This window comes from Anopheles coustani, chromosome 3 (genome assembly GCF_943734705.1).
Source record: "Anopheles coustani chromosome 3, idAnoCousDA_361_x.2, whole genome shotgun sequence".
Classification (NCBI taxonomy): Eukaryota; Metazoa; Arthropoda; class Insecta; order Diptera; family Culicidae; genus Anopheles; species Anopheles coustani.
In genome coordinates, this window is record NC_071288.1 from 14,349,607 (window position 1) to 14,486,261 (window position 136,655).

General features: G+C 45.3%; 16 protein-coding genes and 1 pseudogene across 19 annotated transcripts; 6 read left to right on the plus strand and 11 right to left on the minus strand.

Annotated features, from left to right (window-relative positions):
* The first annotated feature begins 25,106 nt into the window (after nt 1-25,106).
* LOC131258697 (phenoloxidase-activating factor 2-like) lies at nt 25,107-27,019 on the plus strand (annotated as a pseudogene).
* Nucleotides 27,020-27,728: 709 nt separating this feature from the next.
* LOC131271630 (sodium-coupled monocarboxylate transporter 1-like) lies at nt 27,729-29,950 on the minus strand. The gene is made up of 6 exons (XM_058273127.1): nt 29,483-29,950; nt 29,354-29,419; nt 29,228-29,279; nt 29,086-29,153; nt 28,236-29,021; nt 27,729-28,163 (listed from the first exon to the last, which is right to left on the minus strand). The coding sequence occupies exons 1-6, from the start codon at nt 29,948-29,950 to the stop codon at nt 27,729-27,731; spliced, it is 1,875 nt and encodes a 624-aa protein (XP_058129110.1).
* Nucleotides 29,951-30,417: 467 nt separating this feature from the next.
* Nucleotides 30,418-32,675, minus strand: LOC131271640 (sodium-coupled monocarboxylate transporter 1-like). The gene is made up of 6 exons (XM_058273138.1): nt 32,202-32,675; nt 32,075-32,140; nt 31,956-32,007; nt 31,828-31,895; nt 30,954-31,739; nt 30,418-30,885 (listed from the first exon to the last, which is right to left on the minus strand). The coding sequence occupies exons 1-6, from the start codon at nt 32,673-32,675 to the stop codon at nt 30,418-30,420; spliced, it is 1,914 nt and encodes a 637-aa protein (XP_058129121.1).
* A 798-nt stretch (nt 32,676-33,473) lies between these two features.
* Nucleotides 33,474-35,776, minus strand: LOC131271649 (sodium-coupled monocarboxylate transporter 1-like). Its single transcript, XM_058273150.1, has 7 exons — nt 35,285-35,776; nt 35,137-35,202; nt 35,014-35,065; nt 34,876-34,943; nt 34,661-34,815; nt 33,964-34,594; nt 33,474-33,884 (listed from the first exon to the last, which is right to left on the minus strand). Exons 1-7 carry the CDS (start codon nt 35,774-35,776, stop codon nt 33,474-33,476), a joined length of 1,875 nt encoding a protein of 624 aa, XP_058129133.1.
* A 995-nt stretch (nt 35,777-36,771) lies between these two features.
* LOC131271657 (sodium-coupled monocarboxylate transporter 2-like) lies at nt 36,772-38,846 on the minus strand. The gene is made up of 5 exons (XM_058273162.1): nt 38,373-38,846; nt 38,177-38,296; nt 37,953-38,107; nt 37,261-37,891; nt 36,772-37,182 (listed from the first exon to the last, which is right to left on the minus strand). Exons 1-5 carry the CDS (start codon nt 38,844-38,846, stop codon nt 36,772-36,774), a joined length of 1,791 nt encoding a protein of 596 aa, XP_058129145.1.
* An 82-nt stretch (nt 38,847-38,928) lies between these two features.
* On the minus strand, nt 38,929-41,990 carry LOC131272403 (DNA repair protein complementing XP-C cells homolog). 2 transcript variants are annotated; one of them, XM_058274126.1, is made up of 4 exons: nt 41,589-41,636; nt 39,969-41,521; nt 39,534-39,904; nt 38,929-39,471 (listed from the first exon to the last, which is right to left on the minus strand). In XM_058274126.1, exons 2-4 carry the CDS (start codon nt 41,471-41,473, stop codon nt 39,185-39,187), a joined length of 2,163 nt encoding a protein of 720 aa, XP_058130109.1. In that variant the 5' UTR covers nt 41,474-41,521; nt 41,589-41,636; the 3' UTR covers nt 38,929-39,184. The 2 variants fall into 2 exon arrangements, with proteins under 2 accessions (XP_058130109.1, XP_058130108.1); XM_058274125.1 differs by having other exon boundaries at nt 39,969-41,990.
* A 152-nt stretch (nt 41,991-42,142) lies between these two features.
* Nucleotides 42,143-43,856, minus strand: LOC131272404 (mitochondrial ribonuclease P catalytic subunit). The gene is made up of 2 exons (XM_058274127.1): nt 42,637-43,856; nt 42,143-42,554 (listed from the first exon to the last, which is right to left on the minus strand). Exons 1-2 carry the CDS (start codon nt 43,854-43,856, stop codon nt 42,221-42,223), a joined length of 1,554 nt encoding a protein of 517 aa, XP_058130110.1. The 3' UTR covers nt 42,143-42,220.
* Nucleotides 43,857-44,246: 390 nt separating this feature from the next.
* LOC131259501 (polyubiquitin-B) lies at nt 44,247-45,176 on the minus strand. Its single transcript, XM_058261006.1, has one exon. It carries the CDS (start codon nt 45,165-45,167, stop codon nt 44,247-44,249), a length of 921 nt encoding a protein of 306 aa, XP_058116989.1. The 5' UTR covers nt 45,168-45,176.
* Nucleotides 45,177-46,453: 1,277 nt separating this feature from the next.
* On the plus strand, nt 46,454-62,565 carry LOC131259764 (polyubiquitin-C-like). 2 transcript variants are annotated; one of them, XM_058261344.1, is made up of 3 exons: nt 46,454-46,693; nt 54,525-57,483; nt 62,540-62,565. In XM_058261344.1, exons 1-3 carry the CDS (start codon nt 46,454-46,456, stop codon nt 62,563-62,565), a joined length of 3,225 nt encoding a protein of 1,074 aa, XP_058117327.1. The 2 variants fall into 2 exon arrangements, with proteins under 2 accessions (XP_058117327.1, XP_058117326.1); XM_058261343.1 differs by lacking the exon at nt 62,540-62,565 and having other exon boundaries at nt 46,454-46,888; nt 54,711-57,528.
* Nucleotides 59,038-61,395, plus strand: LOC131259765 (programmed cell death protein 2-like). The gene is made up of 3 exons (XM_058261345.1): nt 59,038-59,232; nt 59,314-60,133; nt 60,193-61,395. Exons 1-3 carry the CDS (start codon nt 59,125-59,127, stop codon nt 60,621-60,623), a joined length of 1,359 nt encoding a protein of 452 aa, XP_058117328.1. The 5' UTR covers nt 59,038-59,124; the 3' UTR covers nt 60,624-61,395.
* LOC131259768 (proteasome subunit alpha type-3) lies at nt 61,625-63,017 on the plus strand. The gene is made up of 5 exons (XM_058261347.1): nt 61,625-61,766; nt 61,911-62,117; nt 62,195-62,443; nt 62,502-62,614; nt 62,683-63,017. Exons 1-5 carry the CDS (start codon nt 61,746-61,748, stop codon nt 62,852-62,854), a joined length of 762 nt encoding a protein of 253 aa, XP_058117330.1. The 5' UTR covers nt 61,625-61,745; the 3' UTR covers nt 62,855-63,017.
* Nucleotides 63,018-63,163: 146 nt separating this feature from the next.
* Nucleotides 63,164-64,717, minus strand: LOC131271666 (organic solute transporter alpha-like protein). The gene is made up of 8 exons (XM_058273174.1): nt 64,609-64,717; nt 64,394-64,545; nt 64,218-64,324; nt 64,021-64,146; nt 63,820-63,916; nt 63,599-63,724; nt 63,400-63,526; nt 63,164-63,328 (listed from the first exon to the last, which is right to left on the minus strand). Exons 1-8 carry the CDS (start codon nt 64,715-64,717, stop codon nt 63,231-63,233), a joined length of 942 nt encoding a protein of 313 aa, XP_058129157.1. The 3' UTR covers nt 63,164-63,230.
* Nucleotides 64,718-69,306: 4,589 nt separating this feature from the next.
* On the minus strand, nt 69,307-70,653 carry LOC131259766 (uncharacterized). Its single transcript, XM_058261346.1, has 7 exons — nt 70,569-70,653; nt 70,353-70,504; nt 70,045-70,262; nt 69,884-69,980; nt 69,700-69,825; nt 69,505-69,631; nt 69,307-69,431 (listed from the first exon to the last, which is right to left on the minus strand). The coding sequence occupies exons 1-7, from the start codon at nt 70,651-70,653 to the stop codon at nt 69,307-69,309; spliced, it is 930 nt and encodes a 309-aa protein (XP_058117329.1).
* Nucleotides 70,654-71,522: 869 nt separating this feature from the next.
* Nucleotides 71,523-72,527, minus strand: LOC131259769 (protein SYS1 homolog). The gene is made up of 2 exons (XM_058261348.1): nt 72,149-72,527; nt 71,523-72,082 (listed from the first exon to the last, which is right to left on the minus strand). Exons 1-2 carry the CDS (start codon nt 72,317-72,319, stop codon nt 71,765-71,767), a joined length of 489 nt encoding a protein of 162 aa, XP_058117331.1. The 5' UTR covers nt 72,320-72,527; the 3' UTR covers nt 71,523-71,764.
* A 59-nt stretch (nt 72,528-72,586) lies between these two features.
* Nucleotides 72,587-73,676, plus strand: LOC131259770 (protein archease-like). 2 transcript variants are annotated; one of them, XM_058261349.1, is made up of 4 exons: nt 72,587-72,716; nt 72,875-72,955; nt 73,026-73,050; nt 73,109-73,675. In XM_058261349.1, exons 2-4 carry the CDS (start codon nt 72,901-72,903, stop codon nt 73,500-73,502), a joined length of 474 nt encoding a protein of 157 aa, XP_058117332.1. In that variant the 5' UTR covers nt 72,587-72,716; nt 72,875-72,900; the 3' UTR covers nt 73,503-73,675. The 2 variants fall into 2 exon arrangements, with proteins under 2 accessions (XP_058117332.1, XP_058117334.1); XM_058261351.1 differs by lacking the exon at nt 72,587-72,716 and adding an exon at nt 72,783-72,799 and having other exon boundaries at nt 73,109-73,676.
* Nucleotides 73,677-76,728: 3,052 nt separating this feature from the next.
* Nucleotides 76,729-96,928, plus strand: LOC131261433 (transcription factor E2f1). The gene is made up of 7 exons (XM_058263465.1): nt 76,729-77,407; nt 91,876-92,887; nt 92,956-93,125; nt 93,201-93,630; nt 93,711-93,903; nt 93,979-94,779; nt 95,252-96,928. The coding sequence occupies exons 2-7, from the start codon at nt 92,243-92,245 to the stop codon at nt 95,344-95,346; spliced, it is 2,334 nt and encodes a 777-aa protein (XP_058119448.1). The 5' UTR covers nt 76,729-77,407; nt 91,876-92,242; the 3' UTR covers nt 95,347-96,928.
* A 1,806-nt stretch (nt 96,929-98,734) lies between these two features.
* Nucleotides 98,735-108,195, minus strand: LOC131272635 (mucin-2-like). Its single transcript, XM_058274449.1, has 11 exons — nt 107,621-108,195; nt 106,996-107,130; nt 105,584-106,096; nt 105,313-105,510; nt 104,295-105,235; nt 104,032-104,189; nt 101,214-103,923; nt 101,007-101,138; nt 100,735-100,937; nt 100,345-100,656; nt 98,735-100,263 (listed from the first exon to the last, which is right to left on the minus strand). The coding sequence occupies exons 1-11, from the start codon at nt 108,193-108,195 to the stop codon at nt 99,895-99,897; spliced, it is 6,246 nt and encodes a 2,081-aa protein (XP_058130432.1). The 3' UTR covers nt 98,735-99,894.
* Between the last annotated feature and the right edge of the window lie 28,460 nt (nt 108,196-136,655).

Sequence of the window (136,655 nt, forward strand, 5' to 3'; positions counted from 1 at the left end):
AAATTCCCTCCTCTAATGGGTTCATTTTCACAAATCCGTCCTTAAGTCGCCCCAAATGCGCTGGACGGATTTCCTCGCCGAGAAAAGAAGAAACGGGAAAAAAATCCCAACCGGGAAGCATTATGAAGTCGGTTTTTATTGCCCAACCCGTCCACCTCGAAAGATGCTGACCATTTATTCTCTGCTGACTGTTTTTTTTATTTTGTTCACCGTCTCCTGTCTTGTTTGCTTTCATCATTGCTTGCGAGGGGATGTGATTTCTGGAGACATTCTTGCTTTTGGTGAGCTTTGTTTTCGCCTTTGCATTCACCGATCGGAAAGCTCTCGCCATGCGTTCCTGTCGTCCCTCGCGAGTGGCCGGACCGTAAACTGGTCAAATTTCTGTTATTAACTCCTTCGGTGCTCGCGAAGACGAAGACGTCCGGCGTCGAGCGCGGTGAATGTCAATTGCAGAGGCGATAACCGAATACGCTAATGATAATTTATGACAGGTTCAACGACGCTGAAAATTACACTCCCGACCTCCAGCTGGCCGCGATGCGACAGATCGGATGTTTCTTTTTCGTTGCCCGGGACCGTTTGGCACCGACCTCTTCGTGATCGATAAAATGACCAAAATGCCGGGGAGAGAGATTTTCTTATTAACCCCACGCCAGAAATGGGCCATTTTAAATGGACGTTTATTTCGAAAAGCACCGGCTTACGTCCACGCTAAACATACAAATATATAAATGAATTAATTACGATAGCGAAGTTTTGGCAGAGTGAATTTGTAATTTTAAAGAAACCAATAAAAATCAAAAAGCATCCAATTTCACACAAATAGCTTGGAAAACCATCACCGAATATTAAATTAAAGATAATAATAAGAAAATTGGAATATTAATAAGCGAAATGAAGCGGTTCCGGTTGTTTGAGCAAACCCTCATTTCAATATTCAACTATAAGACTGAAAGACTGATACAACGGTATTTGCTACCGGATATAATCCTCTTAAAGCTTATCGAGTTATGTGCAATTCCGAAAATTAATGAAAGGCTAATGTATTCCATATCGTTTCACATGCAAAATGGATGCTAAGAAGCGCATCCAGAGATGATAAGGATTCGTATCATCAAACGGAAGCCTCTTTCATAAAATCACCCTTTGCTCTTCTCGCGTAAACTCGTTGTTTTCTGTCGGCGCCTTTTATACCGAAGAAAACTTATCGTTCGAACGGCGGAAATTGAACACTCGTAGATATCAATTTCGATCAATTCCGAAAAACTCCGCCACACACGAACCGTTCTCTGGGGATCCAAGAATTCCTTTCACCATTGCCGGTCGCGAAAAGTATTTTGCACATTTACTAGAAGACTCGAGCGTGCCCGAGAGGATTGGGTGCTAATACACATACTAATGGCTTCTAAACTCCTTACATCAAAGTACGTGAATCTTTACCGTAAATCACATACTTTGATAATGAGTAGAACTCACACGTCTTTTCAAGTACATTTCTGTAAACTCGATAACTCGCAACGCTCATCATCCATAATCCCTCTACTCCCGAAGACGGGCTCATGTGGGGAAGAAATCGAAACCAGTGGAACGATAAATAGAATCAGGATGTGATATCGTCGATCTGCTGCTCCCTAAATATACTGATGAAGAGACGCGGTGGACTCGAACGGGAAGTAGAGAAGGCGATATAACAAAACATCCACTTTGGTAAATAAACGAGTCTCGAGCCCGGACGAGGGTGAAGCACGAACGGATGGAAAGTGGTCTCATGAACCGGCAGAGTGTCTCCCATTTGGAAGCTGATGAGTCGTTTAATTATCGCAACAACAAACAAGTGCTAATGCCGTCGTAGGGTGGAAAACTCGGAACGAAAATTTGCTCCAGTGGAAAATCACGCAGCGAGGTTCAGGGGAAGAATAATAAAATGTTGCCAAATTAAAAAAAGAATAATGTTGCCAAATTAACGAACAGCAGTGTGTGAGAAGTGAGATGAGGCACGAGGAGTACGGTCGGGTCAACGTCCCATCATGAGAGGAAGGAGAACGAGAGCGGTCAGCTGATCGATGAGTTTATCCATTACTCATCGATCAGCTGATAGCTCTCGATCGAAGCTGATAAGCGATCGGGGAACGTTGACCCGACCGACCCAAGAATGAGCGAGACGACAATAGGCGTAAGGAAACCTTCCTCGGCGGTGCCACGGAGAAAGTCTTTCTCTTTGGATTGTGCCACCGCCGAGGAAGACGACATAAATTTTAATACTCTGCTAAGATACGAGTTTTCAAGATTTTCGTCTGTAAATAAATAGTTAAACCTTAGCATTATAAATTAGACTTAGCCTTTTTTATCCTAAGCTTTATAAGTAAGACTAGGTTTTAACATCTTAAAATTTATTTCCTCGATTGCGGGTGCAGGCTCAGAAGGAGCAATCAGCAAGCAGCTCAGAACGAGCTGTCGGTAAGAAAAAGACTCGTAAGAGCACACCCGAAAGAAAGGCGATCAGTGCTGTGAAAGTGCATAAATTGGGTGTGTGATAGGTGCGAGCAATATGGCCGAGAGAAGTAAGACGAGCACGAAACGTTCATGTGACGAATTGAACTTCTTTTCGTCCGCAATCTTTAAGCCACCGAGAGCAGTAAGTTCGCGCAGTAATGCTCGGCAACAGCTACTGCAGCAGTTAGCAGAAGAAAACGAAAGATTTCGTAGAATTTCTGACCAGCTACAGCGAAGGGAAGAAGATTTAAAGCTGAAGCAAATTAAACGAGAATTGGAAACGGCAAACCAAATTAGTAGCATTAGACAGAGAAAGCTGGCGTTAATGCTCTCATTCCTGAGTGAAGAAGAGTCCGCGTCGGATGAAATACCTGTGTCGGACGAAGGAACGGCGGAAGCTGTTGAGGCAGGGAGTAGCGTGATAGTGCAACGGGATCCAGTTGAGAGGGCAAACCACGCAAGGCAGGAGGTGCAGGATGTTAACGCGACGACGGTGGAGGAGAGGAGAACGGCTATGGATGCGTGTTCGAAGAGACGAACGGCGGGGAATGCGTGCTCCATCTCGGTACCCGAGCGGGAGCTAGCGCAAAAGGACTGGAAGTACCGTGCTGACGGATTCGAGGATGCACCAGCCACGACCTTATCGGCGACGAGACGAGCGGTGGTGAATACGTGTGTCATTCCGATTTCCACGCCGAAAGAAGTGAATCGCCAACACAGTGGCTCGAAGAAAACCGACCCACAGCTCATCGGATATAGGCAGGAGAATCGGGCAGCAGTGCAGGTACAGAGCAGCAGTGAAGGTACAGGCATCAAGGCTGTACAGAAAATTGGACGAACGGCCATGAATGCGTGCTCTATACCGAGTCCACCGCCGGAGCCGGCGCTCGAGAAGTTGATATATTTGACTGATCGGCCCCAGCGTATTTACGACCAGAGAGAGCAGACAGTAAAACCGCGGGAGCAGTCGAACAAACTGAAGAAACCGTCGCAGAAAGAACGAAAACAGTCGAACAGGCGAATTGCGGCACGGAGACAGGAAGGTGTTAGAGACGAAGCGAGATTGCAGCGAGAAGGACAATTGACATCTGAAGCCAATTGGGATCAAAGTGTGCGTCAAAGTGTGATCATTAAAAGAGGTGCACACCAGCTCAGCGTAACGAAAGGTGGCGAAAGGACCAGCCTTCCAGCGCCACACGATCGACGAGTGGTGCACATGGCGGTACATGGAGGAAGGCCGCGGGCGACGTCGAAAATAAATAGTGATCTAGTGAACAGTCGCTACACACGAATCAAAAATAACTTTAATTCTTGCCTAATAATCTCTACATTCGTAGGTGACGATTACGCGGTTGGATTCATCCCGAGCTTCATAAATTTGCTCAACGGAACTATCGGACGATCGATCACATACTGGCTGCTGACCTCTCTTGCAAGCGATGGTAGACACCGCGTTGGGGAACGATGTACGAATTTTCCACGCTTCTTAACTGCTAGCGTATGCAGGGCAAGAAAGAGCTGCTCGTTTATTTGGCGGGTCTTCGACCAGGAGTAAACAACTCGACCCCAGAAACAAGTGTATGGGCTTGAGTTGTTTACTGGGGGGAGTGTTGCCAAATTAACGAACAGCAGTGTGTGAGAAGTGAGATGAGGCACGAGGAGTACGGTCGGGTCAACGTCCCATCATGAGAGGAAGGAGAACGAGAGCGGTCAGCTGATCGATGAGTTTATCCATTACTCATCGATCAGCTGATAGCTCTCGATCGAAGCTGATAAGCGATCGGGGAACGTTGACCCGACCGACCCAAGAATGAGCGAGACGACAATAGGCGTAAGGAAACCTTCCTCGGCGGTGCCACGGAGAAAGTCTTTCTCTTTGGATTGTGCCACCGCCGAGGAAGACGACATAAATTTTAATACTCTGCTAAGATACGAGTTTTCAAGATTTTCGTCTGTAAATAAATAGTTAAACCTTAGCATTATAAATTAGACTTAGCCTTTTTTATCCTAAGCTTTATAAGTAAGACTAGGTTTTAACAGGAGAAAAGATATCTTTCGTAAGTGTGTTTTCCATCAGATGACATCCGAAATTAGCCAAATTCATGGCAGCGTGATGAACTTTACCAGAACAATTTATGTTTCTCCGAACTTCAGAGAACTTTTCAAAACACTCAAAACTAACTGCTCGAGACATTCCTGAAAGCAGAATAAATTAACTAAGTTGAAATGCGTCTTCAAAGTTCGACTTTGTTCACAAAAATTCTCCTTTGTGAAATCATACCGACTTGTTTCAACGAAAAACGGTGCCGACATCTGATCTTCTCGCAAGCTTGTGGCAGCTAACATGCATCGTGTTACAAACCCCAAAATACCATATTTGTGTTCCACATTTCGCGGAAGGAAATTGGAAGGACAAGTCTCCCACGGTTTCAATCAAGCGTCCGAGTAGATCCCCCAAGGAACGTACATATTATACGCGAATGGCCCATTCGTTTTCGTTCGGTGTTTAAAAATGCGCCCGGTTGCGTACTCGTCACGAACTGAATTAACTTTACCATTTTGTAGTCTGTTTTTTTTTATTTCTCGAGAATATAGCTGCACAACTGCAACGCCGCTCGTAGCTGTCAGGTGTGAAAAGCCAGGGGATTAGTGCGCAGCGGATCTTTGCTGGTCTCGTGGTTTGATTTATTTTTCCTATCTCTTGGCAACACAGCCGGGGCCACAGATATCTTATTTCCCCCTCACATTGTGTCTTACAATGGGTTTTTGAAGACCGTACGCAAATTTTTGGCCAGTAACCTCGTTCTGACCCGGGAAAAGAAATAAACACACCGGTTCATTGCCCATTGCGGAATCGCCGTCTCAACATCGCGTGACTGCAGTTGAACGTTTTGGCCGTTGATCGCGATCGTGTTGATCCGCTTGTTTGCGGCTAACATAGCGCTGGGCAACCTTTTAGGAATGAGGATCAGACGGAGTGAAAATAAAAAAAAAAAAATCTCCCAGAACGTCAACCAACGAGGACGGAGAGGACGAAAGACGGTGGCGTATTAATGGAACATGTGTGTCATGTCGATCAGCGGACGGGTACCGGCGTATGCACTTCGCCGCAGGATGGCGGTTGCATTTCGCGATCGACGCGTAACATATCCGGAGTCCGGCCCGGTGGGGAAGACGTTCGGAGGAGATTGACCGGTGCTCGGGGGAAGATAAACAGGTACGCAGACTGCCATCACCTTGTCAACTGAACGGAATCGCTCGCAAGAAAAAGGAACCGTGTGGAAGGAAACGCAAAGCAGCGCTCTTACAAGCACGTTTAATTTAAATTGCGAGGTAGTCAGGAGCTCATTCGTTTTGGGTAAATGGACACTCTTTTTGTAAAGTCGACAATGAAACAAAAACTCGAACTAAATAGTTGAATAAATGTACGTAAAATAAACCACTAACAGTTATGAAATCTTACCAAAATCATATTTTTATTGCAGAAATCAAGATGTTATACGAAGCCTCGAACGAACAAACTTTCACAAACAGGACAAGTGAAGCCCAAAATTGCCCGACCGGTACATTCATCTCGATAACAACGTCCCACCCCTGCCATCGCGGCGTCCCGAAAAAGGTGCAAACATTAATTAAACACCACTTTGCCTGATCGTCTGCGAGCGACGGATGGGCGAGATTGCGAAATTATCCTTATCAGTAAAGTATCCTTCGGCGCTCGTATTACCAATCAGGCGTGCGTGCCGTGCGGTTCGGGGCACACACATACAATTAAATTACCCATAACCGCACGTTTCTTGATTAAAACCAGCATGGACGGTATGTTTGCGTTTCGTGTTGCTGTGTTAAAAAGTATAAAATAAAACGCTGTTTGAGCGTGAGTCGCCTTGCCGTGCCTTCGCGTAGGGAAATTCCTAATTAAATGACATCCCCCGTACGAGCCTGTGGGAAGGCACGAAATTAAATAAAATACATCTCCTCATACCAGACAGCAACCTCACTCACGAAGAAAATTTACCTTGCGCAAGGCTTTCGCAAGCCGCAAATTGGCACATTTCATCCCAAAACCAATCAATAGCGGTAACCTCGAGGCGGGAAGCTGGGAAATGGGGGGAACAAATAATCGACGTCATAAGAAGCGCAGTTTATTTATTCTCTGAACTTGAATCCATCTTGAAGGTCGACTCAAATTTCGCCCAAACGAACCGGACGAAGCATAAGACCTGACAGCTGATTGAAGGACGTGGCGATTCAATTGGCCGGCTTTCGCTTCATCCTTACTGCCGATGCGAAAGAGTGAAGTGACTTTTCGGAACGCAGAAATAATAAACACTGCCGGAAACATGCAACGAGCTGTCACACGACACAAGAGCAACGGTGCGCTTTGTGTGCTTCCGCCTATCGTCGAATCTAATCATGTCCGTTCTTTCCTTTCCGGCTGAACTCCTAATGGAAAATAACCTCAGATCCATTCATATCACACATGTAGTAATTCGCTAGAATTTCCCCCTGTTCGGTACGCAGACTTGTTGTCGCCATATTCATCCCGTCAACGGGCCTTCATCCTTCAACTCTGCACTGGTTGCTGACATCTCGAGCAGCTTATCATAATAATTTGGATGTTAGATTTTTTCTTGCTCGCTCTCCCGCTTCAGGGTATCATAAATTTCTTCGAAAAACGCACACAGCAAAACTTGCTCGGTCGCATTCTGCCGAGGAGTCATCCGAACTGAAAGGTCGCTGCGAAAGTGCGACTCTTTTTATAGTCTGCCAACTTCGCATCCGATTCACTTGAAGTTAAGCTGCTTAAAGCGCCTTAAATTGGGGTAAAAGATCTTCCCAGTACAACCGAAAAATAAAAATCAAAACCAAACAATGGCGACGATGGCGAGTATCACTGCACAATCTTTCGAACTCGGGTTTCTTTCTCCACTCCAGTGACTCACGGGGTGCCAGATCTTGATACCTTTAGCGGGTCAATCAAGTCTCATAAATTTGTCAACCAAACGGTGCAAGTTGGCGCGTAGGAAAAAGGATACTTTAGGGCAACGCTTTTTTTTGTCCCCTTACCGACCACCGATACACTTTCGGGATCCATCAATCTTCTGTACAATCGATTCTCTCACTTTTTTGTTTTGCTTCACGTCAAGCTCGAATGCAGCGTTGGAACAATGTCACCTCAAGCTTCTTTTTTATACCCGACATTGTAAGTGGGCGACGTCGAGGGCTGCACTCTGGCAGTAATTGCTTTGGTAAGCGGCAAAGATTGCCTTCGCTTTCGGGGTGACAGTTTTGCCTCAACTTCTCAACTTTCAAACCGTCCGTTCGTCTTTGGTGAACCCTTCCGGACAGCGGGAGTTCCGCAGTGGTCAACCGATCGAGGTCGCACTGATGGATAATTACTTGCTTTCATCAAAGGACTGATCGGTGGTATAGGAAGTTCTGAAGGGGTACAAACCCAAAACTGGAACACCCAAGTAATGCGCAGTTTTTCTTTTTTTTTCCTTCTATTCAATATTCATTTCCTACTTGAAGGAAACAATCAATGCTCTGCAGCATCTGCTTTGCCAGTTGGACTATTTTCCTGCTGTGGTTATAACATAACATCATCGCAATCTAGCAATTCGTTTGAGTAGATTGTCTCCAGCATCTGTGCTGCATTTCCTGCCGTTGGGTAGACAACACAGTATTACGAAGGGGTGTGCACAAACAAGTGATTCCCATCAGCCAAGCTTAATTCGATTCCGTAGTTATTGCTTTAACCCAAATCGGGTGTACATTTTATTTTCGTTCGGAAAACTAAGTGTGCGAACAAACAATCTTGCGAGGAAGAGGAAGATTTCTTCATTTTCTGTAATGGAGGCTCGTCTGCAGACAATCGGAGAACGATGTTTACCACTCCGTTATATCCGCAAGCATTAAAAGGAGTCTTTAAATATATCAAATTAAAAAGCAGTACTTTGTACATTAAGATGTTTAAGGTTCCTTTGAGATAAACAATTGAACCATTTTGAGTTTTCTGTAGGTCGATGAATTTAACGTTTGAAACGACCTATCTGGTTGCGTCCTTTAAAAGGCATCTCAGAAAACTGCAAAAGGCCAACAATTTCTTAATTGCCTTCAAAACCTAGTTCAGAACAGAAACCCTGCTAATATCAAATGAGTGGCAAAACGAAAACAGAAAACCAAAGCATAATTTCGTACAAGTGGATATCTGGCGGTCGATAATGAAGTACCATTTAATGGTTGTTTCATGGAAAACGAGAATGGTGGCAGCCCTTCGCCTTCCAGGATCGCATTACACCCAAATAAATGCTCAAACATGAACGAGACGGCGCGACCTGAAGCACGCTTGGCAGTTGAAACAAATCATCGAAAAATCCATCCTCTGCTAGATTGATCATCACGACCCAATCTTTTGACGATGTGATGATATTCTATTTCCGGCAGGCTTCCATTTTTTGTGTTTTATGGCACGCTATTCGATTTTTCGGCACCTAATACGACCGCCACGCTTGGGAACAACTTTTATCAAACGGACGGACGGACGGACGGACAGAGGAACATCGGAGACCGGATCATAAATAATCCATTTCATTAATGTTAATTTTCACGCTTTTCGCTTCCCGCGAAACGGAGGCTCCACCAAAGGCCGGAAAAAGTGATCCCCTCCCTGGCAAAAGGGAGCCCTCGAATTGAGGCTGTGGACTTGGAAGCGATACGGAAGGCTCTGGGAGGCAAGGGCCGGGTACTGGTCACAGGAAATGGAGAATTTTATTCCTTTCGGCTAACGATGATCTTTTTCTCCCGGAGGTTATTTACACCAACCGACCGCCTTTTTCGGGGTGAAAAGTTTAACTTTGGGCGAAGCAAGTACCAGCGAGGAAAAAACCCGATTGGTGGCGAACCTTCGGGCGAGCGGTTTTTCACAGCTTTCCATTTCCGACCGAGTAAAGGGTGGCAGTAAAATGTTTCGTCCTGCTCGGGGCCTTTCCGCGTAATAAAACAACACAAATCTGAGGCCAAACAGAAGCAAAACAGAATGGTTTTAAATCACGATTAACCCGCGGCCGGGGGCCGCATTTTCAGCTGGGAGCCGCGCGGTTTTCCTTCACCACAAAGTAACGGTGAGGATGATGATGTCAAGGGGCAACCACCGTTTAAGCCGCAATGCTTTCGAACGGCTGGGAACGAAATGAACGCCGACGATGCCACCGTATTTCGTACCGGGCGGGCTGATTGCGGCAGATTTGAGGTCGCTTCCTCGGTGATAATTCCCACAGACACGCATTTTTCCAATGAAAGGAAGAGGAGAGAGTCCGAGAGAAAAGAAAAAAAAACAACAAGTGATCCTCAAGAGGTTCAAAGCCATTTGCATGATGAATGGCAAACCGATATTAGCGAAATGATGATTATTACGACTGTTGATGCTAATAAAATCTAGCTCCAATGGATGATTTTTCGCTCCCTTTTTAGCTAAGATCTTCTTCTGATCTTCTTGCTTGTTGTGATTTTTCTCTTTTTCAAAATTTTACTGGACAGACCGGATGCTATGATGTTGCCTCGCCAGATTGGGAACCAAAATTTTGTTCAGCTCTACGCTGACCTCATTTATATACACTTCATTTTATAGAAGGGGGTGGTAAACTCCTCCAAAAAAATCTTTTCTTCTCATGCAAGGCACTTTTTTTGATATTTTAGTACCATATTGTAACAAAGTATGAATGGAGACCGTTATCGGAAAATCCACTTTTGAGACAGGGTGACATCTGGAGAATGGAAAATTTTGCTACACAAAGTACAAAGTAATTTACTAAAACTGAACGTGTGGACAACCCTGTTGTATGCGATATGTAAGTTTTATTCAAGGTTAAACAAATCTTACCCGGTGTGGATCGAACTGAAACACGATGATTTTTCATACCATTCCCTGTAAAACGCCTTCACACGCCTTTTGAGAGCCATGCGTAAGGACATGAAATGTCTTTGCTGCAATAAAATAAGCTGCTTTCCAGCCCACGTGCCAACCGACATTGGGCATGTGAGAAATAACAGTTAACACCAGCGTACATCCTACGTACCGTTGCCACCATAACGTATGACCTCTTATGCGAAACGAACCCTGCTGCACAAAGTACTCTTTCCAACTCAAACCAAACAACATAACTAGCTTGCTATTTTATTGCTTGGCTCATTGAAAAAGTTGTTTTCCCTTGCTTCGTACGGATGAGCCAAACTCACCAAATAATCCGCCAAACTTAAACAAAGTCGGGTCGGAGGTGAGAAATAAAATCTGCTACAAAATTTAGTCTCCCAAAACACTCCATCATCCATATCCGCAAACCCGTCGGCGGCAACCGTACATGGTTGACGGGTTCGCGGGGGGAGAACATTTTTAGAAGGTGCTCCGTCATCGGTCACGCGAAATGGAGTTCGCAATCGCATCGGCGATGAAAGTCGGCTCCACCGGGCGACATTACGCATTTGGAGTGGTGTATAAATATAGCGTCCTGTTCGGTTTCGGTGTATAAATAATTCATCCCTTCGCAAAGGGATCCCTTCCTTCACGCCGATCCCTGTTCGCATTTGCCATTCGCCTTCCCTTTTTCCAGAGCAAACCCAAAATATACCGCTCCGACCGAAGAAAACTCCCCCCGAACATGACAGATGAACCGGTGTCCGATTAGTTACATTAGCAATTACTTAGCCGGGACACGCACGAACACCCGTTTTGTAACTGATTTAAATAATGAATGTGTTGCTGTTTGGGGAAGGAGCGATGAAGAAAAACGATAGCGAAAGAAGGCAAGTGACCGTGGGTGGGACGCTTATCTTTCCGGTGTGTTGGGCACGCGACTACCCTGTTGCTGTTGAAAATTAATTGACTCGTTTAACCTGCCCCCGTCTGATTTACATAACCCGAATATGCTGCCTATCAAAAGCTACGGTGGTTCGGTTATCGCTTGTATACTTTTTACTCAATCCTTCAATTCAATTAATTCTTCAACGATAGAAGAAGAAAGAACCGTACCACAAACGAGTCGATTCGTTGAAATCATTAATCAATCTTCAGTTTGTTCGCAAAACATGAAAACTAACCTCAAGCGCTGAACCGTTCCGTTTTATCGACGCTTTAGATCTCACCCGTCTGACACACACTGCGGACCAATCGTTGACAAATTGGGTGAAAGCTAGAAGGCCAAGAAATTGATTTCGTTATTGCAGATTTACGCACAGATTCCTCAACCGGTCTTTTATCTTTGCGAAGCCTGTAAACCTTCCCCTTTCGGTACATTACACGGAACAGACTCTGGGCAGCTTACATTACCCGGCCCATATCTCAACGGAAAAGGTCCCTTGCAAGCTCTATTATAATGTCATTATGTAGTAAACTTCAGACGATCGTCGTTTCATGTACCGCTGGAGGTTTCATACAATCTCGAGCACTTGAGCACTCGGTTGAACTTCACGTTCACGAGGATCTTCGTATACCTCGCATACGCCTTCAATCGTGGCCCAATCCTTGCGGCAAAAGCGAGCCGCAATTTATGCTTCAACGTCGTTTTCTCCCCACCCAAACCCCAAACTAGACTCATGAGTGATCTCCGCAATGTCTAGTGCGAAAGTCGTCTCCGGCGGTTTTAGGAGTATCTTTTCTCTTCTACTAGTTTTGTACTTGTCCATCTATCGCTCATCGACGCCAGACGTAAGATGAAGGATGCACACTGCTTTATTATTTCTCCCGGGTTCGTTCTTAGATGTATGTCTGCCAGTGCCAGTGGCATGTTTGAACGTTTTCCCATCTTCATTTGCTCCCGTTTCTGTGTGTTCATGTGTTTTGTATCTGTTTTTCTTTCTGCAAACCCTGACGTTTGCTTTTCTTCGCCCGATGGCGGCTGCTGGTGCTTGCTGGGGCTTTTTTTACGACCACGGATGCTGCAACGCGGAGCGTCTAAATGAGCGAAGCATGCACCGCAAGGAGCAGCAAACCGAGCTGAAGATAATCATTATAATTTAATAAACGGGCACATTAAAACTTATTAAAAACACCACGCTCGCTTTGCGGCCGGCTTCGCAGGAGGCAAGCGAGGCCTGCCGAAGGCGGCAATTATCGACTGGCAGAAGCAACAAGCCGTTTGCGAATCGATATGTTGGCCCCGAACATGTAACATATCATTAGGTCCCGGGACTGTTCTATCAATTGGCGCCGAGCGCCCGTATCGAAGGAGGACGGTCTGTATTCAATTATTTCAACTTCGCCTCATCGTGGCGTCGTGTTTCGGGGTTTGATCAATGATTATTACGGGGAGTTTATTTTGTTTATTTTAGTTTTTTTGGTCCTTTCCCCTATCCGTAAAACCTGCAATTATTTGGAAAATCGAGCTGATCGAGCTTGGAGTGAGGGAAGAAAGTAATTTTGTATGTCGAAAAATCATCGATAACACTCCCAATATTACCGAACGAAGCCATGGGATCGTGGTTGGATGGTCGATTCCGGCTTTGCAGAAAGCTGATCAAAACACGATCTTCAAACGAAAAAAAAAACAAGCACAAACAAACATAACGTCACCCACCTATTCACGCTCCATCCGTCATGCCTGTCGTGGGTTTCCTTCTTTTGTGCGATCGCCGCGAGACGGTTTACGATCTGCGTTACAGGTGTCCACAGATATCGTAAAAGCATCACTGCTTATCGTTACGGTGTCATCGTTAAAATCCGCCCAAAAAATTTAAAAAGTGCATCCCAAAGGCGGTGTGCCTCCTCCCACCGTTTTTTTTAGGTGAGCCCCGTCCAAATCCGCGACCGCAATCCGGTTTTTATTGAAACCGTGTCTTTTTATGGTCACCGACGACGGTTTCCCAGTGAAGCAAATTGTCGCGCGCCCGATGGCCGATCGAAGAGTGTGTGGACTCTGGTGCGGCCGCCTTAAGATATTGCATAAAATTAATCTTCAAAAACGGATAAAATATGTCGCTTTATCGAAGCGCTCGCGTATTGGCGCTTGGTGCGCCACACTCTCCTGCATTTCTTCATTTGCATTTGTATGTTGCACCCTCTTGGGATGCCATCGGCAACCGAAAATGGGCAAAGTATGGTGGATAAAATACTGTGAAGTGCTTTTTTCGGTTGATCAATACTCCTCCATTTTTTGAAAAATTTTATTAGTTTCCCAAGCGAAATTTTTCATTCTCACCATGGTACGCCGTTAAATCGACAGAAGATAAAATAAGACCCTTCTCCCCAACCCCACCCCCTCCACCCAACCCCCCCTCCTTCACGATGACCAAAGGCTTGGGGAGCCACCACTGTGGATTGAATTGAATGATGGAAATATTGAACAGACTATCATTACAACAAGATGCTTGGTCCAAGTATTTTTTGTGAATGACCTAACATTTTAAAAAGAGTAATTGATTGGAAAACAAATTTACAATTTCTTGAAGATCTTCAAAACCAACCTTTTAAGGTATTTGTGCCAAAATTGGAACAGATTTTATAAACTTGTAAATTTACATTGCGAAACCATGTGAAAATTATACACTTTTGTTTCCATTTTATGTTGCACAGTCCACCTCTATTGTCATTGCAATTTAAGCGACCTTTTTAAAGCCTTAAAGTTTATTCTTGATGCGAGATGCTCACACAAAATACAAATGAAAAGTAAATTCACTCAGCCCCGTTGATCTCCTCCCTCCGTTTAAGCCGGAAAATTTATGATTCTTTTCGCGCATTACTTCACTAAACGTGAAGCACGAGAAAATGCACTTCGTATCGCTCCCCTTTCCTCTGCCTTGCGCTTCTGCTGTTTTACCACAATCGCAAGGCATTGTAATTCATGGGGCCACGCCAATTACGACATTAACAGTGGGCTCTATTGTTGGCGAAATGGTTTGCTGTCGGCACCGGCGTTTGCCATTGTACCGGGCCCCGTCATGACCAAGCCAGCTCTGGTAGTCATAACAGATTTATGGGAATTAAAGAGTCAGCTGTGAATTGAGCCACACAGCTTGCAAATCGCCTCCCCCGAACGCTTGGATAAACCAATGCAAAAGGAAACAGTCAACAGAAAATGGAAATGCTCCGCTGAGATTGTTGTTTGTTTTTTCTTATTGCTTCAGAAAAACTGTTTGAACCTTCTACCGCATGGATCGCCAATTATGGTTCGTGCATGGCTCGAGCACACTGTTAATGGCAGCAAAACCCCGGCTGGCGTCACTTATGTCAGGAATGTTTTATAAAGTTAGTACACTCAGGCACGCATGCATTTTCCCCGGGTTGTCGTTATTGTGAAGGAACCTACTTAACACTCCATAAAGCATAAGACCAATTTGTCTTTCATAGGAATAATTGCATGAGATAATGTGGGCACTAATTTTCTTCATGCATGCAATATTTACCTTTTTACACGACTAGTACCAGACGCTTTACACCTTTCGCTTTAATTTACTTTTATGTGTTTCCTATCGAGCGGTGTATAATGTACAATTAAAACACATTGTCCTCTCTTGTTATCCTCTTCACGCTTCACTTTTCCACAAAACACATCACCTTACGCTACAGCAGAACTTAAAACCACTTTAGTCGAGCATGCAGAGTAAACTTTCTCTTCCACCAGAACCGATCGTCCTGGTGTCGTCTGGCGAAAAACGACCGGAAAAACACTTCACCAAACAACACACCCGGTACACCGTCGTACGCTCGCCTAATCGGTGAAATCTCGGCAACGATACACCGAGGCACCGAAAGCCAACCCGTCAAATTCACACCACAGTTCACTTTTTCGCCATAGTCAGCACGAGGACGACGTCAACGGCGTTTCCTTTCAGCTTTCGGCGTTGGCACGTTCTAGCCGGAAAGCCGGAACGGTGTTTCTGGGAAAATTTATGGCTACATAATTCATCGCTAATTTACCACCCTGATGAGTGAACCATTCATCGTTCCTGTTTCCACTGCTGTGTCCCTGGCATCGGTGTGCCCGCAAGTTGCTGGATTTCCTGGTTACAGCCTTCAGACTTTCGCGCGATCTTCGGTTACCCAAACATTTTGGGAGGTTGAGATGTTTCTTCGTGAGGGTTGGAGGATAATGGGAGAAAGAATGCCGTACGAACAGATGTCACGCACAATGCTTAGCAGCCTTAAGCCTTCGAGACGCACGGCCATCAACAAACCTTTTTAGCGGAATTAAGTATAACAATTTCCCGAGGACTACTGGCTTTTTCGGGAGAGATCTACCAAATCACTAAATAGTCACGTAGCGCTTTAGCAAACTGCTTTCCAGCAAACACTTCCACTATCAAACGACACCTGTAACACTAGCAGAGATGATGACAATTCTCACATTCCTTTCCTTAACCGAACACCAGCAATGAACGTCCCAGACGCAAGGAAAGTGACACAAACAGCTGTTGATGAACAATCGCCTCCAAAGGCGGCCAAACGTCGCTACACGAAGGTCGCGAAAAGTTCTTACGAAAAGATACACATATCAAACCGTCACAGACAGGCCGCCAACGCTCCGGGAAAAAACACTCCGACCCGGGTTTGTTCCTTTTTCTTCCGTGGCCGACGGATGACGACACGCGGCACGCGAAACCAATGCCCTCGCCCAGGACGAACGTTCGACGTCGAAGAGCGGCCGCGAAAGCGTCTTCATTCCCTGATCATCCGATAGCGACTGATGATTTTTGCGTCCGATTCTTGCGTCCCGCCGTGAGCTGAACTCGCGTTCGAGCAACGCGTTACTCCCCGCAGCACATTCGCTCGCGTGCTGGCGCTGGTTTGGTTCACTCACTCCATGATCTGCAGCCCATGTGTGGACCCTCCAGACGCGGTATGGGGAGGGGGGATGTGGGAGGCCAGGTTGAAGGGACCGGTGTTCTGTGTGTTTACTCTTCGGCGGCCGTACGTTGCTGCAGCATCCCGGTCGGATTCAACCGATTCACCTGTTCCGCTGCTCTTTGGATTGTTTTCTTGAACAGATCAATTGCCAAAACATCACCATTTGAATCGATTTTATAGGCTGTTAAAGATGAAAAACTAGCTCACAACGATAAGGGAATCAGTTAAAAAAACAAAAGTGCGTTTTTTTTTTTTTTAACAAAAGTTTAAATATGTGATAAACAATATGTCGATGTGACGTACGATTGGTGCCTAAATCGTTTGGTATGTTTTAAAAATGGTCAAATATTGCACTTTTTTCGAGCATGTTTCAAATCAATTTTTAAAACAAACACTATTTATACTCTTCTAATACCAACATCCAATAACCTGTTAATGAAAGCAATAAAAATCGAATTTGTTGAGAACAGAACGGTTAAAAATGGAATCACGCTTGCAGCAGCATGCCAGAAAGAAGATTTCGGAGAAAAGAGATGATTTTGATGATTAATTTATGGTACACGCGCTTTCTCGTACCGCTTTTGTCTTGCGGAGAGCAAAATTTCCCGAGAGAGAAAGATTCGCCGAAAGCCGAAGTCGCGAATCTTTCCTACAGATTCGGTTACGAGCGCGAATGCGTAAGGGAAGGCGAGGCAATATGCAATAAATTTTTCTCGTCGCATCTGAATCACAAATATAAAAAAATGAACTAGTGAAAAATTGATGCTGAAAAGGCTGAACCATGAATTCATTTAGTTTCGACAGTGCCACATTGAATTAGCTTGTAAACCTTTCGTAATGGAATCATTTGATGATGAACTTAACCCGGAAAAAAGTTTGGTTTCCATACCATGAGCATATTTTATTCATTAGCATATCTTTAAACTGCCTAATCCAACTAAAACAATTCAGTATAGCTTAAGTGTTGCCCTGCTTTCCCCTACATTATCAAGGAAATATTTCACCCTCTGTGAAACATTTCACCCCCTTTAGATGGCGGGAAAGCGTCTGAACCACCGACAGTTCTTGAGAGCTCGGTCGTGAGATCGACCAAGCCGAAGCCGTGAAGTGTCTCCACGGCTCGACGCGTACGATGCACCGACGCCGGCCGTTCTTCATCGGAGTGCATCCGACTGCAGCCGAGTGCATACGCGATTCCCCGCTCTGGGGGTCCATGCCGCACCAGCAGGCCTGCCGGCTGAGGCGAACAGAAAAGGATTGGAATGTATGTTCAACGTTGTTCGTTCGCACATAATTCATGCTAGTCAACCGCGAAAGGTCTCGTGCGAAATCCGTCGGCATTTCGGCGGCCAACGGGGTGTGAGCAGGAAGCCGAGGCTGCCGGATCCTACCGAGGGCCCTGTTGGTTGGTGTTACAAGTGGAAGTAAAATATAAAAAAAAACAACATAAACCCCAAACCAACAGCACAGAGGAAGAAGCGCTCTCACCAGAACCATCAATGCTCGAACGATCTAAGAATGTCCGGACAAAGGGCCCGGAAAGTAAGACTTTGAGGTGTCCGACGACACGGGCCCAAACCTTTGGGAGTAGAGTGCCCAGGGCCACACTTGTTGATGATGAGATTAAGATTTAGATCCTCCACGCAATCCACGCACGACAAGCACAATGGGAAGCGAAAGGCCTTCCATGGACAGAGAACTGGAAAAGAACGACGTGCGAAATCGCCCCGACCCATCGGTAGCACCAAGATCCACGTATCCATTTCAGGACACACCACCACCCGTCCTCTGTCAACCCGTTCAACGTGTCCCGGTTGGCGTCAACCGCATCGGTGGATACTTTTTATTCTTCCATCTGCCAGCACCAAGCCTTGCAAGCGAGCTGGATGTAACCCAAAAATGGCAACAGCAGCACGGACGGACACGAGCATGGCCAGTAAATCTCATAATGAGCTGCTTCTTCATCCTGTCCGAGTTTTATGGTCGTCCCCCGGTATGTTGCCGGTTTTTTTATGTTTTATTTATTTACCTTTTTTACAACAACAGCTACTTACGGTACGGCGCACCGTCCTAGACAGGGTAAGTATAAAAATAAAATCAAAACTAGTTTCACCCCAATCCGGCTTCCGATAGGCACGTCGTGCCGAGTCTCGTTCCTTTGTTTGTCCCTTTCTTTTACGACGGGAAACTGTGTAAACCAAAGGCAATTCCCTACGAGCTGGCGAACACAAGTGTGTCCTGTTGTGTGGCGTTGATTTAGCTTTGATTTCGGGCGATAGGATTTCGCGGAACTGGGGCTATAATTTGATGGCCACGCACGTGCTTCGATTAGAAGCCACAGACGGCATTATTGGACATGTTCCAGAGCGATGTTGTGTGGTGCAGAAGATTGCCAAATAAATCGCTCGTCCTTCTTGGTCGTACTCGATTGGCTAGTCAATAAAATTCATTACATCGTAATGATTCCGTTTCCGTCGAGCAAACACATGTTTTATAGCACTGACAGCATTAATATGACCATCTCATGATTTTATATAAATGAAAGAAAATTCTTTTGAGTTCTTAACACCCGCTTTAATCGATCCTTTTACATTCCTTTCTTCTAAGCTATTCCAACTCACAGTTTTATGTTCCGATCGATAATCACATAGTTTCCTGATTATTTCCTTTTAGTGAAGAAAAACTATGCTATGTTTGATTTAAAATCCTATCTCTTTACAATCTCACCAAAACTGCCTAAAATATCATAGTGTTAAGCTATATGAAATATCAAGCAAAATTACTGATACCAGGAACATGGTGGAGTTAGATTTTAATACAAGAAAATGCTGATGAAAATGTTTGGCAAATCAAGCCTAACCATCTGTTCGATTGACAACCCTGAAGTGAACATCCAACGAGGGGTTACACGTCAAATTCATCACTCAAAGTTCACTGCCAACTATTGCTCCGCACTTGAAAGCACCAACTTCTTGCAAGGCGACCATATCCGTCCCGGGTGCTTGAAAAGTATGTTACCGTACAGAAGACGGGCACCGTGCAACACTCGCGGTAACATTGAATATGGAAATCATTTTCCCAAACAGTCGCATGAAGTGCGATCGGTTTTTGGCGGTTCCATTTTGCGCATAACATAAATAATTTCCTTCTCACGCCACAGCTGGCGTGTGGCCGTTTTGTCGCAGTTGAATGAATTTGAAGACGTTCCCCATACAATAATGAGCACCAAATACACGCACTTCGCCGATGGATCGGCTTGAAGTAAATGCTCCCTGGAGCATAAGACGCGCTCCATTGGCGTTCCATTTCGCGACGGCTTCCATATTGCTCAAAATCATATTAAACACTTCGACGGTCCACTCTTGAACTCAGAGGTCGGGACGGAGGTTCAGCACTGTCGACAGCATTATGCTCTTCCGACGCGTCCCTCCGAGCGCCTAGAGGCCCTCGTCTTTCGGTGTTTACTTTTCCCTGAGCTGCTGACGAGGGCATAGTTTAGGACTTTTTTGACGCCATAAATAATGATTAACAACTTCATTGGTCCTTTTACGGAGGTGCGCTCGTGCGGCCGGTCCGTGGTTTACAATAACGATCGGCAAATTGACCAGTGAAGCATAAACCTGTGGTCACAGCTTTCCGCAACCGCATGCGGTTGCGTTTTTGATCTGTCAAACGAGCACAGCTTTTTGCAAAAAATAATACTTTAATGTTTGAATATACCACTTATATGAGCATATAATCTCATTAAAGTCTACTAGGAACAATATTTACTGTTGACATATAAAAACGCAAGAGTCTGCGGCAAGAATCAAACTCGTTTGATTTTTTAGTACAGAAACCGCAAGGTCTTGCGTCTGCGGTGACAGCCCATGACAGCTCCTATCTCTCCCATGGGAAAAAACGCAACCGCATGCGGTTGCGCAAAGCTGTGACCAGGGGTTAACGCCAAACAAGCCGATTTCGTGCTTGCCAAAGCGATCCCTGGCCAACGGTTCTGTATGTTTCAGAGCTTCCTGCTCAAACCCTCCTAGAGTGTGTTTTAGCTGTGACTAATATTTTACCATACAAAAGTAAGATATTGTTATTGCCAAGCTCTTTGGTATTTTTATGCATTCATTTAACAGCTCATTTCGTAGCCTCTGGCTTTAAATTTCCTTTTTTCTCTCATTCAACACGAATCTTTTACTCCTTACGGCGATCAAGCAAAGATACTTGTTTGCTTGAAACTGACCACCAACGTCCAAGGGTGAAGGCAAGATCCCTGGATACCGTAAAGAGAAAAGAAATCGTTCCTCACTCAAAAGACCAAAATATACAAAGGCTTGAATTCCCTTCTCCGTGAAAGGGGTAATTAAATTAAACAGAATTTATTCATTTTATGATATGTTTTGACAGCAAATTAACGTATATGGTTAAAACCGTGACGGGGGTTCGATAGACGGGCGCGCAAATTTATGATTTCCATCGCCCTGTCGATTCGAATTATGGCCGAAGAAGTGTGTGGAACTTCGGTTGCCGTTTGCATGTTCGAAAATATTTTTTCAAACCATGTCAAATTCTGGCATTGTCTTGCAAGAAACTTTTCAGAGTGGGGTTAGAATAAAAATTTAAAAACGAGCTTCTTTCAATATGTCGCACTTATGAATATTTTAACAAAAATTATTGTATGCATGTTTTCATATTTAAATTTTTTCATATAAAAATGTTTTTATATTTAAATTTGCATAGAGCTGCTCCTTTAACGATATCTTTCAAGCCATCGTTGAACAACCACCTAAATCGTATTTATCGATTCCCACCATCGGGACAGAAAAACCAAAGGGCCAGGAAGTGTGTAAAGAATTTCAACACCAAACCAACCTTTTTTATTTTTCTTATGCTTTGCCAACTTTTTCCAACTGCTTTAAATAGGGGAGCGGACCTCCCTTACGCACGGGGCGTCACACGAATGCACTTTCTGACAGATGATTAATTAACTCGCTGGCCCGGAGCGTTTTCCTTCCCGATTTGGGGCCCCGATGAGTGACGGGGACCCAAGCCGGGCGGTAGAAATGAAATGTAAATTAAGCGTTCCCTGCAAGCAAACGCAAGGAGTTTGCGCCTCGGCATGAGATTGTTTCGAGGTCTTGGGGCGATGGGGCGCAAAAAAGCGGAAACCGATGATCATGTTTGGTAGTGGTACGAAGTGCGAGAAAAGTTTATCTTTTTCGTCCATTCATGTGGACGGTGGCTTTTTTGTTTGGTTTTGTTTGTACTTCAATTTAAGGTCCTCTTCGTCTCCTTTTTGTGTGGCGCGAGTTCGTAGGGGGGAAAACCAAGTAGAAGTACATGCAGCCGGACAGTAAAGACTTAATTAGGAGAACGATTGCAATAAATTATGCTCCAGAGATTGAGACTGTGTAAGGAGCGTGCCCTTCGTGTAATTCGGTGTTCTGGTGATTTCAGCGGCTTTGCACCCATTTTTTTCGCTCATTTTGGATACTTTTCCTCTGTTTCGAGGATCGCAGCACATGGAAGTGAATTTCCAAAGGAAACGACGTAAATGTGTACATATCTTGAAGCTAATCTTTGCACATCAAACAACTACGTTTCAGGCGAAGAGATTCACATTCCCAAATAAGAGGCCACGTTTGGATTGGTTTGCCAAATCATGGCCAAAGCTAGCCACTAAATATCGCGGGAATGGAATGAAGCGTACTCGGGATGTCGCGATGCTTATCTCTCTCGCATGTACGCGATGCGAAAGTCAGAAGCATGTAAAATAAAAATCCCAATCGTCGACGGACAGGAGCTTTATAAACAGTGCACTGTTATCAAGTTTAACCATCGCTTACAGGATACAAGATTTTAATTCGAAGAGGTAGCGCCTAATAAGACGCGCCTAAAATAAACCCTTACGCTTTTAGGCTGAAATAGGCTTTTTATAGCTGCACATGTTTTATTGGCTTATATTTCCTATATACAGAGAAAAAGCAATGGTTAACACCAAATGTGTGTAATCTGATGTTGCGAACAAGATTACTTCTTGGTAGTTAATCTTTCACAAGCACTACGTGTCATAAACCAGTCAAGGGTTTTGATCCAAAAGACAAGTGAATTTTATTTTAAATTGTTGCTCATTTCTAATATTGATTTCCGACAGGAGTGAGTCTTTGAAGGTACTTTGCAGAGGTAGCAATACTTGCCCCTGACATAGTGTTAAAGAGTCTTTAAATCACAACAACAATAAAATAGCTTCCTAAAGATATGTTCCAACACATCTGACATATTCATGTGAAGAGATGTACAAGAATCAGAAATCGATATCCATCCAAAATACCTATTCGATTGCGTCTGCAAAACAGCAAACATAAAAACAGAAAAAAGAAGATGACCAACATTGTTTGGCGACGAAATCGATTCCGGAGCCATCGAATTTATCTCACACTACCGTTTGGTTCTGAACACCACCAGTTACAGATTGCATCTCGATGAGGTTGAGAAAAGGAACAAGTCAAATGCATTTTTTATCAACAATCGATGGAACAACACACACCGCCAACAAGAGGTGGTGTCATCGTTTATTTCTCCGATAGCATTATTTAATTGGCCATTTTATTTTTTTCCTTGCCTCCGTAGGGTCCGATGGCACGAGAACTTGAGACAAAATAAACGAACGAACAAAAACTGGTTTTGTTTCCCTTGGAGTTGATACTATTGTTGTACGAGATGCTAATAAGACATTTAAATGATTCTTTAGAATCTCTGGGGCTTTAAAAAGAAAATTAACAAACATGCGGTAACTTTCGATTCATCATCAATTGTAATGTTTTCCTGATATGTTTCTACTTCTTTGCTTGTTTCTTTTCGATTAGAATTCCACATCAATATTGTCTGCTTTGTTTTTTCTAACTCCGAATCCTTCCGAAAGTACGATAGTTTTCCCTCAGATTGTCCGCCATCTTCTACGCCTTCATGCAGGACAAATGTAGTCAACTTCTTTTGTTATTATTTTGTATCATTTTTATCTTTGCCAACATACAGACAGACCAATGCCGCATAGTTCTAGCGAAAAATATGCTAATGCTAACGACCGGAACGAATCTGTTCCTACCTTTTTTTCTCCTCGCTCTTTTAATGTTCACCGTTCGTTTTGGGCATCGCTTTATTCTACTGTTTTTTTTTATATTTCAGAGTTTTCCCTCGTTTCGGTTGGAGTTTCTTGGGGGAAGGGGAAGGAACTATTTGTGTCTAGACAACACGGAATCAATGGAAACAATTAAAAGTTCTATTCATCAATCGAAGCGTGGTCGAGCTTCGAATCCAACACCATCAGACAGATGGACAGACACATTTCGAGCGATTTACGACGATGAGTAATGGAAAGATAGCATGGATAAGAATTGCTACGATTAGGTCAAAGGAGCAAAGAAAACTTTTTCTTTCTAATGACTCAGGAAAAAGTAGGATTCTGTGCGTTCTAGGAAAGAATGTTGGTTTTTGTTCCTGCCATTTGAAGACGACTCTTGTATAGAAATTAATAACAATTAAATAAATTTTGAATTAATTCGCCCCTTCTTTTGCTGCTTGCATGGCGAAAAATGTTATCGCTGTCAAACAACTATACCAAAAAAGATACAACAAGCCGAAGCCGAACAAACTAGCATAAAAAGGGCGATAAATTATGACAACGCCGAGTTTTCTACGATGCTCGTACGAGGCTTCCAAGAAGTAAGGGAGAGTGTTAAAGATTGAACCAAAACAATGCTAAAAAAAGAGGAAACGGGCAAATGCGATAAGAAAAGTGACGCGTCTTGTCGAATCGCCCACCACCACCATCCGTTGGGGGCCACAGCTTCCCTCCGTTTGGCCTTTTGTTCAGACGATCCGATCGTGTCCTGTGATTATGCTTCGCGAGATACGCTCCTCAGTCTCCGCGTGATCGAACGGTCTCCCCCCTCTCGGGTCAACATGATGTTATGCTCCCGCTGTCATGTTTTTTGTTTTGCTGTTCTGCCGTAACTTTTTTTATTCGTCGCTTTGCTTCCCCTCTGGGCGGCGGGATGAATGAGATGAGATGAAACTGAATGGAGCTTCTGTTGACCGCGTGCCAACTAAATGTGGCGCTATGTGAGAATCCGTCCCCGGGATGGTTGGGATGCTCTCTCACTCTCCTTCCATCGTCGTCGTCGTGGGGAGACCGCGGGAAGCGTGGTTTGCAGTTTTCGGGCGGACATTGGCGCCGGCCAGCTTTACGATGCCAGACAGTCGCCGGGAGCGCCGTGGACGAGACGCGTCTCTGGACACCGGCTCACTCTCATCGGTGAAGTGTTCCCTGTATTCGTGTACAGTTTTCAGTAAGGAAGATTTCAATCCTTGCTAACAAGCCGACGGAAAAATACGCACCTCGTGGTTTGATGAATCGCTGAAATTGCTGATGCTACTGCTTCTGCCGCTGCTGCTGGGACAGCATCTCTTACCAGTAGTGTGCCAACAGCTGAGGCTGGTAGTGTAGAGAACCGACTGAGACACAACAACGCAAACATACAGCAGCTGATAAGCCCAAAGATCTCGCTCTTGTGAAACCGGGAAGTGCAGTCGGTGCGTCCGAATCGAACAGCAGTAGTGTGTGTCGATCGCATAGCGGTCGTTTGACGTTTTGTACTGACGTTGGAGCTACTTTTGGTATACTTCCTTCCGTTGTCCTCTAAGTGCTGACAGTGCCGATCCCGTGTGGGCCAGGGTTAGTGTACAATAGTATCCTGAGTCCTCAAGTGCCTTCTAGTGTCCACCGATGCCGGTGCGATCGGGGTTTTTGCTGCTGCTACTCTGGCTTCATCAACGGATGCCAACGTCCTCGTTAGCCACAGATCAACCAACAACCAAGGTAAGCGATTGGCCAACCTATCATCTTTGTGCACAACCTAAGAGTTCTCCCGCTCCCAAACGTTCCTCCAGCGTTGCGGTGGTGGTCTGTGCATCTTGCCGGAACTATGTCGCCCCGTTAGCGTGAACGTGTACGACGAGGTGCATCTCGACTTCTTCAGGTAACTATCCGGAAGTGTCATCGCCGGGCGCCACGACATCGTTGCCACCATTCCCAACCATTTTTTCATCGCCATCGATCCGCTTTAATCTCAGCGTTTAAAGTTTCGATCGTTCCAGCTCCGACGAGTGCCGGCTGCCGCATCTAAAGTGCTGCCCCTACGAACGCATCGTCCGTGCACCGGTAGGAAAGAAATTGCTAATCCATTTTTAGACTCACTCTAATCTATCCGCGGTCGGAAAGGCAGGAAAGACGTACGGAGCAAAGGGGTTTCGTTCATAAAAGTGCAAAGCCGCGCGATAGGACAAGAAGACGAAAATATCGCATGCTCAGCTGAGAGACGAGAAGCGAAGTATTTCGCGAATGTTGATAAGGCAGGCTGGACGGATTTGACTTCCACAAAAAATCAGTCAAAACAAGACCCAACTTACGAGGTCGCGAACGTTTTTGATTATTTGTATCACCGTTGCATGAACAGGAAGTGACGTTTGTCTTTTTGCATCACTTTCAAATTAAGTTGACCTCATTTCAAACATTTATACGAGACTCGAGTTTTTATAGAAGAACAGTTGAAATTGTAATATTAAAGGCCTCCATAAAGAATAAGTAATCAATGCGTAAAATTTGATGAAACGAATGATAAATGAAGATTTCCAAATATCCACTTCAGATATATTAGAAATCTGTATGAACTGAAATAAAATATATGGATTTCTTCATCTAATTTGTTTGGGCAGGACACGGAGGCACCGGACGAGAACGAGGTTGTTTGTGCCGCCAGGAATAACAACGGCATCGGCCATGTGGAGCAACGAGACAAAACACGGGCAAAATATGGCAAGTAATTGAGAATAGAACTACCGTAAACTTTGTTAAATAATTGTAGGAAATTGTTCTAACACATTTTGTTTATTTTAAATGTTACAGGAGAATTTCCCTGGATGGCGTTCGTTTACACCTCCCAGGGCGAGTACGAGCTATATCTTTGTGGAGGCACTCTGATCCACTCGAAGGTGGTCATCACCATAGCTCACTGCATCGAAAACAGAACAAGCAGCGAGTTGCGAGTCCGTCTCGGTGAATGGGATCTGGAGCACATGGTCGAAATCTATCCTCCGCAGGATCGCGCCGTGCTGGCTAGCGTCACACACCCCGAGTTCTACAGTGATCTCCTACTCAACGATATTGCCATCCTGTTTCTCGATGAGCATGTCGACTTCACCGAGGTGGTCGGGATAGCCTGCCTCCCGCCTCAGAACGCCAACTTTGACCACAAGCGATGCCTGTTCTCTGGCTGGGGCGAGGACGAACGGGGCCGCAACTCGTCCGTGTTGAAGCGCACCAAACTCCCGGTTGTACCGAATGGCCAGTGCCAGCGCATCCTACGCCGTCACCTGCTGAGCCGACACTTCCGGTTGCACCAAGGATTCCTGTGTGCTGGCGGGGAGTCTGGAAAAGATGCGTGCCGTGGAGACGGTGGATCACCTCTCGTCTGCCCGATTCCGCATTCCGAGAACCAGTACTTCGTGGTCGGACTGGTCGCCTTTGGGTACGAGTGTGGCACGCAAGGTGTACCGGGAGTGTACGTTAACGTTCCTCACTATCGCGATTGGATCGATGGGGAAATCGAGAAGATGTATCATGTTGATATTTTCGTATAGGTTTGCGGTACTTCCCTGCCCGACGCTGTTAGCTTTTCCTGCCAGCTTCACGCCATTTTAACGCAGAGTCGTCAAACATTAAGCTTCCAAATTATTTAACACCTAAGAAATAAAAAGTTGCCTATATGTTATTACCCTTATTCAAACACTTGTCCCTATGATCTTTTTATTCAAAAGAAGTTAATGTTACATTGAGGCGTAGAAATATCTTTTGAAAATCATTAATTGCATGACATTAAAAATTTAAAACCTGATTCGGTTGATCCTGATTTGCATAATCATTAATTTGCTGTTTCCGTTCACCTCACACGCGGGCAATGTCAATACAGTGCCTGTTAAACCGGTAACAGTTGGCAACTATAGTACTACCGCCTACTTGCTTTTGGACACTTATCGTCGTCGTTTGCCGTTGTCGTAAAAGTCCGTTTTATGACCGGCAAACCGTCGTAAACATATATTTAACGATTATTTGTTGACGGAGACATTAGTTACCGGCTTGGATCGATCGAATCGACACTTTAGCGTAAATATTTACAAATGTGTACTTTGGAAAAATAAATTGCTATTGCTTAAAGAAATCATAATCTCGTGTTAAGAAAGATGTACTTGTTACACGTAATTAATACAAACCAAAAATTTGAGTATTTTAACGTTGGGATCTACCAACACTTGCATAAGAGAACTGTTCCAACACCTGCACAAAATGTTTCTACTGCGTGTCATTTTCGTTATTATCTGCCCGTTTTGAATCTGTCGGTACTGAATGGAAAGCCACCACCGTTTCTTCTTTCTGCCTACCTCGTATCCATGGTGCCAAAAGCTTCGGATCGATAGTTCGTTCCTGTCGATCACGTCCCTCGCGCAATTTGTTAAAATAGCTAATCAACGTTCCAGCCACACAAGTAACAACAGTTCCGAACAGGGTAAAATACAAATAGGACATGTGGTAGAACGATTTTCCCACATGTTCTAAAGTTTCTTCCATGTTGCCTGCAGTGGTGTTGTAGGCAAACTCGTATGGGCAATCGTCCACCGAAGTTGGTTTGGTTTCAAACTTCATGCTACCAGATGCGATACCATACTGTGCCATGTAGCATGTGTAAAACATGACCACTATCCCCATAATGCCTCCATACAGGGCACCCTGTAAAAAGATGAAATTAGTATTTAGTTGTAAAACAGAAAACCCTAAGAAATGTTATCTTCCTCAACTGACCGTTCCATCAACCCACGGCATAAGTATGCCCATCACGAATACACCAAAGAGTGGCGCTCCGGTAGCGGAGGCCATAGTCATTGCAAGCTGCATCACGGTGCCCATATGTTCCACCGTCAACGAAAGAAGCACCGATAGGACACCATGTGCCAATACCACACCTCGCATTATGTAGTTAACCTGTGTTTTCGTCAGCGGTGTCTTGCGGAACGGCTTGCAGAAATCCTCAAGGGTGATCGCAGACAGAGCGTTCAATGCGGACGAAAGTGAGCTGAGGGCTGCACTGAAGATTCCTGCTATGAAAATTCCCGTCAGACCGGGTTGATCGGCGAAGGTTTCCATCACAAACAGAGGCAGTAGTTGATCCTTCGATTTGGCCAACTGTGTTGTGAGTGGATCGCACCGATAGTACGTAGCGTAGATAACCATCCCGATAAGGAACAGCATCCCGTTCACCACGAACCAACCGGCGACATAGCCATGAATAGCTTTTCGCGCATCTCGAAGCGTTGGAAGGGATAGAAACCGCTGGATACTGTCTTGAACAGTGGAAATAAAGTTAAGGTAGAACAGCGGTGCACCAATCAATATCGTCCACATAGTGTGGCGTAGTGTTGGGTCTGGGTCGAAGCTTGGTGCTTCGAGTCGCCCGCCTGCAATGTTCCGCTCGATCACTATTCGCGGTCCACCGACGTCGTACGTTCCTTTGATCAAAACTGCCAACAGAGCTGCCAAGGCTACTCCCGTTTGAATCACATCCGTCCAAATGACCGCCTTAAGACCACCCTGGAACCAACGATAATGTCACAACATGCATTCACTGTACTCTAATGCCTAAAATATGTCTTACCAGACTGGTGTAGAACACACAAATCATGATAACAATTGGACTTATGATGTATAAGCTTATTCCAGTAACTGATAAAGAGACACAAAGTATAAACATATGTAAATAACAAGATAGAAGTTCAATAACTTAGAATTGTTCGAACCCTGATTGAATGCCAAAGATGGAGCGTATATACAAATAGGCATCCAAAGAATCTGCGAAATGGATGATCATATGTTATAACATCGATAGATAGGGTGCCGAAAACAATACCAGATGACTAGCTTACATCTCCAAAGGTAGAAAGAATAGACCCAAAGAGTCTCATACGGCGATCGAAGCGTAGTTGTAGATACTAAAAGAAAATTCCAAATATAAAAATGTTAATAAAACAACATTGAACAACAAGAAAACTTACCTCGTAGACCGATGTGACCTGCAACTCGTGAAAAACTGGCAAAAACACATGGTGCATAACGAACGCCATTATGATCATCGCGATCCCGATATAGCAATACTGCGTACCGTAAACGTAGATCTCGGTAGTTGTTCCTAGCAGAGTGACTGCGGAGAAACCACCCGCAACTAGAGACATAGTCACCGGAAACACCTGCATCTTCCGACCACCGACCAAATAGTCTAGCACTTGCGAATCTCTCTCACTCTGCTGCAGTTTCTTATGTTTGTTCTTCTGATGATCCTTGTAGCCAAAGAAGATCCCTACAATAATGCAGACAAACAGCATCATCACAAACGATACATAGTCTGGCCAGTCGAAGCGCTGCAACGATCGGTTGATCAACTCGATCGTCTTTCCAGGATGTTTGCCACTTATCTCTCGATCTCTCGGCTCGATCGTATACTCGTCTTCACTTGTGCTCCCCATGTTGTCCACCAAGAGCGTGACACCGTTTCGGAAGGCTACACTCGACTGAAGATCCTGTTTGCTGAACAGTCAGTTCCGGCTTAGTAAAATTCTAACGCGAGATAAGAATGACCTTTCAAGGTACCAATTATTACCGGGTGCGCACATGACGTGCGCACGTTCGTCGGGTCCGTCATGACAACTGAATGTCAAGCACCCGACGATCGCGCTATCGGTGTGTGCGGGTCCTTGTAGAAACGAATGTCAATATTTATTGTTTTTTTTTTCAGACACAGTACGTCAAAAAAAAGGTTTGCACCGAAAAACACATTTTTAGTAAACAAACCATCCTTATCAAAGTAACAACAGCTGTTCCCAAACTTATCTTTGACATAAAAACAAAATTCATAAACAATAACGTCACACGATGAGTTCATTGTGTTATTCTTATTTCATCACATGCCTATTTAAATACAGTGTAACGCAAACTATTCGTTATTAGTCTCCACAAGCTGGTGCTTAATCGTAGCTTCCACCATTTCTGCCTGTTTGCTATCGGTTGGCACCGCTAGGAATGTCATTGGCATTCCACTTGGCAGCTTTTTACGAATGCACGGTGCCAACAGCATCGGATCGATCGGTTCCTGTCGATCGCCTCCGGTGCGTAGCTTCGTCAGCAAGCTTATCACCGTTCCAGTTAGGCATGTTACCACCGATCCGAAGAGGGTGAAATACATGTACGACATGTGATAGATCGTTTTTTCTACTTGCTCGATCGTTTCATCTGTCTCGAGCGGGATATCTACAGTGCTGTTGTACGAGAATTCGTAGGGGCAGTCTTCCACCGACGTTGGTTTCGTATCGAATGTTCTACTACCTGTAGCAATAGAATATTGTGCCTTGTAGCACATGTACAGCATCACGAGGAGTCCTGTCGAGCCGCCGTACAAAGCACCCTAGAACAGAAAAATAAAACAAATAGTATTCCCAGATATTTCACGTTGGATAACTCCAAAAAACTTACTGTTCCGTTTACCCACGGCATTAGAACACCCATTACGAACAGTCCAAACAGAGGAGCCCCGGACGCTGAACTCAGAGTCATCGTAAGCTGCATCACCGTGCCCATATGTTCGACCGCTATGGACAGTACCACCGATAGAGCACCGTACACCAGCACTGATCCTCGCATGATGTAATGGATCTGTTTCTCAGTCAATGGCTTCTTGCAGTACGGCTTGCAGAAATCCTCGAGTGTGATGGCCGACAGGGCGTTCAACGCGGACGAAAGCGAACTGAGGGCAGCACTGAAGATTCCAGCCACGAAAACTCCCGTCATACCGGGATAATCGGCGAAGGTTTCCATTACAAACAGAGGCAACAGTTGATCCTTGGCTTTTGCCAATTGGGTCGTGAGAGGATCGCACCGGTAGTACGTGGCGTACACCAGCATTCCAATGAGGAAAAATAATACGTTTACGATAATCCAACCGACGATGAAACCTTTCAGGGCCTTACGAGCATCCCGAAGCGTTGGGAGAGCCAGGAAACGTTGGATCATGTCCTGGCTACAGGATACACCGTAGCAAAACCATATCGGGGCACCGACCAATATAATCCAGAACGAGTGACGCAGTGTTGGGTCGGGGTCGAAGTTCGGTGCCTCGAGACGATCGCCTGCAATGTTTCGCTCGAGAACTTCTCTCGGTCCTCCAACATCAAACGTTCCTTTGACCAAAACAGCCAGTAGGGCGAGCAAGGTAACACCTGATTGAATGACGTCCGTCCAAACAACTGCCTTAAGTCCACCCTAAAATAATGATCAGGTCCACAAGTGGCGTACACTAAGCTTCCTATGAACAGTGAAGCGTCAGTTTGGTTTCCACATCACTACTTACTATACTGGTGTAAAATACGCAGACGATGCATACGATCGGTGTTACTATATGAATGCTGAGTCCGGTCACTAATGGTAAATACATTAAAATATAATCAAATCTTATTTGTTTGTACGCTTCATACGAACCTTGATTGAATGCTAAAGCTGGTACATAGATAACAATTGGCATCCACAGTAGCTTTAAAAAGAAAATTTTATGTTCTGTCACAGTTCTAACGTAATATTTTCCAAAACCTACGACTTACACAAGCAACAGTGTAAAGAATTGATCCAAATAGCCTCATACGATGATCGAATCTACGCTGTAGATACTGTTCAGAAGAGAATGTGACTTCAAGAGTTATATCTTAAGACTCGTTTCGCAACTCTTACCTCATAGGCCGACGTAATCTGCAAATCGTGGAAAACTGGAAGAAATATGTAATGTAGCACAAAGCCCATCAATAGTACCGCTACTACAATGTAGCAGTACTGCGTCCCATATACGTAGATCTCGGTAGAAGTTCCTAGGAGCGAGATCCCGGAGATCCAACTCGCTACCAATGACACGGACACGGGAAAGATCTGCATCTTCCTGCCGCCGACCAGGTAATCCAGTGCCTCCGAATCCCTGCGCGCCTGCTTGCTTTTGTGCTTCCGGTGGTCTTTATATCCGAAGAAGATTCCGATCACGATGCAGATCATCAGCATCACTACAAACACCACATAATCCGGCCAGTCGAAGCGCTGCAACGACCGCTGGATCGAATCGATCGTCTGTTCGGAATAGTTTTCCGCATTGTGAAGATCTGTATCGTCACTCGAGTAATCATCTTCACTTGTATCCACCAACCAATCACTCGACATCGTGGTGGTGTCGGCTAGAAGTGATCAACCCAACTGAAGATTGCATTTCAGAAAGATTTCTTTGAAGCCGCCATTGTATCTTCCACCTCTTGGAAATCGCTGCTTATCAACGTTGATAAGAATAAATTATGATGATCTTCTTAGCCAAGTGTCAAGATAGTTCCTGGCCTCGTAAATAAGAGTTTATTTTTAATTCTCTTTTTTCAAACAATCAAACAATTTTCATTTCACTACTTTAGGACGGATTGTTCATCAATCTATTCCCAAATGCCCGAACAAAAAAACCTTAATCTAATCAGCCCAAACATTTCCCGACAGCTTAAACTATTGTTCGTTAGGTACATAGAAACTAGGCGACTCGCCTATCGTAAATCATGAGCAAACAGTGCACTCGTGGTGCAGCGGACAACCAAATCCACAGTAAAATTTATGTGTAAGGGTTTCGGGGTCACAACTCTTTAGCACTTGGCTTTAACGTACGAGCGGTTGTTGATGCTGAACATATGTTTGTTCGTTTTTTTCGCATCATTTTTATCTCGTAATGTAGTGTTTGTTGTTTGTCTCGAACAGCTGACCCTAATGAGCGTTGTTAAAACAAACCAGAAGAAATAATACCTTATTTGAACCCATGTGATTAGACAAGCTTTTGATTTGGTCTAGAATAGTTTTATTGCTTCATTGAACTACATTTGTTTGTTCATTTCTCCCATGCATTCCTTCGACTTGTTCTTCGATACAGTGAACAATAATGTACAGTAATAGTTATGGGCTGCGATGATGATACGATCCGTGTTGGACCTACAATTGAATGTCCTTCGTTTCGAACTCGTGCAGTACCTCTGTCATGTGGTGAGACTTGCTGTTTGACGATGGATAGAATCGCCTCAGGAACGGGGCCAGTAGTAGCGGATCGATGTCGTCCGTTTTCGAGCGAGGTAGAATAAAAGAGGAGAGATACCCCACCAAAGTTGGTACGACTGAACCGATCATGGTGTAATACAGGAAGGAGACATGATGTAGTGACTTTTCACCTGGAGTGTAATCGGACTCGAAGAGTGTTTCATTTTTAGGCGTAAACTCGTAATGACAGCCTTCTACGGTTACTGGTTTTTCTGCAAAAACGATCTCCTTCAGAGCGATCGAGATCTGCGATCGGATGACAATATACGACATCAGAGCCAAGCCAGCCACAGTCCCCGTAATAGCACTCTGTAGGACGAAATAAAAAGTTAGTAATTTCATTCATTTCATGGTTCAGCCATAACACTTTATCTAGCGAAACACTTACTGTTCCATTGATCCTGGGGAAGAAGAAACCCATCAGGAACAAACCAAATAGAGGTCCGATCGTCACCGGACCCAGACTCATCGACAGTTGCAATACAGCACCCATTTTCTCCACCAGAACCACCATTACAACTGCGAGCGCCCCGAAAGCCAGCACGGTGAAGCGCATAATGTATCGTGTTTGCGTCTCCGTTAGAGGTTTCGACACGAATGGTTTGCAGAAGTCCTCCAAAACGATAGCGGACAGCGAGTTCAGAGCCGTCGACAGGGAACTAAGCGCTGCACTGAATATGCCCGCGACGAACAATCCGGCCAGACCTGGATACTCTCCCAGAACCTCCATCACTAGCAACGGAACTAGTTGATCTTTCGCCTTCGCCAAGCCAGTCGTCAGTGGATCGCAATCGTGGTACATGGCGAAGATGAGCAGCCCGTTGTAGCAGCACATGGCTAGCACAGTTACCGTTCCAATGAGGAACAGTACCAGAGCCTTTCGAGCCGATGCCAAAGAAGGCAACGACAGGTATCGTTGCATCATGTTTTGGTTGATAGAGTTTGTTGAAGTCCAAAAGAAAGTACCACCGATGAGCAACGTCCAAAATGTGTTCCGTGCAGTTGGATCTAAATTAAAACTATATAAAAAGAAAACGACATTTAATAAATAAGGAGCTTTTCCAAAGTATTATTTGCTTACGTACTCTGGGGGCTCGAATCGCCCTCCTGCGGAATTTCGTTCAATCACCACACTAAGCCCTCCTACATCCGCCGTACCCTTGATGATCACTATGATCATTGCACCGACCATAACCGCCGTTTGGATGACGTCGGTCCAGACGACAGCTTTTAGTCCACCCTACAAATGGACATTAGGTTACGTACTGATATCTCATCAAGATGTCCTTTTCAAACTTACCAGACTGGTGTAAAATATGCACACCAAGCAAACGATCGGCGTTATCACATGTATATTAACACCTGAGACTGTTGGGAAAATCAGAAAATTCAAAAATTCATTAGCTATAAGATGACGACAAATCTAATTCCAACCAACCTTGATTGAAGGCAAGTGCTGGGACGTAGATTACAATGGGTAACCATAAGATCTGATGTAGAAGTAAACACATTAATTATTCATTTGACTTTACACTTAACGGAATTCCAACAGTTAACTTACACTTGCTAGCGTAAAGAGTATAGATCCAACGAGTCGCATTCGTTTATCAAATCTCATTTGTAGATACTGAAAAAGGAAAAGTATTGACTCAATATTTTAATACCGAATTGACAAATTGAACAAATTGCCAATCGAGAACAACACCAACCTCATAGGCAGAAGTTATTTGAAGATCATGAAACACCGGTAGGAAGATGAAGTTCATCGATAGACCCATGAGCACAACCGCACTGATTATGTAGCAATACTGCACACCGTAAACATAGATTTCCGTAGATGTGCCGAGCAACGAGATCCCGGATATCCAGCTCGCGACCAGTGACACTGACACCGGAATAATTTGCATCTTTCTACCACCAACCAAATAGTCGAGCGCTTCCGAACCTCGCCGGGCATGCTTCTGCCGTTTGTGTTTCTGGTGGTCCTTCACACCGAAGAACACTCCGATCACCATGCAACTGATCAACATCAGTACAAACACCACATAGTCAGGCCAGTTGAATCGCTGCAGCGATCGGCTGATTTCCTCAACACTCGGTCCATGCAGGATGGAGCTGTCGGTGGAAGTCGATCGATCGACACTCTCTTCGTACACCGTTGAGCCAAACGTTGTACTCTCCGAGATGGTCGATTCTGCCATCGTTGCGTTTGTAGACCGCGATTTAATCCAGATTTGGTAATTGTCGACACCTTGACAAACGATCGCAGATCACAATGGCACACTCCTGCTAACTCCAGCATGCGCTACCTAACGACGGCCATTCGAAACAGACACAAGTTGTTCAAGTGCTCTTATACTAGATTCAGCATTCATTCAACCCACCAGTAAATTACTCCCGATAACGGACGGTCAGATTTTTCCAGTCGTCGGCAAATAATGATAAAGCATGTTATCACTCACGATCACGTCAGCGTGACGTAGTTGCGCGGGAAAACGTGCGAACCGATCCGCGACAACTGGCCACGCTACCGAAAGGATTTATGACTTGTTTGTATCTGAAAACACGCCACGCCATTATTGTTTGTCCTAACCGGGCGCCTCCATGCACGGAAGCTTAAAACACAAGGAATTGCACACCCTTACCAGACGGGCTAAAAAAGGAGGGAGATAACATTCAGCACAAATTTCCAGTTACTTTATGGTGAAATTAAAAACATTATGTACTCATAAAGTTTCCGTTATAAAACTAAGTACCAGTAGCAAATATAGAAAGGAAAAACTATATTTGATTAATTTTGAAGCCCCTGAGATGATTCAACGAAATATCAAACGACTGCACTGAACTTAACCAAAGCACTGACTACTACAAACCACGCCATCTAAAGGGCAACTGGCGAAGACCTTACAACCAGAGTGCCCCGGACGCACCATCAGCTTGCCTTCTTTGACCCAACATTGTACGCAGGCAAAGACGGGAGGTGTGATAAGCGCATGAGAAGGTGCATAAATAATGCCGCTGTGTCAACTAAATACCGCGCCAGCTTAATGCCCCAGAAGGCGGAAGTAATACACACCGCCCGGGTGTGAATGCGATAAGCCACCCTCTCCACTTTACATCATCCAACATGTCATCGAATCACTGCACTGGATAAGCCTACAGATTCGGTAGATACCTCTAGTAAAAAACACAACGTTTACAATTGTGTATCTTCTTTATTAAAATTGTGTACCATACCACCGGATGACGGAATTCTTTCCGAATGATACAACTTTCTAACAAAAGGAGCCAGAAGCAAGGGATCCAATTTGTCTGGCTGCTGGCGTCGAAATATGGCAGCAGTTAGTGAACCGACGACAACGGTGGTAACGGCACCGATGAACGTGTAGTACAGATAGGACACATGATGCAACGATTTCTCTGAGGAACCTAGTGGTGGTATTGACGTTGTGTTAAACCCTACCGGAAGATCAAATGTATAATCACAGCCCTCAACCGAGACAGGTTTTCCAAGGATGGGCATTTCCTTCGCAGCCACCGCAATTTGAGCCCGGATCACGATGTACGACATTGTCATCAGTCCACTGATGGCTCCGCCGAAGGCACTCTGCAAAGAAAACATACATTTTTAAAACAAAAGTTGACAAAAAAAATTGGGTAATCTAAACACGTCCATGTCACTTACACTGGCATCAACCCACGGTAAGAGCATCCCCATCAAGAATAACCCCAATAAGGGTCCCAGCGAGATCGGCACCAAACTCATCGCGAGTTGTAACACCGTTCCCAGCTGTTCCACCACCAGCACTAGAACGACGGCAACAATACCAAAGACAAACACGGTGCTACGCATGATGTAACGCGTTGCTCTTTCACTGAGCGGCCGACGGGTGAAGGGTTTCACAAAGTCCTCCAACACGATCGCCGAAAGCGAATTCAGGCCTGTGGATAGCGAGCTAAGGGACGCACTAAATATGCCGGAGATAAATAAACCCGCTAGCCCGGGAATGTCCGCGAGTACCTTCATCAGCAGCACGGGCAGCAGTTGATCTTTTGCCTTGGCCAAACCCGTCGTTAAAGGATCACAGTCGTGGAAGGTAGCGTAAATAAGTAGACCGTTGTAGAAGCACGTCATTAACAGAAGAATGATTCCAACGGTGAAACAAACCAGAGCCTTCTGTGCGTCCCGGAAAGAGGGCAGCGCCAGATAGCGTTGGATCATCATCTGATGGATGGCATTTTTGCCCATCCAAAAACTGCCACCTCCGATAAAGATTGCCCAGATGGTGTGCCTTTCGGTGGGATCGAAACTGAAACTGATTGCGCAGAAGTAAAAAATTAGAATTTAATTCCCAAATAAGAGGAGAGGATCCTTACTTCGGAGGTTCTATTCTTCCACTCGCCATGTTCCTCTCGATCAGCACCGACAGTCCACCGATGTCTGCAGTCCCCTTGATGACGATCAAGATCAATGCCCCAATCATGATGAACATTTGAATGACATCCGTCCACACTACCGCTTTTATGCCACCCTAGGATACATAAAATGGCCATTAGCATATGGCTATGGATCAAATAAAGGACAAGTGAAAATTACGCACCACTAGCGTGTAAAATATGCAAACCAAGCATACGCTCGTTGATACGACGTGTACATTAATACCCGACACTTGGTTGAACGCCAAAGCTGGTACGTAGATAACTATTGGTAGATGTAGAAGCTGTCGAGACAGAAGAGAACAATTAGGAAAAATGAATTTGTGCCTTCAAGTTCTTTAGAAGAGAAATTAAGCTTACCGTAGCTAAAACAAACAATCCCGATCCAAGCAACCTTATTCGTCGATCAAAGCGCATTTGAAGATACGCGTATGCGGAAGTGATATCCAATCCCTGGTAAACTGGCAGAAAAATATAATTCATGCTAACGGCCATCAACAAGATCCCGGTGAAGATATAACAAAACTGTGTTCCATGCAGGTACGTCTCCGTGGATGAGCCCATCACCGCGATCCCCGATATAAAACTAGCGATCAGAGACATCGCCACGGGAAAAATTTTCATCTTTCGGCCTCCGACAAGATAATTCAGTGCTTCCGAGCCGCGGCGTACATTATGTTTTCGTTGCTGCTGTACCCTCCAATCCTTCCATCCGAAATATACCCCAATCACAACGCATATCAGCAAGCTAGCCACAAACACCACATAATCGACCAGTCCAAAGCGCTGCATGGACTCGCTGACTTCCGCTACGGTTAACTTTACCGACGTCATCGTGCCTGATGTCTCCGATGACACGTTACTCTTCCTCCGGAATGCCTTCGAACACTGACTGCCTCAAAGTCGCGTTCTGTTGCAGTAACCCAGTCCAGTCTAGTTATTTATTTTTCTACAACCGTCAAGAATAGCTGCAGAAACACACTGTCAAGATACCATGCAGTGGATATTTATGGCTTATTCTTAGGTCGGAAAATAGATTCATTCGAAACATTTAAAAAACTGAGCCAATACATGGGCAAAGCACGTGTACTTGGGAATTTGTTATCTGAACGCGTACGTCGACAGTAAGCTCTGCGAGTTAATTTATTACGACCAGATGTCCCCCCTCCGTCTCACATTCCATCGAAATTGTACTTATTCTTGAGCTTTCTCCGTACAAGCAAACCTTTCACCAGTTTCACCCAATTGTTAAGTACTATCTGTCGTTTCTTTTCCAGCTTTTTCTGTGCCGATTCGTCCTGATGTATTTCCCAAGCTGCTAGCAAACGGTCTCGGTGCTCGGCGCAAATCACAATACCATCAAACACCGGATGGTTCCCTCCTGCGTGCACTCCAAATCCAACTACGGCCACGGCGTAGTCTATCCCAAGTTTTCGACATATGTGAGATAATCCGAACTCTAAAATCAACGCAAAAGATATGAGTAAAAAGTCTTAGTTCAGTTTAGTACACAAAACTTACGCTTTAAATGGACGGTGCCCTTAGGAAGCATACAGTCTTTGAAAATTTCTATATTCCCATAGGCATTCCGTGGAACAATCCCATCGACCGGTTCGGGCGGGATGTAATCTTCCGTCTGCCAGTACCCGAACAGTTCGAGGTTCGTCTGCTCGCGGCGCAGCTTCGACTTGACAATTTTGTACGGAAGTTCGTGCATCCGGATGACCTTCGCGTGTCGTAACCAAACCTCGCGCGAATGCAACGTATGCACGCATTCCCTGGCATAGACCGGTTCCCCATTGATGTAGCCCAACGGAGGTGCATCTGGTGGGTATATGCCTTGGAACTTTTGTAAATCTCTCGGTAAGCAGTAGGATGGATGATTTTTAAACCTAGAAAAAAAAAAGGATTGACATGAATATTTTTTTGGACACTGATACACATCATGCTACTTACTGCCCGATTGTGGTTGGCATTGGCGCCCGAAATTTAAGCTGTCGATATTCAAGCTGCTCCAGCAGGAACGCTTCATCCCCCATCGGTGGCCTATATCGGTGAAGAGCTTTCTTCAACCATTTCTTGTCTACCCTTTGCCTTAAGGCCAGGGCCTCATTGCGCCACCGGTAGCGTTCGGACACATCGACTACAACGTCATCAACAGCCTCAAAGGCAAACACGTACACCGGTGGATCCTGAATGAGATCCATTACCTGCTCCATACAATCGACTTCTCCTAACGAGGCTTCCACAACCGTCCAACGCTGTTCTGCTTCCAAAAAACATTCTATCCACAAGTCAAGCTTTGGTATCCGGGGCCTTTTCTTTGCGCAATCGCTAGAAACCGTGGCCACCTTGTGATTTATCAGTCGACCCAAGTTCGGCTTAATGCTGGTAGCATTTTTCTGATCATTTGTTTCTGTTTTGAAGGCCAATTTCCCTTTCGTTGAACGTTGCTTCAGCGATGGCTTTTTACGAAAAAACTTCGATGAAACTAATTTTACACCCTGCTGATCACTTTGCGATAGACTTGAAACTGGCTGTCCAATTTGATTCAGTGGTTTGTCTCGCGGTTGCTTTACCGGCCATGGGTCCGGTGGTTTTAATTTCCACAAACGTGGTTTATTCGTTAAACCCTCAATGCGCAGTTTTTTAGGCGCTAGTTCACCGTCCACCAGATCGTCATCCGCCCCGTCGAGTTGTGTTAACTGGAACATTTCCTGAATTTCTGGTTTGCGCTTCAATATTTCCGTCGTGGTTAATGGCACGTTGTGGTAACGTTCGGTGACCAATGGTCGATTGGTTTGACTAATTTTAACTTTTGCAGGTGGCTTCGCTACTGGAGGACAGCTTGGTACAACATCCAGATGCATAACGAGTCTCGAGCGAATGCCACAAAATCGCAAAACGGTGAGTAGAATTAAATTATACATCCGTCTGCAGGATGCCTCTCGAGCGACAATTTGCTTGTGAATTGCTTTCTTGATTTTTACGGTCCTCCGATTTCTTGTCCGGTCGGTGCCATTTCTTGTCGTGGCTAACATCACGTTTTTCCTATAGTGATCTACAATTGATTTTACTAAATGGAGACTATCTTTTTCACGAACCGAAAGCTTGCTGTCCGATATCAAGTCATAAAGTTCTGATGAATTATCCACGATGCTTACGTTTACCAATCTGCTTACCTGCATGCCATGGGCCAGGAGCAGCAGTAGGTGAACTTTATGAACCTCCAAGAATTGTTGTTTTCGCTTTTCTAGCTCAATTCGCCTGAGACTTTGCGCAACATCTATTATGCGACCAGGTTTGTGTGATGTATTTGATACGACTATTTCTATGTCTTTGGTATCGACGGACGTATCGTTCGGTATCTCACAGCTATGCCATTCGGGATCTTCTTCCGTTGCGGTATTCATACAATCCTCTACTTGAGTCAGCATCGATTGGACGTTGATCGTGTCCATCGGTGATATGCTATGCTCGCGCCACTCCTCCCTCCTTCTTTCCCAAACCTGATAACAAGCGTTCGCTTCATTTACTTGCTTTTCGAAATCTGTTAGCTGTGAAAATATTTCATACATTTTTCCACCCTCTTCGGCATCGGTTGCATCGCCGGTTGACGATTTGCAGTCGTAATCTTCTGTGCAGGGTACAGAGCATTCTAAGGCAGTGGGCTGACTTTGGTACGTTGACGAGAAAAACGTCTCATCTAGGTTTAGCGTTTCTGGATCGACAAGGTGCTCGTTAACACTGCTGGCATCAGAATCGCTACTAAATCCGAGTTCCGGGTTTGACTCTGCTGCTGACGATGCCATGTCTTTCTGGACGATTTTATCTTCGAAAGGTGGTGTATCACATTCGTTTTTCTTTACGCTGTTTTCATTCCTGTCGGTGTTGGTTTCACTCGTACGAATATTCCCGTTTTTGTCACTTTGTTTCGACAAAAGTTTTTTCAATCTTCCGCGAGGCAATGTTTGTACTGTTTCCATGATTGAACGCACAATTTGTCGATGCCGGTTCGTTGATTAGGTTTGTTATTGTTTACTTCCGAAAAAAACAAAATGTCAAAAATGGCATGTATCAGCTGGGAACTTAGACAGTTTGAATTCAAAAACAAATTTGAATTTTGGCTTCCCAGTCTTTTATTATTATTTTTATTTAAGCACAGCTTCAAACTTTGCACTAACTTTTAGTTTCAACTATATCCCGATTTATTCAGCTTGAGCTATACTCAAGCAAAGCCACTCTGATTGCTTCTCAACTCTCGGTATACGATATCCGCATTCAACCAAAGGCACGTGCCAACGATTATCGATGCTCTTGTGTGCGTATAGTTCGTATTTAAACGGTGCCTTTATCATTACCCTTCCATCTGGCAGGATTGAGAGCAAAGAGTACTGATGTTCTTGCTGCCAACGCTTAAATATGCCGCTTACGGTATCACCCAACATAAACGAATGTTTCCTCATCAAATCTCTCGAAAAGAAATCGGTTTGAGGGCCACTTTCCAAAGCCGCATACAGCAGGAACGGATCATCTTGAGACCTTCGGAGGGTAGGTAAAAGAAAAAGAAAGTTGTAAGATTTTGTTCTACCCATATTCTATAATTTCTTCGGTAAATACTCACAGATCCTCGGTGAGAAAGAGGAAACTATTCTCACGAATGTATTTCATTTCTTTGGAACGCCATTTGTCCATATGTTGCCTGCCTATTACCAAAACTCGTTTCTTCTGTCGAACGTAGTGTCGAACTACAGCTGCAACCTGTTGCGCATAAACCGTAGGACTTTTCTGATTGCCCGAAGAAAATGCCACATTCAGACCATCGATGACCACATCATACGGAGTAGTCTTTTTGAGGAAATTTTGGAACCGTCGCAGTTCATCCGGTGTGGTACGGTTGAATATCTCCTTGTTTACAAATATGGCCTCGAGAAATTTTTCCTTTAGCTTTTGAAATGATTCTTCGGTGACCACGATGCTGGCGAGACTACCCTTACAATTGGAACATTTGCCGTTATCAGTGACTCTCGTTTCTTGTGCGATAACACCCGACTCCTTTGGAAGTGACTTTAGTACGTTTCCTAAGTGTTTGGATAGGAAAACGGAATTGTCATTCGTAAACTGTAACATTTTCTCGACGTTTTTGGCAAATGGTTGGCCATCTCTACGGCTGTACTCTAACCAGGACAAAAACGTTTCATCGTTCGGCAGCCTTTTGTTGTCGCACATTTCCTTCAGCATGGCCCAACCAATCGCGTCTTCCCCCGAGAGGAACGCTTTTGTGGCAATACAGTTATACGACGAGCTATCCGGTGTTCCTATAATCTTGATCATTTCCAACAGCTCCAATGAGTGTTTCCAGTGTTTTGTTAGAGTGAGGGCATTTATGGCATGCTCGCAGGTATTCGCATCTAGAACCGAGTTCTGCTCACGTAACTCAGAGTACATCCTCCAGATATCGGCCTCATCCTGATCGGTCAATGGGTCCTCAGTAAGTCGGTAAAGCCGCAGCAATTTACCCACAATTGCTAAATTAGTCTCCAGGCCTTTTTCTTGCATGTAACCCACGTAAGATTTTCCGATGCCTAGATTCGGACACAATCCCAGAACTATACTATCCACGTTGTTATCATTGAACCGCCGTTCGTTGAGAATGCTCGACCGAATGTTACCCCATTCTTCAACCGATGGTGGGCGGTTTGAACCAAGCTTGGCCTTGATGTAATCAACCGTGGCATTGGCGGGTTTGAGACGAGCACTTTTTTGAAAAACTCCCGCGTAGAATCGTACATTTTCAGTATAAAATAAACGCCGCGCACAAAATACGCCTGATCGGCAAAACATGTTGTTTATTATTGTTTTGTCTAGAAACTTACAGCACTGTGAGTCTTTGAGTGACATTTGAAAATGAATCACCGATGTAAACAAATTTTTACGAGAAACTGGCAGCATCGTCGCGATTTAAAAAAACCGTTGTTTACATTCCAGTTTGAGCAAAAATTTTATTCAATGAAATGCTCCAAAATGTGTATGTTTTTTTAGCTGGAGACGAAGTATTCTTTTTATGTAATCGTTAAACAATTCAAGAAAATGGCAGTTTTTGATTTCATACGTTTGCAGAATGTTTTCAGCAACATTCCCAGGCAGCTGTGAATTAGCAATAATTTCTCTTTGGCGTCAACAATCTTTGGTGTAGCACGATCTTCACTTGTGAAATAATTGCACAATATGACCCTATTCCTGACCTCCTTTCAGCCGCAACACAAGATGTATGGTGGATCCTTTAATGATACTGTATTCCTGCAATTCACGACCATCTTCTAGTTGTTTGCCGGCGAAGATCATGCGCTGCTGATTCGGGGGGATTTCCTCACGCTCATCGATCTGTTTCTTCACACTTTCGACCGTTGCCTCTGGTTCGGTGTCCACTGCGATCGTTTTTCCTGTCAACATCTTCACGAAGATCTGCATGCCTCCCTTGAGCCGAAGGACCAAATGAATCGTTGAACCCTTGATGATACTGTATTCCTGCAGCTGACGACCGTCTTCTAGCTGTTTGCCAGCAAAGATCATGCGCTGTTGATTCGGAGGAATTTCTTCGCGTTCGTCGACCTGTTTTTTTACACTTTCGACCGTCGCTTCCGGCTCCGTGTCAATCGCAATAGTTTTGCCAGTCAACATCTTGACAAAGACCTGCATGCCACCCTTGAGACGCAGTACCAAATGGATAGTGGAACCCTTGATAATACTGTACTCCTGAAGCTGGCGACCATCCTCCAGCTGTTTGCCGGCAAAAATCATTCTCTGTTGGTTTGGGGGGATTTCCTCCCGCTCATCAACCTGCTTCTTAACACTTTCGACCGTTGCCTCTGGTTCCGTGTCAATGGCGATGGTCTTGCCAGTCAACATCTTTACGAAAACCTGCATGCCTCCCTTCAGTCGCAGAACGAGATGAATGGTCGAGCCCTTGATGATGCTGTATTCCTGAAGCTGACGGCCGTCCTCAAGCTGTTTACCGGCGAAGATCATGCGCTGCTGATTCGGGGGAATTTCCTCACGCTCATCGATCTGCTTCTTTACACTTTCCACCGTTGCTTCCGGTTCGGTGTCCACGGCAATGGTCTTGCCAGTTAACATCTTCACGAAGATCTGCATGATGCTGACAATAAGATCGCTGTAACCGAGTAAAAATTTAGAAGAATGTTATAAAAACGACAACCTCCAAACACTCATCTTGCAGCGAAAAACTAATCTTGCCCACCTTTAGATCTCCACAGAAAAAATCAACTCAAATGGTAGCGCTAGCTCTCCCCAAGGGCACCGCCTGTATGATGCGATCTCTGATTGATCAACGGTTTTTATAGTATCGAACGTTGAGTGTGATATAATTGTAGTTTTGATGGTATGTTGCCAACAGAAAATCGAAACAACAATCGCAGACATTGACCTTCATTATGACCCGATAGAGAAACACATCGAAAAAGAAGTGAATGTCCTTTTTGTCTTCTTTTGTTTCCCAGAACCTATTGAACTATCAATATGTTAATTTGTCAATTTATCAAAGCCTAGGTAGTCCTTAATAAGTGTTCTTTGAACCTTTATGTTAACAAACATATCGCAATACTTATCCCTGAAAAGATTCGTTGCTCGCTCAAAGATATGCGGAAGCCTACATATGGCTATAATGTAAAAACTACCCTCTGCCAAGTCCTTACGTCACATGCGTCCCTTGTACTCGTACGCATACGCTTTGGCGAAATTTCATCGTCTCGGTTGATGACCTAATCATCTCGGTGGATTGCCAGACTACACTACCATTACACTATAAAATGCTTTCACTCTGCCACCCTTGACTTCAGTTCAAGGTAGCGTCAATTGTAATCAACAAAGCCCTTTCTATCGTCTTGTGATTTGTTTAGTCCGATTCGTAAACCCTTTCGTTTTATTTTAAATCCCTTTCTTCATCGTTCACCTGACATCAGCTGGCAGTAAGCGGTCGAAGATACAGGTGCGCCACAATTCTTAAATAAATGTTATTTCAGTTTTTATTTTATGTCCTAGATTAATCTACCACATTTTGTTAAACTCATCTTGCTAGACTTATTCGCATCGCATCATACCTGAAATGATCCAGTCACATGGTCGTGTAAACAACCGTTGGCAGGCAGACGAAAAGTGCAATGTGTCTACTACTAAGAATGACCTTCATCGTACAACAACCGACTTTTATTTTTAACCATCTCTTTCGTCGACGCATGACGTACGCGACGTTTCCCACAAAGATTAAACAAAGACCTGTAGCTAGTCAAGCGGAAGTGAAAGCATGATCACTACCGGTGCCAATAAATTATATTGCCAGTGTTTTGTGTAGTCGTCCGATGATGTAATTATTTTGTGACGATATAAATGAAACTAAGAGTCCTTTTTCACAGGCTTGCAAAATGCAAATTTTCGTGAAGACGCTAACCGGCAAGACGATCACGCTAGATGTCGTGGCCTCCGAGACGGTCTTGGATATAAAAAGCAAAATTGAAGAGCGAGAAGGTATAGCACCGGACCAGCAACGTATCATCTTCGCGGGAAAGCAGCTTCAAGATGGGAGGATCATTTCCGACTACAATATCCAGCACGGATCAACGATGCATCTGGTCCTGCGTCTGAAAGGAGGCATGCAAATCTTCGTGCGAATGCTGACGGGAAAAACCATCGCCATCGACACGGAACCGGAAGCGACGGTCGAAAGCGTCAAAAAGCAGGTTGATGAACGGGAAGAAATTCCCCCAAACCAACAGAGAATGATCTTTGCCGGCAAACAACTCGAGGATGGTCGGCAGCTGCAGGAATACAGTATTATAAAGGGCTCGACAATCCACTTGGTCCTTCGTCTAAAGGGGGGGATAAATATTTCCGGAAGGATGTTTATTGGCTAGAAAATTGCAATGGATTCCATAGATTCACATCGCCAATCGTCAAGAAAATTCCACGCATCAAAGGATGATTATTTTCGAATGTAAACAACTAGAAGCTTCTCGTTCTTGGAAAGACAGTCGTCACATTCGACGTTTGGCCTCCGACGGACGAACACGTCTTTAAGTTGGCAGTTAACAGCGAGTATAATTATACAAAGCGAAACGGTTTAAAATCCACAAAGCATCAAAGGAAGAGAGAAAGAAGGAAGGAATTAGGGTAGAGAAGTGTGTTGGAAGGACATATTTTTTGATCAGTGTGAGAAGGAAGTGAAAGGAGAAGAGGAAGGCAGAAGAGATGGGGGTCCAGGACCCCGGCGGGGGGTTATTAGCCAATAACCCCTTCAGCATTTTGTCCGAGGGGACAACGATAAAAAGAAAAAAGACTACTAAACAACAAGTGGACATCTATAGCTCGGTCATGAGTACAGAGGACGAACAATTTTTGGTAATGGAAGCAACGACTCCGGGTGAAAGTTGTGACAGGCTGAACCCGTTTATAGTTCAAAAAACATTCGAGTGTGCGATTGGAGACAAACCGTTAGAAGCAAGACGCCTACGAGACGGCAAAATGCTGGTGAAAGTGAAGTCGCAAAAACAGGCACAAAAATTGAAAAAAGTTACTAGTGTGCAGTATGGTAACGGACGTATACAAGTAAAAGTGGTGGATCACCCTACTTTGAATGTAGTAAAAGGAGTGATCAGGGCGTACGACATAGCGCATCTCAAAGAAGAGGAAATAGCAGAGGGGCTGAAGGACCAAAAGGTCACGGAGGTTCAAATCATCAAAAGGAAAGATAAGGATGGTCAACTAGTGAACTCCCGCATGGCTATCCTCACATTCAAATCGGCAAAACTACCTAAAAAAGTGGACTTTGGTTGGTACCCGTTAAAAGTAGAATTATATGTCCCAAGGCCGATGCGCTGCTTAAATTGTATGAAGCTAGGACATACTAAAAAATGGTGTAGGGGGGAAAAAACATGTGCCAAGTGTTCGGAAATAGATCATGAGGAGCCCTGCAAAAGAATAAAGTGCGTATCCTGTGGTGAGGAGCACCACACGCTGGACAAGGAATGCCCAGTGTACAAGGATGAGTGTGAGGTACAGAGAATCAGAACAGAAAAGAAGATACCATATATGGCAGCAAAAAAATTGAGACGAGAGGAGTGTCCGATCATTCCGCGAGTCTATACATACAACGGTAGAAGCTACGCCCAACAAACAGCAGGCAGACAAAACTATAAAGAAATAAAAAGTTCATCTCAAGAAAGAAAGAGTTTAGACATAGACACCAGTAACAACACAGAAAGAAGTTCAAATGATATTAGTACACAGAGAATCACAGAAACAAAAACAGAAACGACAACAACAAAAAAAACGGATAACATGAATACTAACGAACAAGTGATAGAAACATACGATAATGTTACTCTTACGAATGATGAAGAAGTTGCCTTCAAGGCAGGAGCGAAGGTATACATCGAGGAATTTCTGATAGAAGCGGTGGAGACATCGACGATGGAGGGCATTATAGATGAGGAGATATAAAAGATGACGCATAGTCCGCTCGACAAAAAAAAAAAAAAAGAAGATAAAATAAGAAAAGGAAAAAAAAAAATCGTAGGATCATGGCTAAGATAATACAGGCCAATGTTCAAGGATTGAAGAACAATGTAGAAGAAATTCTTAGAGTGTCGATAGTGGAAAAAGCGGACATCCTTTGCCTCCAAGAAACATGGTTGGGAGGTGCTAGTAATAGAAATGCCAGACTGAAAGGATTTAAGTTGATAACTGGTAATAGATCTGATGGTTACGGTGGTAGTGCTTTGGCAGTAAGAGACCACTACAAAGTGAAAAAAATTAATATTAAGGATCTGAACAATGAATATATCCAAGCGGTTGCAGGACAAGTAGAGCAGCTGAAAATGCTAATAGTTTCAATATATGTAAAACCAAATACCCCCAAAGAGGTCTTCCGGTCGTGGTTTATGAAGACGAGGAAGATAATGACGAAAACCAAAGATCATATAAAAATTCTCGCTGGCGACTTCAACGCCCACCACGGCGCTTGGGGGAATGCATATGAGGACGCGAAAGGAAAAATCCTCTTAGAGGAGTGTGAGATAGGGGATCTGTTGATTCTACAAAATGGGGAACACACCCATGTAAGTCACACCGGAACAAACACTGCTATTGATTTGACATTAGTACCAATAAACATGGCACATAGGGTACAAAGAACGGTCACGGATAGGCATATTGGTGGGAGCAGCCACAAAATGATTACCATTATAACTGACAAAACTAGTGTGACTAAGAAAATAAGAATAAGCGATAGGAATAAGATAATTAAACAAATTCAAGAACTTAAAGTAAATCAAGAGACGAGCTTAGCTAGCATAACCAAAGACATAAATAATATTAAAAAAGTAAACACAAAGACTAGCACAATGGTCCCTAAATCGTGGTGGACTAAGGATATAGAGGCAGCACTAGAGAGAAGGGATGACTCGAGAAGGAGATATAACTGTGAGAAGTCAATTGAGAACCAGATCATAGCAAAGAAGGATGCGGCAAAGCTAAGGTTCCTCATTAAACAAGAGAAAAATAAACAATGGGAAAGGACGATAGATAAGATAGATGCTAACACGTCCACGTCTGAATTATGGAGACTGGTCAGAAGACTAAAAGGAGCAAAGCAACGCGAGCAAGAACCTAACGTGATAGTAAGTGACAATCGGGCAGCAAAGGAATTCTTGAAAAAGAATTTCAATACCGCCGGTCCTAAGAAGATAGTCATTCCCAACGGATTAATATCAGAAAATGTGATACTAGATGTAGAGAAATGGAACGCCATTCTAAAAAAAAAAAAGAACACGGCACCTGGGAAAGATGGGGTTTCATATGAAATCATTAGACATTTCAATACCGAAACGGTAGAGGCCATAATTAAGGATATTAACAAAATGTACCAAAGAGGGAAAGTAGAGCAAAAAATGAAGACTATCAAAGTAGTAGCCTTAAAGAAACCAGGGAAAGATTCGGAGTTAGTAGAGGCATACAGACCGATATCCTTGCTCCCAACTTTCACCAAAATAACTAACACAGCAGTATTAGATAGAGTAAGGATGCAGCTAGAGAGGTACCACTCTCTCCCAGAAACCAGCTTTGGCTTCCGGAAAAACAGGGCCACCACAACGGCCTTAAACCTCCTTGTGAGTATAATTACGAAAAATGGGAGAAGTAACAATCATACTGGCGTAATTTTTATAGACATAAAAAACGCGTACAATTGTGTGATAACGAATAAGTTAATAAGCTCTCTAGAATCCTATCTAATATCTCAAGAGGATATAAGATGGATAGGCGACTTTCTATCTAATCGTAGGCTAGAACTAAAAACGGACCAGGCGATCATAGTTAGAAAAGTATCAAATGGACTGCCACAAGGGGATGTACTATCCCCCATCCTCTTTAACATCTACACAGCCAAATGCCATAGTATAAACAATGAAAAAATTAGACTGATTCAGTATGCGGATGATTTTGCCCTGATTGAATCAGCAAAGACGTTCCAAGCTATGGCAACCAAATTACAACACTCTCTTGACTGGCTGATCGGGTCACTCAACTCTTTAAATTTTACCGTTAACACAAACAAAACAAAGGTAATGACCTTCCCTAGCTGTGATATTAAAGTAAGATTAGATATAGGACAAGAGACTATCGAACATACCAAAGAGCACCGATTCCTGGGGGTGGAAATAGACAATAAGCTGAAATTTAACAAGCACTTGAAAGGACAACGCGATAAAGCAGCTGGCAGACTAAATGTGATGAAGGCTTTATGTAATATCAGGCATAACATTAACCCCAAAAAAGGAATGCAACTCCATAGGGCAATTGTGAGGAGCAGTGTTGAATATGGAATTGGCCTAAGCCTAAATGCTCAAAAATCTGTCCATAGTTCCATAAATACTGTACTGCATCAATCGCTGAGAAGGGCAACAGGGTGCTCAAAAACTACCCCGATCAACACCCTAATGGCTTTAGCAGGTGAAGTCCCGTTCCACATAAGGAGCAAGTTTCTAGTAGCCAAGGAAACGGCAAAAATGTTAGCCTACTCACCCCCGAATGCGCGCTACTTGGTCAGCACGGATAGTAGAGGCAGGAAAAAAAGAATGACGGCCCACGAAAAAGCATACTGGGAGTTTAAATCAATTATGGATAACGTAGCTAGAATAAGCATAAATGATAACGCAAACTGTGATATAAAAATTAATAAGAAAGTGCCAGGGGTAGATAATAAAAAACAAGATGTAGATAAGCAAGTGACTCTACAGCCTTGTTTGGTCCTAGTGGAGAACAACAAGAACAAACCCGCCATTTACACGGATGGAAGTGTGACGACAGCTGGCTGTGGGGTAGGGATATACATAACTGATCCTACAAACAAAGAGGCACAGGAATACGCATTCAGATTAAGTAACGATACTAACATAAGTTCAGTAGAGCTTACCGCGATCAATAAGGCGCTAGAAATAGCTGCTCAAAAAAGACTGAAAAATCCTGTGATATTTACAGACAGTATGGTAGCCTGCGAGATTATAGAAAATACTAGTCAAGAAGACTATACAGATGAAATAGTCAGTAGTATAATCGACAATATCTTATACCTGGAAGCGTCCTTGCAATGGATCCCTAGTCATGTGGGGATTCCGGGAAATGAGAAGGCGGACGTACTCGCCAAAGAAGGGACGTCCGCGAATAATATGATACATAATAAGCTTAGACTGCAGGATGTTATTGGGATATTACATAAGAAAATGTGGGACGAGACTAATTTATGGTACACGCAAATAAGCCAGACGAAAGGAAAAAAATTCTACGACTTTCAAAACAAAATGGAAAAAAGAATGTGGCACCATGGTCTCAACCTAACGACCAAAGAAATAAGAATGGTTAACAGATTAGCAGCGGGACACGAGTGTAGCAGGTACTGGCTGAATAAAATGGGAATCGTGGAGGACGGAAACTGCAGCAGCTGCGACATGCCTTGCACTGCAAGGCATATGGTGTTTGACTGCGAGAAGTACAGGATAGATAGAAAAAAGAACGGAATAACCATGCAAAAATTCGTAGAGAGCTTCAAAAACAAGGAAAGTCATTACATGAAGACCATATGCAACTTTATATTATCGAACAAAATAAGGTTTTAAAAAAAAAAAAAAAAATAATCAAAGAAAAACAGAGAAACACAGTGTAAGTTAACCAAGGATTATCCTTACCTTTCCATGCTACACAATCAACCACCGAGAAGGCCCGGTATATGGCTTGGGTTAATTCTCCGCTACCAGAAAGAAAATGCTGGTTAGCCCACCGACCATCCTGGAAAGGTTAGGAGTCTACAGTTAACCAGTATAAACGGAAGACACACAGCGTCTGGTATCAGGACAAACGTCAGTTGTAAAGTAGCAAACAGACAACAGGTATATGAAGTAGGGCTTTCAGTTCCAACAGATAGCTAGACAGGCTGAGGTCTAAACACAGAAAGTATTATTCTTACAGAAAAACGGACGTATAGCCGTAGTAGCTAGTCCTAATTTGGGATCAGAGGTCTATGTCTCCAGGTTAGCTTGCGAAGGCCCAGGAAGCTGGATTCAAAAGCCGTACTGGAGTAAATCCTCGCTGAAGAAGAAGAAGAAGAAGAAGAAGAAAGACAGTCGTCTGTTGCAGGAGAACAGCATTTTCAAGGACTCCATTATCCCCTTTATACCTAAGGAAGGCAGGTTTAAATGTACGTAAATATCTATTTTTTAAATAATAAACAAAAAAAGTAAAATAAAACACGGGATAAAATTACGCTGAATACAACACAAATACGTCAAATTCTGATTCATTCAAAATGAACGCGCTGCTGAATTCATTTCGGAGAAAATGAATCGATTTGGCGATACTATAAATAACAGGCGAAAATCCTACAGAGCGCAGTTTGCTGTTAGCTGTTAAACGGATCACATCTGAGAAATCTACGTGAAAAAGCGATAGTGTGAATTTGCAGTGTTGAATATTATCTGAACCCTATTGTGTGAAAGAAGTTTTAATTGTACTGTGTTTCTGAAAAAGGTTAGATCAGTGTACCTAGTGTAGTGATTTACCTGTGTTGCTACAATATTCACATTTGCTAAATAATGGTGCCACAAGGAGCTATGCCAAATCATTCGTAATCGCTTCCTTTTGTGCACTTTATACGATTGCATCATCCTGTGCAGTGCAGCAAATCAAATTAGATTTAACGAGTTGACCTAATTTTTGAAGCCAAGACTGAACCAAAGCGGGCTAAATCATAATTGAGTTATATAAATTACGAAACTAAAATCGTAATCACTATATTTGCTATACAATGCGAAAAGGCTGTGCATAACAAAATCGACACGTCATAGCTATGATCCTTAGAGAATGATGAAATCAATTTGGGAAAATAACATGAGTCATCGAAATAGGGCGTTTAAAACACTTTAAAGCAAATTTCTTCGCATCAATTTGTATTTCTTTGTTCGCGATAAGTAGATCTAGGTCGCTGCGTCACAGAGCCTTCTAGAAGGTTCCCGCAATTGTGTTTATAGATGTTGACTTGTGTACACTTCCGTGATATAGTCGAATGACGCACTTGGAAACAAGTTGCTGTGTGAATAAACGCAACAAATTTATTTACAGTGAGACGCATAGAAAAAGAACAATTGTCTGACTTTTAGAGTAGTTACCATTGTTATGGCTACTATTGATAACTTCATTTTATTCGTGGCACTATGGACAGATTTTACTACATTGACATGCTCAAACAAAATGTGAAGGAAAGTGTCGATAAAATGGGAATCGCACAAGACTATGCATTTTATCATGACAATGATCCCAAGCATAAGCCTTGGGTAACACGAATGTGGCTTCTTTATAACTGCCCAAAAGTTCTGGAGACCCCTCCTCAATCTCCTGATCTAAATGTTATTGGACATTTATGGGACACTTGAAAAAAAAACTAGCACCACCACAGAACAACCAATAAAACCCAACTAGAACCGGCAATTCTTAAAGAGTGGAATGAAATTGGGCCTGAAGTTTGTAAAAAGTTAGTGGACAGTATGCCTAGACGTTCGAAGGCAGTGATAGACGCTAGTGGGAACAGTACAAAGTATTAATAACCAACAATAATAATGAAATAAACAATGAATTCTACCAGAACCCAACTGTCCAACTTAACGATTGACTTGCAAAATAATGACTTTTTTCGCTATTTCGGTCATTACGCCGTTCGTTGAAGGATTTTTGGACCGTTTCTTTTGTACATGCTTCGCCAGAAGGTGTGTGAAGATAAATTGACAAAAAAAAACCATTGTTATCAATAGTGACTACTCTAAAAATGAACGCGAAGTCAGACAAATGTTCTTTCTCCAAGTGTCCCACTTACCGATTTGCATAGTGTATGTATTCCTGATATTCACATAATACTTTTTCTTTTCCCTTTGATTAACAGCAATCAAGATGCAGATTTTCGTCAAGACCCTCACGGGAAAGACCATCACCTTGGAGGTTGAGCCTTCCGATACGATTGAGAATGTGAAGGCCAAGATTCAGGACAAGGAGGGAATCCCTCCAGATCAGCAGCGTCTCATCTTCGCCGGCAAGCAGCTGGAAGATGGTCGTACTCTTTCGGATTACAACATCCAGAAGGAGTCTACTCTCCATCTGGTCCTTCGTCTGCGCGGTGGAATGCAGATTTTCGTCAAGACTCTTACGGGAAAGACCATCACCTTGGAGGTTGAGCCTTCCGATACGATTGAGAATGTGAAGGCCAAGATTCAGGACAAGGAGGGAATCCCTCCAGATCAGCAGCGTCTCATCTTTGCCGGTAAGCAGCTGGAAGATGGCCGTACTCTTTCGGATTACAACATCCAGAAGGAGTCTACTCTCCATCTGGTCCTTCGTCTGCGCGGTGGAATGCAGATTTTCGTCAAGACTCTTACGGGAAAAACCATCACCTTGGAGGTTGAGCCTTCCGATACGATTGAGAATGTGAAGGCCAAGATTCAGGACAAGGAGGGAATCCCTCCAGATCAGCAGCGTCTCATCTTCGCCGGTAAGCAGCTGGAAGATGGCCGTACTCTTTCGGATTACAACATCCAGAAGGAGTCTACTCTCCATCTGGTCCTTCGTCTGCGCGGTGGAATGCAGATTTTCGTCAAGACTCTTACGGGAAAGACCATCACCTTGGAGGTTGAGCCTTCCGATACTATTGAGAATGTGAAGGCCAAGATTCAGGACAAGGAGGGAATCCCTCCAGATCAGCAGCGTCTCATCTTCGCCGGTAAGCAGCTGGAAGATGGCCGTACTCTTTCGGATTACAACATCCAGAAGGAGTCTACTCTCCATCTGGTCCTTCGTCTGCGCGGTGGAATGCAGATTTTCGTCAAGACTCTTACGGGAAAAACCATCACCTTGGAAGTTGAGCCATCTGACACGATTGAAAATGTGAAGGCCAAGATTCAGGACAAGGAGGGAATCCCTCCAGATCAGCAGCGTCTCATCTTCGCCGGCAAGCAGCTGGAAGATGGCCGTACTCTTTCGGATTACAACATCCAGAAGGAGTCTACTCTCCATCTGGTCCTTCGTCTGCGCGGTGGAATGCAGATTTTCGTCAAGACTCTTACGGGAAAGACCATCACCTTGGAGGTTGAGCCTTCCGATACGATTGAGAATGTGAAGGCCAAGATTCAGGACAAGGAGGGAATCCCTCCAGATCAGCAGCGTCTCATCTTCGCCGGCAAGCAGCTGGAAGATGGCCGTACTCTTTCGGATTACAACATCCAGAAGGAGTCTACTCTCCATCTGGTCCTTCGTCTGCGCGGTGGAATGCAGATTTTCGTCAAGACTCTTACGGGAAAGACCATCACCTTGGAGGTTGAGCCTTCCGATACTATTGAGAATGTGAAGGCCAAGATTCAGGACAAGGAGGGAATCCCTCCAGATCAGCAGCGTCTCATCTTCGCCGGCAAGCAGCTGGAAGATGGCCGTACTCTTTCGGATTACAACATCCAGAAGGAGTCTACTCTCCATCTGGTCCTTCGTCTGCGCGGTGGAATGCAGATTTTCGTCAAGACTCTTACGGGAAAGACCATCACCTTGGAAGTTGAGCCATCTGACACGATTGAAAATGTGAAGGCCAAGATTCAGGACAAGGAGGGAATCCCTCCAGATCAGCAGCGTCTCATCTTCGCCGGCAAGCAGCTGGAAGATGGCCGTACTCTTTCGGATTACAACATCCAGAAGGAGTCTACTCTCCATCTGGTCCTTCGTCTGCGCGGTGGAATGCAGATTTTCGTCAAGACTCTTACGGGAAAGACCATCACCTTGGAGGTTGAGCCTTCCGATACTATTGAGAATGTGAAGGCCAAGATTCAGGACAAGGAGGGAATCCCTCCAGATCAGCAGCGTCTCATCTTCGCCGGCAAGCAGCTGGAAGATGGTCGTACTCTTTCGGATTACAACATCCAGAAGGAATCTACTCTCCATCTGGTCCTTCGTCTGCGCGGTGGAATGCAGATTTTCGTCAAGACTCTTACGGGAAAGACCATCACCTTGGAGGTTGAGCCTTCCGATACTATTGAGAATGTGAAGGCCAAGATTCAGGACAAGGAGGGAATCCCTCCAGATCAGCAGCGTCTCATCTTCGCCGGCAAGCAGCTGGAAGATGGCCGTACTCTTTCGGATTACAACATCCAGAAGGAGTCTACTCTCCATCTGGTCCTTCGTCTGCGCGGTGGAATGCAGATTTTCGTCAAGACTCTTACGGGAAAGACCATCACCTTGGAAGTTGAGCCATCTGACACGATTGAAAATGTGAAGGCCAAGATTCAGGACAAGGAGGGAATCCCTCCAGATCAGCAGCGTCTCATCTTCGCCGGTAAGCAGCTGGAAGATGGCCGTACTCTTTCGGATTACAACATCCAGAAGGAGTCTACTCTCCATCTGGTCCTTCGTCTGCGCGGTGGAATGCAGATTTTCGTCAAGACTCTTACGGGAAAAACCATCACCTTGGAGGTTGAGCCTTCCGATACTATTGAGAATGTAAAGGCCAAGATTCAGGACAAGGAGGGAATCCCTCCAGATCAGCAGCGTCTCATCTTCGCCGGTAAGCAGCTGGAAGATGGCCGTACTCTTTCGGATTACAACATCCAGAAGGAGTCTACTCTCCATCTGGTCCTTCGTCTGCGCGGTGGAATGCAGATTTTCGTCAAGACTCTTACGGGAAAGACCATCACCTTGGAGGTTGAGCCTTCCGATACTATTGAGAATGTGAAGGCCAAGATTCAGGACAAGGAGGGAATCCCTCCAGATCAGCAGCGTCTCATCTTCGCCGGTAAGCAGCTGGAAGATGGCCGTACTCTTTCGGATTACAACATCCAGAAGGAGTCTACTCTCCATCTGGTCCTTCGTCTGCGTGGTGGTTTTTAAAATTGAAAATAAATCATCAGCACGTTGAAATCTCACGCTACTTACTGCTTTTTAATTCTTTTCAAATTATTATATTGAGAAATGGATTATATTTGGTGTTCGTCAATAGCCTTTCAGAATGGTGGAATTATTAAAAAGAATGCGAAGGGTTGTCCAATAAATACGTGTGTTAATGAAAAGAAGGTCTTGATGAATGACTGTTGTATGATATTTTGGTTTACATTTCTTTTCTGTTAGTTTAAATTTTAACTCTTGCATTATAACAAACCGTTCGTAGGTTTTATGAAGAACGAAAATTTATTTAGAAAATTGTTTTAAACAGACGCCCGATGAAAATGATGTAGGGGTGGCTGGGGTAATACACACCCCTGAAGCAATACGCACCCTTTCCCATTTCCCTTGAAAAACGAGTTTTGGACGCGTAAAAAGTAGTCACCCTGTAAGATCAAACTAAAATGTGGTCACTCTGTGAGTTTGATAGCTCTACATCAACAGAAACGCGAAATAAACGCAAAACAAAATCATTCTCAGCTCAGACAGTTTTTGTTATAACGTGACGTGCCATTCCGCTAAGGAATATTAAGTGCAAAAACCGATATTTACCCACGAGGAATACAAAATTTAGTGAATTGAGAATCAGTGCTTGAGACTGTTCATGAAAATTTCGGAAAGTATGCAGATTTACTCATATTTTAGTTGAAAATGTGTTCAACAGGCAATATGCACCCACTATGTCGGGGTATAATGCACCAGTTTGTAAACAAACTACAGTTGGTCCCCGCAGTACGCGAATGTTTGGGACCGGACGCAATCGCGTATATCGAATTTTCGCGTATTGCGGATTTCCACTGCATTTTCGTTTATACCTCATATTGAAGAGTTGACACTGAGAGGGAACCGCTTATTTAACATATCTTTTATCGAAATCACTAAAAAGTGTTCCATTTCTTACATTGCATAATTATGTCTTTGTTAAAAAGTGCATATTAAAAACTTAATTCTACCAAAACAAAGTAAAATTGACTTGTCAGAACTCAAGCAACGCTATGAGCTGTCAGTTGTAAAAAATCGCGTATTGCGAATTCGCGTATATCGAGTATCGCGTACTGCGGGGACCAACTGTATCTTTATTTGACAGTCTATGCTGCCTCTTTGTTGTGGTGCGTATTGCCTCTTTGTTGTGGTTCGTATTGCCCCTTTGTTGGCGTGCGTATTACCCCTAGCAAAGGTGCGTTTTGCCTCAACCAGATACAGATCGATCAAAAATTGAACTTTTTCAAAACTGAAAAAATTACGTTTTTCGTAGCAAAAAAAGCAAACATTCCTGAACTGGTAACTAGTTTGATCCTTTATGAATCCTATTCAGTGACAAAATCAACAATCAAGAGCCAAGTTGTTAGAAAATTTTCTAGTTTTCCTTAAGGGGTGCGTATTACCCCATCCACCCCTATATCATCGTTTGAAATGTTGTGAGGATTCCATTGACAGTTTGCACAAATTGACAGATTGTTATACGCCTGCGTGATAGATACAATTTGTCAGAAAACAACAGACTTTGGAAAAGGATCTGAAAAATCAATCGTCCCAGCTGATTTTACTCATTTGTATTCGAGCGTTGCAATTTACAAGTGCTGGGATGGCAAAGCAAAAATCCCTTATTCTACTAGGTTACGATGATGAACCGATTGCGGTGAAGGATAGACTGTACCTTTCGCACACGACGAACAAAATCGGTGGCCACGCGGTAAGTTCGGTGTGATTTCTTTTATACTATGAAAACGATCGATAATTTTTGTACTTCTTTGTTCGTAACCACCTGGGATAGGATTGGCCTGCTGGTGCTGTGGAAATACAGCCGTGCCTATTCTGTGGTCTGCAAAGGCCCCTTATTCTGCAGATTTACGCTCCACTGGAGGATTCTCAGTTCCACCGCACGCTTTATCTTTTCGCTTGCTTAAACGCCCCGTGTTCGACGCAATCACAATCGTGGACTTGTATACGAATACAATCCCTCGAAAAGAGCTCTCCTGGAGGTGATGGTTGTGAGACGCGATCCGTAAAGCTACCGGCGAAGGATGCCACGATATCCTGGTGCAGTGGTGCAGATGACTGGGGAGACGAAGAGGAGAGTGCACCCACGGGCAAGGGAGATGAGTACAGCACGGGCACTTTTATGCGGGTCGATACGAGCAATGTTGGCGATTCCGAGCAACAACTGAACGAAGAGAACGGCAATGTGATCCAGTACGAGAAGGTGTCCGATGAAGACGACGAGAGTAATTCTATGGAGGTGGAACCGATTCCGGGGTTTGAACACTTGCGTGTTGACGAGACAAACGCCAATGCAGGAGGCGATGGACGATCGTCGGGAGCGATGGGTGGAGAGCTTATCGATAATTTGTACACACCCAAAGCAACTGCAGAGATTGAAGGTCCGGAGGCGGAAGTAGTGATTGTTGACGAGCCCAACTCACCGAAACGTGATTTGATAGCGCTGCTCAAGCAGCCACAACTTGTGCCACGAAATATCGAAGACTTAACGCTGCGAGGATTGTACATCAGTGTGGATGAAGAGCGTACGAGCGTACCGGTAATGTCCGAGCATGTACGGGAACTTCTCGAAGAATATCGGCGTAATGATGAAGGTACGTGATTTCCATATACGAGTAGATAATTTATTAAACGCTTTTTTTCCTGTTTTTAGTCAAAACGAGCCCAGATAGTCCCTCTGAAAACGTGGCATCAGGAGGTAAAGGACCAACCAAAACCAACCACGATCTAGAGCTATATGAGAAAGGCATTCCGATGCATGGTGATCTGATGTTTCACTCGTTCATGTGCAAGTTGCAGGAAAATCCAGGTCAAATCTTGCGTTACTCGCGCAACGCTGTGCCATTGCTGATATCTCCAATCAAGGATGTAACAATTCCGCCACAATGTCAGTATTGCAAGAGCGAGATGATCTGTGAAGTTCAACTGCTGCCAACGTTGATCGACAAACTGCGATTCGAGGTGAACGATGAAAGGGCACCGATCGATTTTGGCAATGTTCTGGTTTGGACCTGTATGAAAAGCTGCTGGGACACTCCGGATAAAATGCGCCAGGAGCTTGTACTAGTGCAAACGGAGTCTTAAATAATACAACGCGACAGTTCTGATACAAATGAACGTTTGCCTTTCGAATAATGCAATGTTACGTGCATTCGTTTTAACGTATGATATAACCATCGTTTCCTTGAGGCAAAGCACAAGATGAGGCGTTTCAAAAGCGTATCATTAGTACTGAAAATATCGTCAATTGCTGAAACCATCTTTCCCAACAAGAAAGCAGCGATAACGGAAGCGTATCAGCTTTTTATGTCACACGGTGTGTTGGGAACGATCGGTGATTCCTGACCCAAGACAGTTTTAACGCATTTTATATGAAACATCCAATGTCTCCAGTGAGCGTCTATATCGCAAAGTCAGTTAAATAATAATAACTCCTATTCTAAACGCAGTAGATTTAATGTGATAGAACAAACAAACACAACCACGTGCTGACGTGTAAAGCGAAGCGAAAGATTTGCTACCTTCGGTGCCGCTGTGCCGTCCGTACTCCTTGGCGAAAATTAATTTAAATAACACAACACATGCGCTAGTCGGATATGTTCGCTAAACGCCAAACGATATTAGAAACCAGCGACTTCTGTACTGCTATGCGCCATTCTCGTGCTGCAAACCGGAAAAACAGCACTAGCTAACTGTTCAAATATGTTTTAAAATCAAGCATACCGATAGTAGTAGCGAAGAACGTGTGGTGGTAGTTTAACAGTGTTAACTATTTTAATCCTACATTTTGAAGAATCATTATGAATTTATTAGCATTTTACGTGTTTACTTCCAATTCTAAATAAACAAACGAGACTTATGAGCTAATGTTCTTTATTTTCTCTTATTCCAATATTCAATTTCAGTAACTCATAACCGTACCTGAATTTTTAACACATTCAATTTAGTTTTTTTTTATCTAAACCCGTCTGATCTCACAAATTTAAATTTACCCAAGGTTTCTATATGACATTAGTTCAACATCTGTGTTGTAGGCATCTTGATGTCAATGGACGTCTATTTTGTTGTCAATCGTAGCTGTCATACATTGCATTTTTGTGTTTCTCATCGCTTCGGTGTAGTAATTTCTGCTGTTTCATCCGGCAAGTGATCGTGGTTTCCCGTTTCTAGTAGTGCTCCGAATCAAGCTTATTGCATTCTTCAAAAATGAGTTCGATCGGAACCGGTGTAAGTAATATTCACCTAAAACAACGCTTGCGGCTGTATTGAAAACTGAATAAACTCGTTGAGGTTATGGTGGGCGATGGTTCTGTTTGGGTTTTGCAAGTGCTACTAACTTTTGATTCCTTTCTTTCCGTCGCGCTTTTCCAGTACGATCTGTCCGCATCACAGTTTTCCCCAGATGGTCGCGTATTCCAAATCGAGTACGCCGGTAAGGCCGTCGAAAACAGTGGCACCGTTATCGGACTGCGCGGTAAGGATGGTATTGTTTTGGCCGTGGAAAAGCTCATTACCAGCAAACTGTACGAGCCCGATTGCGGTACACGCATATTCACCATCGACACTTCCATCGGAATGGTGAGTTTTGGATCGAATCATCTCCGTGCATAAGAATCATGCCAATAACATGGGGTGTCTTTAATTATTCGCCACAGGCTATAAGCGGAATGATCACCGATGGTAGAGCAGTTGTGGACATTGCCCGGCAAGAAGCCGCCAGTTATCGGCAGCAGAACAATCGTCCCATTCCGTTGAAGCAGTTGAATGATCGCTTGTCCAGCTATTTCCACGCGTACACACTGTACAGTGCGGTTCGTCCGTTTGGTGTGAGCGTGATCCTTGCCTCTTGGTCGGAAGAGAAGGGTCCAGAGATGTACATGATCGATCCTTCCGGAGTGTCTTGCGTAAGTGTTGTGTGCATCATCATAAGTGGCTTTGATTTTAATAAATCGTTGATTGCAGGGGTACTTTGGTTGCGCCGTTGGTAAAGCGAAGCAGACCGCGAAAACGGAAATCGAAAAGCTGAAGCTTTCCGAGATGAGCGTCAAGGATCTGGTTCTTACGGCCGGAAAAATGTAAGTCATATTAACACTGTCCCACTAACGTTGTTGCAGCAAATTGTACCGTTCTCTTTCATCCACAGTATCTACCAAGTGCATGATGAACTGAAGGACAAAGACTTCAAGCTCGAGCTCAGTTGGGTTTGCCAGGACTCGAAGGGTGTTCACAAAACCGTCCCGGCCGAGGTGTACGCTGCCGCCAACCGTGCCGGCCAGGAGGCCGTCGATGAGGACGATAGTGATAACGAAATCTAAATTAAGGTAGTGTTGCATACGTCTATGGTTCGGATTCCGGTCCCCCAGATTTGGTGGTATAAACTGGTCTTTGTAAAGAAGTAAAAACACATGGTGGGTTACATTTTTTCTCCTTCTATTTAGATCTATTGCTAAGTTTCCATACAAATACACACCGATACCATAACGAATGAAAATGCACGAATGTTATGAAAGAATGGTTGCAACATACATAATACATTCTTCTCCTATTAATCGAGAGTTGGTGGATTTGGTATCACATTTAAACATTGAAACACAGAATTGTTAAGTCAGCATATTAGGCTGTGCTATTCTTCGTAATATCATTGGTAGATTTTTTTCCAAAATCCGTTTAGCAGGTTCCATGTTGCATAGCTTATCCTTGTGCTATTATCGTAGAAGGTGATTTGTAGAGAAGCGAAGCCCAGAAGGACAGTACCACCATCTCGAAGCAAAGGCACAGTTGAAAAACAGCTGTTAAAAAGTATAAGAAATGAGATTAAGTTTCGTGCAATGGTGAGAGGAACAATTTTTACGTTACTTACCATTCTTTTGAACCTGCAGTGTGATGGGAAATTCGCAGTCGGATATACTCTTGCTTACGATAACTCCAATTATCAGTGGCTGTATCCGGCAGAGAATCAATACGGCTTGCAGGACAAAATATTTTCCCTAGAATTTTACGAACATATTTTCATATTTTTCCGTTCAAATTGTAAAATGCTTGGTGTGATCTATATTTACCATCAATTTAAGATCGGAGTAGAGCGGTGCAAGCATTCGGACGAGAATGTTCAATCCCCACACTCCCAACAGGATCGAAATGACGATCAATGGCACAAAGTACAGGATAATGCGGTTAAAATTCGGCTAAAATTAATTTCAAAAAAATTGTTGAAAGTTAACATATAATTAACTAATCTATCTTTGACAAAGTTTTGTGGAAACCGTCTCTTCATACTTACGTAGTCCTCGACAAAAACTACATTTAGCGCCAAGAAGAGAGCTGTTTGTACGACCGGTAATTGCATGATAAGCATTCGTACAAAAAGCAATCGATTTCTGCAAGAAACAAATACCGTTATTATCACCGTCCTCGATCGTACGAAACCCGGGTAAATGATAACCAACGTATCAGTAATTACAGTCGTGTAAATGTCACTTACTTGGTAACGGAGGCTCGTTTGAAAAGCGGTACGCAGCAGCACAGTGGTGGTGTTCGCAAGGAAAATGTCTGCGAATCGGTTGATTTGATAAGCGCATCCTCTCCGTTGACATATTGCATGCAGAGGCTTGGTTTAGGGGTGGAAAAAGAAACATTTTAGTATACTACCACCGGCATCCACTTCCGCTTCCAACTAACCCGAAGAAAACATATGCGCAGACCATGAAGTAAACGTGCATTACCGTGTCACACAAGAAAAAGGCACGGGGCACCGCGATGGACACCACGGAAAAGAGGGTTATTAGCTGCAAAAGGGTGGGTAACAAAATGGTATTAAAAGGTAATTGGAACGTTCCATCGCAAACATCACTCACGGGGTAGATGCTAAGCAGTAGGACCGATTTGGTTTTGAACTGCTTCGGCGTCCGATGGAGGATATGGTAGGCATTCTTGAAGAAGATGCTTATCGTTGCAATACTCAATACCACCGTGCCAACGATGATCAAGGCGATTGGGTAGTTCAGGCCTGTAAATGACCGGGAGGAGAGTTAAGCAATGTCATTTTTACACCATCAATTTAGTCACATACCATCGAGGTATTCCTGAACCGTGGGAAGCTTGGTGGTGCATTGATCGCCTGTCGTTACATTTGTTGGTGATAGCGACTCATCGCTGTACATCGATCCGTTAGTATCCATTTTTGTAGAAAATTCTGTAAACTTTATAAGAGGTGAAGTTTTTTTAAATGCGTATTTTGTTGAATCTCAACGGTTTCTGTTTATTTTTAGCATGACTTTTTCTTTCAACACTCCTACCCACGTGATCGCGTGACGCAAGGCGAATGAATCTTGAATCTCTTCTATTAATTTCAATAAAACCCATCTTCCACCGGGATGAAAACTGCCACTTCTCGATTGACCGATGAATGCAATGCGCCGTTAATTAACGAAGTGCGATATTCTTCAGCCTTTCATCCTTCCGTACGATCGCAGTTCATTCCAAGGAGCCAATCTTCTAAATGTTCAGAATACATTGGGGGCGATGGAAATTTCTTCCGTGTGGAATATGTTATGTTACGGAAGCTTGTTTGAATCATATCACAATCATTGTGTTGCAAAGGATCCTTTACTCAAGTCCTTGGCCAAAGCCGGTGGTACATGGAAATTTACCCACTGAACTAGATATAAAAGAAAACGCTCGCTCTACCGTGACCCTGTCTTCGTGCTACCCATCACCGGTGAAGCAATAGAGCATGAGGCTAAACACACTATTTAGCAACAGCATGTTGCGGTGTTCACGGCAAGGTGTTATATTTGAACGCGAAGCCCAACTTAACCCGCTAACGAGCAAACTCCCGCACCCGCTTGTTTGTCTTTATTGTGTCAATTTAACCGATTTTACTTTTTCCAAATGTAATGCCACTTGTTTTTTTTTTCATTTTCCAAATCCTCATTTTTTCAAGTGCTTTCTGTGTGCTTTTGCATGCTGCAATATGAGTGGCAAACATTGGGCAGAAAAGTTTCTTGTAACTGGCTTAGGAGGTCATTACCACCGCAACTTGCAGGAAATTCAATTTATGTTCCTTTGTTGAATCCCGTCCAGCTTGAGAGGATACCGGTTTTATAAAGCAGTAAACGACCTTGTGTTATAAGAAAGAGTTCGTGTGGTGTCTGTTATGCTCTTTATCATTGTTTTTTTGGTCTCTGATATATTTGTACCCATTTATCACTTCATTAGCATAAGTATGGGTAGTGCAAAAAAGTGTACGAAAAAGAGACAAATGAATGGAAAAAGTACATAATTATAAAAAAAATTAATTCAACACTAAAATGACCATAATCTGCTGCTTCGATGAACATTCATCAAGTCTGATTTATCACATGCTGATGATCGTTTAAAAAAGGAAAAAAATGTTTCGCCATGATACGGGTAGGGAGATATTATTAAGATCTCCACAATCGAGCAGGAAAAAGGAAAACGAAAAGCCTGAAGAACAAGCGAAACATTATGTGACCCACGGGGATAACGGGGTGAAATAAATACCACGGATTTTTCATTGACGCAACACCCGGCGACCTCATCCCCCGCCAGGCATGATTCGTGTCGTCAGGTGCGCTGTTCGATGCTTCCCCAAGTCAAGGTCGTCGCGTCCGAAGCGGTATTTTGCGTATAGCTTCCGAACGCGTACTTCCCGTGGGCCATGAGTAATATCAACATGTATGCGCCACGGTCGATTTGGTAGGAGGGCGTTGCTGGAATCGTGACACGATCGGTCGCACCGTCGTTCAATGGCAAAACATTGGAAGAAGCGCGCATAAAGGCGCACAGCGACCTCCCAAAGGTCATCTAATGGGCCGTTCCGTGGCCGGTCCTTCGTCGGTGGCGTACGATGTTCTTGAGCACTGTCGATTCCATAAATTAATTCCTTCACCGAAGCGCTGGCATTTGTGACTGAAGTCTTTTTATTTCTTAGCTTTGGAACTCTTCTTCGCGTGTAGGTTTTAAAAATGTAGCTGGAAGAAATCCTATACATTTACTAGGAGTTTCGTTTAAACTCCATCGAACGATCGAGAGACGGCGATGGGTGACTTGGAAGTTTTCAGAGTTTCTTCGTTTTCCCACCCCGTTCCAACCGGGCGCGATCCCAACCCGTGCGGCAGGCTTTTCGGGCTGGTGAAGCTGTTTCGAAAAATCAGTGTCAGTGTCTTTTTTTTCTAGTTTCGTGGCGTTTGGTAGCATGGCATTTACCCAACGCCACAACCTTGAAACGATTCGCGCTCGAGATATAAAGAAGTGGCGTTAGATAGGTGTTGTTGGCTTAGCCGCTATGCTACATCGTATTTATCCAAGCGCGGACGGTTTGTGCAAGCTCTAACGCTCCGTCAGAGCTTTGATGCGATGAGGAATTTAGTTTTGAGGACATTGAAAGTCTCTTATGAAACTTACGTTTAACACGATGTAGTAAAATGTACACATCGAAGCATTTTCAAAATCTTTGTTACTATAACCTGAGCGTATGGATTTTAAATTGGTTCACAAAAGTGAAATTTAAAAAAATTGTACTTGTGGGAAAAGGTTTAGCATGTCCTTTTACACGCGATATACAATTTTTTTCTTTAATCAATTATGTGAAAGGAGTTTGTTCCTAATCCATCAAACACATGACGGTAGGATCAGGTTTCATCCTTGTGGTTCATCAAAAGCACGACAAACGGGAGCCATCACAATCCACAAAAACGGGAGTCTTGGCAAGTCTGCTCCATGATGACCTGAACCTTAGTTCTTTTCGTTTTGATTCATAAAACAGTACGAACATTTTTTACTTTTGAAGCACTATCTTTGAATCTATGTCATTAATCATCCCGCGGCGGCCATATGGTAGATGTTGGATATTATTTTTCCATCAGTTGCCTAGTTGACAGAAAACATGCATTTGTCGTTGGTACGATTAGGTCGATTGCATAATTTATCCGCACTCGCGTTGTCCCACAGATTGACCGGTTCACCTCCGTTGGCTTTAATAACAGGTGTATCCGTCTCGCTATCTTTTGGTATAAAATTGCGGTCCAACACTGGCCGAGACAATCATAATTTCCCACCTTGCGTTAGTCTGTTTGACCATTAGATTGGATCGCTCATATAGCGAGGGCATCGAAGCGAAAGTGTATGCCATAGCATACCACCATCGGCGAGATTACTCAACACGGTGTGTGGGTCATTTGGGGTCTGCTCCGAAAGAACAACGGCGGAGCACGTGCAACCAAATGTAAGCTGTTGGCCGCGGTTGGATGCAAAGTTTGCTGGCGCACACGAAGGGGAAAAACTGGCTTCCGTAGGCTCACTTTTCTAACACGCGGTTTAAGCTGGGTGTTAGCGGATCATGCTTAGATAATACTGAATCTCTGTGTCCCTCTGTACAGAAAAAGAGCTTTGAGGCGGCCAGCATCCACCATCCACCAGCGCCAACGGTTGCATGATGGATGCCGGGGAAACCCGTTGTGGCGGTGGTTTGGAGACACACTAACGATCGCTTGTGTGGCTGCTGTTTGCGCCTTCAAACACACCGAGCTCTTATGTCATCGTCTTCTTGATCGCGCCGAGATCAACAGGAACACAACGTCCTCTTGTGCGGTTACACAAAATATTTCAACCACGGTACACCGTTTCGAGGGTCGGTAAACACTATGTAACACTAAGAATGTTTGAATAATATTTTTTTAAATTTTCACTTCAACACTGTCTGGACATAGATTTTTCGTAAAACTGCTTCAACTCACCAATTGGAAAGGGTGTTTATAACAAAAGTAATAGAAAAATAAGACCGAAAGCACATTAGCTCTCCTTGTAACGGATGCCTGCGAAACGCTAGATGCCCTGCTTCGACGACCGTGCGGCATCAGCACGAATTCGCAATACACCGAACCGGATCGTGCGCGACTTGGTCAAAGACTGTTTGCTGCTCGCGAGCTTCTCGCCGATCAAACCCCGCGCCACAGTACCATTGAACCGTGTACGCTAGAAGCATGAGACTATTTTAGTACACACGCTCTTTTTTCCTTCTTCTCTACGCTCATGTGCTCATCATCATAGTAGACCGCGGAGTGGAGCTGCTGTTTCTCAACGTGCGATCGTCAACGAGCTGTACGGCATGGCGTCCATCTCGCGTGGTCGACCCGCGGGGTTGCGCGGGTTGTTTGCAAACAATGTCGAAGCTCCCGCAACGCACGGATGTACGCTGGCACGCTCGACTGTTTACTCATCATCGTCAGGTGCGCCTTTTTTGGGTTGTACGATAAGCTGCCGGTGGTTTTTCCTACCTTTTGCGTGGGAAAACATACCTATGCAACATGATTTAAATTTTTTTCGAAGCTTTCCATTTCAGTATCTTGTCTTTTATTGTTTCAATTGAAGTTTCGCAAGTTAACAAAAGCAAGTTAAAATGTCGTTTGATTTTCCTACACAATTTTTCAACTGACATATTTACTAGTCGCGATGTTCAAACAACCCTCTAATTAAAAAAGGAACATATTGTTTGAGTATCCTCTTTCACCTTTATGTAAATTCTTAATGATGCACCACGATGCACACATTGGTTAGAAACATATCAATCCACGTTTGTTCAACTTATTATATGCAAATAGGATTATACTTGAAGCTGCACGCCCATTCCTTTTACAGCTGATTGGGAAAAAATATTATTTATTTGTACTAAATTATTCCGATAACATTTTATTCAAATAGATATCCTTATGTTCTGAGGCTGTGCTCAACAAACGCTTTATTTTAATTATGCCTCAAATCCATCATTTTGGACTCCTGCCTTCTTCTGGATAGTTTGCTCTGCCGTATAGAATTTGTAGGAAAATACCGTCACAAGACCAACCTGGACAAGGATGATCATTTGCTTTAAAACTGCAAATAGAAAGAATTTCGTTTTCAAATCAACGATGCGCTAATAAACTTCAGGTGGGATTTTTAATCTTACTATTAAAGTATGCCTTCGGTTCCCCTGCAATGGTGCATTCGAAGGTCATGAAATTGTAGATCAATTCCAGTATGATGATCTGCGGTTTCGTAATGAGCAGAACCAACTGCAGCAGGAAGAAGCGCTTCTGCAAATTGGAAAACGCTGGTTAATGAAGTGAAACACGTGGAAAGGTCTATCAAAATCGAAACTCACAAATATAGGATTATCCGGATACAACGGTGCGACCGTTTTGATGAACGAAATCGACGATACAACGTAGCACACGATGGATGCAATGACAAACGGTAAAATGTAGTAGAACACTTCGAAAAACAAGTTCTGTGGGAAAGAAAATTTTAAGTTCGGTTTCACATGGACACAGTGAAGAAAATCATACCTTGTCGAATGTGAATATGAGAAGTTGAATACTGGCCACAATGCTGTTATAGATCGGAAACTGTAAGATGCCGATTCGGATTGCTTCCAGCTGTTTTCTGCAAAAAAAAAGAATAGAACATGCATTTATGGACCCTATTTTGCCCTACTTTTGAAACTTACTTCCGGTCTAGAATGATTCGAAAACACGGACACACTTGCGGTGCATCCAATTGCTTCGATTCGTACAGTGCAATGATGACCGAATCTCCTCCAACCGACTGTTTTAGGTAACGGAAAAACACCAATATGCACCAGCAGAACGCTACGAATGGAACGATGTCGCAGACAACGGCCACATGTGGCAGCAATAGCGCCAACACGCTGAACGTGACCACGATCTGCAAATAAAAATAAAGCAAGTGAGATAAAATGTGTCCCGTTTGCCCAGACAAGGCTGAATGGCGTTAAAAAGTCGCCCCAAAGCTTACCAAATAAACGGTATTTGCAATCATTAGCACCATCACTTGGTCCTTTCCCGTGTGCTTCTTAATCAGCCGGATCACTCGAACGAAGACGAACGTTACCCACAGCCAGATGATACACCCGACGGTAAGTGACAATTTCAACGCAAGCGAGTATTCTGGGCAGAAAATTGCAATTAATAGCCACAGTGAATAGCGTGAGGAAAACTCGGCACTACTTACCGCTGTAGTAAAGTTCCAGTGGAGGAAGATAGGTTTTGCAGGCGAACTTCTCCACTCGGGAATACTCGTCCACGGTGTTGGTCATTTTGATGCTAATTTTTCCGATCGTGGTGATGTTACTGTACGTCCGAACTACGAATGCAAAAGCAGCATGCGAAAGCACAATAATTGGAGCGTGCTAGCCGAATCTTTTATCAGGACCAGATAACAGATTCAAACAAACACTATGCCAATGATCATGAAGTGTGTGAATTGGGCTGGACTAGGAATGGAAGATTAAGTACATACGAGACCGTAAAGATAAGATCCTCAGCATTGAACTTGATCAAACACTACAGCTAATGCAGAGAACTTGTGTTTATCCGGTTAGTTCGGTTTATCTTTGAAACTGAAATTTATTTTTTTTTATTGTATTTTAAAATTGATCGTCGAAGTGTCTTGTATTGAACTTCTTTAAGAAAACAATTTGAAGTTTTGTTTTGTATTTGAGCCACGTAGTAATTTTAGAGAAAGTCTCCTCAGGGGTATCCTGGGTGTTATCTTCACGTGAGAACCGAATTACTAACGGCGTTTTAATTGATTGATAATTTATTCTCCTCCTGCAACAACGGACCAACCCAGACTGAGCGGGCTTCGTATTCTGCAGCTTGTAGTCTTCTGCCCCCTTTTTAAAGCATGGCACTTATTTTCAACGGTTGAAGTGCTAAACGGCAAACAAAACATGTGGTATCAAAGTCCACAAATTTGATGTTTCAATTCTATATTTCTAGATCAAAGCGAAACCCAACGAATGGTCGACTGAGGGCTTTACTAACGCCAGTATCTTCTTTGTCGAAACTGTTTCCAAGGGAATTCTTTGCAAGCGGTGTTACACGTGCTAAGTATTGGTTTATAAAATATTTGAAAGTTTGTTTTTTATTACAGCCATTCCGAACTAATTCATACTGATGCACATTCTCATTCAGCTCTTTTTGTTTTATTTGTTTTGGATTAGTATTGAACAGAATAATTTAAAAATAATCTTACATAAAGTTCTACCTATAAAGCTTGCAGTGTTGCTACACAACATATGAACAGGAATTACCGGAGAACGTCCCTGAAGCCATGGCGTCTATTTTCTCTTTTATACGTTCCTCGGAGTCCACAAAGCTTTTGTCGAACGGAAACCTCAGTTACACAGCGGATATGGATACAAATTACAGGTCAACCTTGTTGTTTAGCGCCGTATAGCCGACCGGAATCTCCTTCAGCTCCGTTTTGAGACAGAGAAATTCGCTGCACACGCACATGAGCGCCGTGCAGACGGCATTCAGCATCCACCAGCCAATGGTCGATGGGAAGGCCTCGTTGTACCACCAGCAGATTACCAGGTGTATGACGTGGAAGGTAAAGCTAAAATCCAAGCACAGCTTTGTCCGCCGCACAATAAACCACAGCAACCCGGCACCGACTAGGGAGTTGAGTATGAAGGCGACAATAACCAATCGTCCACCGAGATCGGTTACGTGTATTTCCTGCGCGAAACGAAAGGAACGTAATTACCACACGGTTTTGCTTCATCCCAGCTGGCGGCAACTTACATGATACTCGAAAATATGATCCAAGGTATGGTTTGCTTCGGCAAAAAAGTCCATCACGAACATGATCGACCCGAGGCTTACGTACAAAAGTGCTTGCATTGCAATGATCTGTGTGATGAGCAGGTACGGGTCCCATTGCGTGTTGCGAAACGTTCCTGTTAGTTTCTTCATCCTGGTGATCCTGATCGAGTTCTGAGCAGGTGGCGTAGACAAGGTAATAGGCACATTCAATCGATTGCAGATCAAACCAGGGCTCTATCCGTAGCGAAAAACAATCATGACCACTAAACATTTACACACTGCACAAAGGATCGATTGGACAACATCTTGGGAAATCGAATGGAAAGTTGCGCTTGTTGTTTTCCGATTCCGACGACGTTTAATCATCCACGAAAATAATCTCTGCTGTCAAGAAAGCTGTCAGTTGTTCGTGTGTCAAAAGAGCGGCGAATGTAAACAATAGCAAATTTCAGTACCGGAAAAAATGCATGCTGCAAACGGTGACTAAACTAATTCTGCATATAAGTATCCAAATAGAACAGAACTTTTCCACATACCAAACTTTTTGGTGAGTATTCAAAGAATATTTCTGCGCAACATGTTTTATGCATATCATCTCTATTCCGCGGGTTCAGGAATTCACCTGTTCAGGTGAATCGGCACAATCAGTTCCATCCGTGCGAGAAGTGTTAATTGATCTGTTTTTCATCATCTTTTCTCTTGTAGGGGCCAAAGTTCGATAACGCACAAAAATGGAAGTAACGCTTGCAGCTGGTGAACAAGTGGTGCCGGAAATCAAATACGAATGTAAGTTTCTGTTGCCATGTGTAAAAATCGTTATTTCATGTCGTTTCGCTTGATTGTTGTTTTCCGATAGATTTGGATCATACGGCGGATGTACAGTAAGTATCTGACGGAGAATTGTGGTACTTGGAGATATAATGTTAATGTATGTTACAGACTGCACGCCTGGGGTGAAACATTACAAGAAGCCTTCGAGCAATGTGGCATGGCAATGTTCGGGTACATGACCGAGCTGTCCACGGTGGAGATAAAGAAGTGTTACCAGATCAAAACGGATCCGACGGATGATGTCGATAATCTTTTGTTTCGCTTTCTCGATGAGCTGTTGTTTCTGTTTTCAGCGGAACCGTTTTTAATTTGCAAAAAACTGGAGATAACCAAGTTCGATTTGGAGCAGTTTACGATCGAATGCAACTGCTATGGCGAAGAGTTCGATCTCACAAAGCATCCGCAAGGCACTGAAGTGAAGGCTATAACGTATTCGGCAATGAAAATTTATTCAACTCCAGAGCACGAAAAGAATGAAGTGTTTGTAATAATCGATATTTGAATAAATGTAAGTCGGTCAGCGTACGCTAAAACCAGTAGGGGTGGCAGAATTTTTATGTTAATCGTAATCATTTCATGATCTACGAGACCATCAAATTATAAGGATTTTCTGAGGAAGGAATTGTGCGTTTCAGTGCAAATAATTGGGCGATCGGAATAAACTGTTGAAATAGCAAAGGATTCCAACAGAATTCAATTTGATCGAAAATCGATAAAACTTGATCTACCAAATCAACCTTTTTGTTTCGGGATGTAGTTAGCTTAAGTTATAGTTATTAGAAATTCAATAATCTGGCCTATAAATTCTTATAAAATTTAAATGTAAAAATGTTACATGTACCAATCAAGTGTGGTTTGTTGTGATTTTAAAATGTCCTTTTAAATCCTTAGAAACCTGGGTTGGCCGTACAATTTACAGGTAAAATCCTGTGATATACTGTGGCAGTATACACGGAACCTTGCTGTAGGTGATACATCTGTCAAAAGCTACTTGCTTTGAGCCTACCTTATACTGTACTGACTTTGGGTTGAGCAAGCGGGTTGATCGGTTAGAATTAGTGATGGGGAAACAGAATCCCTACAGGGATTCGAATCTTTCGATTCAAATCCATTATGAGATCCGGATCTCCGAATCCGAATCCCAATCCGTCATATCATACATGATCATCCAATGCCGATTTTTCATATGTTGTGTTTAATTCAATGAATGGTAAAATCCCAAATGAAGCCCCCCCAGCCAAAATCGCTGTCGTGGCTACACCATTTGTGAGCAGATGTACCTTAAAGGTATGCAATTGGTGAAACAAATGCCGTTGTGTGAACCGTTTGAATTGAAATCTCGTTAAATTTAAGATGATTATTATACTGGAAAGGATGTACAACATAAATTCCCTCATGCATAACTTGCATGAGTGTATGAAAATTCGGCTACGCCATCAACCTAGGGGTGCGGTATGAGGGGGGCCCACGGACCCCCCTTATTTCACAAATTTATAACAAACTCCCTTTTTCGGTAGACCTAGCGCAGTCCGCTCGCTGCGCTCGCTGCGGGCGCGCCGCCGTTTCATACTCATTTTTTCACTCCGACTCATTGGTTTATGATGTCCATCTTGCTCAGTTTAACCGATTAGTTCAAATCATTACAGCTTCTAACGGAACATCAACGGTTCAAATATTCAAACTGAATCGATGTGCCACCTATTGCATAACTTTCAGGCGCAAACGTGGAAAAAATGACGACGATGCGGCGTCGGGGGGGCTTCATTTGGGATTTTACCCAATGAATGATTTACATAAGAATATCAGAACGGTTGACATTATTCTTCTAATTGTATTCAAGCAACACGAACAATCTAGTCCTTTTTGGGAACATGCAGACTAACAGATTTACCCGAGTTTATTCTAAAGCTGGTTGTAGACGTCACATATTAATCTGTACAGATTTTTGACGTCTACAGCTTTTCCTTTGCTCTTTCCAACATCCCTCCAGATATCGGGATATCTGGTGGGATGTTGATGACAGACGATGGGTACGAGAGAACAAAGGAAAACTCAAAAACAAGAAAGTACAGTACAGTATCTTGCCTGAACACAAATGCGCGTCTTGAAAAAACCTTTCATTTAAGGGATCAATCAAGAAAATCGGTTGAAAGAATCAATAGTTATTAACAAATTGGCAATTTTTTGCGTTTCAGTAATCGAGGTTTATCAACCTTGTTCCCGGTAGAGTGCTGTCTCTTTTCCACATAATTAGTTTTCGCAAAAACTAGAAACTATGGATGGATCCATTGCTGTACAAAGTTGTGTGTTTTGAAACGAACTTTCATTTGAGGGGTCACATGTGCAAATCGGTTAAGCGATCATGAAGTTATTAACAAATTTGTTATTTCAGTAGAAAATACGAACCAAGGTATCTGTACCTACGCCTCAGAATTTCATAAACTAAGAATTGCGGAAGAGTCTTTGTTGCACAGAGTTATCAGTCTTTAAAAGACCTTTCATTTGAGGGGTCTGGCGCTAAAATTGGCCAAGCCACTAAAAAGTTATTGAGAAATTAGTTGCTTTAGCCATTATTTACAGTTGTGACCAAGGTTTTTGAAGCTCAACGAGCATAGCGGAACGTTGATTCTGACCAATATAAATACACACGATGTAAGGTAGCGAAATGTAGAGCATTTTGACGTCTAGACTGTAAAGAGACGAATGACCGAATAGGTCAAAGTCTCTAAAATTAATAAAAAAAAAATAGTCTAGACTGTAAAAAATCGAAAAATAGCTTTTGACAGTATGCTGCTACTCAAATTTGGCGGGAATCGTCCTTAGAAGATAAACAAACAACAACGCTTGAGAACCAAACAAACCGATTCTTCAATTGCTTTTATTTTGCTCTCATGGGAAATGTTTAAGAAGCCGTCAGCTGTAGTGGGTCACCGATTTTTCGACCAAATGTACAGTCTGTTCTCGAGTTACGCGGTTCTCGACTTAAGCAAGCCGTAGACGTTACATATTAATCTGTGCAGATCTTTGACGTCTACAGATTTTCCTTAGCTCTTTCCAACATCCCCGAGATATTCGGGATATCTCGAGGGATGTTTGACAGACGATGGGTACGAGAGAACAAAGGAAATCTGTAGACGTCAAAGATCTGCACAGATTAATATGTAACTTTTAAATCCAGCTTTACGCGGATTCGGAGATACGCGGTTTTCAAAATTTGACAGTAGATTGGGTTTATTACATCGATTTAAATTCCTGAGATGTACAACCACACGAAAAAATGTGTAAATTACACATTTGCATAACTTACGCTTTTAATTTCGTTTGTTGCAATTTATGTAGTTTGAATACGCTTGCATTGCATTCATATTAATAGACAAAGAAAAATTTTGAATATTCTATGATACATGTACACAATAGCTCGATCTCTTAACTCCTAATATAAACTATGTGTCAAGCAATATTCGAGATACGCGGAAATTCGAGATACGCGGATTTCTGTGGAACGCAAAAACCGCGTAACTCGAGAACAGACTGTATCGAAGTTTCACCTCACGTACCTTCTGGTTACTTGCATAGTTGTTTACATTCTATGCTGTTTATCACCATGCTGTCAAAAGCCACGGTTGCCATTTTCTAAAAAAATACCTCCTGAAAAGTCACCTATTCAGTATTTAATCATCTTGATTCTGACCCAGAATTAGACAGGCGGACAAAGCGCGGAAGACCGTCGAAAAGGAAAGACGTTCTACAGGAGGTTCGTAGACGACGGATATCTGTGCAACGTAGTTAGTGAGATAAGAAGAAGAAGAGGCGCACCCGTCACCACCTTCATGGAACCTTAAATTGTTGCTTTGGTCCATAGTTTTTCTGCCAATCGGAATATATTTATTTCTGTGTCGCCAAGATGCAATGAACATTTGCGTTCAGGAAAGCTTGTTTTCTTCGAACGCTGATTGATACCTACTTCCCTTAGAGGACGCAAAGTAGAAGAACCCGGCCGGGAAGAGGGTGTGTGGCGTGAAAAAATAGGCGAAAGTGGGCAGTGGCGGTCGACTGCGCGACCGATAATGGTTACGGTGTGTGATGATGGTGGAAAATTATAACTAGTGCAACAAAAGGAACAGACGAACGCAAAAACCCGCTCGCCGCCGCCCGCCGTTGAGGCCAAAAAGAAGAACATGTCTGAATCAGAAAAGTCAAATCGAGCGTACGGTGTGTGTGCATATGCGGCGTAGTAGAAATTGTTGAGAAGTGATTGAAGATTTCATCATCGAAAGTGCCAACGGTGCACGCACCAAATTGCTTCGGAAGCAAAAAGGCGGAAGGATCCATCACCGCAAAGCAGCCCAGCCCCGGCGAAGGGCACACGGGACGTAATTCAGCAGATAGGGCAGACACTCCCGCACGGTATGCACGATATATATATATTTCAATAATCTCCACCTAGCTTTCATTTGCCTAGCGATTATATTTCCCCGGGTCCCCATCCATGATGGTTCATGGCGTCATGGCGAATGAATTGTCAATCTTTTCCATTGAGGAAAGGTGTTTCTTCTATCATGTCGACTGATAGCCGGGCGAGGCAGCTATAATAATGGCGCGCTCATCTCTCGGCGAATTGAACGCGCTGATCAACTTTTTGAAAAAAAGCATCACGAAGAAAACGAAGCATAAACTGGTCGTCGTCGTAGGTTTTGTGGCAGGTTTTTGTTTCTTTTCTTCTAAAATATTTTTCAGTCGCCACGATGAGGGCAAAGGCCTTATTTAGCCTGGGTTGCACTTGATGGTCACGTTCGCTGGCGCTACGCAGGAGGGCACCAATATTTTCGCGATAAAACCTATCCGGCATGTACGCTTATGGTGTTGCGCCGTGCATCAACATGATGATGGTGGTGTGAACCGTACAACCCTTGTTGTGTTCCCCAACAACAGTGGTCTGCCATTTTTGCAAATCTCCACATCATCGGGGGCTCCGTCATTCAAATAGAAATCCCAATGTTCTCAGTCAAAGTAGGCGCTTGATGACCGATCAAGGGCAAGGCAAAAGGCCTCGTCTCAGTTGAAGTCAAAGGATGCCACGATTAGCGAAGTGATTTTGGAAGAATTTCCTTTCCTATTCCACGCCGCACTCGTCCCGGGATAACTAGCAACATACAAATAGGTTTTCTTTTCTTATTCGCTTCCTTCGCGTATCGACGTCCGATTTCTTCTTCCCTTTTATTCTTCCTTTTACCTCATACTAGTTTTCTCCTTCATACTCAAGCGAGCAATAAAAAAGGAGCTTATGCATCGCAGCACAGCAGCAAGCCTTGCGTTAATTGCACAGAAGGAGCAAGGATAAGGCTTTCTCTGCGTCGTTGCCGGAACGGTTTAAAATCATCATACCGCCAAGGGGTCCCAGGGAATAGGGATTCCCTGGCCCTGGGGTGTAGTGCTTGATGTCGTTAACGCCAGGACCAACAGGGACCCAAGGAAGGGAGCAGCTCACATACAGTGACACACCGACCATTTAAGGAGCCGTATCGCGGAGCAGAACATGCCTGGATGAAGCGGAGGTCTCTTTGCAGGAAAACCAGAGAGCTTATGAGTGTGTGTGATAATATGTATGGGTATGAGTGCGGGATGTACGCGGTTGTTACAGCAAAATATCTAGCAATGGGTATTGTGCACACTCCGCAAGATCGGATGAGAGCGGGGAATATGTTTCGGTTCTGCCACTGCTAGCGCCCTCCGACAATGCGTACGCAGTATGTTGTTGTGGCTTGCTCGAAATGAAATGCGTAAAATAGCATAAAATGTTTCCCTTTTCCCTGTTCCGGCGCGGAAAGATACGCGGGCCCATCTTTCGCTTGGTCAATTTCCTTCTTCCACAGGTAATCTTTTTCGTCGCAGTGGCATTTGACGGCTACCCCTAATTCTCCATCCCCGGTGTATGTGTGTGTTGGCAAAGGCGCCTGCTAGGAAAAAGGCACCACCACAGTAAGGGATGAGGTGGACCGGGTATTCCGGGTGCCCTCCGACACAACGAGGAAGTCCTCACGACTCGAAAGATAGGAATGATCATAAAAGCAACGCCCGAGAGGGGTCGTCGCGGGATACGGTGGGGTTGCCGAAAAGCCAATTGAATGGCTTTAAATTTCCTTTTCAGACGGGGTTCGCCATTGCATGGAAAGCAGCTTTCGGGCGATGATATAATCGTGGCAAGGATGCCTCGAGAAAGATGTTTCCGAAGGGTCATTTAATCGAATGGTTTAAGGTCGCGGCCGCGGATGATAGCAGTGCGTGTCGGGTTGGATGCAATGGGATATTTTTAGCCTACTCTAATTCGTGCTGTTGGTGCGAAATGTGTAGGCGTCGCAATTCGTTCTTTGCAATCCTAGCAAGCGACTACGCAGTCGGTTTGGTTAAATGGCGTGGGGTCTTTCGTCGGGTGAAAAAGCTTCGTCCAAACCCCAATCGCAAAAATCGGATACTGTTCGGACCTCTCACTCTAAATCTGCACTTTCTCTCTTGCTTCCACTCGCACAAGGGTATGCAACCACTTTCTGCCGCGGCACCGAGCTGCGAGTGTATGCGTGAGCCATGCATGAATTTACTCCCCGCATCACGCATCCCTCCTTTGGGTCCCACGAACTTGCATCGTTCGTTTCCTCCATTCTTCATGCCCCGCGGCCGTTGCCCTACGTCTGTCGTTTTAAATCGCTTTCTGTCTTTTTTGCGCTTTTTTTCTCTTTTGCACATCTTTCGCTTCGCGCCAAAACTATGAAGTGACGTCACATTGCATTTGTTTACTACGATTTTAATTGTCACTTGCGGTAGAATTAAAACCATCGTTTCGTTGATTACAAGTGAACAAAGTTTTCCAGTGTTTATAAAGTGAAAAATTATACCTTGAATTGTGCCAAAATAGGGTAGGGTCGCAAAGTACCTGAAGATGGATTTAGTCGATGAAGTCGATGAAGAAGCAGGATCAAGTGGATTGAATGAGTGAAAATAATGATTTAATAATATTGAATTAGTGTTAAAGCTTTATTTTCCAGTGTCACAACAATTACATGCCGTTAATCCTTCGGATAGCACCGATATGCCATCTGAACCACAAGAGCATCAAGCAGAGAGATCCATTCATTCCGAAGATCCGAAATTAACGGATTATTTAGAATCTATTTCTATTGGTATGACATGATGTCATCTTGTTATCTTTTATATGCACTCTGGCTGCAGCATGTTGCAGTTTCTTCATCAAAAAGTTACCAACATGTTTGTCAGCTACTATTTTAATGCTCGTTACTGCCTATTTCCTTAAAAATACTCTACCTCTTTAAAATCAATCAAACCTATCGTTGCTTGCCCAGGTGTCCTACTGATACCCGACCAATTAAAACTGGCAAAAAATGGCTTAGCAAAAATAATATCAATAGAATCGTGCATACGATTGGAAGGTTCTGCGCGCGTGACTTGACTTTGCAACCAAGCCAAAAGTTTTCTTTTGTATTGAACGTTTTTTAGGTCACCTTCAAGCTTCAAAAGTTCTCCTGTGCTAGATACAGCAGAAAATTCAAAATCCGTCTCCTTACGGATGAGGCCTTCTCTAGGCTGACTTACTGCCACCACCGTGTCCAAAGTGACATTCGTAGTCGCAGTGTTGCGCAGAACTAAATCCAGTTTGGCTTCGAGCCTCTCATTTTGAAATCGAAGTTCTCTATTCTGATTTTCTAGTTTAGTGAACTTCTCTAGTGTAGAGCACAAGGTGTAGGTAGCTAAAGCAAATGATTTGTAATTCTGCTTAACAATGACATTCTGCTCATTAATTTACACGGCTGTAAAACAAACAAATATTAAAAAGAAACACAAATAACTCCATTGCTTTTGGATCCATTGCTTCAGCATAGTTTGATGGTGATGATGATGGAAATGAAGAGCAAGGTTTGAATAAATAAATAATAATGAAAACCTAATAATGTAACTTAATCGATCTTGGATGCTGCTAGATCGATCACGAATGGTTCGATGGCAGTTGACCAGTCGAACAAATTGCCGCTAGAGGGAAACTCCTGATAAGGATGAGAGAGTAAGGAGCAGTCGTTCTCACTCTACTATCTGGTATCTAGACAAGTTATTGAGGATGCATCAGGATGCACTGGTATCAGCTGATACAAGTCAACGACCTGAGACAAATCCGAATTGGTTGATGGATTTGAGAACGACCGTTCTTTCGTTCTGCATAGCGAAAATTTGTAAACTTTGGCTCTAGTAAAATTATTTAAATGCGGAGAACTCTTTACACAAAGCGGAAAAGAAAACACGAATCGATGTAATGGCACTAGATTCGAAAAATTATTAGATAGTAGATTGCGTAGCACTTTAAGGTGTAAACTGAATTATGCTTACATTCAAACATTTCGTTATTTATATTGAATCACCAACTGGTCATGCAGAAGAGCAGCCGATAGCACAACTGGAAAACACTTCGTTCCATGGGTAAATATAAACCATCAAATAACGATAATCAATTCTTACTTGCCTTCTTTCAGGAACAATTGCACCGTAAAAAGTTAGCTCTTCAATTAGAATAATATGATATGACGCTTCCTTTCACGCCACCGCCACAGGCCCACAGGCACGATATACCCGCGCGTGTAAGAGCAAACGAGAAGCAGACAGCTGTCTACACTCTCTGAGTCAGCACAGAGCACGGAGCTAAAGAACAAAGCAGGAGAAATAATAGAAGAGAGAAAGAACACGGGCAAAACAAATACGACACCGATTTTTTTTTTATGCAACGCGTTTGTGACGTCATCAATCCGGCATCACCCTAAACACACCGCAACACCGCAAAAATCGGGTGATGGCAAGCGCTCATGTGTGTGTATAACGCGGCGCGCTTCGACCGCGACACCCAAAAATCTTGAATTTGGCGATTGTTTAGGGGCTCAATTGGATATCCAATTTTTCTATGTGTAATATCCAATTTAGTATCCAAAACCCGCGTGTTCAAGTGACTGGGACGCGCGCGTGGCGTCCGCAGAAGGTAGGCGTGTGTATACGTGCAGGAATCGCTGTCGCGGCCTTCCTGCGGCCTAACATTTGGTGGCGCGTTCGCGGCTGTTTGAATGGAACAGATGACGATCGATAGGTGGAAACGGCGAACTAACGGCGTGCAAGGGTCGCTGGAATATGTTTTCCCTGTATCTTGCTCCATCTCTCTCTAGCTCTCTCTGTTAACTCAGCATGCAGAAAACAGGATTGTCGTAAGGGGTGTTGGAGGCAACGAAGAAGGAGATGAAACGGAACGGTGGAGGCCACTTTTGTTGTCATTGCCATATGTTGTATGCTGGTGTTTGTTCGATCTGAGATCCGCAGTTTGACAGCTCGTCGTGTTGCTCTCTCTCTCGTAGCGATGTGTTGTGTTTAGTACCATCTCACCTACACAAGCGCAATCGGTTGCTCGACAATTTTGACAGTTATGCTGCTGGGAAGCGCGCGCATTAAACATCAACATCGTACACAAATCGACGATCGAATCCTCCTAGAGGAAACAACTTAACTAAACTGTCACTTTCAAATTAAAATTTCCGTTTTGATTTTGTTTAAATTGCGGGGTATGTCTATCTGCATTCGATCCTAGTCAAATCAGTTATTTATTATCCAGTTTGAAATGCCGAAAAATTCAGTATTTTCGCTCGTAGTGCAGTGAAAGTATTTGAAAAGAACACATCAAATTGTCGGGCGCTGGTAAAAATGTCTTTAATTTGTTCAACGGAAAATCCAACCGTGTCTATTCAAAGCCACTGAATGGAAGGGGCGACTGCAATTGCAACTCGAAAGCGAATCCTGTCATCTGCTCTATTTGTGATAGACCACCAGTAAGCAGCTACAATGGGCCGATGGAACGACGGGCTGCATAGCGCACATCTGCCGCTAGCTTTTCTGCATGACGGGAAAGTCCTTTTTCTTCCCTATGCTCACAATGAGAGGTTCCGTTTTCTCGCCCTCCTTTGCAGTAATGCAACAATGCGTAACTATAACGTCTTATCCTTACTCGCTTCGTAGACGTACGGACGAGGTACATGCTCGAACGCCGTTCGTTAGGCAAGGACAAGCAGTGAAACTTGTAAAAAAGGGGGAAATCAAGGAAGAGGAGAGTAGGTAAAAGTCACGTTAATTTCTTCCTGTTGCAGTCACGGGGAAGCGAAGCGACCAAAAATGCAGTGAAGCGTTGTTCCTATTCCAGAGCATGTTTTTATGGGGAAACCTTTTTTCAACCGTTGAAGGTTTTTGTTTCCTTTTTGACTACGCTACGCTGTTGATGAAAACTTGACTGCGTCATGTTGCGGAGTGTCTTTGAACAGGAAACTCCTGCGGAGAACAGCAACGCGAGCTGCCAGTCGCGATAACAGTCGACGAAACGATGAAAACGATGAACGTTGGTATCTTGTTGTTAATCGATTGACTGAATCCGCGTTTTGCACGAACACACCCGCAGCGGGTTGAACACGGCAGCAAACCAACACACCATCCCTTACGGCACTGTGCTGTGCCCGCGAGAAGAGAGTCAGATTTTGCAGCATAACAGCGGCAGCAGTTCTAGGTGAAGCTTGTGGGCAGCAACAACAGCAGTAGGCAAAGTCTAATCCGTGTCCGATCAGGGAACACAGAACGGAACGACAGCAGTTCAGAGGAACCATTGGCAGAGGTCCCTTTTGACAGCAGCAAGTCGGAGCCGTGAAACTGAACCGAGGCGGTGCGTGCGCCATCAGCAACAGTCAGACGGCCGACATTTAGGGCAGAGCGAGAGGACAGAAAAACGGAACAACAGCACAGCACACACAGTGTGCCCTGCTGTTGTGCGATCGAGGAGGCCTCGTGCGTTTCTCTATATCGTTCTGCATCTCTCATACTCGGTAAAGAATCGACGAAGGCCAAGGCAAATGCGAGAGTCCGCGCCGTTGTGTCAGCAGCACACACGGGACGAGGGTACACGGTCTTTTACTTTCGATAGCTGCCGGACAGTAGGGCAGACATTTTTCCTGCACGTTGTGTCGTTGTTGCAAATCAGGGAATTGTGAAAATGCCCCGTGTACATGCCCTCGACGAAGAGGAGAAACAATAAGCGCGTAGGTTGTGAACGTAGTAGGTGCTGGTATTTGGAAATAATAGTGTGCTCCCCGTTGTTGGCTCGTGAAGGCAAAAGAAATCCCATGTGCTTTGTAGGCGGATTGCTACAGTGGAGGCTCACGGTGGCAGTTGGGGTGGTGACGGAAAAGAGCTTTTCAGTGCGAAGTGCGCGTAGTCAGCAGACGTAGCCCGACTGTCGAAATCATGGTCATCACCGTTGGCTCTTGGTAAAGCATGGTTAAGAACTGTTTCCGGCACCTTACTCCCGTACGTCGAGGTTGCGAGCTGTGCTCGAGTGTTCGTTTGCTCCATTAATGCTGCTCGCCTGTGCAGGAAGTGTACGTGGTTGTGGTAGTTGTTGCTGCTTCTGAATTTTCTCCCCCTATACCGCAAGGGATCAGCGATTTTATTGGGGGAGTGGGTGGCACAGCATGCAATTAGAGTTTGCTGCTGAACGAACACGATGTGTTCTGCTGTCGACCGACCCAGCAACGTATGCGCTGCTGCGTCTTCTTCTGCTGACACAAGTCGCAATCGAAGCTCAACGCAATGTCATCCTATCCGGGAATGGGCAAAGTGACAGCTCGGCGGCAGAGCTGCTGATCAGCAGATAGAAAACCGTCTCAGCAGCCTTCGCTGACGAAAGCAGTGAAAACTTGCCGTTTAACCGGCGTTGTGAAAAGTGTGACTATTGGGGGGATGTTTCTCAACTTATTGGCAACGTACTTCCGTGGATGTGATAATTGATAATTCGACTTCCGGCCATCATCCATGACGAGCTGCAGCTTCGGAAGCTGTCACCACATTCACTCAATCGGAATCAGATTGCGTTGAAACAGGTCACCTTCGCTGGATGATAATTAACATCGCTTGAAAATCACGTGTGAGTATTTAGCAAAGGGTTAAACTCAAAGCATTAAACTAACATGATGGGATTTATATGTTACCTTAGTACAGAGTTTTCTTTTCCGTTCAAGCTTGAAGCAAGGGCAGCAATATTCAGTGTGCTTCTATGGAGTCATGCTACGAAGACATGATGTTATATCTCGGTTGCCGGCCGGTCTACTTACAGGGTACTCCTTGTTACTTGTTTAAATTTTCCACATCCAGAGAGGGAAAAGTAGTATTGGGAGAGTGAACTACCAGCAAGGATATGCTGGTGAACTCCAAACCAGCAGTCAACTCCCTACACAACACCATCCTGGAGGGAGTTTTTCTTTCAGGCCGCACATATCGTTCCGATTGCAAGAATGAAGAAATCTCGCAGAAGAAAACAGAATCGCAGCTCCCTCCTCCCCCCGACCAATCTGATCCGATTGCATGGCTAAGGAAAGGGCCCATCGCGTTTTGGGAAGAAGAGGGTGCTGCTGGGTGCATCAGAATGCAGTCACAACGCAATCGGTCACACACACGCTCAAGCGTGCACTACACCGGCCGTTGCGCGGCTCTACAAACTGTATGTGTTTGTTGTAGCACAAGAGGTGCACACGAAACCCGGCACATACGAGCGGCGGACACACAACAGGGCCCGAACCACCCTTTCTGATTAGAGTGTATGTTCTTCTCCCCCTGTGTGTATTTATTGTTGTTGTTGTTCCTTCGCATGCTCTGTTTAATTTACCCATCGAGACGTCAAATTGCCGATGCGGCGACGTACTGCACGGTGGAAGAAATCCGTGTGAGCTGTAGGCTGCCACGGCTCTCAGTGTTGCTCCGAACCCCGTGGGTTTTTGGAAGGTTTCGGATCTAGCTCGTTAAACATTTTCCCACTTCATTGTTGGGGTCTGTATATGTCCTTTCGTTTTCGCTTCACATCCTTCTGACAGCTCTCTGGCGTAATGGAAAAGGTCTCATAAAATCAGGATCACATTTGGGTACAGTTTCTTGGCCATATAGCACCACATTTTCACGACCGTCCTCTGTCGTCTGATATTGGTTTCGTTTCCTTTCGCCCTTGATGATGCTTGCGCGAGCACATCATCGCTGGATTATTGTCTTCGATGGGGAGAGCAGTGCCGGAAGTGGTGTGGTGGACATTTTTTTGCTCTGAAAAAGTCCCGATTTGAATGGGGTTCAATCGAACGGAAAATGGATTTAGTTTCAGCGATATTATTTTTCATTCTAGTCTCTTAAGCTGCTCCGCACACCATACGAAGGGGGCTTGATATGTGGGCTTGGTCGTTCATGCATCCACCCGGAGCCCGCACGGTAGCCGGACGGGTTAGCTTTCGTTTAAGGAAAACATTGTGTCGGGGACCTTTCTGTGAAGGTGTAGTGCCGTGTGCGGCTTCTTGTTGTACTGTAGTATCAGTTACAGGAGGTTACTTGTTTCGCAGCTCGCGCGCATCAGCACAGCAGCACACCACGAATACACATCGCGAGTCTCTCTCGGTGGGCACGAAAACTCTCGCGGTTTGGTGCTACAACATTCGCGGTCCATTTGTGTCGTCCCGCATGTGTATGCGAGAGCAGCAGCCGCAACGAGTGCGTAGAATGAGAGCAACAACAGCAGCAGCAGTTCGTCACTTTCATAATTGACGACGCGATTTTTGACGCATGGGGCATTTAAAGCCAAATTGGGGACTTTAAATCCACCTCGCTGCTTACCGATCACTTCATCGAACAAGTTAAAGTCGTGAAGTTCCTTTCACCTGAAATTTCGATACAGCAACAGGAACAGCAAAAGATCTGTCAATTGTCAGGTGACAGGAAAATCAAAGTGACAGCGGTAGAAATCCCAGCAACTAACAGTAGAACCAAGACAGTGGTCCTCAAGCTTCAATTTTGTTCAATAAACATTAGAAGCATAAATTGATTAAATACTTAAATTCTGATGAATGATGGGTGCAAGAACAATTTCTTTTTGCATCACTTAAACTCTTCTTCGCCTTGCTCGTCCGATTTAGAATATTTCGGAAGGCAAAGGCTTAAAAAATAGCGAGTAGTAGAAAACTCGCGGCTTTTTAAGAGTCAGTATTAATATTATTATATTCCATCGTTAGTGAATCCATTCAATTATTCATGCGTCAGACGGAAGGAAATTTGAAGAATCACTCCATAAAAAATATGTCATCTACATATGCTGCTCCCTTTGAAAACCACTGGCTTTAATGCTGCTCTTGGTAATCTTCCCATTACGGACATGAATGGTAAATTAAAAATATTTGTTACTTAAATGTGAATCATCCTCAAGGATCCTCAACGCGTCCATGTAGGAGTCAAACGTGTGGAGGTTTTGGAATCGATGTGTAATTAGGCAAAGAAAAATTCTAGCTAGTACCGTCCGGTTCTGGAATATCTGGAATTTGAACGCAACCGAAAGGCTCAACTCGCACATTGATGTTTGTTCTATTATTCCCCGTCGCGATGTGGGATCTTCCACCACCCCTAGTTAGCACGATCTGTTCAATGTGTGTTCGAAACCGTTTCCTTTTCGATCTGGTTTCACATCCCGCAGCTGCGGGAATGAAAACTTCTTCCTTTCGGTTTTCCTTTTAGCTATGCTGCTTGACCCACCGCCGTCGTTTGGCCGGGGTGCGTCTTCGTGGCGGAGTTGTGCGAGAGTTCTCTTTTCCTGGGTCGTTGTCGATGCTCTCCGTGTGTTACCTCATCCCGATACTGCTTCTAGTCTCTGGCTGGTCGTTGTTTTTGGTTGATCCTGACTCTCAAGAGCAAGGATTCATAGCGTCCCATTATTGGAGGGCCGTAGTGCCCGTGCACAGTTTTGTGGATTGAGATGCCGACTCAGGATACATTCGTAGAACAATCAAACCATCTCGGGTGTTTTCGAGTTGTTGCCGCATTACGCCCAATGAACCCGATGGTATCGGATTGATCGCATATTTCTATCCTTTTTACAAGCAGCATAAACCGCTTCCTCATGCCCCATGACCACTCTACATCCGCGTCATGTTTTCGGCATTTTTGCTCTCTTTCTGTCTCTTTTGTCAATTTGGGCATCTTTCCGACGCTGCTCGATGTATGCTTACCAGCCTCGGCTGGGTGACTGGCCTCTCTTTTGTCTTTGGGTTTGTCTTGCTCCTCCGCGGTACCGCAATTTTAGCATCAGGTTCTTTCTGCTGACTTTCCGCTGAAGCGGCGTTCGTGTTTGAGCCGCATAACTTCCTGCCTGTTTTGGGGCAAACTGTGTTGACGCACACAAACACCAACACTGTTGAGGTGCGTCATCAACGCCAGTAGAAGTGGTGAAGCTGCTTTCGTTATCGACGAAGCTGACCGTTCAACGTGAAGCACCCAACGTGTTAAGTTGCAAAACGGAACCGTTCATACTTTCCCGATAAAGACAAAGATTCCTTAGATACATTAAGCTTCCTGTCCGCGGACAGGAACGAAGGCATCCCTGCCAAATAATGTGATCGCACAGGTCACTTTAGTATTAATCGACTGCCATTTCTCTTGATTGAATCTCTTTTCATCATTTTTAGAATACAACGAGCCTCGGTGTAGCTTGCTGATGGTTACCGAAAATTCAGATACAGAAATCTTGGACTCTACTATCCTGGAGATAGTGCTGTTTTCAAAGGTTGAAACGTCATCCATTTTAATAATCTCGTCCGGTTTGTGGCGTTTCGCCTATTAGTTTCCTTTCGCTTCTACACCGGATGCTACCGGTATGGAAGATGAACATCAGGCGAGGATTTTTGGCTAATACTATTTAATTATGAAGATAAAAACATCCACACTTAAAATACCACGGGTAGTAACAACGGCCTGAAAAATAAAACCTGTTTGTAGCGTGCCTATCTCTAATACCGCAAGTAAGCCGGTAAATTTCTACCGCGGTGAGCAATGATGACTCACAAAATACGAAACTGCAGATGAATCCGTGTACTCTAATCGCAACATCCGCCCGATGGCTTGTGCGATGACATTTTGACCAGTGAGTGAGAAAGTGTCATAGCAACCTCTGGAGCCGTGGAATGTGGAAAAAAGAATTCTGAAAAAATGGGTTTCATTGCATTACGAATGCCGACAGAGGTCACTGTCTCCCAGTGTCCAACAACCAGGTTCGGATGGCTGTGGGTTTGCGAGCATCATCGCCATATGCGCTAATCGAGTAACGCTATGGGCAAACACTGCAAGACTCCCTTCGCACTGGGCCCTAAACCAGACACCACGGAAGCTGACAAAAGAGACCCCCTGCTAAGAAAGGAGTCCTGCATGAGTAACGGCGGCTGACGATGTGCAGTTCTTTTTTCCTCAATTAAGCCGTGTGTCCCTCTGGTGTTTTTCATCTGCCGGCATAATTTTTGCGCTCTCACTGCATGCACAAGCCCACATGATAATGTTTGCCGGCATCGGAAACAGACGACGGCTGGCTGGGACGGATGATGGCTGCACTCCGAGAGTGCACACGAGACATCATCGTTCGTGTGTGCATGTCGCTCATTGCGTTCCTGCATGCATTTCTCCGAGTACATCCTTTTTGTGCAGCAAACGCTTTGGGACACACACTGTGTCGATGTGTGTGGACACCATTTTGCGTACCAGTGCTCCAGCCTCCTCCGGTTCGTTTGGGGTGTGTGTTTTAAGTCTTCCCGTTTATCACGGGCATGTGTGGAATGTGCGAGGAGACTGAGAAAAAGAATGTCGTGGAGCCGAGGCGCATGGCTCGCGGTACGCGGCAATTCGTTCATCTCGCATGTGCGTACATTTCAGCTGTTTCCAAGACATTTTCTACTGTTTTCGATCTATTTTTAGATCGGATCTGGTCTGACACCATCCCCCGGGGTCCACAGACGACAGCGACCGAGGCGGTATGAAGATGGTGATGGTAAATGGCAATTCTAAGTTGTTTAATGTTACCTCCGTATTATTATCCAGCCGAGGTGAGGTGATCGTCCTAGTCGTTTATCGTGGTATCCATACCTTAATGACGATAGAGCATTATTCGCGATGACTACCGGCTACCTTCTGTCATCGAAGTAGAGATGAAAAACAGCGGAGTGATAGTGAAAGGATCCACACTGTGAAGGTGATGGGGGGAGCTTTTTGAAACGTCATCCTGAAACCGACCGTCTTGCCATAAAGCAGGCGCGAGACGCAAGTAAAGAGCCAAGCATAGAAAGAGGGTTGGTTTAGCGGTACAATGAAAGACACCGAAGGAGAACTATTGCGAGAGTACTTCCCATGCTGGCAGACGCAAAAAGCAAAGAAAAAGCCCAACCGTTTCCCGGAGAACACTTTTCTCTCCGTCGATACATCGAGCGAGTGCTGCCCTTTTCTCAGCAGACCCGGTTCTGCTGGTCGCCGGTGGAGCAGCACCGGGTTGGAGCAGCGCGCGCGCCTTGAATCCCAGTCAGCAGCAGCAGAAGCAGCAAGTTCGCGCGATGCTGGAGAAAAGTGACGCTTCGGGCGGTGGAAAAAGCGCGCGCGAGCCGGCCATTGAACAAACACACCATCACAAAGGCACCGTTAAAAAGCTATGCACGGTTTCTTTCGTTCCATCGTAGCGAGCGCTTGCTCTGCTCGGCCGTCGTGGTCGTCGTCGTAAGTGGTGATGGTGGTGATGTTTTAGTACCGGGCGCTGTTTGCTTCGATCGAAAACCTTTTCTCCACAATTGTTTTGCGCGGTTCGCAGAGTACGTGTATCTTGAGTGGACGTTGCTGCCTCTTCGCTCGTCAAAGCAGTCTGGTTTATTTTTCCGTTTCCGCTCCCTAGTCCTCCACTCTTGCGGGATCGCAGCCATCATTAGCCGGCTTTTAAGCAGCGCGCTGGTTGAGTAACTTTAAACCGAGAATCAGAGGATACATAATCTAATGTGTTCCCATTGCTTTGAGAATCATTCCATCTTCATTTTTGGGTTATCACTTACAAGGAAAGAACTAAACATAACATCGTGTCGAAGTCGAAATAATTCATCGTGTTGACTTTTCCTTGACCATCCTCAGTTGTTTTAACTTTCGCTAGTTTAGTGTAATTCGATTTCACTCAGTGCCGTTAGTTGTTTTCACAATGAATTTAAATGTCCATGAATATGGTTGAAAAACAAAAAAGAAGTATGCGCAGATGTTCGTGTCATTCGCAGTTCGATGAACGTACATAAAACAAGAACAGCCGTCAGAAGAAGGAGACGAAGCTTGGGTTTAAAGGGCCGAAAATAAACTAAAAAAAGAAATCGATGATTTAGGCAGTACGCTACATTCTTTAAGCAGCAAATCAGAAATGGTAATGGCACCTTGTTCTCATACAGTTAGTCGTACACCCTCCTTCATTTGCGTTCGCTTTGCAAAAGTGAGTGCAAATATGTGTGGCGCTCTTGGGCGGCGGAATCATAGCATAGAGTTTTGGGTTTTTATAGCAAACCGTTGAGTTTGTAAGGTTTGCTGGTTTTGTTTTTTTAGGTCACGAGTAAATTTCTGTATTTCACCCTGTTGTCGATTTAGTTTCACTTCGTTCCTCACTGGTACGATTGTACCGGGTGTGTTCATCGCGGTGCGCGCACTGGTGAAGAAGAGCATAATAAAGTGCGCAGTTGCATTTAAATGACGGCCGGTCAAGGTTGTTTATGTGCTGAAGAAGAATCAAATTGTTTGGTTGGCATCACCAGTGTGGTCAACCGATGCTTGACTATATCAAGAATATTGTCTGTTCAACTATCATTTAGATAGGGTTTATGAATTTCTTTTTAGTGAAAGCATACCATTATATTTTAGTATTAAAATTATTGAGTAAAAACCTGCTTTTTGTGTTTCACTATTAATTTTTCCATTTTTTCAACTCATTATCTTTGCAGACATGCGATTCCGTCGAAAACCGTAATTCTAGAAGTAACCGGTTGCCTTTGAGGTTTGAGGGGCAAGGAAATTGGATACAAACACTTTATAACAAAAAAAGGTTTATAGGGAAAAATATGCATACGATAAGTTGCCATCCCTAGGACATTACGTGAGAAGAAAAGTTCGCCCGTCCGTCAGAAACGTTTCCATTTCTTCAAAAGTTTACCTTACCTCCCGCGGATAAATCTTCGGTGATATGCTTTACTGGACTCAGTGGTGGTAGCCATTGTTGCACGTATGACATTCGCCAGCGACGTCGAGTTTCGTTAGCGTGGTTGTTCTATTTGTGAAAACTGTTAGTGACGGGTCTGTGTGTGCGACATAATGTACGCAAAGCAGGGCCATGCGACGGGTGGAAAAACTGCTACTGCTGCTGGTGGCAGGCAGAACATAAAAGTGGAGTACCTCAATGGCAGGGGTACTGGGAGTGCCAGTGATGGCCCACTCAGCGGGGGTCGAAGAGCCGGTGGTAGTGGGGGGCCCGTCTACAGCAGCCGGAAGGCGTCAGTGGTCAGCAACGGCAGTGACGTATCGAACGAGGACTACGAGGAAGTGAAACCGGATCTGCAGGTCAGCTCGCACCTGCTAGATCATGGGTACGGGTGCGGAGTAACCTCCTCATTTTCCGTCGGTTCACAGCAGAATGCTGCATCGCAGCAGCAGTCGAGCGCTAGACATCAGCAGCTGTTGTCCGCGCAGGAGCGAGGTGGCCATCAACAATACAACGGAAGTAGCGGCAGCAGTAGTACCAGCAGTAGTAGTACTAGCACCGGTAGCAGTAGAATCAATTACATCAATGGAAGAGGTAGCCATCACCACAATACGCCTACTACGACCACTATGCCATCGTCGTCGTCGTCTTCGACGCCTTCACGGAGCAACGGAAAGCAACAGCAGCAGCATCACCAACAGCAACAGCCTACTAGTAGGCAGGCAGCTGTCGATCCTCCGATAACAAACTTTTTCAGGGTAAGACATCCATCCTTGCGAGACATGGGGCGCGAGATACCGTTCTAGCTAACAACTCCTTTCCGCAGGCCATCAAACGATCTTCACAACCGTCGAGCATATCTCCCACACCGGCCAAAATTGCCAAAAGTAGCAATGGCACTGGCAGCATCAAGACGACACCACACTCTACCTGTTCGACCCCGACGTCCTCGATATCGTCCTCGTCATCCAAAAAGCGTTACTCGGATCGAACTAGGTGAGAATTGATATCCCTTAGGGAGGGTATCCATGTGACTACAACATTATAACTGCTTCTTTTCTACTCTACCAGGTACGATACGTCGCTCGGGCTGTTGACGAAAAAGTTCATCGATTTGTTAAATGCATCGCCGGACGGCGTGGTCGATCTTAATATTGCGTCCACGCGGTTGAAGGTGCAAAAGCGGCGCATCTACGACATTACCAACGTGCTCGAGGGCATCGGGATGCTGGAGAAGAAGTCGAAGAACAACATCCAGTGGAAGTGCGGCAATTCGTTGTGCAATATCGACCGGAACGCGCGGATACAGCGTGAACGCTATCGGCTGCAGCAGAAAGAGAACCTGCTCGATGAGATGATTGTAGAGCTGCGGACGGCCACGAACGATGACATGCTGCGCACCAAGCACGGCTACTTTACCTGCCAGGATCTGAACTCGATGGAAATGTTCCGCGAACAGACGATCGTCGTGATCAAGGCACCACCAGAGGCTAAACTAATGGTGAGTGGTGTGCTGGGAAGGGTTTATCCATTCGCGCGTGTTTTAAAGGGTTTGGTTCTTTTCCGTTTGTATTGTTGCAGTGGCCGGATGTGAAAACGCCACAGGAAATCTTACTCAAGTCGGAAAAGGGTGAAATTGATGTCTTCATCTGTCCGACGGAGCCGGTCGGAACTGTCAACAGTCCGGCGGTGATTGCCGGTGATCCGTTGTTGGAGAATTTCGAACCCATCCTGTCGCCATTCCAGCGCGCAGATAAAACGTCCAGCCCGAATCGTGAGTAGTAAATCGCTTGCTTGCCTTCTCCCTGATACAAGTTGATCATTTGTTCTTTATTCGCTCTCACTTTAGGAGGAGCGTCGAAGCGATCGTCTCCTTACGCAGCCCAACGTAACCTCAACCACGCTTTGTACGATGAAGATTGCGATGAAAAAACGGATCAAGAGGAATCGACGGGTATACATTCGGTAATGGCGACGCTGTTCGGATCGGCCGCACCAACCGATGGGCAGAAGGTTGTGGTACACACCGAACGGTACGACTCGCTGCTCAATGGGGACAAGAGCCACCGCAACGACGGCGAGGAAGATGACGATGACGAAGACGACGACGATGACGAACAAACCGAAGCTGAGGGTTGCTACTCGAACCCAAGGCGTACGGTTCATGCCGGCGGCGGGATGCATTTCAATGCTAGTCAAAAACCAACGACGACGACGACGACGACGATGGTCAATGGTGCGATGGTGGCGTCTGGCGAGAGAGTTAAATCCGAACATGTGCCTGATAATAGTAGTAATAGTAACGGTAGAAGCGCCATGCACACCACGACCATGGGAACGTTTGTCGGCAGCAGCGGTAATGCGATGCTGGGTCAGGGTGTATCGTCCGGTGGTGGTGCCGGTGGTAGTGGCGTGATGGGCAACGGCAGCGTGGGGGTTAATCACAACAACAATATCAACGGCGGCGGCAAGCTGATGCCGGAGGAGATCACGAACGTGAACGCGTCCCTGTCGGATAGCAAGCTGAGTCCGAACCTGTTCCAGTTCGATTTCCCCATCAGTGGTCTGTCCGCGCTCAAGACACCGAGTGCCAAGTCGTCCCCGGAGAATCTTCAGCGGTACGGAATTCCGGACTTTGACTCAATGCACGGTAAGTTCCTAAAGTGGGGCTACTTGTGGGGGGAATTGCTTTGCTGTTTTGGGCCATGAATCTCCATGCATACTATATCCAGCAGGAACTCGGTGCTGTGATTTGTGTGGTTTTTATATTTCACATCACAGTCTGAGTTCTTGCTCGATGGTTTGCCTTAAACGACGCGATAGGATAAAGGATGTTAGTGTGGTGCGTAGCTAGGTGGTTCTGGTGTGCATTCAATTACATCGTGTGATATTGATCTATACCGGAACTGAACTCTCATGGGTCTGCAGTTACATTATATCGGAGCATCGTGTAGCACCATGAGATTCAGCTCCGGTGTTTGATACTTTCCTGCCAGCAAAAAAATATCGAAAAGAATGGAAATTTTAACATACCACAAAGTTTGCTATATTTTGCTTTTTATTTAAAAGTTGCGTTTTTGAAGAGCGCATTTCAAATAATTTCTGTTTTGATTGTTTTTTAGATCTGGATATTTTCCTACCGTTGGAACCGACTGCCGACTACAACCTGTCGATGAACGAATCGGAGGGTGTCTTCGATCTGTTCGACTTTAACTGATGAAGCCGCAGTCGATTGCCGTAACTATCGGCTGTTGTTGTGCGTCGCGTCCTGTACAAATATCCCCCGTATGTCGTTTTTCTTATCCTACACCTCACCATCAACATCATCCACATCATCATGAAATCTACAAACACGACACGCGGCGTTTTCGACAACGAGCAGCCACGTGTCATTATCATGCCGTGCGATAGTGATAGGAATGATACAAAGCGAAAAAGGTAGTAGCGGGAAGAAGGGCAGTGAGGCATACAATTCAACAACAGCAACACACGACGGTCGGTAGTTGATCCGTTTTGTTAGTGCAAGGTAAGGACACACTAGAAAATTAAGCAAAGAGAGTTTCTCGTTTGATTAGCACGACGGTCTCTCCGGTACGGCAATTGTGCTGTGCTTATACACCAATCCGTGGCATCTTTCCCCCCTCGTTCTACGTCCACTGCGCTTACCACCAGGCGACTTGTCGGGTCGGTCCTTTTTCGTACACAAATCATTGGCGGTTTTCGAAGAAAGACGTTCAACAGAAGGGCGCCCACAAAAGTAACAACAGCTCCACGAGGATGGTTTAAATAATCGACGGATGGGAGCGGATAGGACAGAATAGGTTTTTAGATTCCCGACCCTCCCACGCTTCGAACCCTTTATTTTGTTACACAATTTTGTTAGATGGTTTGTTTTCTGTTTAGCATTTTTTTCTTTCTTCTAGAGATCAGGTTATTTCTTTTGATAAGTATTTTCTTTTGTTGAATTATTTGTTTCCGATTGTCGGTTTTTTATTTTGCATCCCCAGTTTCCCCTCTTCTCCCGCAGAACTGAGAGTTGTGTAATATTAGATGTCTAAGGGTCGCACGGACACACGGAGTAGGTCGCGAAAGCGAAAGTTTATCCTGAACACTCTTGGTTTTTGTTAATGGTTGGAAGATTCCCTCTCGCCATAGGAAAGGAATAAAATCAGGGCAAAAGGAGGGAAAAGAAAAACAAAACCCCCCTTATCGAGAGGATGGTTCAGCGAGGTAGAAACTCTTTACGCGGAGCGTAACAGTGGGGAACAACCCGGGATATCGCACGGTACAAATGTGCATCCAAAAAAGGGGGAAAGACTTTTATATTCGTCATTCACATTTAATAGTTACTTTTATACACGGTACCATGTACATATAGTTAAGGTTTGTAAATTATTTCAAATAAACTGTTCCGGATGCTATTAAAAGCGGAACCGACGTCGGACTAGAGGAAGGAAAAAAACACAAGTTCTTTTAGTTTTGTTTCTCTTCAGGGCCACCCGGAAAGGGTTAGAAAATGTGTCGACTAGCTAAGATATTAACAAATAGTAGCAACACAACAAGCGTGCTCTTTCGAGCGCCTAACCTCTTGCAGGACAAACTAATTTGGAGAAAAAAACTACAAACTAATTTGTGACGAGACTGGCTCAGCACATTCAACAAATCGCGAGAAAAAAGCACACACTGAACCTCCGACAGTTTCTTCTGTAACATAAAACTAGACAAAAATAGTAACAGGGCACAGAAACACTCTGGAGAAAAAAAAAGAGAAAAGCAGTAGCGGAGAAAGAGAATACAAACAGACAAATATGTAAGATTATTTTAAACATTAGATCGTAAGGCTGGAGGAGACGAAGGATACATCCCAGACATTCATAGAAACAAAAAAGAAAAACGCTCACGCGAAAGGGAAAGCAACCTCTACCGTAGGGTATAACAAATCAATAATCCTGGGACACAAACAATAGACAAAAACATATTGGTGTAAGATGTAAATCCTAACGAGCGCAATTTGGTATGGAGTGAAAATCTGACACAATACATAAGTTTTCCGCGCATTTCGTTTAGTACTGCAAATCCTGGCTACGAAGCTTGCTACGATTGCGGATTACATCTGGACAAGATGATGGAGAACCTACGCGTGTAACTATCAAATGTTGAAAGTAAGCAAGCACCAGAATCTTAACAACATGAATCGTGAGCAGTAGAGTGTTTGCGTGCGTGTGTGTGCGTGTATGGTGGCGTGAATGTTTTTTTTTGAATGTGCATGTGTGATTGTGTATGATGCAGATTCGCGGTTGGATCCGTCTCCTTGGAAAGTGAGGATAAATTAGCCACAGTAATCAAATACGCTTCTTATATGACTCCGTTGCCAATTTACGATACGTGCTTGTTTGGTTTTTACGTCGACTGTTCTTGATGCTTTACGCCGCCTACGCGTCGGTGTTTTGAAACATTGGTAGAGTTAGAATTAATTCCTGAAGGGTTCGACGAATTCCTGCAGGGTGTTAACGACGGAGCAACCGAAAAATGGAACAAACAGTTGAACATCCACCATCCGAGAAACGGTACAATGGTATTGAAATGAATTTAACACACAAAAAGAATTACAATGGAAGAACGCACCAATGATAGGAAATGGGAGGCAATGGCTGGCGTATCGTGGAAGAAGTTGAGTTCCTTTTCCCTGTCATTCACAATCGGTTGAAATTCTTTCCCTTCGCCTCGTTGCTAAGGAAGGGAAACTCGCAAACAGATCCCACAGATAAATCGCAGTGTGCTGAGTTTCGTAAAAAGCGAATCGAACTTAATAATTTCATATTTTAATTCACTAGTATAATTTTATGTGTTAGACAGATAAAAGAAAAGAATCAACGAGCGAGCGAGTGGAAGAGAATGAGAAGAACGCAAAAAGGACGAAGTGAGCGAGCATAAGGGGCAAACACATAGAAAGTTGATAAAACTTTCCTTAGTAGTAAAATATGAAGCAAAGCTACCCACGAACCACCACCACCACCTCCACCACCATCATCACCATCATCACAGTGGAAGGAACGAGGAGGAGGAGGGCTAGCAGAATATGGAACAAATTTCCGGATGCGCGCATTCGCATGTTTCGTTGGCAGGAAACTTAACGAACCTTTAATTTAGTTTTCCTTGATCGTCAAGGTAAAACCAATGAAAAGTGGCGTTTTTTTTTTAATGCAAACCGCGAGTGAGAATTAAGAAGTGAAAAGTTTAAATAGTAAACCGAGAGAAAGCAAACCACACATCCAAAAGATGGTAGAAAAAGATGATTTTTCGCATGTGCGCCCTCCTCCTCCGGAAGGTGTTTTCAGCTGTAGAAATGCGCTTCGAAATGCGGTAGCATAACAATTATAAATGAATGGCAATGCAAAACGGAAAGAGAAAAAATAAAAAAATGAGAAAATTTGTATTTTCATCGATTGCCCACACACACAAATATATTTGTGACAAAAGGTTATCTAAAAATCGAATGGTCGTTTCAATTCCGATTAGTGCGGAAACTTGTGGGGAGATGTCCGAAATAATCCAGTCTTGTTAGTTGTGTCACATCGTTGGTCAGTGAAAAGCCGGTTTTCTTATCAGTAATTTTAAACTAGAAGTAAATCGTTTATTGCTTTACATATACGAAAAAAACTGCACGATACAATTTCTACGTTGCTTGTTTGATAACCGTTTTCATCGCGATATTTCGAAACAAAACCATCTTGCCTCAGCGCAGGCTGTTGCTGGGTAGATGTGTAAATGGGAATTTAAAAAAATAGTGTGCTATCATTTCCACTGCCCTTTTTATATGCGGTACCGGTGTGAAGCTACTGACACGTGGCCACTTTCCGAGCTTCCTTGTGTCTTCATTCGGTCGTTATCATCGAGTATTCTAATGAGAAATAATTCTTCCATCTTCCACACGCACGCATCGGTTGGGAAGAATATGTGAGACGCCATTGCTTGCGCCACGAGCGCTTGTATGATTTGTTTAATTTTAATTCACATCTCGGTTGGTTCGGTTGTGCTATTTTTACTGTCCTATCAATTCCGCTTACAAAAACAGAAATATCGCTTCCCTCTGACACTGTCACAGGCGAGTTTTACAGACATACTTGAGAACTGGAAAACGTTTACTTGCTCTTTGAAAACGTGCATTTTCCATTATCGTTGACGATTTTTGCTTCTCTCTCTCTCTGTCTCTTTCTCGAATTCCAGCCACTGTTTCCGCTGCTGTTAAATGGACCCGCCGGTAAGATTCGTTCAATTTTACCTTCCAAACACTAAAAAAGAGGAATTATTTTTCACTGTACAATGCCTTCCCGCTTGTTGCCGGGCTGGTCCCTTTCCACCTGGTACATCCGGTTCAAACGCAGCGTTCTCATTATTGGCACAAAGTATTCGACTTTTGTGACTAGGTTTTCCTACTACTCCTCCTTCCATACGTGTTCTGTGCGTTACATGCATTTTTCGTAGCTTTTTTGTTCATTTTCCTTTCATCCTTTTTTCCGTGTTAGGCAACCGAAACCGGTTCCAGATGGAAAGCTTTAATCCTGGCGTGTTACACACTGTCGGTGTTCTACACGTTGTGAAAGGATCATGTCGAAAATGTTTTCAAAAATTAATTATACGTTCTCTCCCTCCATTTCCCCCCGTATCCCGCAGGTTCTAGTGACCCCATCCTAACTGGTAGCTATTATTTACAAAAGTATGCTCATGTGTTTCGAGCTGGTCCGGAGTGCGCATTGCATCCCGATTACCGAACTACTACCGAGGACGCCGTCGGTGCCATTGTAGTGCTGCTGTTCGATACATCGGGTGTCACGGTGGTGGTAGAAGAACTGTTTTCCACCGTGAAAGAAGAAGATGATGAGGAGGAGGCGAACAGTGTTGCCGTCGTGGTCGATTCGTCGCCCGACAGCGGCGATACGGTGATGGCGGCCTGTTCAAACATCAGACCATTGCCGACGGTGCGGCGAATCCAGGTGGATATGTTTGAGGTAATTGAATTGTAGATGGCCGGATGTGGCCGCTTGCCACAGTTGCCATGGTAACTGAGAATACCCTCCAGCTGCCACTGGTCGGAATCGACGTTGAAGCACATCAGCGGAGCACCTTCGTCGTTCTGTGTTGAGTTAAGAAGAAAAGTCACAGGATTTAGCAACTTCGCTGTCCATCGCTAATTTCGATACGAGGATTTACTTACGTAGCATGTCGTTTGGTTGCTGTTAAGATAACCGGCACAGATGGCATCCTGAGGCAGGGCACCGTTATAGTGCATCGAGGAGTTGCACCGCTCGGTCGGTACCGTCGGTACGGGTAGAACCTTCAGATACTGTGTCGCGGTGGCGGTATTCTCAAGATCCGAGCCCCAGCCGGCCGTGACACACCGCTGCTCGGAGCTGATACTGGCCGCCTCCGCCATACAAACGCTGCCCACCGCTTTGTTCAGCTTCAGTGGACTGGATAACTCCAGCAGGGCCACATCACCGGTGTACATAAATTGTTTGTATTTCGACTAGGAAAAAATCGGTGGTATCGAATGTTAGCCTAGGGACCCTTGCTTGCGGATATCGCCATTATGATGGACCCTTACCTGAGGATACGGCACCACCCGCTTAATGTCCACAATCTGGTAGGATGCATCCGCACTCCGGAAGGCATTCTCTTCTAGTGACGAATTGAATTGTTCCTTGCCGGCAAACAGCTTCCACGTCATGTCACCGTTGTTACGATTGTTGACAAACTCGGTCTTGCCCATGATGCAGGTGTAGCTGGCCAGTGCCCACCGGGGAGAAACTATGAAACAACATAACGAAGGAAGGTTAGGAAGAGAGGTATTTTACGATGCACCTGAAGTATGCTTACCTATGTTGGCCGTACACTTGATTGCAGCGTTATTGCTGAATGCCAATGCCAAGGCCGGCAGCTGGTTAGGTTCTGAAGGAGTTCCACCGCTAATTCGCACACCGAAGGGGTTAACACTATCTTTTCGGCAACCTGTATGATGGCGAAAGGGAAATCGTTTACTCATATTCGCATTGGCTTGATGAGGGGTTATTCGCAAACACTTACTATATTCTTCGCAGAACATTTCCAACCCACGATTGCATTCCATCGAATGGATCGGTTCAAACTCGAGCCGATCTTTCTCCGTAGCACGGTACATGCTGTCCACCAGGGTCGTGTTGGCAACCCGCGTGAAAAGAATCTTCCGTGCGCCCGCATAGCCCAGTTCGGCACAAACCAGATCCGCCAGCTTGCCGTTCCATCCGTCTCCGCAGACGGCGAGTGGTTCCGAGGAATTACGCTTCACCCTTAGCGTTCCACCCTCCGTATCGAGCTGGTAGCAGTTCCACTCGTCCGACTGATCCGGACACTGTGGATGTCCGTCGCAGACGAACGCACCGGAAACACAGCCCCCGGTGTTGCACTTGAAGCTATCGAGCGGACAATCGCACAACCGTTCGTCCTCACCGTCGCTACAATCGATCGCACCATCGCAGCGCCATGCCTCCGGGATGCACTTCCGCTGGCCGGCACAGAAGTATTCGTCGTTCGTACAGGTGTCCGGGCAGTTGCTCTCGTCGAACCCGTTCGCACACTGCTCCAACCCGTCACACTTCCATAGCGCCGGCAGACACGGTCCGTTGCCGGTGGCCGGATTGCACGAGATCTCATCGAAGTTACACTGCCACTCACCACAATTCTGCTCGTCCGAACCATCGTGACAGTGGGCAATGCCATCGCAAACGTGCAGCCGCGCTAGGCACACGCCATCGCGACACTGGAAGTGACCCGGACAACCAAGCCGTTCGCAGTCCTGCTCGTCGGAGTTATCCGAACAGTGCGACACGGAGTCACATTGTTCCGACTTCTGAATGCACGAGCTACCGTCCTTGATCGACGTACCGTTGATACACTCGAACTGACCGACGGCACACTTGGTGAACATAGAGGCCGCGGCCGCCCGCTCCAGCACCAGCGTCTCCAGCCTGTCCTTACTCTCCTCCGTCCGTTCCGTTGTTGGCGCCACGCTGGCCGGCGCCTGGCCTTCGTTCACATCAGAAAAGCGGCTTCCGATTAACGACGTTCCATTCGATCGCTCTGATCTAATCAAATGAAACGTCGTTTCGTCTAAAAAATGACCGGTCGTCGTGGTTGGGATGAGACTGCTGCTGGCGGCGGCACTGTTCGCTTCGGTAGTGGATCCTTCTGCCAGTGTTGCCGTTGGCGATGTGGTTGTGCTCGTTGGACCCGGCTCCTTCCGACGTTCCAATGGTATAACTCGGAGTTCATTGTCCAGAATGTTATCGCTGTCGTCTATCAGATCGTTCTCTTTTAGGAGATCCTTTTCGATGGCGGTAATGCGTTCCAGACTTTCCGTTACCACTGGAGGCAATGCAGTAGTGCTGGTTGTTGTGGAGGTTGAGGACGAGGTACTTGTACTTGAACTCGTACTCGTACCATTGCTAGTCGTTGTACTAGAACTAGTACTGGTACTCGTAAAGCTACTTCCTGTGGTAGATTCAGCCACAGTTCGTAACGCTTCCGTTGTGTCCAGCTTCAAAGTCGTTTTCTCCTCTTCACTTTCCGTAGTTGTGGTGACCATCTCACTTACGCTGATTGTGGTTATTGGAATGGGTTCGGTGCTTCTATCAACATCGCCCTCCTTTGCCGCAAGAGTTGAAGTAGTATTTTCAGCCGTCTTTGCAGTCGTAGAACTCGTAGTTTCCGGAACTACTTCCGCCCTCGTCGAAGACGTTGTCGCTGTTGTTGTTGTACTTGTAGCCGTTGAAGCGTTATCGTCGAACGCAACCTCTTCCTTCACCGATGAAACTTTATCCATGACAGTTGTCGGTTCACCTAGGATGCTTTCTCGTTCCGTGCTCGTGATGAAGTCCTCGCCACTGTTTGTCGTTTGTTCGACGATGTTTCTCGAACTGGCCACCGAGAGGAGTTCCTCCAGTGACTCCGTCACCACCGGTACTGGGGCACGAATGGTCGTTGTGATGTAGATCGTCTCCGTGACGTGCGTGTTCAACTGTTTCTTGTACTCGTTCCGATCGCTGTCTTTTCCTAGCGGTTGGACATCCATGAACCCGGGGCTCTGTGCCTCGAAATCACCCTCGTGACGATCGAGTCCCAAGTGTAGGATATTCACCAGGCTGGCATTGTTCTCCGCGTCCGGTAGGAAGGGAGACTCGTTGTGTCCCGCCAGAATGGGCGCAACCGTTTCTGCCTCAACGACAGTTTCCGTGACGGCGTATGACGCGCCGTTGTTACGGGCGCTGGATGATTCAATCGACGGAAGGAAAGGATTTGTCTCGTCCGATCCTTGCTCCCTTGCCAGCGATTCTGTTGATGTGGCAAAGCTGGTCGAAGAACGCCATTGCTCCAACGAGATCGGGCTAGATGTTGCGTACAGCTCACTTCCTGGTTCAGCCGTTATGTTCGACGGTAGGGCGCGTCCCTGGAAGGCATCGGTCGATGTCGGCTTTGAGTCAGGCGCGTTTGTCGGTTTCGGTGGTACGAAGAAACTCGAGGTCGACGGCATAGGGGTATCGTCAACAATCGTTTCCGTTACTGGAGCGGGAGTGTCACTGACCACCTGTTGCTCCGTCACTGATACGACCTTTGGGACTGAGTTTTCCGTAGTACTGGAGTGCTTCAGCATGGAGTCCTGGTCTAGGAACATAAAGTCCGGCAGTTGCGAATCATCCGTAGTAGAAGAATGACTCAGAAGTGGGGTGGTTTGAACGGTTGTTTCTCGTTCCGTGGTACTCTTCATGGATTGCAAGTTTTCAAACTGAGAAGATTTTACATCCACTGTCGATGATTCCGGTTCCGGTGTTGGAGTTTCAACAGTCTGCGTCGATGTTCCGGATACAACCTTCAGCTGAGAGTTTCCAGTCGTGCTTGAGAGTTCCATCTTGCCTTCCGTCGATGTAGACAATGAATCAGAATCTGCAGAGGGCTCTGGTTCTGCCTTTGGCTCAGCAGCTGGTTCAGGTTCAGCGGACGGTTCCGGCTGAGGCTCTGAGGTAGGCTCTGGTTCTGGAGTAGATGATACTACAATCAACTTGGCCGAATGATCGCTAGTAGACGAGGTCGCTGATTTGTTCGACGGTTCAGGTTCGCTCGCAGGCTCGGCACTTGGTTCGCTGGTGGGTTCAGGCTCGCTCGTAGGTGCTGGTTCGCTTGCAGGTTCCGGTTCGCTGGAGGGCTCCGGTTCGGCCTTCGGTTCAGCCTGTGGTTCACTCGCAGGCTCAGGTTCGCTGGTTGGCTCTGGTTCAGCGGTCGGCTCTGAGTTCAATTTACTTGAAGGCTCTGGTTCACTAGTTGGCTCAGGTTCACTAGAAGGCTCAGGTTCACTAGTAGTTTCTGTGACTAGTTTTCCAGAGGGTTCCGGCTTACTGACGGGCTCCGGAGTTGCTTCGCTTGTAGGTTCTGCAGCTGGTTCGCTAGCAGGTTCCGGTTCACTGGCAGGCTCAGGCTCACTAGCAGGTTCTGGTTCACTAGCAGGTTCTGGTTCACTAGAAGGTTCTGGTTCACTAGAAGGCTCTGGTTCACTAGAAGGCTCTGGCTCACTAGAAGGCTCCGGCTCGCTAGCTGGTTCGGGCTCGCTGCCTGGTTCAGGTTCCGCCTTTGGTTCGGCCTCCGGTTCACTAGCAGGTTCAGGTTCAGCCTTTGGTTCGGCCTCCGGTTCACTAGCTGGTTCAGGTTCGGCCTTCGGCTCAGCTTCCGGTTCACTAGCTGGTTCAGGTTCGGCCTTCGGCTCGGCCTCTGGTTCACTAGCAGGTTCAGGCTCAGCCTTTGGTTCGGCCTCCGGTTCACTAGCTGGTTCAGGTTCGGCCTTCGGCTCAGCCTCCGGTTCACTAGCAGGTTCAGGCTCAGCCTTTGGTTCGGCCTCCGGTTCACTAGCTGGTTCCGGTTCTGGTTCGCTCTTTGGTTCTTCATCTGCTGGTTCATCTCCATTGATTGCAGGTACCGGGCTGTAGCAGGTACGGCCATCCTCATCATTGAGCAGCATTCCTCGTGGACAAGTGCACATAAAATCGCCAATCTTGGCATCGAATGTACAACCATATTCACAGCTAAACAAAGTGCCAAACGTAAAGTATTGATTGTATTAGAAATTGGACTTATTATCATTGTCTCAAAAAACACTTACTTCTTTCCAGAATTTCTCATCATGCAAAGATCCGGCAGTCGTGCCACGCGAATCGTATTCGACGGCACAATGTACTGGGATAGGTAGTTTCCGTTCTGCTGCAGATAGTTGCTCAACCGGTGCTTCATTGTGTCCTCGGACATTTCCATCGTATTCGCCTCCCAGCTGACGCGATAGTCGACAACCACTGAACCTGGCCTGTACCGAACAAGGTTAATTGGGGTTAGTATTTCAACAACCTGTTGGATCTGTCAAAGCAACGGTTACTTACTTCATGTTCAAAATCTTAACGTAGATCGGCCCGCGTGCATCGGGAGTGCTAAGTGTATCCTTGATCTCCTCCTCCAGCTCCATGGCCAACGATTTGTAGGCCGAACTGTTCGGGTTGCGGTAATCGTCCAGGAATTCAGCATTGGTCAGTGTAATTTGTCCCTCGAGCGTGTTAGGCACGTAGACGGTTATCTCCTCCGTAGACGGCGGAACCGGTGGCACGGTTGAACTCGGTGGAGACGGCGTCGTCGGATAGTCCGTGCTAGTGCTAGTCGTCGAAGTCGTGCTCGCATTGCCTGGCCTAGATTTACCGCCAAACACGCCGGCTGACACTACCGTTTCACCAAACTTGCGCGACTCGACAGGTGTCGGACCGTCGTTAAAGATCACACCGGAACCGGCCAAGATTGCGACGATAATCACCGCCAGCAGCACCGCTAGTCCTAGCAACCAGAACGGCCAGTTTTTCCGCTTCTTTTCTCGCTTATCTTTCGTGACGTACAGCTTTTCACCCCTGCGAAGGATAGGCGTTGAAGGTGAGTAAATATCCCGTACAATATTCTACCTGATGTAGCCGTTACTGTACATTGTTATATATACATCATTCCCATGTGGAATGCGTGAAGTACATTATAAGCAAATTAGGATCGTTGATGGTAGTTCTGCCTCTTCGTGAAACCACGCGACCTTGTGAACAATGTACAATGGGGTTACAACAAGGAACCGTTAACAAATCACCATCCTGGTGTGGCCATGTACCCTCCCCAACGAATGGCATGAGCTAAATATGGGTGCAAAACAGTTAAAAGCTCCAAGATCACCCGCACCATCCGATGTTAGAATGGCTTCGTTATGGACTTAAGATTCACCTTTTCCGAATGGGGTGACGGGAGGTTTAGAGGGGAGTTATTTAGTTGCGCAGGAAGTAAAGGTCTGGTTTGTGGGTTTGTTTCGGAGTAAAGCTGCAGCCTTGTGTCTGGTTGTGTCGTGTCAGAAAGAAGAGGGGAGCTTTTGTATATCGTCCATAGAATCAAGTGCCAAAATGTGTCTGCCCTCCTCGCATTGTATGTTACAGCCTGTTTTGAGATTTTGATAGTCCAGGGGACTTTACCCTTTCCGTCTGATTTCGGGATATATTCACATTCAATTTTGCTTTAGTACAAAGCGATTCTTTCCGTAGGTTTTGTGTCCGGGCGAAGGAAGTTGTATCTGGAGGCCTAGGGAAGGAAGACAGACACCCTGTGAAGCGGAAGGAGATCACCGTAGAGCTAGTCACATTGCCATATGGAGCCCAGTGGACTACAGCGGTAGGGAGGTAGTAAGGAAGTAGGTGTTGGTGGTGAACGGTGACAGGTTAACGGAACGAATGCCGGCTTAGGGCGTGCATTTCGGGCGGGCTCTAGCGCCAGGTACCTCGTGATTTTGCTCCACTGTTTATAGTCCATCGTTCCGGCGGCGGGCTCATTGACCGAATGTCCGGTGTAGTCGACACCGCGCCCATGGCGTCCGTACACGGCGTGACCGTGGCGTGGCTTTTGGAAGGAGACACTACCGACATATCGAACACCAGACGTTGGGTGAGTCCACGATTTCCGGGGGGAGGAGGGTGCAGGTCAAATTCAGAGTTGGGCACAACACACAAGTCCGCGCGGGGTGCAAATAGCGGAGCGGAAGAGAATGCACACATTCACACGCACACAAACACGGCACACAGGAGCAGTGCACGGTGGTTAGGGAAGGGTGGGTGGCGAAAGGACATGGTTTTCGGTATTAAAGATGCGACAATAAGAAAAAAAATCCAAAGAAAGAGAGAAAGAAAATGCCAGTTTTAGTTTCGATTAGCCGCTTTGGAGTCGGAATTGCTGGAATGAGTTGGAACTGCGGAGCAATGGATGGCATTAGGCTTAGCTATCGAGATGGATGGAGTGGATTAGGGATGGAGGGAGTGGTCGAAAGGACTTTCAGAGGACTTGGGAGGTGATACGTAAAGCGTAAAAAATGTGAAGCGTCCGTTAGTTTCTAACCATCCCGGCCTTACCTCATGAACTTCCGGTGCTCGTTGACCGGCACAAAGTACTCATCGTACGGATCGCCGAGGTCTACCTCGGTATCCTTCTTGACCGGCAGGGCCGTGCTGGCGGTACCGTTCGTGCCACCGTTCTGATGCGACCCGTTGGTTGTCGGTTTCAGCGACATGTTCAGCAGCTCCAGGTTAACCGCCTCGGCAAGCGGCTTCTCGCCCGGCGTCTTCCCGTTGGTCGACATCGCCCCGAGCGACTTCTCGTTCGCGTGTCCAAACGAGCTGAGTGGTCGCTTCTCCTTCTCCAGCTCGAAGGCAGGGTTGTCCAGGCCGTTCGATTTACCGCCCGGCGAGGAACGGTTCAGCGCGGCGTACTCGTTGGTCGTCTCGCGCTCATCGCCGTTGGCCGCCGCCGGCATCGGGACCTCGACGTGGCGGGGCGAGGGCGTCGGTACGGCCGTACTGTTCGTACGCGAGGTTTGATCGTCGTCGCCGATCGAGAGGGATATTTCATTCTTGTACGCGTACCCGTCGCTCCCACCGTTGGCCGTGGCTTGATGGTGGTCGTTGCTGGACGAACCGGACTCGTCCATGTTGGCTCGTCGGTTTTCTTCGACCCTCCCGGTACGTATGTTTTGCAGGACGCTCGCTTTGGTTTGTTTTCTTCTGCTTCTCCCAACTTATGCACTCACGTTTCTACAGACCTACGTAAAGGGAAGAAAAACACAAAAAACGAGACAACGTTAAAACAAAAAGTTAACCAACAACATCATTACAAGAAACCAAGAAACACGTTTATGGCACTTGCAGAAGGAGAAAGGAACGTTTTACTGCCACCCACAACAACAACAACAACTACAACAACAACTACAACGACAGCGACACCCCACCAAGGGCAAGAAGAGTTCGCCATAGGCTCGGTAAGACTCGGTACACGTAATCTGAACTCGAGTCGTAATAAGGCGGTACCGCTAGATGGGTTGTTGGACACGCACACGGCGTTGCCGATGGTGATGTGACAGTCCCTTTTTTGGCCGGTCTCATATTCGGTAACACACATCCGTCCAATGACGTCACCGTGGGCGCGCACAATCCGGTCGTTGTGTTTGCAAATTTCGTACGTGACTACACTAGATACAAACGCTTGTGGAGAACACAAGAAAACGTTGGCTTGGCTGGTTGCAAACCGGCCCTGTGTATGAAGCACCTAAGGAGTGGACAACATCGGGTTCAGCGTCATCTAGTCGTCGCTGTCTCCGCCATTACCGGCACAAGAGAACTCTCCGACCGAGTGCAACTTCAACTCGTTCGCTTTGGGTTCGACTGTCTGATCTGGTTTCTGGTCCGGTCCGTCTCTAGGCCCGCGGGGGCATAAGTCGCGTGATTGTTGTTGATGTTGTTACTATTGGGAGCAACAATCAAGGCGCGTTGCCTGGAGGGTACCACTCCTCGCCGTCTCGCTGTCCTGCACTCCACCACTTGTCGACCCGAATACGCGAAGCAGTGAAAGCAGCAAGTGTTGGTGAACTCGCGGGAAGTTCTCGCCCTCCGCCCCTTCTAGCCGGTGTCAGCCTCGTTCCGGCCAGGAGTTAAAAGGAAGCGCAGAAATTTTACCTCCATACACACAACCACATCGTGCAACACACACCGGCTCCGGCTCCGGTTGGCAACGCGAGCGTTGGTCCTTTTGGGCCTTGGGACGATTGAACAAAGCCTGAAATCGAGGTGGGGAGGGGATCCAAAAAAGGGCACGCAAAGGAGCCGAGTGAAAAAACAGGTTTTCGACGCCTTTAACGAAAATATTTCTGTGCATTTGTTCGCGGTGGATCCTCTCGGACGCGCCTTCCTTTTCGCGCAAGGGATCGAGTCAGGAAGGGTTTTGCTTTTCCTGCGAAACGCAGCAAGTTCTGGGTTGGTTTATGGTAGTCGCGGCGTTACGCCGTGGCACGTTTGGCTCGATGCAATGTTCAGGGGCATCCGGGGAAAGGGATCGGGAACGGAGATGGATTGTGTTCCCTACAGAAACAGAAGAGAGGGAAAGTCGTGCTGCGTTCTTCTCCGAGGCTTGTTTTCTTTGTCTTTCTTCTTTGCTGAATTCCCCTCGAGACCCTTGATGGCTCGACATACAGCAGTTCCCTTTCGGTTGCCTAGGTTGGCCTACCAGGGGGTCGAAGCATTCGGCTTGCGTGAAAGGGGATGTTGTAGCTGCCTTGCCGACGTTACCCTACTTAAAGAATCGGCGTCCCGGTAGGACCTGTGTCTGTGGGAATTTTGTTGTTGATGAATTTATTTACGTTTTTCTTCCAAACCCAACCTAAGGCAACCGAAATCCTTCCAAGTCAGGCTTTGGACGCAACTTCTTCGGAATGCGGGTAGCGGGAAGAGCTTCCGCAATGAGGACTTGTTGTCATGGACCACAAACACTCAAATACGGCCTAGTTCTCCAATTGCACAACACACCGTTTGCACGCCGAATGCAATAAAACAATCATTCGCTTTGTCGCGACATAATTTATCATTTTTCAATCATTTTTTGCGGACGGACGCCTCGCCTTTAGGCGTCGCTGTTTGCTCGGACGGAATGCGACCATTCGTTGTTGCGAAAAGTAACCTCTACGGAGAGTCCGTCCACCGGCTCTCCCACTACAACAACAAGTTGAACTCCTTTCCAGCCGGTGGAGTAGGCACGGTTCATACGTTCGAAAACTCGTTTAACTCCCTCCAAGCTAGCTAAAAGGAGTGGTCTGACTCGTCGGTGGCTGAATCATTTGCTGGGCGTTGGGCAGAACTGCGAACGACCGAGCGGAATGCGGTCAGTAGTGAAATAGATCAGGAAATGTACCCGGGCTCTCCGCCCGACCGAACTGAGAGGACTTGATTCCGTTGGTTGGAAGTCACAAAATGGACTGGACCTGTGGTTTCCCCTTTTTTCTTTGATGGTCGACGGAGTTTCAAATCTTTGCCTGAATGGCTGGCGTTTGTATAAGAAATATATCTTGTTTAAGTCACCCAAGGAATCAAATTATTGTGAACTAAAACCGTGGGCGCATTTTGAAGCTCATGCCTTTAATCTCTTTTAAGCTCTTCAAATATCTTGGAGTTATATCCCCCGTCTGATGACAGGTGCCCCAACAGGACGGGCCAATCGTCATTCCGGCTACTTTGACAGTTGGAGAAAGCTCACGCACCGGAAAAAAGTAACCGTCAAAGCAACCAGAGATCGATTTCCTGTTCGTGAAAACTGGTTCAGGGTGCGGGAACACCACCATCGCAGATGAAAGTGAAACAATCCGGTGCAGCAACAGGAGCAGCAGCAGGTGATGTAATTTGCACTATCACTGTGGCGTGTCGTCTACGACATATGTGGTTCCGATGCAGGAACTGGTTTTTCGATGAACCACATAAACGGGAAGGAAGTAAAAGGATGAATCGAAATCGAATGCGGCCACTGACGGTTGCACTATTTCTCTCAATGATTCCTACGGCTTGCACTCGCTGTACCACAAGTTGCCGATCTTGCGGTCACTTACTTGATTAGCAGGAGGAAAACTCCTCGTCACTGAGAACAATCTTGTCGAGGGTTAAACATTTCTTGGCACAAACGTGTTCAAATACAAAAACACAACTCACAATTTGGCAGTGGCAATAAAAATTCCTCTCGACAAACAAACCACTCGAACGGTGAGGTTAAATAAACGTTCAATGTCGAGAGGAGGGTTGCTTAGATGTTCTTAGAGGCCAGCAACCTAATGAGCTCGTTCACTTTCACTTGACACCGTCACCAACGCGGGTTGTTCTGGTGCGGCACCACAATAAAACTAACCGCTTGAACGCTTCCGTCTCTTGGCTCGTTGTTTGCCCAGTTGTCTTGAGAACTTGTTGCGGATCGCAGGTTTTAAGACGCCAGCGGCGAGTAGAGCGTCCGCTTGAGCGTTCGTTTGCACGTTGCTGCCGCTTCCTTCCTTTCCGTTCCACTTCCTTAAAGGCACAGACACTGCACAGCGAATGTTTTCTCAGGCGTAACCAAAACCGGGCCGTTTCTGGTTGGTTTCGATTTAATTATACCGCTGCCGATTCGTCGTGGACTAACAAAACGTACCACCTTTGAAGTTATGATCCGCGGGGTAGAATAAGAACCCAATCTTTCCCGGGCGACGGTGGCCGAACGACTGACTGAACGAGCCTGTTCTTGCAATCCCTCCCCGAACAAAGGCGAACTTCAGCACGCAAGGCGTTCGCTTCTTCGGGCCGCGTCATGAAACACGGCAGCCGGCGACAGGTTACAGAATTTGCGAACGAACGGCGATCGGAAATGGGCGGAAATGTGTCGGTGTCATAATGTTGTGTCCGGTCCCGAAAAGGGAACAGGAAGAGTGTTTGGTGAGTTTGCCTCCGTGGATGTGCCTTCGTTAGTCATCACGATCCTTATCGCATTCTTGGCTTTGGTGTTGTTTTCCTTCCCGCCTTGTCTGACTTTTCGAACGCATTCGTTAGGCTACCATTTGGCAGCGACCTGGGACTTTATGACGGTGTCGTTAGTGAACCTCGGCAAAGGCAGGTCCAAACAAGAAAAGCTGTTCTTCGCGATACTCTGGAAGACGCGACTAATCGTCACAATCGACAGCCGGCGAGTAGAACACATTTGCGCCTGAGACGCCATCTTCCAAATGTGTCCGAAATAGTCATGTCAACGAGCGTTTGGTTGACCCTTTTCTACAGATTCCAAAATCTCAGCTCCTGTCTACGAACGCCACAGGTTAATGATGAAGGCTAATGATGGCGTTTATTAGCAGGTAGTTATGCTCGCCGGACGCTCGGTGTCACGGCCGGCATTAAACTGGCTAAAGGCAGATGGGTCATAGGCGATGGGCATGCAACAAACCCCGTCGTGGAACCAACTACCGAACCGACAACGGTGCGTCTAGTCTTCCGACGGGCCACTTATGCGCGGCATTGTGAAGGTTTGCCGCTCGCATTTTAATCCGGCGGGCGTAATGATGGGATAACCGCTCGCCGGACGGACGCCCGGCGAGGGTTCGTGTCCGCAAGCGCATCGATGTCGCCGATGCATCTCTCACGTGGGGCCTTTTATGCGGCGAACAATTGTGTAGTTAGCGAATTTCCCGTACACCCTAGCCAGCTAACGCTTGATGGGAAATAAAATAATTGTTGGCCCCCGTAGGTTAAAGAAGGGATAGAAGAGGGACGAGAAGAGATAGAGGAGCAGCACTTGAATTGCAGGAGACCTGTCCGACACTAGGTAACTTCATAGGAGGGCTCGTATGTGACTTGCTTGGACAGAGTTCAAACGTACGGCTAGTTTTAGTAGGCACTGGCTCCAAGGCAGAAGATACGGAACGATAGTAAAATCACAGCCACCAACAACTACAACTTCTCCCGCTAGCACCTACGAGTTAAGGTGTGAGAATCGTATTGTTCTTGGGATAAAAAACGGCAGTTAGCAGTAATATTTATGCTCCGCTCAGGAATTACAAGGCACGGCGCACTTACCGCTAACTCCAGCGGATGACGTTCACTCGGGTTCTAGGAAATGCACAAGGAAACACTCAAGCACAAAAAACACTTCGCAGCGTCTGAAACTTCCAACTGAATCCACAGAATGATCACAGCTTGCTTGGTGGGATTGTTTCCGACTTCTTTCGGTTTTCATTAACACCCGTCACCGCGAATCTGCTCTTCCGAGATCCCATAGCCTACTAGAGATTAACGAAACGACACCGTGGACATTGTTGTGTGCCTTCAAATGTCACGATACACTTCCCAACCGGCCGAGCCTTGGAAGAATGCATAAATAATGAGGAAAAATGAAGGATCGCTGTCGCCCAAGTGGCCAGTTCCGGAACATTTCCGCGTGTGTGCGGAAAACCGGTGAGTGCAAACGCGTTCGTTTCCCTGGCGACGCTCGATGGAGCGGACGGGCCGATGTGTTGTTTGTAAATCGAACCATGTAAAAACATTGCCTGAATCAACAACAACAGTCCATGGACTGTGGGGACGTAGTCGCTGTTGGTTCATGGGGAGGCGACTTTGGAGTCGACACCGTTGACACTGCCGACGCTGCCAGTGTTGTTTTCGATCGTTCGAACTTCGTAAATAAACAGGGCCGTGGGCTGTTTTGTCTACTTTGGATAATGAGCTATGCCTCACAAGGTTTAGGTGGACGCAAAAGAATTCTGTAACAGATGGTGCCCGCTGTTGTTGATCCTAAACAATGAGGGTTCTTCTGCAAATATGATTCGAAGAATTGCACACTGGCTATCGTAAGGTTGTTTTATCACATACATACATTCTATTAATTAAAACCTAGGGAAGTCCATAATCCAAGTTTTTCTTAAATTTTAAGTAGCCACACGGAGAATACAAACAGGAACCGGTTCATATTAACCCATTTTTGGAACGCGGCGAAGGTTAACTGTTCGACATCGACATGAATGAGTTGGCTCTCTGTTGGTTTAATATGTTCGAACGGCATTGCTCATTCCCACAGACAATATGGCTTCGTATATTTAGAATAAGGCAGCGCCAGCGACTCTGTATCGAAGTGTAAAATCTGTCGCACCCGAAGCGGACCCCCAAAGCGACAGCTCTGAAACAGATCGATGGGTGTGCACCGGGTGGATAAAGCGCAGAAACCAAACCCGTTCTCCAATGGAGCTCCACATAACCACAGCCCACCACGTCTACGGGCTCCGGGCTAGATCGCTGGCCACAGCGGTGCATTCCGATTTCTGTGTTTTGTGTCATTTTAGGCCGGCGGGATCATTTTGTTTATGATCGAAACCCGTTTCGACTGTTGCACAGAACGGGACACTGGGTACACTAAAAATGTCTATGCCTATACGGCTGTCCTGTGTAGCAGTCAAAACAGCATCCGTACCTTTGTGTCTCTTGATCAGGTTTTGTTTCCCCGTTTTCTAACGGAGTTGCGGTATCGGTCAGGTTGGGCGTATTTTCTCCTTCTTTCTTCCTCCTCACCTGGGATATGATAATGTGACAGAGACAAATCGCGATCGAGTGAGGCTGTTGCTATCCCTTTGGTTGAAGTTGAAAATATCCCCAGAACTGGGAAGGTCAAACGGGGGTTTTACGATCTTTGGGGAGAATCAGCCATAAAGAGTAGGAATTGGTGACTGATTGGGTTTTACGATGGCGAATGGCGTCAGGTGGGTTTTCGTTGCAAGTTCCAAGCACACAACACGTCAACATTTTCCATGTAAAAGTACGCTCCATCCCGCTCTTCGTAGGTAGAATGTATAAAACGGTGTTCCCCTTAGAATGTCAATAAATCAGTGCTGTTTGCCATCGCATTGTGTCGGTGAAATGTACACAGCTGGGGAAGCTGACGATGATGAAGCTGATTCTGATTTCTCTACTAGTATGCATGGGTAGGGCGCCTGCGGTACGTCACAGTTAATCAACCCATTCAACCATGCCAAACCGGAAGTTTGCGTGAGAGCTGAAAGTCCGCCTCATTTGCCGAATTCTTTGCTGCGTGGCCGATACACACGCAAGTTCAGCACCCCAGACCCGTCCTTAGCCTTTGACAGGCGGGTTCACTTGTCGCTGTTCGTACCAACCCGAGCGGATTTAGGTTACGGTTGTCATTGAACTGCCACGGTGTGTTCTTCATCCGGTTGGGTGCCGAAGATCGGAAGGTTACCCACCCGACGCGCGATCGATGAAGCCGGCTGGCCTATAGGGTGTATGTGATTGATGGACTGACCCACTGGAATGGCCCATCCAGCAGCCGGTTCGAGGTCTAACGGGACAGATTGAGGCGAGTAGAGAGAGAGAGAGAGGAAGGTAGAGAGAACGGCATAGGTCAGCCGGGGAGTGGGTAATACGCCTAACCCCACGGTGGTCTGACTACCGACCGATCTCTGGTCCGATTTGCCTCCAATTGCCTGCATGATGCGCAGAAACAACATGTCGGCAGGGGGAGTTCTGCTTTTCGGGGTCGTGCTATAGCAAATGCAAACGCGCCCATGAAAGATCGCGCCCGGGCTGCACAACGAAAGCTCACCTAATTGCCCAATCTCCGGCGCACTTAGCGTTGTGATGAAGTATAAATCGGTTTTTTGGTGATGACTCAAGCAACTCTTCTTCTCGTCAGCGGATCTCGCTTGGTTCTTGCCGTTTGTGGAGAAGTTTACCGGTTTCGGAATGGGAAACAATTTCTACAAATGCTTTGTCTTTTAATGGAATTTGAAGGTACGGGAAATTAAAGATGAAGGTTTTTAATAAAAGAAAGAAACAATATCGTTTCATAATAACGTAAAGACAAGCGTAAAATATCAACGGCTCATGCCTCCATTTTGGCGAAAACACATGACGCAATCTTCCATGTCAATAAACAACACGAATTAAAATAAACTCCACACATCATCGCCCCTGCTCGATCGCAAAGTAGCTCAGTTCGGCCATGACACTCTCGCCGGTTTGTTTTTCAAAACATTGAATTTTATGTTATCGCAAGCTCGACCTTGATCGGTATTTGAATGTTAAGCGCCCTGTTGAATGATTTATGAAGTGTCGCCGTGCTCGCGTCCGTGGAAGATCCTACTCCTCACGTCCCAATGCCCCGTCTAGCCTCGAATTCGTATCAAATATCGGCTCTCGGCTGCAAATTGATGTGAAACGGAAAGTTTAGCATTGCGGGCACTTGTGTCTGACCAGAGTTCTTCTTGCGCCGTGCCGGGGGTTTATGTTTAACTGAAGCCTCCGACGCAATCGCCGTGTTCGTCCCTGTCGCGTAACCGTTGTCCACCCGAACGACCGGAACGTGACGTGTAGCGCACAAAATGGCGCTACACGACGGTTGGCTTGCAATGAGCGTGCTCTCTGCAGCGTCGATTTCGCGCGGGGAATGCAAAGTTTGGCTCGAACGGCATGAAGGGCATTCCCACCCCAGGCGTGAGTCGTGTCTGGAAGACGTTTTACCCTCAGCACACCACTGCATGAAAGGTGAATCCGTTGGACAAACGAAAGCACGGAAGAAGTCAACCGAACCGGGGTCATCAACGGGCACGCAAGAGGAAAAGATGTGGTCGTAAAGAAGTTGATGGTCATGGTAATGAGTGTGAGTTGATTTACTTTTCTCAGACCTCGGAAGAGGACTCTATAGCGTCGAGGTTCCGTAGGCCAGACACGAGCGGAGTGGCACCACGTTGATGGACCACGTCTCGATGCGGTTTCCTCTTTCCATTTCATGCAACGTGGTGCAATGCACACTCCCGGTGATTGAATGTTTGGACTGCAGCAATTGCGGCTTTGCATACATATTGCAATCCCTGGCGGGAGTCGTTCCACCTCGTCCAACACATTCACCGACCCGCGAGGGTCGAGAAGAGGCAAACATATTGACGAGATGATTTGACGTAGCGTGGCTGCTGGCGGTGACTGAAGTTATAATCAACTCATTAGTCTCCGGTGTGAGTACACGAAGCTCCAGGCGAAGCGCCGTTTTGATTGAATCTCGGTAATCTCCGTTTGATTGAAAACCGATTGATAATTAATGGAACATGCGCTCCAGCTGGATGGATTTGATTTGATTTGATTTGATTTGCTGTAATACATACGATTGTTCCAAGCGAGCGTGTGCATACACAGCGATGAATTAAATTACGGACTAATAAGAAAATTGCAATAATCTTCCACATCTCTGTTTTGTTCGCAGACGAAATGGTTTTAATCGCCTTCCAGTGGTGTAAAAGCTATGTTTAGCAAAGTGCGGAAGTCATCAATCATATGAATTTGCAGTGAATATCGAGAGGAAGGCGTACAGATCTCAGGATACGCATATTACAATTAGTGTCGATCACTAAAGCATAAACGAAGAAATCCTGCGTAATGATGCATATGCTTGAAGAACTCGGCAGGGAATGAGGTACTTAAGTCTAGAACACTCCAACATGTGGTTTGAGTTAATTTATTTCAATCCCGCGCTTGACATTGAAGTTGTTGAGTAGCAGCGAGGAATATTGATTTGATCGCTGACCGTTGGCCTGAGAATTCATAGTGGTTGACTCATGCAGTCTTTCCCAAGAGGATAAAACTTTATCCGAGGGGGGGATCTTCTGGTCGTACATTTGGCCGTCTTAGTGGAAGTTTGTTCTCAGATGTTGTGACGTAGGTTCGTACATTTATTTCCCCCAGAAACTGGCATTCAAATACATTTTTCTGTGAAAGTACCAATGCATGAGTAATCCAAGAACCTGAAGGTATTTTCAATCTCGATCCTCTATCTCTTCAGCCCTCTCATCCTACCTATTGGTGATTGTAAAAGAATGGAATCTGCACCTCTTGGTGAAGGTATGAGAACTCCGTGCCTTTCGCGAACGGTGCGTTACCTTCCGAGTCTAATCGATCAATTCAATAATAAATCGCGGTTTGGAGTTTCCTGTCGCTTTCGCCTCCTTTGGCAGCGTGCGGTATGCACCGTGGCCACAAATGCAACCACGTCAACGTTGCGTCACCGTGAACCGTTTCGGTGTGTCCGTGGCTGGCAGATTTTATATCTGGTGTCACTGTGGTTGTGTCTATCCGGAGTCTGAGCAGTTTTCAGCGACGCGCGGATCAGCGAGTCAAGTATGAGTCGTGCAGTTCAGCCCAGTGCTTGTCTCGAGCGAGTCTGCAGAGGATTTTGTGTTGTTTTCCTCGCTGTTCGTTTGTCTAAAGAGGCTGGTCGGAAAGGGCATCCAGCCCCAGTGAACGTTGAGGTGGAATGGGATAAAGGCTGAATCTATGTTAGTGCTGAACATGCCGGGGTTTCGAACACTCCCATGTGCCTTGCAATGTGGCACTTGAAATTCTTCAAACATATCAAAACGAAGCCAACATTTGAACGATCGTTTGGAAGTTGATCAAAGCCTCCACCGTTTCGCTCAACTTGTACGGAATGATACTCGAACAGCTTTGGCTTTGCATTTGCCCGGAATGAATGGCCCATTGCGTGTTTCCCCCTAAATTGGGTACATTCAACTGGATCGAAATGGGAGAAACCTCAACCGCTCCGAGCCCTACAACGTGGCGCATCCATGTCATGAGTAAGCTTCCCTCCGAATCGGAACCCATTATTGTGCCCGGCTTCAGTGGCTCCGATTCTCCAACCGTTTTGCAAAAAAAAAAAAACGCCTTCGAACCCGCGGAAAACGATAAGATATTAGCATTTTTGATTGGCGCTCTTTGTCGCTCCGCGTCTGCATGGCCAAACCAGATGAGAGGCTGGTTTCGGGTTTTCGAAGCCACTAGGTCAGCGGTGCCTTGAGAAGCTGTTGGAGCCACCTTGCACCTTGAGTTGCGCGTAAATTTGTGCACCATTTTGTTGGCATCCCGCGTTCGAGGGGAAAATGCGTGGAAAACCTTGCCAGATAAACGATGAACTATTTTCCGCCCAAGAAGGGGTTTTCCGGTTAATGGAGTTCCTTGTTGTTGGTCTTTGTTGGAGGAAATCAGTGCGAAAATAATTCATTCTACTACGGCCGATTGTTCTCAGGAGATACTACTAACGGTGTTAGCAATAATTTGTATCAGATCTCGAGCGAAGAAGCAAAGTTGTACAACAAAATTGGAGTATGGAAAAGCGGTGTTTCTTTTCTTGACGCGTTTTTCCGTAACCTTACTCGATACCGTAGCAAATGCTTCCCAGTTTAAGATACGTTTTTATGTGATAATTGAATGTGTTTTAATTTCTAAATCCAATCCATTCGCTAGCACTTCCTTGGTTCGAAGCTGCTTGGAAGAAAATTGACCTATTAACTAGTTGACACGCTCGTGCAGCACGTTTGTCACGCTCAAACTGATGGTCAAAGTCCAACTTGTTTGTCCATTGGAGCGTCCTCATATTACCTTTTCTTTAGAATGTAGCAAAGCTTTAAAATTCAATAGAATTCTTTAAATCGAGTCATTGGTTGTGAAAACCCAAAGAACGTTCACCAGACAGAACCACACCCGGAAACAGAGTTTGACGGCGCCGAGCCAACCACGCGCATTACTGGAATGTGACGATAAGAACTAATTGGGGCGTTCGTGCATGATTTGCTGCGCGAAATGTTTACGCTTCACGAGCTCTAGCACGAACCGAACGAGGTGGCACGTTCTGCGCCACCAGGATCTCAAATATTTCCATCCGCCTTCCGCTGCAAATCCGTCCCGAGCGACGGTCGGTTGGCATGATTGTGGGTAGTTTTGGTGGAAAACGACAAAAACAAACCTCACATTGTGAGCTGATGAAGCACAATAATGGGGCTGGAGTACGTGTGTTATGTCATCCTGTAGTTTGTTTTTATTTTACAAGTGGAAAAAGTACGCATGGTGGAGAAAAAATGTAACCAACCGTCGCCCGCCTACCTTACGGAACGGGGCGAGGTTATCTCCGATTGCGAGTGAAATTGAACAAAGTGCGAATTATTTTCGCAAATGTCGGATTCGTTGGATGGGTTGTGTTGCCGCAGCGGCCGTTGGTGATGACGCAACCCACACGTTGGTAATGGGGACAAACCGACCCCGGCTGGGGAGGCAGCCAGGAGAGATGCATTATGTTAAACAACAACTGCAACAGCTGCACAAGTTAAACACAAAAATCAAATCAACGGGCCCGTGCCGGCGGAAAGCAGCAAAAAAGCCGCCGGAGGAGATCAATTGCGATAGAGTGAAACATTGCCGACGATTACAATGTTATCTCGTTATGAGGGGAGGTGTGAACAAATGGAGATCCAAAATAAGAAGATGAAGAACGAAAACCCAACTCCGGCAACCATATCAAACAGACAATTTCATTGCAGACGTCGACGTACGTACGGTACCGGTGACCAATTTGACCGATTTTCCACCGAGTTGGCGTTCCGTCGGCTCTCAAACACACACCGTTCGAAAGTTCACTGCACCGACGGGTGCGCATAAGAACCCCCCGTTGTATTTTCCCCCCTCAAACAACAAAACACCAAGAGGGAGCCAGAGGTGATGCGTAATAATCTAAGCGCCGGAATGTTTGGCGCGCTCGGGGAAAATCACAATAGGGAAAAACGATTTAAAATTGCATTCGATCGCGCAATCGCGGTACAGAGTGGGAGCTGCGGAGTTTTTCACGGGATTTACCGTGTCGGAAGCGGAGTGCCGGCGGTGGAATGCTTCTCGCGGTTTATTTTCGCAAATATGATAATTTCTTCATTGCAAAATTCGTACGCGCGTGACCTGCTGCAAATGGGTGAGTCGGTAAGGGAAGGGCGTTGGTAAAGGTGAAGGCAAACCGTCAAAAGGGGGTTCCCTGTGTCGGATTAATCTGCTGCACTGCGAGCGCACTGTGAAACCGACCTGCCGACTATTTCGATCCGTGGCAAGCATTCAAAGCGCGTTGCATTTAATCGAACCGAGCCCGATGTTTACATTCCGCCCATTTAACACGTGATGATGAGATGAGAGCGACGAAAGGTGACGAAAAGAAGGAGAGAAAAAAAGAATCAAATGCCTAGCAGACGGCCGTTGAACTAAAGAAGCGTTTGCTTCACACTATGTTGTGTGTTCAGCATTCAAATATCGTACCACTAATTATCGCCACCCTTTTGGCGATGGAACTCGCGCGCGCGCGCATACACGCGTTAGCGCCACCTTGTCCAACGCAACGCTGCATGCGAAGACCTAGGCTGAGCAGTAAAAAAAAGTGCACCGTCAGCAATGGAGAGGATTTTATCTCGAGATGCGGCGTCCGATCGCCAATCATCGACCTGATCGACCGATCCGAGCTGCCGTGCGCAGCATTAGCAACGCTGAAGATTACGTTGCTACCGCAACCCAGGGAGCTGCGTTACGTTGGTTGTTTTCGGGTAAATGAGGTTGAGTTTTTTTGTGGGTAGAAACTGGTTTTTAGTTTCCGTAAAACGATACGTCATTTTTGGGAACCACATCATAATGAGTATTTTTTTTTCGTCTGTATTCAGTAGGGAAGCACAAATAAAATCGTAGGATTACCTAGGTTTCATATGATGAGTATAGCAGACTCAACTTTTTAAAGAGTAGGTAATTTAAATAATAAAGTAGCATAATTGTGTGACGGTAAAACAATGATAAAGAAATATTTAGAATGATCGCGAGTATTCGAGAGCCTTTTGTGGTTCCTTTTGGAATGGTATAAAGGCGTTTGACAATTCTCTTAACACGCTGTTTTACATTTATGATGGCAACACACAACATTTAAACTGTAACTGCTTTAATATAAGTGCTTTGAAATTGTTGTAAAAAGGGATTTGGCAAAACAAAAATTATGTCTCACCACCCTCAGGGTGAAACATGCCAAACATGGGTCAAACATTACTCACCCCGAGCCGTTAGAAGGCGTTTTTCGTAAGTCCGAACGGCAGCAGAAGGAAGGCGACGCCAAACCCGATCGCATATGGTGCGCGGTATTTAATTAGCTAACGGATGGTGTCGCCACACACTGCGCCGGTAGTGTACCGCTGTCACCCACTCGCTCCCACCGGCCGGGCGCCGGTGCTCGTGCGGGGATGAAAGTAAAAGTGAACCACTCCTACGGGCCAACGGGGTCGGGTAAGGCCGTCGATCGCGTTGTCGCGGGCACGATCACAAGGAGAGCCAGTTTTTGGTGCACAGCAAGGGTGGTTTCCCTCGCTGTGTCTTTGTGCCACAGTGCGGTGTGTTGGTGATTGCTCTGGTCCTGCGACAAACACTGCCAACACAGACACCCACTTGTGCAACACAATTGCATCCCCGGCTGGGCCCAGGCTGCATCGACATGAGCATTGCGTAGCATCGACGTGGCAAAATTTATTCTCACCCCGACCTCACGCGTCACACGCTATCATTTGGCCTGGGTCAATTGTCACCGTCTAATCAAATCGTGTCTCGCCAGCTCACATTAGCAGGACCGTCAACCTAGCGCCGGTCTAACGGTTGCAGGTTCGGTCACCGGATTTCTACCACTCGTTCGCTGTGAAACTCTCCATCTCTCGGGCCGGCGAACAATTATCATGAGCGTTGTAATCGAATTAGCGACAGACATCTCAGCGCAGACCAAGTGCAATGCGCTCTCGAACCCTCGCCCCCCCGCTATTTTGTCACGAGGTAAAAAGCAAAACCGAAAGAAACCGTTCGTAAACCGTTCTTCGAAACCGGGGTAAGCCTTTCCGTTTCATAATTAATGATGCTTTCCTCCCGGGTGTAATTAAAACAATTAAAGCGCATCGGGTAGAGCATCCTGGGAACGGGCCGAGTGTGCGGTCCGACAATGGCGGCCTCGAGATGATATCAATTCCACCACCCGGCGGACGCTGCGGAGAGAGAGAGAGAGAGACGAGTGGGCGCCTAGGAAATACCGTTTGTGTTCGGTGGATTAAGAATTCCATTATCTAACCATCTACCAGTTACGTCGCCGTGTTTTTAGCGATGTCAATGAGCCATTTCCGCTACAGCTTGAGGTGATGTGTACGTCTTATCTGCTTGACAAATTGTGGTCATTCTCAGGTAAATGTTTATTAATTTTCTCTAATCGGGGGAAATCGGATATCATGCCGAGTGTTAAAACATAATTTTTCCCTTAGTTTCACTTGAAACATCGAAACAGATACAATAAAACTGGCGAAAAACACAGTTGCACGGCAAGCGCGAACAAAGAACTTCAATGCTTCATTCCCTATGCACTGCGAGCGGAACGGCAAGCGACGAACCCTGTTTTCGCGTCCATTTATTGACGATGGGTGCGAAATGAAAAATTCGCAGAAATCTTCTTCACGGCGCGATGCAGCATCGCTTATGGCATGTTCGTGCACATTTTTCACCCCAAGGACTCGCAGCACAGCAGGTAGATTTTTGTTATTTTTAGGTGTTCGCATCTTCGGGGCTCGTAAATACGTTGGGTTTGGAAGTGACATGCGCGATGGTGCGTTGGGGAATGCTTACTGGCAGTAGGGAATGATTTGAGCGAAATACAATCACTAACTTAATTGAACCAGGAGCTTCTTGCACATCCCTCGGCTTCCGAAAAGGCGTCGGGGTTTTATTGCGTTTCGAACGAATATTTCTTTTCCGATAAATTTATGATTTTGTTGAAATGCGACTGGGGTTTCGCGAGCATGAAAACGCGATTTATACGCCAAGGTATAAATCCATATTTAGTTTAATAAATCCCACCAGGTAGCCTGCAGCGAACCGACACTTCTTGGAAGTTGTTCGCTAGTTAGGATGAATCCCCAAAAGTAACTGGAACGGAAAGAGGCTTCTAATACGAACAAGGGGCAGCATGGAAACGTGCGGTCCAGAATCGCCAAAAACCCCGAGACGGACAAGGCCACACAATCGGAAAATGGTTCTCACAATCTTACGTTAGTCATCCGTTTCGTTACGGCTCACGTGATTGGAATTCGAGACGAATTCGATCGCGGCGGTGTCTGAGCGTCGCTTTCGTCGCTGCGGAAAGAATAAAAATAATCAAACAGAAGAAAAGGCACTTGTCGCCGAACGCGGCAATGGTCATCCGTTGGCGAGGGCCGGCATTACATCATCGGGGTATTGACGAGCCAGAGCCGCGTTTGAGAATTTCATTTGAATAGAAGTGTTGATTTATGGTATGTGGCGGTGATGGTAACGCGAACGCCACCGACTCTCAAACCACGGCACTTGAATAGGGGCCCTAATAAACGTGTAATATAATATTGCGCTCGTTCTGAGGCGAATTAATTTTCTACGTCCGATCGACCACCATCGTCCGAGCTTCTGTTTCGCTCGTTTGAGGCAGAAGGTTTGAAGGTTAGAAAAACGTACTTACGGAATGTTTTAAATCAAGAAACATGGAACGGTCGCTACTGTGAAGGCATCGAATGTTGTTCTGTGAAGAGAAAAACCAAAAGCAAACTGCATGAGAATGTGTCTGTTTGTGTCTGAACTAAGGTGAGGTTCCAAATCGATACCATCGGGTCGTTAGTTATGTACATAATTAGATTTAATACACTTGCTAAAAGGCGGAACAATGGTTGTGGTTTTTTGATGAGCTGTAGCTGTTGGCAGCATTGCAAATTCAGTCAATCGAACAAGAAGCGAGAATGTGATGTTATAATAATTAAAAATTATTGCTAGTCATAATATTAACAATTTCATTTGCACGAGGTTAAATGCTTTAAAGGCTTACCGTATCTGAGATTAAATTTCTTAAATCTTTGCTTTTTTGTTTAGGTTGATTTGGGATAAATAAAGGAATGGTGGCCTTACAAATATAAATACGACCGTTTCTCCTGGTTGTACCGTAATAAGCTTTGTTTATTTCCTTCCTTTTCGACGACTTGGCATTCTTTAAAAATTCCATTATTTTAAAAAAAGTTAAAAAAAGGGGGAAAGAGGGAAAAAATAAGAGAAAGAGAGAGAGTTCGCGGCAAAGAAGGTCACCAAGAAGTGATGCAACGGTGCGGCAGATGCGTCTCGTCCCGCGTCCCATATTTCGGCCAACGAATCGCGCGCTCATGTTGGAATGTCAGATTTTCTCTTCTGCCCGGATTCACCCGGTTGTCCCTCACCCTTTGACCACCGTATCAAAAAGCAACAAATCCGTGCGGGCCAGAAAATCTTAATGGAAACCAGTTTGCCAGCGAACGGTTATGTTGGTCCATAATTTAAGCTTCCGCCCGCGCCGTTCCCGCTTCTCGAAGCCATTCCATCCGCCTTCTCAAATGACCCGTCTAGCTTTCTTCGTCGCGAGGCAGATGCAAAATCTTATCCGCCGTTGATTTTTCTGTTCCCCCTACTTTCGTCTCCGTTTCTTCGCTGCTTCTTTATCGTACTTTATTGGCCATCTTCAAAATTGATCGTTCGTCCCCTGACACCGTCACCGATGCTGTTGTCGTCGTTGTTGGCGTTCGGCCGGAAAGCAAACGCAAAGATCTTCACACGATCGAAAGATTGTCGTCGACAGCGTCATCGATTCCCGCATTCGGTCCCCCGCAGGACGCATCATCGTCCGAATCGATCCGGAGTGTGTATGATCATAATCGACGGCGATGGGACGATTGCTCATTTGAATACGACCCTGCCAGAGGGTTTGGAACCACTCCCAGTGTGTGGCACGCGGGAGTTCGGAGTGCGTTTACCTCTTGGTGAGCTTGGCTTTAAATACATTTATCGTTTCCCCTCGTAGGCCGGATTGTAACTGTAAAACCCCTTGCCATCTAACACGAAAAAATGCCTTCTAATTCTGACTCACATAAAGGTCAGACTCAGGTTCTTCAGGGCCTCCCAGACGCGCAGAAAATCCCTGACTCATGGCCGTAGTCCAAAAATCTCTTAGCGTTGTGGAGGATGGTGTACGATTTTTTTTTGTTTTTACTACATCGCACGAACTTTGCCTGCCAAAAGGTTCTTTCTTCAACGATCGAGAGGTTGAGGGTTTAATGTTAAAAAAATAGGCAAACCGGTTGGAAGGAGCTGAAGCGATTGAATCAAAGTACCAGTCACTTCGTTTTCCATTGATCATTCGTTGAAATCTGCAACAAGCAATCTTCAGTCGGGTTTTATTCATTCATAAGGTGTTTGTTCTAGTTCAACAAATTGGGGGTGTTGTGATGATGCAATGAATTCGCACAGGTTGCTTTTTACTTCTTTTATAATCCAACATCGAAGACTAATATCAAACGTTGGTACAGTTAACTTTATGTTATGTTTCACTGTCTGTTCTCTTCGTTTCTCAGAGTTTTCTGCGGGAAACAAAAGGGATACAGTAAGAGTTGTATTTTTCATTACAGTTATCTCGTTTTGGCGTTCCTCGAAGCCGCCATTGATCGCCTTCCATGATTGGCGCAAAGAAGGTGGCACAATTTTTGCTAATCAACTGAAACTTGATTAAATTTTAACGGAATACTAGTGCATCTTTCATTACGCTAGCGCGGTTTTTATTCTTCGCAAACAACCATTGGTTTTTTTTTCTTTAGTTCGCCGATCGGTTTTTGTTTCCTCGGACTGTTAATTTTCTAGGATTCTGACGATGATTCGACAGGTTTTTACTCATTATGTTTCAAGCATTTTCCTCGCCGAAGGGGAAATAAAAATTAAACGAAAACAAACATCAACAACAAAGTCCACACAAAGTCATCAAAGACAGAAGATCCAAAAATGGCAGTAATCGACCATCCAGTGGATGTTGCGCCACTCAGAAAAGTTCTTAAAGCCCATTCTTGGGTCGAGCATTCCGAGGCATATGAAACAAAAAATCCCCCATCGTAAAGTTTCTCGTGGAGGGATGTTTACTGTCGTCGTCAAATATCCGCCAAAATGGCCGAACGACCTTCAATCTACACCGTCCGTCCTCTCGCAGATTTGTGACCAGACGCGGGCAAGGTGTGATTTTTCGGATTGGAAAATAAAGTGAGACTCCTTTTTTCCCCAACACTTGTCCATTCTATTCGATGTCTCGCTCTCTCCTGCTACTGCCTGCTGATGTTTGGCAAGGAAAGTGGCTTTCCTTGAGACTTTTGAGAGGTGCCTTTGGGGAAAAATAGAACAAAACTAGCTAGCAGCTTCACCAACTCGTCGGGGACCGCATTTTTTTAGCTCAATCCAATCGCAATTTGAATATTCAACGACGTGGACTTATTGGGTCTCGAAGCCGGGACGGGTTTTCTGCGTCGGAAGGTTGGTGGGCGGAACGAGTTGCGCGGTTGGAGCCGGTTGCCTGGCGCTGCTATCTTTATGAGTAAACGGACTTTAAACAGACGGCACACGAAAGTGCATCTGTGTGGGTGAGTCTGTTCTGCTGAGTCGTTGGAATTTTGCTGAATTTGAATAGGATCTTCCAAGTTTAAAGTGGAACTTCCAGGCGCCTCTTGTTGTGCGTAAGCGATATAGACTTCTAGAGCAATCTTAGAACAGGTTGGTTGATTAAATTAGTCATTAGAAAAACCAGAACCCTTCATGGTTTATAAATAGAATACGGAATTTCGGTCCCTTCTAGAACTTTTGGGGTTTTATGGTTCATTTTTGTCGACGATCAAAATTCCTTTCCTACACAAAATTCGTAATATTTATTTACGCTCCAAGTTAACTTATGTCTTTATTCCAAAATTGGGTATGTAAAGTATGAAAAAAGTAAAAAGGTAAAAAAAGTATGAAAACTGACCTATTGCAACACATTAAGACTGTTTTTACTTGTTCGATACGAAGCAGCCGAATGTTCTACCGGATTTCAAACCGGATCCGGATTGTGCAACGGTGTAACGAAAGTCTGGAACCGAACCTCTCGTCAGGTAATTGATACGGCCTTTACTTTGGCCTCCGTTTGCCCCCCGCCCCCGTGAAGGGGGTGGATTTTCCGCCCCCAGCTGCAGTCTCGTGGAAAGCAAACCTTCCCTTTCGCACTTAATACCAAACCCGGCGCAATTTATCCCTCTAATAAGCGATTACCGCAAAAGGGAGCTAATGGAACAGAAAAAAAAAAATGTTTTGCTCTCCAGCCACCTGCTCGCCACACTCTAGAACTCGTTGGCGAGTTTTCCTATTTGCTGGCCAGCTTTTCAAGCATTGGTACACGTTCTCGGACTCGGGTTCGAATTTGGTCATTTCTTGTCTGTGCGCTTGCGTTTCGGTTAATTGCCAAGGAATGTTTGCTAGTCTTACCCTTTTCTCGCTCTCCACACCTGGTGCAGCTGGTGGCACGTGACTCCCTACGGTGGCCAGCTGGGCTGTGTGGGGTTCGTGGCTTGTCCGACGGCACGGTGAGGTCTCTCTGGCCGCTGGCAAAAAGCATATCTCCACACGGCCCAAGATGGAGCGCCGGTTTCGGGGTGCAACTCGTTTTGAAAGCGATTCGACTTTGAGAAGGTGAACCTGTTTGCATGTGTGTTTGTCTGTTGTCGTGTCAACGTTATTTATTTCACATTTCAACACATCATGTAACGCTCCGGAGAGCCTTCCGTGGAAAGGCGCACTTTGTCGCGTCGCGGTGAGGAAAATCGTTGGCATTTTTTGTGTGTGGTGTTTCCAGCCAAAGTGGCATGCGCCGCGGAGATAAATGAGATGCACAACAAATGGCAGGCGTCTTAAGTCGACTCGAGTCTAATCAGTTTCCCTCCCACCCTCCCCGAAGCCAGCGGGTCAGTGTGGATGACGTTAATTTGATCATGACACTGGACACTTTGCGCTGGGCGGGGTTTCTTCCAGGCCAGGTTCGGAGCCTTAAACCGAATCGCTTCGGGGTGTATTTTCACTCGTCTCGTCGTCTCGTTTTGAAAGTAATTAGCTACAAAAAGTGAGAGCATCCCCTCGGCCGGTTGTTGACTGCTGATGTTATTATGCTCGAGCTACCGGCTTGAGATGAAGCGCGAGTTCGTGCACTCGCCGTCATCGATCAAGTTACGCAGGATGATGCTGATGAAAGTTTAAACGCGTAATGATATGCCGATATGCCGGGGCTACAACACGGTTAATAATAGGGGTTTTTGTTGTTACTTAAGTTCAATATCTTATCTTGTTTCTTCACCGTCTTCTTTATATAGTAAAGTCCGTTGTTGAACCTTAAATAATACTGTTAAAAATATGATTTTTAAAACAAGAGGATCTTGTTGAATTCACCTCTCGAAAACAAGAGCTACCGTTTGCTTCACCCTTTTATTGACTTTCAAATTTTGTACTTGACGTTAAAACAAACATGTGGTGGTGCAGCCAAGCGCGTCTTAACATTGAAACCACGTCCCCTGGAACATCACCGTAATGATGTTTTTTCAATCAAACATTGTTGACATTATTACAACACTCCTTGCTCCTCGTACAGCATTGCCTCTCCTCATGCTCGTTGGCGTTTCTTTTCTTTTCTGTTGGAGGTTAGGTTGCGGTTGCTCATCAGCGCCACCATCGTTGCATCGAGCGTCGACATCACGATCAATAATGCATCCGAGAGTGTCGCAAGATCACGCGGTCGCTGCATTAAAAAAACCCCGCAATCCATTGCACCGATCGATCGATCAGCATAACTTCCCACTTCCCCCCGTTGCAGCATACTTCTCCCCACGCACGCGTTTTTCCAACCTGTCCGTGGCCTAATTGACATTATTTTTCCTTGTTGCCGTGTTTCCTCTCGTTTCACCGCAAAGTGCACCTTTTCTCTCGCCATCTCTTGCCTTGACCCATGCACACGGTGGTGGGTTTAATTGAATTTAGCCGTTTCGCGGCACGGCTTCTCATTTATATTACTCCCGAGCTTGACGGCAACGGCACTCTACCCATACCGGCACATACACAGATGGTTGTTTGGTTGCGAAATTCGAAGGACGTTTACTAACTTTTAAAGCCGCATTTAGCGTAGCTTTATCTCGCGGCTTGGATCACTCGAAAACAAGGGGGTCTTTGAAGGTGATACGATCAAGTCTGGGGTGTATGTGTGTGTGTGTGTGTGTGGAAAATACCGTACTTGGCCGGTTGTAAATAGAGCAAACACATGCCGCCGAAATGCGTTCCTTTATGGTGGCAAAGAAGTGGGTTTTGATTGCTCTGGAATTTAATGTGTACCCGAAAGTGAAATCGATTTGAGTCGCCGACAGAAAGAGTTAAGGGTGAAACAAACAAGTCAATTTTGGCAGTTGAAATAATAGCAGTGAATGATTTTTAAGTAAAGTTTCGATCAATATCGTTTAAAATGTTTCTCACTGGTCCGGAAGAGAAGCGTTTACGATCACGTTCGGTTATGATAAACGGTCGATTAAATTGGCCTTCCTCCGTTGTCATTTTCGCCGGCGTACGAAATCTGAGAGATTGTCAGCCGGAATTTCGTTTTTTCGTTGTTGTTCCGGGCGAACTTTCGCTTTCCTCCTGGACCTGGAAGCCTCCGGTGGCCACCACCCATCTTCCGCGTGGCATCCCATGTGCCGGCACGAAGGGAAACACGTGTGGAACTTTCTTTCCCTCGATCGGTGTTTTATTTCTCCCGTAAACCTGTCACATTCGCCCACCGACACAGGAGCAAATGAGTTAACTTTCGGTTTTGTTTTTCAGCCTCACTCTATTCCCTTTCGACCTTCCTTTTCCTTAGATGCCGCCTTAATCCCGGTGAAATCTCGAGGGCTCGAGGGATAAATGGAAAATAAAGCGATAATGTTAATTGAGCAAACACAACTTTGTTTTCCACCGCACGATAATGAGCCGCCGAGGAGTTGGTTTACCGAAATACAAACACACAAAAACCAAGGTGCATGCACAGTTTCACCAGGTTTGAGGTGGAAAATGGTGTGACATTCCCGTTCGCTGGAAAAAAAGCTGCTCCGATGTCCGCCTCGAGGCAGGTCAAATTACGTTGCGAGACGCGCTGTTTACTTTCCTGAGGGTGTGAAAATGGATCACGTTGCGTGCCCACATCAGCTTGCATCACAGCCGAGAACCGATCGACCACAAGTAAAACAACAGCGAAAAACGAAATGACACAAAATGCAACGAGTTCGGGTTCGGAGTGCAGTTTTGGGCGAACCGGCCGGTCGCACCTTTCGCTCGCTCGCTCGAAAGTCGCACTTTCTCGGCCTGGCCCGAGGGTGACCGGTTAAAAGAAACGCACTTCTCGCCACTTCCCGGCCCTCGGTCACTTAAAGCGGCGAGCATCGACAACGAGGAGGAAAACTTTCGCTTCCCGCTCCTTCCTCGGCGCTCAAGGGGAAACGAAATGGTTCTCTTCCTTGCAAGTGAATGGTTATACGCGCACCGAACTTGCCCGAATCGATCAATCAAGCCGGCCTCACTCGCGCAGCTTCCTGGCAAATCGAAGCGAACGCTGATGATGATGACACGCTGAAGAGGTGCGCTCGCTCGTCCTCGGGCTGCATCTCGTTGGCCTTGCATTTTCCACCGAAAGCGATCGATTATTGGCGGAAAATGTTGCTAACGACCGACGACCGCCTCCACGGCCATCACACGGGACGGATGCTGACGAACTCCGCTCCGACGGCGGTTACAATTAATTAACACTACCCTCCGACCATCAAAAGACCACGTGAACGGACTCCCATTCGGACCATGTTTGGAAAACTAATGATCATGGCGCAGAGCAAGTTCGCAGGGTGGTCGTGACAACCGCGACCGCAAATGTCGGTCCGGATGCACGGTTCGGAATCGTATTTGCCCGCTCGAATGATGATAAACAAGTGAGCTAATATTTAATTTTTGCTCCCAGCACGAGCCGAGCCATGCGCCACGCCATTCCATTGGGCAACCGGTGATGACCACGATAGGACTCCGGCGTACATCCATTACTGTCATCGTTTTTTTCGGAAGCTTGGAGCTAGAAATATGATTTTATTTGCGGACTGTGATTGCGTGTCCCCGCTTCTGGAGGCAGCGACATTCACTTTTGGAAGCCTGCCCAAGGAATGGTTCAACTTGCGTGCCCCTAAACCTTGCTTGACGGCTGACATCCTTGTCCACTTGTGACGACACGGAAGCTCTGATGCCTGGTGGGTGCCCTGCCCTGCAAACCATCTCGTGAACACGCAAAACCATGTGCCATTCGTGTGGGGATTTTGTGCCGAGGAAACCAAAAACGAAGCCTCACAAATTATTCATAAATTCGCTCCCGGGGCCACCTTTCCTTTTGGCGGAACTAAAAGTTTGTGAACGTTCTTGTGTGCGCCAACCGGTTGTGCTGGAGGGCATAGTTTAGGGTGCATAGTTTTGACTATTTATCCGACCAGTTCAAGCGGATGCTACCACAAGCGAAGGGTTTAGTTTTGGACTGTTTTTTGTCGTTGAAACGCTAGTTGAAGCGAGTTTTTCCTCACTCCACACACGGGCGCCTAATTACTGTATTCGTGTCCGATCGTTTTGACGATCAAGGTGAGGAGATTACACCAGAAAAAATATAAATTTACGATATTGACGAAACATTTGATGGATGGCACGCATGTTACCTTTTTTGCTCCCATCCGGTTATGAAAACGATCCGTAAACAAGGAAGTAGGTTGCAAGACGCAGAAGCACTGGGATGTACCTGTTACCCGGAAGGCTTACGGAAGACCTAGAAGACCTTCAGCAAGGTCGATCGGATTCGGTAGTATCGATAGATAGATAACTTTGGTGCAAGAGTGTTTCCAAATTGTTAACTTGCATCATTGAAGCGCAGAGCAAAAGCAAAAGACGTTTATTTTGTGGTTGAGTTAGAAAAATGTTTCACAACAAGTAAGAAACACGAACCATGGATGAGGAAATATAAACCGATCGAAAACTATCAAAGCAAACAATTATCATTTCATTTTCGCCTGATCATGACCTGACCTATCGAGCGAGCAGGTGAACGACGTGTGTATCTGATAATCGAGTAGTTTTTCCGAGCTGTTTCATGTCTCACCCCGATACGGGACATTGACCAGCCGGCTCAAGGACGACCGAGACTGGCGGAAACCTAACCACAATCTCCGGGTGTGGTCAAGCAAGCGAAGCTTATCACATATCCGCCGACGGCCCACGGTGAAGGTGTGACGAAATTAGGCTTCACACAATAAAATGAAGACTATTTGAAGATGATCGTCAACCGTGGATTGGGGTGGTGTAATTCTTTCGCTCGCTCGGTGTAGCGCGTTTAATTTTCTTGTCCGTTTAGCTCTTGCCCTTTCCAGCTTTAGTTGGTGCCGAAGAAACTGGAGCACTAGATTGAAGCACGCCAAGCCAACATAAATAATGCATTGCTTCTCACATTGCACTTCGAAAGTGGTGCGTGAAACGGCATCGTGACATCGTCACGTGCTTTCGCAGGCGCTAAACTCCCACGAGTCTACGGCCCTTTTCCGAGGCGTAACGCGGTGCTCGGGAAGACGATCAAGATGGTGAGCGAGCGAGAGTACTAGGTCACCCGCGCAGCAGTCATGTTGGGCAAGGGTTTGTCGTGTTTTTGAAACCTTCCTACCAGATGATGATCGTTCAAAAACAACCCCTCCCTTCCCTGAAGTGGGCTCTACACCTGGTGCACCTTGCAACATGCCGCCGCTGTTGTTTGTCTTTCCAATTTGGCTTCCATCGCTCAGATGCGTTTCAACAGGTCGGTTCGAATTTTCGGAGCAGTGATTTATGGTGCACATTGTTTTTTTTTTACGATGCGCGTGGAATGATGCATCGAAAAGTGCGCCCCACTGAGCTAGGGAGAGGTGACGAAGTAGGGGGTGTAACAGTCTGGAGATGAAAAGATGCACCCGGATGGACCTTCGGCTGGAGAAAGTTAGTGGCGGGCGTTATGTAATGATTTGTTTGGTTTGGCTTTCCTCCCACCGGACTCGATCGAATCGATTGGGGTCCATTGTGCTGGTAGTAGTTGTTTCTGACCGGACCGTGAAAGAGGGTAGGTGAGGCGGGAAAAAGGCGGTTTATTTTATTGAACGACCGTAAAGTTCAATTAGCTGGTCGTTAAAGTGCGTGAGAACGAAAACGGAACATGGATCAATAATTCGTCCGCGGGTTGTCCATCTTTTTGGAAATGGTTTTCCTAGCGGGCTCCATCCATTGCTTTCTTGTTTGCTTAAAACATCCAACTAATGGGAAACGCTTAGACTTGCCAATCCACACATTCACACGTGGTACGACGAACGGCGACATACTAAAGTTTGATTAATTGCCGAGACTAACGTGGAATAAAAGCTTCCAATATTCGTTGGCGTCGATGTCGTTACGCGTACTTGAACGGTGCCATAAACTGGACTCCTTTCGAATTTCAACCCGCGCTGACTCAGACCCGTGTGTCACGGGGTTGCTGCATACTTTTGGCGCTTGGGAGTGGATAAAATCTGTCTGTGCGTTTTAATACAAGGACATTTCGACCGTCTGTAGAAAACTCCTTTCAGATATCGCTTATTTTAGGTGTGTTTCAAATGACCTATTTAGCCATGTTTCTAGTTAGTTAGTTAAAATCCAATGCACACAAATATTAAATATTACATTGTTTTATTCTTACCTTTTTAAATAATATCAGCAGTGTAAACTTCTATTTGATTCTCGTTTTGGTTCACTGCTATCACTTTTGAAAACAGTTTTTAAAGTTGTTATTTGTCACTTGCTGTCCCCCTTTGGGTGAAAGCTACATTGGATACAGTTGCAGGCTTAGGAGAAAAACATAAAGATATTTAAAATTATTGAGTCGAAATGATTCGTATCCTTCTGTTGGAGTGAGAAACATTCTTTGGATGAATATTTTAAAATTAACATATGGTGCGCAATTATTGTTGGAAAGGAATTTTTTGATTTAATTCGAATATTTTGATGTTTTTACTCTTGTTTTCTCTCAGCATTTATCGATTCTAATGCTTTGACAACACTTTATTTACAGTTTCAAAAACATGATCGAAAACTTTTCCAAGCACGAATTATCATCATTATGCGAATTGATTCGAATGCGAATGGCGAAAAGCTGGAATCCAACTGGTGGTACGATTGTGTTGGTGAACAAATTTGCCTGGAGATGAACGCCACGAAAGGTCCGAGAAGAAATTGAACAACCGGTGAAAGAGGGAATGTGAACGAATCTAACGAACACCACACGATTTCGGTGCGAAATTAAGGAAGGCAGTTGGGCAAACATTTAGAGATTGCAAACAAATTAAAACGGGACATTCGTCAGGTTTTTTTGGAGGGTGATGTCCAAGCGGAACAAACGGTTGGAATTTAACACCTGAGAGAATGTAGCAAATTAGCAAGCTTTGGGCGTGATCAGAAATCAAGGAACTCGTCGTGATAAGCGTATGTGCTACGATTTTTGGCAGTAATTTCACAGCTTTTCTTATGTGCGCTTTCACCACAATGTCCTTTCCAAGTTTTATCACTTCACCGATCACGGCATGTGCCGGTAAAATGCTCCACTTTTTCACACGTATTCACTAATGGAACTCGACACCGATAGCTTTCCTGCGGCCTGCCCACCGCGCAGGGTGACACTTTGATTTGGAACTGGAATCGAAGGTACAAATATTTGAACGTCTTGCACAGTTTGCAGCCTCCGCCTTTTCGGACCCACTACCTACGACACTTGACACTCACATTTTCATAACGCATCCCGACACATGCGCACAAGTACTGGCTGGCTGGCTGGCTGGCTGGTAACCTTTTCGCGGGTTCAGCGCAGCCAAGAAAAGAGGTTCGTCGTCTGGCGTGTGGGGCCAAGCTCGACCAAACAGGCTCCGATCGAAAACCGGTTGTCGGTGGGGATCTTACACTGTTCCGGGCGTTTGATTCGCACCGCACTCCATGCGCTGCGAGCTCTCAGACTCAACTGACGGTCTGCAGTCGCGATTCGTGACGGTGAACCGAAGCCCTCGCGAGGCGCTTGTGCTTTTTTTTTTTGTTTGAGATGCGCCACGGTGCGCGAACCATTCGCGAATCAAACACAGACCAACGTATGGCAGACAGAGCCGGACGGTTGTTTGTGTGAACGCGGAAAAGTAACGAGACACCGGCAGTGGAGCGCACGGTCGGCGGCAGCAAAGAGGCCCGGCTGAGTCGGTCGGTGGGGTGCGGTGTACGATTTGACCGGTTCGTCGCCACTTGCGCTTTCAAGTCTCTTGATCGTTTTTACTCCTGTACCGGTAGATCTTACAACTGAAGAGAAATGTGGACTCCGTGAATTAATTTCGTGGCCGCAAGAATTGCAATGTTCTCCCTATTTTGGAAAATCTTATAGTTATTGTAAACTACTGATTTGAACGTCTATCTCAATTCTTTCTCTATCTCAATCTTTATCGGTGAAAAATAGTTAATAATAGAAGATTATTTGACTCATCAAAAATTTTTCACAAAATTTTATCTATTTTGTACAAATTTGTTTGAGATACGAGGCTTTAGTCTTATAACTTTATAACAAATCTAATGAAGATTATGCTCATGTTAAGAAATTCTAAAATAAACAGTTTCTTGGTGTGACTCATATCGAACTCGATCCTTACGGCTGCATATACATTTTCAGGTTTCATATTTTTTCGGAAAATGCGTCCGTTAAAATTGGTTGGATGAAACAGTATTTGGACCCACCTTGTAACACTTAAATGGCGTGAGCTTAAAAGTTGTATGCGCGAGTGTGTAAGCTTTTGCTTGT

Bases quoted from the DNA above. Each gene is read 5' to 3' on its own strand.
- LOC131271649 (XM_058273150.1), bottom strand. From the start codon at position 35,776: ATGGCAGAATCGACCATCTCGGAGAGTACAACGTTTGGCTCAACGGTG. The intron at 35,203-35,284 runs GTTGGTGTTGTT...TTCCTTTTTCAG, and splicing joins AAATAACTTCTGCCTATGAG to TATCTACAAATGAGATTTGA. The intron at 34,944-35,013 runs GTTGGTTGGAAT...TTTTCCCAACAG, and splicing joins AGCACTTGCCTTCAATCAAG to TCTCAGGTGTTAATATACAT.
- LOC131259769 (XM_058261348.1), bottom strand. From the start codon at position 72,319: ATGAAGAAACTAACAGGAACGTTTCGCAACACGCAATGGGACCCGTAC. The intron at 72,083-72,148 runs GTAAGTTGCCGC...CGTTTCGCGCAG, and splicing joins ATCATATTTTCGAGTATCAT to GAAATACACGTAACCGATCT.
- LOC131271666 (XM_058273174.1), bottom strand. From the start codon at position 64,717: ATGGATACTAACGGATCGATGTACAGCGATGAGTCGCTATCACCAACA. The intron at 64,325-64,393 runs GTGAGTGATGTT...ACCCTTTTGCAG, and splicing joins TACTGCTTAGCATCTACCCC to CTAATAACCCTCTTTTCCGT. The intron at 63,527-63,598 runs GTAAATATAGAT...GTAAAATTCTAG, and splicing joins ACTCCGATCTTAAATTGATG to GGAAAATATTTTGTCCTGCA.
- LOC131261433 (XM_058263465.1), top strand. From the start codon at position 92,243: ATGTACGCAAAGCAGGGCCATGCGACGGGTGGAAAAACTGCTACTGCT. The intron at 93,904-93,978 runs GTGAGTAGTAAA...CTCTCACTTTAG, and splicing joins TAAAACGTCCAGCCCGAATC to GAGGAGCGTCGAAGCGATCG. The intron at 94,780-95,251 runs GTAAGTTCCTAA...ATTGTTTTTTAG, and splicing joins GGACTTTGACTCAATGCACG to ATCTGGATATTTTCCTACCG.
- LOC131272404 (XM_058274127.1), bottom strand. From the start codon at position 43,856: ATGTTTTGCCGATCAGGCGTATTTTGTGCGCGGCGTTTATTTTATACT. The intron at 42,555-42,636 runs GTGAGTATTTAC...TACCCTCCGAAG, and splicing joins CTCTTTCTCACCGAGGATCT to GTCTCAAGATGATCCGTTCC.
- LOC131271640 (XM_058273138.1), bottom strand. From the start codon at position 32,675: ATGTCGAGTGATTGGTTGGTGGATACAAGTGAAGATGATTACTCGAGT. The intron at 32,141-32,201 runs GTAAGAGTTGCG...TCTTCTGAACAG, and splicing joins AGATTACGTCGGCCTATGAG to TATCTACAGCGTAGATTCGA. The intron at 32,008-32,074 runs GTAAGTCGTAGG...TTCTTTTTAAAG, and splicing joins TTCTTTACACTGTTGCTTGT to CTACTGTGGATGCCAATTGT.
- LOC131259768 (XM_058261347.1), top strand. From the start codon at position 61,746: ATGAGTTCGATCGGAACCGGT. The intron at 62,118-62,194 runs GTGAGTTTTGGA...TATTCGCCACAG, and splicing joins TCGACACTTCCATCGGAATG to GCTATAAGCGGAATGATCAC. The intron at 62,615-62,682 runs GTAAGTCATATT...TTTCATCCACAG, and splicing joins GTTCTTACGGCCGGAAAAAT to TATCTACCAAGTGCATGATG.
- LOC131271657 (XM_058273162.1), bottom strand. From the start codon at position 38,846: ATGACGTCGGTAAAGTTAACCGTAGCGGAAGTCAGCGAGTCCATGCAG. The intron at 38,297-38,372 runs GTAAGCTTAATT...CTGTCTCGACAG, and splicing joins GATTGTTTGTTTTAGCTACG to CTTCTACATCTACCAATAGT. The intron at 37,892-37,952 runs GTAAGGATCCTC...CTGCGCAATCAG, and splicing joins GGAAGAATAGAACCTCCGAA to TTTCAGTTTCGATCCCACCG.
- LOC131272635 (XM_058274449.1), bottom strand. From the start codon at position 108,195: ATGGACGAGTCCGGTTCGTCCAGCAACGACCACCATCAAGCCACGGCC. The intron at 105,236-105,312 runs GTAAGTGTTTTT...CACTTTGTTTAG, and splicing joins ATGAGAAATTCTGGAAAGAA to CTGTGAATATGGTTGTACAT. The intron at 101,139-101,213 runs GTAAGTGTTTGC...GCCATCATACAG, and splicing joins AATGTTCTGCGAAGAATATA to GTTGCCGAAAAGATAGTGTT.
- LOC131259766 (XM_058261346.1), bottom strand. From the start codon at position 70,653: ATGACCAACACCGTGGACGAGTATTCCCGAGTGGAGAAGTTCGCCTGC. The intron at 70,505-70,568 runs GTAAGTAGTGCC...TTTTCTGCCCAG, and splicing joins ACTGGAACTTTACTACAGCG to AATACTCGCTTGCGTTGAAA. The intron at 69,432-69,504 runs GTAAGATTAAAA...TTCTATTTGCAG, and splicing joins ACCGAAGGCATACTTTAATA to TTTTAAAGCAAATGATCATC.
- LOC131259770 (XM_058261349.1), top strand. From the start codon at position 72,901: ATGGAAGTAACGCTTGCAGCTGGTGAACAAGTGGTGCCGGAAATCAAA. The intron at 72,956-73,025 runs GTAAGTTTCTGT...GTTTTCCGATAG, and splicing joins GCCGGAAATCAAATACGAAT to ATTTGGATCATACGGCGGAT. The intron at 73,051-73,108 runs GTAAGTATCTGA...TGTATGTTACAG, and splicing joins GATCATACGGCGGATGTACA to ACTGCACGCCTGGGGTGAAA.
- LOC131272403 (XM_058274125.1), bottom strand. From the start codon at position 41,824: ATGGCATCGTCAGCAGCAGAGTCAAACCCGGAACTCGGATTTAGTAGC. The intron at 39,905-39,968 runs GTAAGTAGCATG...TTTTTTTTCTAG, and splicing joins ATGCCAACCACAATCGGGCA to GTTTAAAAATCATCCATCCT. The intron at 39,472-39,533 runs GTAAGTTTTGTG...CGTTGATTTTAG, and splicing joins GGGCACCGTCCATTTAAAGC to AGTTCGGATTATCTCACATA.
- LOC131259765 (XM_058261345.1), top strand. From the start codon at position 59,125: ATGGCAAAGCAAAAATCCCTTATTCTACTAGGTTACGATGATGAACCG. The intron at 59,233-59,313 runs GTAAGTTCGGTG...CACCTGGGATAG, and splicing joins ACAAAATCGGTGGCCACGCG to GATTGGCCTGCTGGTGCTGT. The intron at 60,134-60,192 runs GTACGTGATTTC...TCCTGTTTTTAG, and splicing joins ATATCGGCGTAATGATGAAG to TCAAAACGAGCCCAGATAGT.
- LOC131259501 (XM_058261006.1), bottom strand. From the start codon at position 45,167: ATGCAGATCTTCGTGAAGATGTTAACTGGCAAGACCATTGCCGTGGAC.
- LOC131259764 (XM_058261344.1), top strand. From the start codon at position 46,454: ATGCAAATTTTCGTGAAGACGCTAACCGGCAAGACGATCACGCTAGAT. The intron at 46,694-54,524 runs GTGCGAATGCTG...ATCAAGATGCAG, and splicing joins AAGGAGGCATGCAAATCTTC to ATTTTCGTCAAGACCCTCAC. The intron at 57,484-62,539 runs TTTAAAATTGAA...AGCGAAGCAGAC, and splicing joins CCTTCGTCTGCGTGGTGGTT to CGCGAAAACGGAAATCGAAA.
- LOC131271630 (XM_058273127.1), bottom strand. From the start codon at position 29,950: ATGGGGAGCACAAGTGAAGACGAGTATACGATCGAGCCGAGAGATCGA. The intron at 29,420-29,482 runs GTAAGTTTTCTT...ATTTTCTTTTAG, and splicing joins AGGTCACATCGGTCTACGAG to TATCTACAACTACGCTTCGA. The intron at 29,280-29,353 runs GTAAGCTAGTCA...TCCATTTCGCAG, and splicing joins TTCTTTCTACCTTTGGAGAT to ATTCTTTGGATGCCTATTTG.